Source organism: Salvelinus namaycush, chromosome 5, assembly GCF_016432855.1.
Source record: "Salvelinus namaycush isolate Seneca chromosome 5, SaNama_1.0, whole genome shotgun sequence".
NCBI classification, from domain to species: domain Eukaryota; kingdom Metazoa; phylum Chordata; class Actinopteri; order Salmoniformes; family Salmonidae; genus Salvelinus; species Salvelinus namaycush.
The window spans coordinates 17900260-18044438 of record NC_052311.1 but is presented as its reverse complement, the minus strand read 5'-3'; the positions used below and the strand labels follow the sequence as shown (position 1 = coordinate 18044438).

The window sequence follows — 144179 nt, the reverse complement described above, 5'->3', positions numbered from 1 at the left end:
AATGAAATGAATGATTACTTCACAGGCAAAGTGGGCAAACTTAGGAAGGAAATGCCAACAATGAACAGTTAGCCATCGTACTCATGCATAAAAAAAAAACTAAATGAAAGGAAACCATTGTAAGTTAGTCTGGGAGAGATGGAAAAATTATTGTTATCAATCAATAATGACAAACCTTTTGGAATTGACAACTTAGACGGAAGCTACTGAGGATGGTAGCTGACTCTATAGCCACTTCTATCTGTCATATCATTAATCTGAGCCTAGAGGAAAGTCTTTGTCCTCAGGCCTGGAGGGTTGCCAGTCATTTCGCTACCCAAGAGTGGTAAAGCGGCCTTTACTGGTTCTAACAGCAGACCTTTCAGCTTGCAAATTTTTTGGGTGGAAAAAATGTTGTTTGACCATATACGATGCTATTTCTCTGTAAGCAAATTAACAAGACTTTCAGCACACTTATAGAGAAGGACAATCAACATGTACTGCACTGACACAAATGACTGATGATTTGTTGAATGAAATTTATATTAAGAAGATTGTGGGAGCTGTACTGTTTGATATCAGTGCAGCCTTTGATATTATTGCCCATAACCTGTTGATGAAACAACGTATGTGTTATGGCTTTTCAACCTCTGCCATATCGTGGATTCATAGCTATCTATCTAATAAAACTCGGAGGGTTTTCTTTAATGGAAGCTTCTCTAATGTCAAACATGTAAAGTGTGGTGTACCGCAGGGCAGCTCTCTAGGCCGTCTACTCTTTTCTGTTTTTACCAATGACCTGCCACTGGCATTAAACAATGCATGTGTGTCCATGTATGCTGATGATTCAACCATATACTCATCAGCAACCAGAGTTAATGAAGTCACTGAAACCCTTAACAAGAGATGCAGTCTGTTTTGGAATGAGTGGCCAGTGTTTACGGACATATTCAATCTCTCCTTATCCCAGTCTGCTGTCCCCACATGCTTCAAGATGGCCACCATTATTCCTGTACCCAAGAAATCTAAGGTAACTGAACAAAATGACTATCACCCCATAGCACTCACTTCTGTCATCATGAAGTGGTTTGAGAGACTAGTCAAGGATCATATCACCTCTACCTTACCTGACACCCTAGACCCACTTCAACTTGCTTACCGCCCCAATAGATCCACAGATGATGCAATTGCCATCGCAATGCCGACTGCCCTATCCCATCTGGACAAGAGGAATACCTATGTAAGAATGCTGTTTATTGACTACAGCTCAGCATTCAACACCATAGTACCCTCCAAGCTCATCATTAAGCTCGAGGCCCTGGGTCTGAACCTCACCCTGTGCATCTGGGTTCTGGACTTCCTGATGGGCCGCCCCCAGGTGGTGAAGGTAGGAAACACCTCCACTTCGCTGATCCTCTGCACTGGGGCCCCACAAGGGTGTAGGCTGAAGAAATTTGTCTTGGAACCTAAAACCCGCACAAACGTTTACAGATGCACAATTGAGAGCATCCTGCCGGCCTGTATCACCGCCTGGTATGGCAATTGCACCGCCCGCACCTGCAGGGCTCTCCAGAGGGTAGTGGGATCTCCCCAACGCATCACCGGGGGCAAAATACCTGCCCTCCAGGACACCTACAGCACCCGATGTCACAGGAAGGCCAAAAACATAATGAAGGACAACAACCACCCGAGCCACTGCCTGTTCACCCCGCTGTCATCCAGAAGACGAGGCCAGTACAGGTGCATCAAAGCTGGGGCCGAGAGACTGAAAAACAGCTTCTATCTCAAGGCCATCAGACTGTTAAATTAAATTGCCATCACTGGCACATTAGAGGCTGCTGCTGTCACGATCGTCTTGAGGATAATGAGTGGACCAAGGCGCAGCGTGTGAAAAATACATCTCTTTTATTTGAGACGAGTGAAACACGAAAACGAACACTTTTACAAAACAAAACAACAAACGACCGTGAAGCTACAAACGTTAGTGCATACACCAGCTACAAACGTTAAACATAGACAATTACCCACAAACGCATAATGCCTATGGCTGCCTTAAATATGGCTCCCAATCAGAGACAAATGAAATACAGCTGTCTCTGATTGAGAACCACTCAGGCAACCATAGACATACCTAGACACATTCACTAAACACAACCCCATACACTAAACCCAACACCCCCTTTTCCATATAACCACCCAAGACGAGACAAAACACAAACATTCCCCATGTCACACCCTGACCTAACTAAAATAATAAAGAAAACAAAGAATACTAAGGCCAGGGTGTGACAGCTGCCCTATATATTGTACATAGACTTGAAATCACTGGCCACTTTAATAATGGAACAGTAGTCACTTTAATGTTTACATATTTTGTATTTATCATCTCATATGTATATACTGTATTCTATTCTATTCTACTGTATCTTAGTCTATGCCGCTCTGACATTGCTCATCCAAATATTTATATATTCTTAATTCCATTCCTTTACTTCAGATTTGTGTGTATTGTTTGTATTGTTGTGAAATTGTTCGTTATTTCTTGTTAGATATTACTGCACTGTTGGAGCTAGAAACACAAAAAATGTTGCTACACCCACGTGTATGTGACCAATAACATTTGATTTGATTTGTAATAAACTGGTCCTGAACATCTCTCAAACTAAAAGTATTTTATTTGGTACAAATCATTTTCTAGACCTCAGCTGAATCTGGTAATGAATGGTGTGGCTGTTGAACAAGTTGAGGCGACTAAATCACTTGGTGTTACCTTAGATTGTAGATCTGTCATGATCAAAACGTATAGATTCAATGGTTGTACAGATGGGGGGAGGTCTGTCCATAATAAAGAGATGCTCTGCTTTTTTGACACCACACTCCACAAAGTCCTGTAGGCTCTAGTTTTATCTTATCTTGATTATTGTCCAGTCATATGGTTAAATGCTACAAAGAAAGACCTAGATAATATGCAGCTGGCCCAGAACAAAGCCACATGTCTTGCTCTTCATTTTAATCAGAGGGATAATGTTAATACTATGCATGCCAGTCTCTCTTGGCTAAGAGTTGAGGAAAGACTGACTGCGTCACTTCTTGTTTTTAAAAGAACCATTCATGTGTTGGAAATTCCAAATTGTTAGCATACAGCACTGACACACACACTTACCCCACCAGACATGCCACCAGGGGTATTTTCACAGTCCCAGGTCCAGAGCAAATTCAAGAAAACGTACAGGATTATACAGAGTCATGAGTGCATGGAACTCCCTTCCACTTCATATAGCGCAAGTAAACAGCAAACCCGGTTTCAAAAACAAATAAAGCAACACCTCATGGCCCAACGCCTCTCCCCCATGTGACCTGCTTGTTGTGTGTATATACTGACGTGTGTGTAACTGATAAATGCACACACACCAAGTTAATGTTTTTAAATGTATGTAAATTGTAAAGTATTTTTTCTGTAATGTCTTTTTTGTTATGTGTCAGACCCCAGTTAAACTAGCTGTCGCCATTGGCTAATGGGGATCCTAAAAATCAAATCAAAACCATGAGAGCATTCTTAGTGTATACAAATCAAGCAGTAAAAACTCCAAAAGCATATGCTATATTTACTGTGTTCAAACAACCGCCAAGCAATATGAGATGTGGCAAGCCAAGTGGTGACACTGTCCACACAACTTGACAAAAACAAATGTACACCTACAATATAAAGATGTGACACAAGTGGACTCCCATAAAAGTACACCAATACCAAAAGAAACACAATTTCTGCATGTGTCGACTGCAGTGAACCAGTGTGAAGGTCTGACGTCAGTAGGCGTCGCTTTCATGGATGAAACCCCATGGCGGCGGCGAACTCAAGACACCGCGTCACCCAGATCACGTCACTGCTACCTTGCTGCTGGGAAACATCAGGAGGTGAGCATGAGCACTTGTTAAAATCTTTATTGCGTCACACTCACTTTGAAGAACACCAAAAGATAGTCCCTTTTGGGGAGGGGTCAACTTTCACTCCGATAAGGTTACAGTATATTCAGAAAGTTCCTCATCAATCTACACACAATACCCCATAATTAAAAAGCGAAAACAGGTTTTAGAAAATGTTGCAAATGTATGAAACATAAAAAACAGAAATAGCATATTTACGTAAGTATTCAGACCCTTTGCTATGAGACTCGAAATTGAGCTCAGGTGCATCCTGTTTCCATTCATCCTTGAGATTTTTCTACAACTTGATTGGAGTCCTGTGGTAAAAACCAACATTGAACTCTTTGGCATGATGATGCGTGAGGACACCTGGCACCATCCCTACGGTGAGGCATGGTGGTGGCAGCATCATGCTATGGGGATGTTTTCAGCGTCAGGGACTGGTAGACTAGGTAGGATCGATGGAAAGATGAACAGAGCAAAGTACAGAGAGATCCTTGATGAAAACCTGCTCTAGAGCACTCAGAACCTCAGACTGGGGCGAATGTTCATCTTTCAACAGGACAACGACTCTAAGCACACAGCCAATACAACACAGGAGTGACTTCGGGACAAGTCTCTGAACGTCCTTGAGTGGCCCAGCCAGAGCCCGGCTGAAATAGCTGTGCAGCGACGCTCCCCATCCAACCTGACAGATCCTTGAGAGGATCTGCAGAGAAGAATGAGAGAAACTCCCCAAATTCAGATGTGCCAAGCTTGTAGCATCATACCCAAGAAGGCTGAAGGCTGTATCGATACCAAAGATGCTTCAAGAAATTACTGAGAAAAGGGTCTGAATACTTATGTAAATGCGATATTTCAGTTTTTTTTCTTTCATACATTTGCAAACATTTCTTAAAACCTGTTTTTGCTTCGTCATTATGGGGTATTATGTGGGGATTGATGCTATTTTTTTTTTTTTTTAATCCTGAAAAAGTCAAGGGGTCTGAATACTTTCCGAATGCACTATATATGCCGCTTTGTACAGTTCAGAAAGCAGCCCCTGCTAAAAGGGAAACAATGAGGGGGTGAGGGGTCAGAGGGCGAGTACTCCGATCCTACACTTCCAAAAGGGTTCTGCGGGTGTTCCCATAGGAAAACCCTTTTGGGTTCCATGTAGAGGGTTCTACATGGAAGCAAAAGGGTTGAACCTAAAACCGAAAGGTGTTCTTCAAAGAGTTCTCCTATGGGGAAAGCCGAAAACCCCTTTTTGGTTCTAGATAACACCTTCATTTCTAAGAGTGTACTTAAGTGTCACACTCACAAAGTAACACTTAGAAGATACATTGTCTGTTTTACTGAATGTTTTCTTGACTCTCAGATGACGTCCTTGATATCCCCAGCCAGCAGTCAGCAGCTTTGGTGTGGGACTCCAGAACGGCAGTACCCTAATATGGCCAAATATCCATCCTGATAGGGGCCGTTCAGTTGTCTCAGGATGGTAAGTTGGTGGTTGAAGTATCCCTCTAGTGGTGTGGGGGCTGTGCTTTGGCAAAGTGGGTGGGGTTATATACTGCCTGTTTGGCCCTGTCCGGGGGTATCGTCGAACAGGGCCACAGTGTCTCCCAACCTCTCCTGTCTCAGCCTCCAGTATTTATGCTGCAATAGTTTATGTGTCGGGGGGCTAGGGTCAGTCTGTTATATCTGGAGTACTTCTCCTGTCTTATCCGGTGTCCTGTGTGAATTTAAGAATGCTCTCTCTAATTCTCTCTTTCTTTCTTTCTTTCTCTCTCTCGGAGGACCTGAGCCCTAGGACCATGCCTCAGGACTACCTGGCATGATGACTCCTTGCTGTCCCCAGTCCACCTGGCCATGCTGCTGCTCCAGTTTAAACTGTTCTGCCTGCGGCTATGGAACCCTGACCTGTTCACCGGATATGCTACCTGTCCCAGACCTGCTGTTTTCAACTCTCTAGAGACAGCAGGAGCGGTAGAGATACTCTCAATGATCGGCCATGAAAAGCCAACTGACATTTACTCCTGAGGTTCTGACTTGTTGCACCCTCGACAACTACTGTGATTATTATTATTTGACTATGCTGGTCATTTATGAACATTTGAACATCTTGGCCATGTTCTGTTATAATCTCCAGCCGGCACAGCCAGAAGAGGACTGGCCACCCCTCATAGCCGGGTTCCTCTCTAGGTTTCTTCCTAGGTTTTGGCCTTTCTAGGGAGTTTTTCCTAGCCACCGTGCTTCTACACCTGCATTGCTTGCTGTTTGGGGTTTTAGGCTGGGTTTCTGTACAGCACTTTGAGATATCAGCTGATGTAAGAAGGGCTATATAAATACATTTGATTTGAATTGATTTGATTCAACACCCATTGATTTAGTGTACATTAGACTTTAATGTCACTGATGGTGCTTAACGTTTCTAAGTAACACATTGAAGTAAGTGAGTCGTTTGGCAGAGTATCTAAATGATGTCAGTCTCAGTCATTTTACTCTAGATATTATTATGTAAAGAGTACTTACCCTCCCCGCTCGGGCCCCAAATGCTGATCTGGCATCCAACTCGATGTGTGAACTTCAACTTTTGCTGCATCTCTATTCATCATAACTCATTATGGGGCCGAACAGCTGGCGATATGGGGATGCAGCATCATCGTGACCCATCTATCCATCCACTTCCATCTGTTTCAGACCATTAACTCAGTAGATGGGCCTGTATCTGGCGTAAATGCCTTCCTAGAGCCCTCTAATCCTGCTCATCTATCTCCTCGTCTGTCCGCTCATTTCAAAAACCTTTGTGTTCTTTCCATTGCCATGCCAACAGATGCATCCAAAATGGGATGTGATCCGCAGACTGCGGGATACATTTGATTTTGATTTAATTTGAACAGCAAACCTGGTTTCAAAAAACAAATGAAGCAACATTAGTTGGCTATGCCTATACGCAACCTGTAGATGTGAAACTGAATGTCTGGACATGGAAAATAAAATCCCCAGGTTTCCAGGATTTAGGAAAGAACATAGTATCCCGGAGAAGTGCCTGACTGGAACCCAAACTGGGGTCCTTGCAACTGTCAGTCACACCTTAACCATTATGCCATGAGGTCCAAACATCTTGACGAGATCGCTAGGTGTTGTAAGGTTGCTTCACTACTCATTCCTTCAGAAATCACATCCCTGTGGTGCTGGGAACCATTGAGATATGCTTTTGACGGACGAACCAGGGTGACAGTTTTTTATTGTATTTGTTCTTTTTAGAATGATCATATCAAAAGGCTCAGATTAAAAGCTTAAATATCACAACATTTCTTGTAAAAAAAATTTTTTTTAAACACAGCTACTCATAAACGATCACGGGCAACAGGCTAACATCTGTGACAGGCACTTGTTTTGGATTTTCAAAGGGCGGTCTAATTTAATGATAACATTAACTAACCATGTCTGGGTGTTTCTTCACTAATTTATTCATTAGCACACCAGGGCTGTGTCCTGAAATATACCAGAGACCTTTTGATTAGCCCTCCTTGGTGGAATGCTCCAGGGTTTCCCCTAGGTACAGATCTCGGATCAGCTTCCCCTCCCTGAGCCTAACCTTAATCATTAGTGGGGAAAATGCTAAACTGACCCAAGATCATGTATGTATGTACAGGAAAATAGAACAAAGTGGTTGGAGGTGTACAGTCTGGGCGATTGTAGTACTCTGGGAAGAGCCTGAATCTCAGCTGTCCTAACAACATGGTGACTTGGTGACTATTGTGAATGTTAGAACATGCAAACGTATTTCTCAGTGCTAGCCTAACACTCATTTCTCACATTGGACTAAAGCATATTGAAGTGCCATTACCATGCTTCTAAGACCCATGGCTGTGGTGAGGGACTATTGTGACTAGCTACTCAATAGAAAAGCATGCCATTCAACAAGCTTTGTCAAGACAATTTGCTCAGCTCTGGTTATTAATGCATTATAAATTAATGGATTACGAATCATGAATAAATACATTTTTAGGAAATCCTAGCAGCTATGAATGTGGGAATGTGGCGTGTTGATGCCTATTTGAGTATAGAAATCTGAATTTATGAGTGATGAATAAGAGAAGAGTTGAGTTTAAACAGCATACTTCTGGGGATGTAGTGTATAATTAATGTGAAAATACAAAATAGTGTACTTGTTGCACCAACTCAAAACAATAGTTCTGGGGGTATCACGGTGGTATCAACTAGACCAGTTTGATGCTTCTTTGCCCAGATCGGTTTGAGCTTATGCATGCATTTAGTTTGTATGGTGTAAGGAGAGGAAACCATCAGGTAAATCTTGACAGATCAACTTGATACAACTGGTGTTGGTTTCTGGGCAGAAGTACTGGGCCAAATTGTTACTCATTATCATTAAATACACGGTTGGACCTTCAGTCTTAGCAGGATGAGATTTGTATAAGCCATCATGTGGTGCCAATGTTATTCCAGCCTTTCAGCACTTACTGTCCTTTGTCTTATTTCCAAAAATACAACAAAGTTGTCATGCCCTGACCTTAGAGATCCTTTTTATGTCTCTTTTTGGTTTGGTCAGGGTGTGATTTGGGGTGGGCATTCTAGGTTTTGATTTTCTATGATTTTCTATTTCTCTGTTTTGGCCGGGTATGGTTCACAATTAGGGACAGCTGTCTATCGTTGTCTCTGATTGGGAGCCATACTTAGGTAGCCCTTTTTCCACCTGTCATTATGGGAAGTTGACTTTGTTTAGGGCACATAGCCTTTGAGCTTCACGGTTTGTTTTTTGTAGTGTTTATTGTTTTGTTCGGCATCATTTTGATAAAAATAAAGAAAATGTACGCTCACAACGCTGCACCTTGGTCCTCTCCTTTCAACAGCCGTGACAAAAGTACTGTTGCTGAATCTAATTAAATGTTTTGATTCAAATCTTGCCTGGAATAGCTGTTGTGCTTGTATTGCAATGCCATTAACCCTCCAGGCCACACAATATCAGATCAACATACAATTTAGGTTGATATTGATTCATTTGTGAAGAAACATTAATGTTGAAAATGTTGTGGTCTAAATCTAAGTTCCAATGTGCCAAACTGTTTGTTGATGAATTTTAGCAAATTCAACCAACAGATGCCATGTGATTACATTGATAAAGCACATTTAAATGACAACGGAACTTTGGGGAAGATTTTACACAGGAGGAATAAATTGCAATTTCTAAAAGTTGGAGATTTACATATTGTACAATGGTTTTCACACAGGGTCTTAGCAGCGAAATACAATTTATTTAATCATCACCGCAAAATACCCTGAGGGAATATTGATTTACAGTTGAAGCCGGAAGTTTACATACACTTAGGTTGGAATCATTAAAACTCGTCTAACAACCACTCCACAAATTTCTTGTTAACAAACTATAGTTTTGGCAAGTCGGTTAGGACTAAATTTGAGTCCATTGGAGGTATACCTGTGGATGTATTTCAAGGCCTATCTTCAAACTCAGTGCCTCTTTGCTTGATATCGTGGGAAAATCAAAAGAAATCAGCCAAAACCTCAGAAAAACAATTGTAGACCTCCACAAGTCTGGTTCATCCTTGGGAGCAATTTCCAAACGCCTGAAGGTACCACGTTCCTCTGTACAAACAATAGTACGCAAGTATAAACACCATGTGACCACGCAGCCGTCATACCGCTCAGGAAGAAGACACGTTCTGTCTCCTAGAGATGAACGTGCTTTGGTGCGAAAAGTGCAAATCAATCCCAGAACAACAGAAAAGGACCTTGTGAAGATGCTGGAGGAAACAGGTACAAAAGTATCTATATCCACAGTAAAACGAGTCCTATATCGACATAACCTGAAAGGCTTCTCAGCAAGGAAGAAGCCACTGCTCCAAACCGCCATAAAAAAGCCGAACTACGGTTTGCAACTGCACATGGGGCCAAAGATTGTACTTTTTGGAGAAATGTCCTCTGGTCTGATGAAACAAAAATAGAACTGTTTGGCCATAATGACCATCGTTATGTTAGGAGGAAAAAGGGGGAGGCTTGCAAGCCAAAGAGCACATCCCAACCGTGAAGCACGGGGGTGGCAGCATCATGTTGTGGGGATGCTTTGCTGCAGGAGGGACTGGCGCACTTCACAAAATAGATGGCATCATGAGGAAGGGAAATTATGTGGATATATTGAAGCAACATCTCAAGACATCAGTCAGGAAATTAAAGCTTGGTCGCAAATGGGTCTTCCAAATGGACAATGACCCCAAGCATACTTCCAAAGTTGTGGCAAAATGGCTTAAGGACAACAAAGTCAAGGTATTGGAGTGGCCATCACAAAGCCTTGACCTCAATCCTATAGAAAATGTGTGGGCAGTACTCAAAAACCATGTGCGAGCAAGGAGGCCTACAAACCTGACTCTGTTACATCAGCTCTGTCAGGAGAAATGGGCCACAATTCACCCAACTAATTGTGGGAAGCTTGTGGAAGGCTACCTGAAACGTTTGACCCAAGATGACCCAAAAAATGTAAAAGCAATACACTCAATTAATATTTCGTAGCATGTAAACTTCTGACCCACTGGGAATGTGATAAAAGAAATACAAGCTGAAATAAATCATTCTCTCTACTATTATTCTGACATTTCACATTCTTAAAATAAAGTGGTGATCCTAACTCAGGGAATTTTTACTAGGATTAAATATCAAGAATTGTGAAAAACTGAGTTTAAATATATTTGGCTAAAGTGTATGTAAACTTCTGACTTAACTGTATGTCCTGTATGTACGACTTTTTGCTTGCTTTCTTCTGACAAACCATTTAAGCCTAGCAATCCAAATTAAAGGTGCATGGAAATCTTTTAAACAGAGGACATGCATGAGTTGCCTTAGTCAGTTTACTTACTAGGGATATGTATGGTGGTGAAATTAAAATGACTCTACTCAGTCCTGGAGTCACATTTCTGTGTGCTTCCAGTTTGATATATGCAAAGACCACTCTTGGCTGAGTAATTTCTCATTAGCATCTAATGAAGAGATTTGGCTCTGCATCCAGACAGCCATGTGAGTAAGGGGCTGCAAGCAAGGCATTGGGCTTCAGAACACACACAGGCATTTTAGAAAGACTACATATACCAATCTTAGTTATGCCAGAGCAAGACACAGATTCAATCATGCCAGTACCCATGAAAAATGCTATTAAACAAGTAAACGCAGATTTAGGAATATATGGAAAATTAGCTTCGCAATTGTCTGGCTCACTGGGGTAGTTTAGGGAAATATACAATTGGACTGATATTATTTTCTTATAAGCCCTTATCAGGAGATTCTTTTCATGGCTGTACCTTTCTTGTTCCTGTTCCTTTCTATTTTTCTATGATCACTTTAGCTGTTGGATCATACCTAAAGCTGTTCCTAAAATAGCCACTTGCGTTATGTCACTCCTACTCTAAATGTAATGTGACAGTTTGAACATTCTCTTAGCCATGGTTGTATTTGCACTGACAGAGCATGTGATGATCATTGCTTGGAAAACATGGCCTTGAGGGACAACCTATGTCTACGATCACAATTCTTATCTTGTAAATGGGGTCTGACAATCATTTTAGACAGTATGGCTGTCAATGTGTGCGACCCCTCCAACTAGACAGTAGATGGTATTCTAGGAGGAGGCATGCAATTAATACAGCAATACAATTGCTACATTCATACATGACTTATTGGCCAAAGCATGAATGTGCTAAGCATGCCATATACTGCATACATACATGCTAAAAAAACATTTCAGATTATTTCGAGACACTTTAGAAATCTGTTTTTTTCTTGCTTTGGGCTTACCCATCTCCACACCTGCTAGAATGACGGAAGGCAGACATTTTGTGTCAAAGCTGTGTAAAAACTGCCCAGAGAGGATTTTCTGTTATACACATGCTGATGAGGAGCTTATATGCTGAGTAGCACAGCTGAGACCAATAGATCTTTCTATTAATTTCCGTGCAGTGGCTGTGGACGCTTTTCCATGCCGAGCTGCCTGCCGGTGATTAACACTGGTCTGTTATCAGACGTTAGGCAAACTATGTGGCTGGTTTAAGTCACTGCTTTCCTTTGAGATAAAGCTTGAGAAAATAGGCGACATGCCCATGAATCAAAATAAATATTTCCACACGAAAATGTGAAAATGTTTGATCATAGCATTTAACCATATATTTTGGGATAATAAAATGGAAAATTAAGTGGCTTTTTTTCCCAACCAGGACTGGCCCCAGGAACAACTCACCTAGGGGACATTTAATTACCATAATGGGGGCAGATAGTCATGGTAGGTGCCTCTGTGGTATACCTTGTAAAATTCAGTTGCGCGAGGGTCTTTTTGCTACAAAGAAGCTTTTCTACTGTGCTTTTATGCCTAGTCACATATCACTGACACAACGTGTTGTGAGGAAGCGTTTGTCCCAGGGTGTTCACACTCCCCTGGGGATATAGCTCATCAACACCAGGATGGGAAGTACACCTTCATCCCCAGTACCGTGGGGAGATCAAACATCACACTGGAGGTAGACTGAGAATGTACAGTGGCTTGCAAAAGTATTCACCCCCTTGGCATTTTTCCTATTTTGTTGCCTTACAACCTAGAATTAAAATAGATTTTTGGGGGTTTGTATCATTTGATTTACACAACATGCCTACCACTTTGAAGATGCAAAATAGTTTTTCATGTGAAACAAACAAGAAATAAGACAAAAAAACAGAAAACTTGAGCATGCATAACTATTCACCCCCCCCAAAGTCAATACTTTGTAGAGCCACCTTTTGCAGCAATTACAGCAGCAAATCTCTTGGGGTATGTCTCTATAAGCTTGGCACATCTAGCCACTGGGATTTTTGCCCATTCTTCAAGGCAAAACTGCTCCAGCTCCTTCAAGTTGGATGGGTTGCGCTGGTGTACAGCAATCTTTAAGTCATACCAGATTCTAAATTGTATTGAGGTCTGGGCTTTGACAAGGCCATTCCAAGACAATTACATGTTTCCCCTTAAACCAGTCGAGTGTTGCTTTAGCAGTATGCTTAGGGTCATTGTCCTGCTGGAAGGTGAACCTCCATTCCAGTCTCAAATCTCTGGAAGACAAACAGGTTTCCCTCAAGAATTTCCCTGTATTTAGCACCATCCATCATTCCTTAAATTCTGACCAGTTTCCCAGTCCCTGCCGATGAAACACATCCCCACAGCATGATACTGCCACCACCATGATGATGTTCTCGGGGTGATGAGAGGTGTTGGGTTTGCTCCAGACACAGCATTTCCTTGATGGCCAAAAAGCTCAATTTAGTTTCATCTGACCAGAGTACCTTCTTCCATATGTTTGGGGAGTCTCCCACATGCCTTTTGGCGAACACGAAATGTGTTTGCTTATTTTTTTCTTGAAGCAATGGCTTTTTTTTTCTGGCCATTCTTCCGTAAAGCCCAGCTCTGTGGAATGTACGGCTTAAAGTGGTCCTATGGACAGATACTCCAATCTCCACTGTGGAGCTTTGCAGCTCCTTCAGGGTTATCTTTGGTCTCTTTGTTGCCTCTCTGATTAATACCCTCCTTGCCTGGTCTGTGAATTTTGGTGGGCGGCCCTCTGTTGGCAGGTTTGTTGTGATGCCATATTCTTCAATTTTTTAATAATGGATTTAATGGTGCTCCGTGGGATGTTGAAAGTTTTTTATCTTTTTTATAACCCAACCCTGATCTGTACTTCTCCACAACTTTGTCCCTGACCTGTTTGGAGAGATCCTTGGTCTTCATGGTGCCACTTGCTTGGTGGTGTTGCAGACTCTGGGGCCTTTCAGAACAGATGTATATATACTGAGATCATGTGACAGATCATGTGACACTTAGATTGCACACAGGTGGACATTATTTAACTAATTATGTGACTTCTGAAGGTAATTGGTTGCACCAGATCTTATTTAGGGGCTTCATAGCAAAGGGGGTGAATACATATGCGCACACACATTTTCATTTTTTTTTTTTTTTTTTATTCTTAAAAAAAAAAAAAAATCCACCAATTTGAACTATACTATAAAATGCCAAAGGGGATGAATACTTTTGCAAGGCACTGTAGAGCGGTTTATAGCCTTATGGGACACACATATGTAACCCTTGTCTTGCCACCATATAACCATCATCATAGACCAGCCTACAGGATCCACACACTGTGAGCATCTTTGATACAGAAGACACACAATCCTTCAACATCCACAGTCATGTGTATTGGACAGGAGAGAAGAACAATCAGAGAAAGTGGAAGCCAGCATCTCAATACGTCATCACCCAGAGAATACGACAGGTCTGATTGATTCAAGCAATCCCAAGATCAAACTCAATCTGCAACACAACAAGAGCCATATACCCAGAGGTAACCACAACTATCATTTTCCACTCTTGTCCCTGATTTTCAACTGCCCATAATTTGAGATCTTGTACCGTGGCCAAACATGGTACAGTGTAACATGAAAAGGCTGCAGTGTGGTGTCTCTTCATTGGAGTTGTACTGGCCAGCAGATGGCTACAGGGAACTCATGTGTGGCCTCATTGGCTGCTTGCTGAGCCAGTTAGCCCAGAATGAACCACACCTGAGCCAACAGCCCATGTGGACTATGCATTTGGGATTACAAGACTACTGTCGTAAGGCTCAATCTTAATATTTCTACCTAATTGCATTTTGGGTGTGAGATATACGCAGTATGTCTATGCACAGATGTGGCTGATTACACTGAGTAAAATATTTGTACTGTGGACATGTATAATAATACCACTCTAAAATCCAATGTAACACAAAGCATATTGCCTTTTAGCACATATTTGCTGTTGAATGACCAATTGAAAAGGTTGGTTGACAGTCTCTCTAGATTATCGAAGACCATGTCCCATATTGCTAATGAATAATAATAATGACAGCAACAACAACAACAACAACAACAACAACAAGGGATTGGATTCACTTTTCCTGGTGCCAAAGGGCCTTTCGATTGTAGGGAACCTGACCTTGTCTACTTCCAATATGTAGTATCAAAGTAGTTACTAATTCGGTTTGAGCCAACCTAGACAGTGAGGCAGTGGTGATATCCCATGAACACACAACTGATATGACATGCCTCCAGGTTGACATAGTTCCAGCAGGCCTTGGCTCATGGCTGTGTGTGAATAAGAAGCCATGTCACGAGAACCGAGAAACAGATCAGTTAGACTGTAGAGACTGAAGCTATCTAAACTCCTTGACAGTGAAGCACCAAACATGTATTCCTTCTGTATCCAAATATTTTCCTAAAAACACCACACTGGTGTCTATGCATTAAATGTACTTACTGTACATAATGCACTTTAAGGATTTTCAGTACTTTTAACAGGCTTTGTTCTTGATATATCCTCAGCCCCCCTTTTGGAGGCAATCATTTCCCCAGGGAAATTGTCTGCTAAATGTAAAAAATAAATATGATTTCAAATAATCATACGTCATGCCTCAATTTTGTTAGTATGTTGCAATAACACCATTTCATATTTTTTTATATATTGGTCAATAATTGGCATCCAAGCCAGGATACAGAAAGCCTCCTGTCTGATCCAAAAGGAAAACACATACCCATTGTCCTCCTCCATAGCCTATCTTTAGTTTAGTATGAGCATGTTAGGCCACATCCCTATGTTTTATCACATCTAATTTCAAACATAATTGCACAAAAATGGCCATTTGAATATAAATGTGGCTCATCATATTTCCATTTCCTCAATGTTTCACAAATGTGGATGTTAAAGGGATACTTCGGGATTTTGGCAATAAGGCCCTTTGTATTGTTAGGGTTCGTTCCTTACGTCCTTCTTTGTCAATCATTGGTTCATTGGTGAAATTAGCATTATGACAATATCTTTAATTAAATCATTCAAAACCTTTATTAATGCAATTGCAGACAGAAGTTGACAAACAGGAACATAGCACGCATGTTTCTGAGTAAGTTCTGCCCCCACCAATGGGTATCCAGTGGTTTTATTAAAACCTTAAGTCGCGCCCTGGTGATGTCACTGCCCTAAGTCGCGCCCTGGTGATGTCACTGCCAATATCATCATCCTCTACTCCTGGGACCAAAACCATGCCTACAAAGCTGTATAAACAGGCCCTTTATTGTTAGCTAAACACATAGCAGTAAATGTCCCCTTCCCCCAAAGTTGACCCATTGTGGAATGTTTACCTAGTCTTATCTCCTTCACTCCCCTGCAGAGTTCTGTCTAAAGGCCTCTTTATAATGAGGCAGAAAAAGAGAGAGAACTAAAATACAAATGTAGAACAATACTAAACTTCTACAATGACTATATCTATTGTTAATCAGTAGTCTAAAACCCTATAAATGTAAGGAGGGAGGGGTCTTTCAACCCCTCCCCTTCTATTAATAAAACATAAGCATAATACAATTTTTTCTAATACATCAAACATTTGGGTACAACCCTTTTTATGACCCCTAGGTGAACCCGACAGTATACTTCCCCAGAGTCACATTACCATTTTTATGTATCTGTGTCCAGTATGAAGGAAGTTAGAGGTAGTTTCACAAGCCAAAACTAACTAGCTTTAGCACAATGACTGGAAGTCTATGGGCATCTGCTAACATGCTAGTAGATACCCACAAACTTTCAGTCATTGCCAAAATCTCAAATTATCCCTTTAAGTAGCTTCAATGTCAATTCTGTGTTTGGGAGGCATTATCTGGCAAAGGGTGATTGAGTAGGCAGTTAAATGGCAGCCCCAGGGAGAAAAGGATCATGGACCGTGGTGGAAGGCACAGGGGCCATTGATGAGTTATTAGAAGGACGTCATGGGAAGGCAACTAGATGAGGCTGACCGACCTGCTCCATAACACTGGGGCTGTATATTCTCAGGGATTGTGCTAGGATGTGTGTACTATCAAATTGGAGTTAAAGGATACTATGTGGCTAGTAGACAAAACCCATTGAATGGCTATTAATCTTGTTGTGCTATTTCATACTGTTGACTGCTTACTTTGGAGTAGTTACAAAAATTGCAAAGGTTTGCTGTTTTGTAATTTCCCCGAGTATTTGAAAAATATCAGGTAAGAAAGGTGAACCATAGATGCATTTCCTTCAATATCATGTCTCTTATTATGGAACAGTAGATAATAGCACCAATCCTCTGGGAACCAATCAATTCCCATTGTTCCTAGTGTATAGTGTCTTCAGATGGTGTATCCAGGTAAAACAGTGTTGACTTGGGGTTTTCTCCCAGGCTGCATGATAATCATGGTCTCAATTCAACTGTACTGTATTTCTGCGTGGGCGTAACACATACACTAGGTGTTGTATAGCAACGTCAATGTATTGTGCAGTTCTGGTCACTTGTAATAACCTTTTCTAAGGTCGACATGGCATTTGAGATAGTGCCCTTTAGATTCTTACATTAGGTACTTTGAGGATCTCTTTTGTGTGAGACATTGTGCTGTCGTCTACATACAGTAGACAGACATGCAGTTTTAAAGAGGGTCCATGTTCTGTTTACACATGACCTGCTCTTGACACATTAAATCCAACCTGAAGACTTGTGTGTCTCATATGCGTGCTGAGATGCTTGGCTACTCAACGTCTATGAGAGGAAGGAAGGAGGTACTTCATTTAATCTAAGTGTCATAAGGTTCCATGACTTTGTCCACACAGGGCATCTGAACACACCAAATACATTTTGATGATTTACATTACATTTTGGCTGTTTTATTTAACTTTTGTACACCTGTGGTGTTCCCGGTCAAAAATGACCGGTCATTAGAAATGAATGGGTGAGACTACAATTAGTGTATACAATTGAGTTCAGGCACATGCCCATTCATCAGATGGACACACGTCCTCTCCCAGACTCCCACATGCATGTGTGTTTGAGCACACACACATCTCACTCCTCTACTTGGCTTCCATGGAAACCCCCACGGGAACCTTTCCCCAATAGAATCTTTCCCCCACGGGAACCACACTTGTTGGCATTCTCACAAACAATCGCAACATTATTCAATAATATATAGAACTTTTCACACAGCTCTGGTATATAAAACTTTTTTGAGGCCTTGCTCACAATTCCTTCTGTTGCAGCACAATGACCAAACGATATACTGTATGTGAGGCTCTTGGGGGGGGGGGGGGGGTGATAAGCCAGTGACTGGGGTCCAAGTGTGTATCAGAGGGATTTCAGGAGAAATCTTTCTGACTCAGAATGACAGAGCTGACTCAAAGAGCAATAGCTCCATTTACTGGATAAATTTTGCAATGGCAGTCAATGGCATCATGTTCACTTCACACTAAACACACTGCAAATGTGCATTTTCATGCACTGACAGAATGATAATTGAGATAATGCAAATCCTTAATGATTACTTAGTTAGTTGGACTAACTTTTTTTTTTTACTTCTTACTGTAGGCCTACATTATCATCATCATCATCATCCTCTGCCTGCATCCCTCATCTCTACCTGTAGCCTACTTGCTTCTGGTATAATGTATTTCCATCTTTCAATCAGTCTTGTTGTCCAGCTTCCTGAATTCAAATTAAACATTCTAACATATCAATCTTGCTGGGAAAACGTTGTTAAATATTACTAAGTTATTTAGCTGTAGTGTGGATGTTTGGCTGTTTTTATATATAATGAGCACCCAGATAGTGCAACTGCTGCGTAGGCAACACAATAGTCAGACAGAGACAAACTGGCCCAGGGCAATTTTGCGCGGGCTGCCGCCTTGTTGGCTACTATGTTGCAATATTAATATTCTCGAGCCGCTTGTTGATACAAAATGTTTCAAAATTCTCAGAGCCACTTTGTTGATGCAATGCTTCAATATCTGCAGAATGTTTCCCTTCTGTCAAACGCTGATGAAGGGGCGTAGACTTCGGCTACCGAACTTCAACAAGTTTCAATAAAAAAAAGTGTACTGGAACAGCCCAAAAAAAACAATATGCAGTGTTGCCAACTCCTCAGTAAGGAAAGTAGCTATTGGCTGTCCTAAAAGTTGCTAGAAGTTGCTAAAGGACGTCATCACCTAATTTGCATAATTGGCCATGTGCATGTAATTGTGATGGTCGCTATAGGAGGGAGGAATAACTCTTGGGAGAGACAAAAAGTGTGTAAAAACACCCTAAATATGTTTAGAACTACAAATTACCTTTCTTCTGTCGATTCTTGTTTATTTTTATGTCACAATTCCAACCCTCCTCCTTTATCCAGGCTTGGGACCAGCAAAAGTGACCCAAAAGAGACACTGGCGGAGTTGGCGGAGTTACTTAGTTTTAATATATATATATTTTTTTTTTTCGTAATTTGGTTTGGTTTTAACCTTATGGTCCACTTAGGAGCCTACAACAAGTTACAGTAAAACATTAAAATTTTTAACCATAACATAAAAAAAAAAAAAATTGTATACAATCTACATTAACAATCTAAATGGACCAAAAAGAGACAATAGAAAAAACTATCAATGGCAATGTGAGAAAATTATGGTAACTAGTCTGGCCCTAATTCAGGTTATTTTTATTTTATTTATGTAAGCCAGGGCGGGATCAGCCAGCGGCGGCTTCCTGCATATGCGATTCATTTGTAGTCTGGACGTGGAGGGGTGAACATCTCCTGCTCTGACTGCAGCTGGGAGGGGCTGCTGCGCGAGGACTGGGCCGCCTATGAGTGCTTTGGGACGGGGGTGGGGCCCACGGCGCTGCTCGTTGAGAAGAGTAAGAACAATACGTGCTTTCACGTCAGAGTCTCCAAAAGTCTCCAATAACACCAGAAAAAGTCGCTAGATTTGCCGCTAGTCGCTTTTTTGAAAATGTGTCGCTAGAGGGGTCTGAATATTCGCTAAATATAGCGACAAGGTCGCTAAGTTGACAACACTGACAATATGGTGTAATTGCAGACCGCAATTCAGTGCATTTCTTGAAGTGGGTGTAACCTGACATCAGAAACGCCCATTGATACCTGCCATTGGTCAGTTCCGGTGTTAATGGTTTCTTGACACAAATGATTTGTTTACATAGCAGGTTAGGATAACTAATGTGGCAGGTTAGTTAGTTGAATTAGCGTGGCAGGTTAGGGCAATTAGCTTGGCAGGTTAGGAGACTGCAGGTTAAGGTTATGAAAAGGTTGAGGTTAAGCTTTGCTACAATGTTACAGTTGTCAACAACGGTTGTCCCCGACTCGAAAGAAATGGCCAGGGACCAATGGCGAGCATCAACGGGTGTAACTTGACATCAGAAAACACCTCTAATTGGGGTATGCAATTACACCCTTCTCCTAAACACTGCCAAACACCAAAACATCACAGAATGTCCTCATCATACTGTATATGTGCAAGAGCTGTGGTCACACATAGCAAGTGCGGTGGTCACGCATAGGCCGAGACAGCATGCTGTTGCTTTCTGTAGTTTTTTGTACATTTTGACCTTGTCAGGTTGCTAGCATACAGTAGACCTAGCCCTACTTTGCATAATTATTTGGGGTCAACTTGAAACATTTTGACCTAAATGTTAAGCCTGTCGCATGCTTTCCTGATGAAATTGGGTTATGTTTTTGTTCATTTTGGTGTTTGGCAGGTTTTTCCCCCAGCTGTTCTCAGACACTCAATTTTTTCTTGAGGAAAGTCAAAGTTCGTTAGCCGAAGTGTATGCCCCTTCATTGGAGATTGGACAACTAGTAGAGGTGGGAACTAAGGATGGGACAATTCAATTAGGGGTTTGCCTTCATTCAACAAGAGATTGCAACAGCAGCTAGGCCCTACTTTCTGCAGTGCACTATTTATTTTATTTAACCTTTATTTAACTGGGCCAGTCAGATAAGAACAACTTCTTACTTACAATAACGGCCTACCAAACGACAAAAGGCCTCCTGCGGGGACGTCTGCTGGGATTAAAAATAAAAAAATAGGACAAAACACACATCATGACAAGAGAGACACCACAACATTACATAAAGAGAGACCTAAGACAAAAACATAGCATTGCAGCAACACATGACAACACAGCATGGTAGCAAGACCACATGAAAACAACATGGTAGCAACACAACATGGCAGCAGCACAACATTGTAGCAGCACAAAACATGGTACAGACATTATTGGGCACAAACAACAGCACAAAGGCAAGACGGTAGAGACAACAATAAATCACGTGAAGCAGCCACAACTTTTGAGTATCTGGGGACCCATGCCAAATCTTTTCAGTCTCCTGAGGGGGAAAAGGTGTTGTCGTGCCCTCTTCATGACTGTCTTGGTGTGTTTGGACCATGATAGTTCATTGGTGATGTGGACACCAAGGACCTTGAAACTCTCGACCAGCTCCACTACAGCCCCGTCGATGTTAATGGGGGCCTGTCTTTTCCTGTAGTCCACAATCAGCTCCTTTGTCTTGCTCACATTGAGGGAGAGGTTGTTGTCCTGGCACCACACTGCCAGGTCACTGACCTCCCTATAGGCTGTCTCATTGTTGTCGGTGATTAGGCCTACCACTGTTGTGTCGTCAGCAAACTTAATGATGGTGTTGGAGTCGTGTATGGCCACGCAGTCGTGGGTGAACAGGGAGTACAGGAGGGGACTAAGCACACAGCTCTGAGGGGCCCCAGTGTTGAGGATCAGCGTGGAAGACGTGTTGTTGCCTACCCTTACCACCTGGGGGTGGCCCGTCAGGAAGTCCAGAATCCAGTTGCAGAGGGATATGTTTAGTCCCAGGGTCCTTAGCTTAGTGATGAGCTTTGTTGGCACTATGCTATTGAACGCTGAGCTGTAGTCAATGAACAGCATTCTCACATAGGTGTTACATTTGTCCAAGTGGGAAAGGGCAGTGTGGAGTGCGATTGAGATTGTGTCATCTGTGGATCTGTTGGAGCGGTATGGGAATTGGAGTGGGTCTAGTTTATCCGGGATGAGGCTGTTGATGACCAACCTTTCAAAGCACTTCATGGCGACGTGGGTGCTACGGAGCGGGAATCATTTAGGCAGGTTACCCTCGCTTCCTTGGGCACAGGGATTATGGTGGTCTGCTTGAAACATGTAGGTATCACAGACTCGGTCAGGGAGACATTGAACATGTCAGTGAAGACACTTGCCAGTTGGTCTGCGCATGCTTTGAGTACATGTCCTGGTAATCCGTCTGGCCCCGCGGCTTTGTGAATGTTTTATTTGTTTTTTTTGTGGAATTTTTACCCCCTTTTCTCCCCAATTTCGTGGTATCCAATTGTTAGTAGTTACTATCTTGTCTCATCGCTACAACTCCCGTACAGGCTCGGGAGAGATGAAGGTCGAAAGCCATGCGTCCTCCGAAACACAACCCAACCAGCCGCACTGCTTCTTAACACAGCGCACATCCAACCCGGAAGCCAGCCGCACCAATGTGTCGGAGGAAACACTGTGCATCTGGCGACCTTGGTTAGCGCGCACTGCGCCCGGCCCGCCACAGGAGTCGCTGGTGCGCGATGAGACAAGGATATCCCTACCGGCCAAACCCTCCCTAACCCGGACGACGCTAGGCCAATTGTGCGTCGCCCCACGGACCTCCCGTTCGCGGCCGGCTGAGACAGAGCCTGGGCGCGAACCCAGAGTCTCTGGTGGCACAGCTAGCGCTGCGATGCAGTGCCCTAGACCACTGCGCCACCCGGGAGGTCCGGCCTTGTGAATGTTAACCTGTTTAAAGGTCTTACTCACATCGGCTACCGAGAGCGTTATCACACAGTCGTCCAGAACAGCTGGTGCTCTCATGCATGCTTCAGTGTTGCTCGCCTCGAAGCAAGCATAAAAGGCATTTAGCTCATCTGGTAGGCTCGATGCGGATGTTTCCTGTAATCCTTGGCTTCTGGTTGGGATATGTACGTACGGTCACTGTGGGGACTACGTCGTTGATGCACTTATTGATGAAGCTGATGACTGAGGAGTTATACTCCTCAATCTCATTGAATGAATCCCGGAACATATTCCAGTCTGTGCTAGCAAAACAGTCCTGTAGCATAGCATCTGCGTCATCTGACCACTTCTGTATTGAGCGAGTCACTGGTACATCCTGTTTTAGTTTTTGCTTGTAAGCAGGAATCAGGAGGACAGAATTATGGTCAGATTTTCCAAATGGAGGGCGAGGGAGAGCTTTGTATGCGTCTCTGTGTGAGGAGTAAAGGTGGTCTAGAGTTTTTCCAACACTTTTGATAAACAGGGAAAAATAGTTTCCAACTACTAGTTTCCATGCACATGTTTTCACTTGAGAAGTACTGTAAACATCTTAGCTAGATGTAAAATTGCACGTCAAAAACGTCAAAATTACAGATTTCTTGATATATCTTATATTTATTCAGACTTTTTTTAGGAAGTGTTGTGGCTGTGTCTTTTCGGGAGTTTAGTGGCAGTTGGCAGCCAATAAGTTGCATTACCGCCCCAACAGTCCTGTGGTCTGTTGAGTCCAAATTAGATTTTTGGTTCCAACCGCCTTGTCTTTGTGACACGCAGAGTAGGTGAGCGGATGATCTCCACATGTGTGGTTCCCACCGTGAAGCATGGAGGAGGAGGTGTGATGGTGCTGTGCTGGTGACACTGTCAGTGATTTATTTAGAATTCAAGGCACACTTAACCAGCATGGCTATTACAGGATTCTGCAGTGATACGCCATCCCATCTGGTTCGCGCTTTGAAGGACTATCATTTGTTTTTCAACAGGACAATGACCCAACACACCTCCAGGCTGTGTAAGGGCTATTTCACCAAGAAGAAGTGTAACAGAGTGCTGCATCAGATGACTTGGTTTCCATAATCACTCGACCTCAAACCAATTGAGGTTTGGGATGAGTTGAACCGCAGAGTGAAGGAAAAGCATATGTGGGAACTCTTTCAAGACTGTTGGAAAAGCATTCCAGGTGAAGCTGGCTGAGAGAATGCCAAGAGTGTGCAAAGCTCTCAAGGCAACGGGTAGCTACTTTGAAGAATCTTTGATTTGTTTAACACTTTTTTGGTTACTACACAATTCCATATGTGTTATTTCATTGTTTTTATGTCTTCACTATCATTCTACAATGTAGAGAATAGTAAAAATAAAGAAAAACCCCTGAATGAGTAGGTGTGTCCAAACTTTTGACTGGTACTGCAGCCGAGATAGCTAGATCCAGTCGGCCTGCCAGATGACAAAAAATAACTGGAGCGCTGGGTCAGCCACTTTTAAATAGCACCTGGGCAAGCACAGGTGAAACACCTTCCCACTAACGAGATGGCAACTGTCACAGGTGCAACACATACTGACTAATGAGGCAACACCAATCGGTGCGGCCTATGTGCTAATGTACTATACGTGTTCAATTCCAACCTCAAAACATAAATGGAAAAACCTAAACCTGCAACACTCTGTGCTGGCACAGACCTCCTACTCACAGTCATCCTCTCAGGATCCCTCACCCTTGACCCATCCTCCTCTAGTTTCTTCACTGCCTCAGCATATGACACCTTCTGCACTAAACTGACTCTAGCCACTTCAACCTGCCTCCTTCGCTCTGGATACTTCTGATCCCCAGCAACAGCAACATGGGCACACCTACAGTTGACACACACAACTTTATCCACCGAAACTACACAGTCCTCTAGGCCATGCCCTCCCTGCACACATGCCCTCCCTGCACATCTTGGAATCTCCCTCCTACAAACTGCTGCAATATGACCATAAACTTGAAACAGCGCAGTGGATTCGACACAAAAGCTCTAACAGGATAACTGATATATACTTTTTGTTTCTTTTACTTTTACCCCTTTTCTCCCCAATTGGTAGTTACAGTCTTGTCTCATCGCTGCAACTCCCCTATGGACTTGGGAGAGGCGAAGGTCGAGAGCCATGCGTCCTCCGAAACATTACCCTGCCAAGCCACGCTGCTTCTTGACACACTGCTTGCTTAACCCAGAAGCCAGCTGAACCAATGTGTCGGAGGAAACACTGTCAAACTGACAACTGAGGTCAGCTTGCAGGTGCCCGGCCCACCACAAGGAGTCACTAGAGCACAATAAGACAAGGAAATCTCAGCCGGCCAAACCCTCCCCTACCCGGATGACACTGGGCCAATTGTGCGCTGCCTCATGGGTCTCCCGGTCACGACTGGCTGTGACATAGCCTGGGATCAAACCCGAGGTTGTATTAATGCAGTGCCTTAGACTGCTGCACCACTCGGGAGGCCCATAACTGATATCTCCTAACATGACTTTGTTGGGTAAAGACTCTGACTCAAAACTCTAAAAGACAGTGACTCCTCTGTTTCACAAACGCTCACCACCGGGTCTGTTTCGCACCAAACGGCAGGCATCACAAACACCAGGAATCTTCAACTTCAATTGCTCCACCTCCAAACGTAACGCTACCTCAGAAATCACTCCTTTCAATAGTGCCCTATTCCTAAGAGCAAAGCACGAAACAGATCTTGACCCAAATTGCGTGACATGTAGTGCCTGCTCCCTCTGGTCAGAGGAAACACAAACAAATATCACAAGTCCACTACAGGTTACGTTCACTGATTCAACTGCACCCAACGCCTTTCCCACCCATCCTGAAACCACAAATGAATCTGCCAAAAGGCAAGGATCCACTTTCTCCAAAATTGTCACTCCTACTGGACCAGATTCTTCTTTATCATGTCCATTGATCCCTGGCTCGGGTTCCAAGCTCTTCACCACATCTTCCACCTCACTTAACTCGCCCTCATTCACTTCCATTTCACCTCCAGAACTTGGTCTGGCGCTCGGCTCACTCTGTTTGCACTTGACACCAATCTTCTTTGAAACCCCATCTCCATTTTTATTGCCATATTCCTCAAATTCAAACCCAACCTCTGCTTTCCTCATTCTCTTTGATCTCTTCTTCCACTTTTCCCCCTCCATTACCTCCTCAGAAATCCATCTTTCTGTGTCCCTGTCCCAATATCCCTCTTCTCCTGGTTTTGCTTGTGGCCCGGTGGCATCCCGAGTTAACTCCATCTCATAATCATCTTGCTCACCTCGAAAACATGTCCTCTCCGGGCGCTGACATTTTGAGAGCATGAGCCTTCTATCCGATTAAGGGAAAAGGTTTCATTATGGCTATGTTGTTGCTACAGTGGCTCAAGAGGGACAAACAACAGTAATATTGCTGCTTTTTTCTTGTTTTTTAAGCAAAAGGAGTTTGGGAGTATGCAAGTGCAGAAGTTTTGCTTCTGGGTACATACTCTTTAGGGAGTATGCAAGCGCAGAAGTTCGCTTCGCCTAGCTGAGTTCTGATAGGAGCAAACCGAACCTATTTATGCAGGTGCCTTTACTGTTGAAAAGTGATATCCCAAGTATAAATACAGTAAAGTACACACACTAAAGGGTCAAAAAAAATCTAAAGAGGAAAGGCCCACCCCCCCACTTGTGCTGTGCCATGAGGATACCTGGATTCCCTATTGAGATGTGACTTTTGTTAAATACATCAGGTGATAAATGAGCTGAAAAGGAGACTGGAGTATGACATTAAGGTTGGAATTGGGAGAGGAAGCTGATTTTAGATTTGTACCCAGGGGAACCTTCACCTCAGAGCTTTACAAAATAAATCATTACAGCAAACCACAAGCTGTTTTATGTTGTATCCAAAAAGGTTGGCCAAGCTACTGTATTTTACCTAACATTACAATGCCTACCCAAACATCTCTCTTTTGACCATTCAGCGTATCACAAACATGTAATACATTTAACTTGTCTTTATTTTAAAAAATCACAAATATCGACAATAGCTTGAATCTTTTCAAAACATGTTTCACTCAATGATGTGTATATAAATCATTGGTTGTGTATATAAATCATTGGACGTATTGTGATTATTCTCGAAGTTTATACACATTTCATGTACATTCTTTGACTGCTTCGACTACCCGTAGCTGGTTTAACCCAACACGGACATGATTCAAAACACCAGTTGATAGCTTCAGCTCCTGAAATAATTTTTCAACTGGTGTAAACACATGTTTTGCAGTGGTGATGAATATGCCACAAAATGTTTTGTTTGTTATTGTAAAGAAAACATTATTTTGCAAAATTGGGGCGAGTTAGCGAACTAGTCGGTGGGAGAGCCATTCATTACAGCAAGCAAGCTCTAGCTAGCTAACGTTATCAGTGTAGCTAGTGCAAGAGTCAGAGGATTAATTCAAACGCTGTTGTCAAGAAAACGTGTATCTTTTCATAGCATAGCAGTCAGCTAGCAAGCCAGCCAGTCAGCAAAATGAGGATACGGTCGTCTGTTTTTGCCTGTTTTTGTCTCATACTGGAGGTATTAGGCATTGCCTTGTTTCTTAGGGGATTTTTCCCAGTCCCTATCAAATCTTCTTTTTCATCGAAGAGCAAGTTGTCAGATGTTCCGCCTGAACCCTTTACCGGTGTGTTGTGTTGACATTATCTAGCTATACTCCCAATTAGTGTGATATTGTTATACTGTGCTCTCAGCTGGCTATGTTGATGTTGTGCATTGGATAGCTAGCTAACTAATTGCTTGAATGACAATGTAATACAGTCATTATTTTGCACACAGAATAAATGCTATCCTACCCATTTGTTCCTCGGTGTTGTCTGCAATGGCTATAATGTGTTGGTAACTGGCGTTTTCTTTGGCATTGCAGGGAGATCCCTCAACTCTTCCAAAGTCCCGGACGCCCTTTTCAAGAGAGTAGTGATAGTGTTGATCGATGCTCTCAGGGAGGACTTTGTGTTTGGTCCAAATGGGAGAAAATACATGCCTTACATCAGGCACTTGGTGGAGAGGGGCTCCACACACAGCTTTGTGGCAAAGGCAAGACCTCCTACAGTTACAATGCCCAGAATCAAGGTAAGAATGTGAAACACCACCATAACTAACTCTAATTTAGGGTTCAGGATTTCAATTCTCGGTCCGACTCTTTTCTCTATATATCAATGATGTCGCTCTTGCTGCTAGTGACTCTCTGATCCACCTCTACGCAGACGACACCATTCTGTATACAACTGGCCCTTCTTTGGACACTGCTAACAAACCTCCAAACGAGCTTCAACGCCGTACAACACTCCTTCTGTGGCCTCCAACTGCTTTTAAATGCTAGTAAAACTAAGTGCATACTCTACAACCAATTGCTGCCCGCACCCTCCTCCCCGACTAGCATCACTACTCTGGACGGTTCTGACGTAGAATATGTGGACAACTACAAATACCTAGGTGTCTGGTTAGACTTTAAACTCTCCTTCCAGACTCACATTAAGCATCTCCAATCCAAAATTAAATCTAGAATCGGCTTCCTATTTCGCAACAAAGCCTCCTTCACTCATGCCGCCCAACATACCCTCGTAAAACTGACTATCCTACCGATCCTTGACTTCGGCGATGTCCTTTACAAAATAGCCCCCAACACTCTACTCAGCAAACTGGATGTAGTCTATCACAGTGCCATCCGTTTTGTCACCAAGCCCCATACACTACCCACCACTGCGACCTGTATGCTCTCGTTGGCTGGCCCTCACTACATATCCATCGCCAAACCCACTGGCTCCAGGTCATCTATAAGTCTTTGCTAGATAAAGCCCTGCCTTATCTCAGCTCACTGGTCACCATAGCAACACCCACCTGTAGCACGTGCTCCAGCAGGTATATTGCACTGGTCATCCCCAAAGCCAACACTTCCTTTGGCTGCCTTTCCTTTCAGTTCTCTGCTGCCAATGACTGGAACGAATTGCAAAAATCTCTGAAGCTGGAGTCTTATATCTCCCTCTCTAATTTTAAGCATCAGCTGTCAGAGCAGCTTACCGATCACTGTACCTGTACACAGCCAATCTGTAAATAGCATACCCGACTACCTCATCCCCATATTATTACTTACCGTCTTGCTCTTTTGCGCCCCAGTATCTCTACTTGCACATCATCATCTGCACATCTATCACTCCAGTAGTAATGCTAAATTGTAATTATTTTTGCCTCTGTGGCCTATTTATTGCCTACCTCCCTACTCTTCTACATTTGCACACATTGTACACAGATGTTTCTATTTTTCTTTTCTTTTGTGTTATTGACTGTATGTTTGTTTATGTGTAACTCTGTTGTTTTTGTCGCATTGCTTTGCTTTATCTTGGCCAGGTTGCAGTTGTAAATGAGAACTTTTTCTCAACTGGCCTACCTGGTTAAATAAAGGTGAAATTAAAAAAAAAAAAAAAAAATTGTGGTATGGGAATATAGCCCTTTACAACTTCATTGTAGAAAAGATAACTCCCACACTCACGATATTGCAATAAATATGCAGAGGTAATATGGAGTGTGTAGGGGTTTTCTTTTCTATGGTGAATATGTTGAATATGTTGTGAATGTGACACGGTAAGGTATACCTTTCATTGTTTGTCATATGTTCAGGGTTTAACCTTGCATGATGTTTGTACACCCACCCAACTGGGCTCAGTTTCTATTGATTCATTGATTGAGTTGTAAATCGTTATGAACTCCGTCAGCAGACCAAACACAAAAGTCCTAAAATGTTTTTTTTCTAATTCAAAATGTGAGCCTGTGTGAACTAATGTCTTTTTAGAGAACTAACCCAAGTGATTTGCTATATTGATTAAAGGTAGACTCAGCGATATGATGTAGATGCAAAAAAGTAAACAGCAAAGTGGGTCAATTTCCACAACAGTGTGAGGCTCAAAGCTGGGGAACTCAGTCCGTCTTTCATCTTACTCTTGAAAGTTGCATACCTTAGAGAGCTATTTTTAAATGTCCAGCTCAACTAGCCCCTGTCAGCTAACGTTTTTTAGCTATGTTGTTTTAGCCCATAGATTTTGTTGTAATGTTTGAGTCACTCAAATATCACATGAGTACACATTAGACGTGACAAAATGTATAGAATTGCAAGAAAATTTGCTTTAAAACGGCAACATTTTCTCCTTACCCCATGCCAAATTTTTTATAATTGCAGGAAATAAGCTTTAAACCTGCAAAATGTTCTGTCTGCCAACAAGGTAGATGTGAACAGTTTGTGTATTTGTATTTATTATGGACTCTTCCTGGGGTCCAGCAAAATTAAGGCAGTTTATACAATTTAAAAAACATTACATTACATTCAGACTGTGTGCCCTCAGGCCCCTACTCCACCACTACCACCTATATATACAGTACAGTCTGTGTACGTGTGTATAGTGCGTATGCTATCGTGTGTGTATGTCTGTTTGTGTTGCTTCATAGTCCCCGCTGTTCCATAAGGTGTTAATGAATAGACACCTCACGTCGGTTTCTAAATAGCGATGGCGGTTGGCTTTAATTTAAATGATAGCTTAACCTTCAAATCCATGAATTCATGTGAGGCCAGAGATGTCTATGGGAGGAGCGCCTCATTTTTTTCCCCTAGCCACCGTAGTCTGAAAATGACAGCTGGGTTAAGTCCCAACACGAACACCGATACTAAACCAGAGATACTGATCTGTTATAAGCAATCGATATTGTGAGATCGTGATGACTATACATTTTAATACTAATATCACCAATCTGAGGTAAAAAGGATCTGTATTTCCTTTAATTGTTGTGCGGTAAAAACGTTACGTCTCTAAGATTTCCATAGGGAAATTAGCATAATTAAGCAATAATGCCCGAGGGAGTGTGGTATATGGCCAATATACCACGACTAAGGGCTGTTCTTATGCACAACGCAACGCAGATTACCTGGATACAGCCCTTAGCGATGGTATATTGGCCATATACCACAAACCCAGAGGTGCCTTATTGCTATTATAAACTGGTTACCAATGTAATTAGAGTAGTAAAAATAAACGTTTTGTTATACCTGTGGTATAGGGTCTGATATACCACGGCTGTCAGCCAATCAGAATTCAGGGCTCAAACCACCATTTAAATCATTAATAATGTCAAAATAATTCAAGATTTAGATGATAGTAAATGAAGCACTCTCACAGATTTTTACGACAATTACATATATTTCTCACTACTGTACTTTAACCATGGAGTTTAGAAATGTTCCTAAACACAATTTAACCAACCGCTCTAGACTAGAGCTTCCATAGTGACTGTGTAGCAGCCTGAACCTTTGACATCTCTCGTATTAGTCACCACTTAGGTCATTAAATCTATAGGTTATGTGGTTCAAAGAGACACAGAAAAGTTGTACTCTACCACCTTATTCTGAAGACATTTGATTACATTACTCTACTTTCAAATGTCAACATGGATCTAGCACCAAGTAGGCTAATTAGGCCTAATAGATCATTTCTAGATTTTCAATGTAAACTTTGATTCAAACAGCTGCCACAAATAGCCTACACTGAATAAGCAGTAAGGAAGAATCAGCAGAACTTTGAGACGTTCTCATTCCTACCAGAAGATGGCAGTGCAAGATTGCAGTCATGGAATACTGCGTCTTCCCAAATCACTGCAGTGCACCCAATCAACTGGTATGACACAGCCAACTAACTCAAATCAGAATCACCCAGAGAACCAGCCCATTCATTAGGAATACACCAGCCAGCCTCTGGCTGTCTGACAGGAACGATCCCAGAAAAGGCTGTTTGGGGAAGGATGTAATTGAGAGAATCGTTGAGGAAAATAAATATTTCATTGGATATACAGTTCCAGTCAACTACTCATTCCACGGTTTTTCTTTATTTTTACTATTTTCTACATTGTAGAATAATAGTGAAGACATCAAAACTATGAAATAACACATATGGAATCATGTAGTAACCAAAAAAGTGTTAAACAAATCAAAACTATATTTGAGATTCTTCAAAGTAGCCATCATTTGCCTTGAAGACAGCTTTGCACACTCTTGGCATTCTCTCAACCAGCTTCATGAGGTAGTCACCCGGAATGCTTTTCAATTAACAGGTGCGCCTTGTTAAAAGTTAATTTGTGGAATTTCTTTCCTTCTTAATACGTTTGAGCCAGTTGTGTTGTAACAAGGTAGGGGTGGTATACAGAACATAGCCCTATTTGGTAAAAGATCAAGTCCATATTATGGCAACAACAGCTCAAATAAGCAAAGAGAAACAATAGTGCATCATTACTTTAAGACATGAAGGTCAGTCAATCAGGAACATTTCAAGAACTTTGAAAGTTTATTCAAGTGCAGTCGCAAAAACCATCAAGCGCTATGATGAAACTGGCTCTCATGAGGATCGCCACAGGAAAGGAAGACCCAGAGTTACCTCTGCTGCAGTTCATTAGAGTTAACTGCACCTCAGATTGCAGCCCATATAAATGCTTCATAGAGTTCAACAGTCACATCTCAACATCAACTGTTCAGAGGAGACTGCGTGAATCAGGCCTTCATGGTCGAATTGCTGCAAAGAAACCACTTCTAAAGGACACCAATAAGAAGAATATACTTGCTTGAGCCAAGAAACACGAGCAATGGACATTAGACCGGTGGAAATCTGTCCTTTGGTCTGACGAGTGAAAATTTGCAATTTTTGGTTCCAACCGCTGTGTCTTTGTGAGACGCAGAGTAGGTGAACGGATGATCTCCACATTTGTGGTTCCCAGCATAAAAGCATGGGGTGTAATGGTGTGGGGGTGCTTTGCTGGTGACACTGTCAGTGATTTATTTAGAATTCAAGGCACACCTAACCGGCATGGCTTCCACAGCATTATGCAGCGATATGCCATCCCATCTGGTTTGCGCTTAGCGGGACTATCATTTGTTTTTCAACAGGACAATGACCCAACACACCTCCAGACTGTGTAAGGGCTATTTGACCAAGGAGAGTGATGGAGTGCTGCATCAGATAACCTGGCTTCCACAATCACCTGACCTCAACCCAATTGAGATGGTTTGGGATGAGTTGGGCAGCAGAGTGAAGGAAAAGCAGCCAACAAGTGCTCAGTATATGTGGGAACTCCTTCAAGAATGTTGGAAAAGCATTGCAGGTGAAGCTGGTTAGAGAGAATTCCAAGAGTGTGCAAAGCTGGCAACAAGGCAAAGGGTAGCTATATATTTAGATTTGTTAAATTTATTTTTGTTACTACATGATTCCATGTGTTATTTTGTTGTTTTCTTGTCTTCGACATTATTCTACAATGTAGAAAATAGTTAAAATGAAGAAAAACCCTTGAATGAGTAGGTGTGCCCAAACTTTTGACTGGTACTGTACATATTGCCAGAATTGTACTCTGGGTAGAGCTGCTCTTGTGTTGTGAGGCACACAGGAAAGGCTTTTGTGGCCCAGTTTCCTGTTGTTGATAATAGGCATACACTCACACAGGCCCATTCCAATTAGTTTCCCTGGATTATTTTCACGTCTCCTACCCACTTAAGTGATAAGAGAAAGTATTTTCAGGACAGAATAATGCCTTTGCAGGTAAAGCAACGGTGTGTTCAGAAATCACCCAATCAGAGTTGAGAAGACCTTTGCAGAAAGAGAGTTCTCTTATGAGTTAGATTGTATATGGTTTATTCCTTTGACAAAGGTGAAATTGGGGCCATTTGAAAAAAAATATGGTTGTCGAGGTAAAGACCAAGCCTGTATTTTTGGCTCTGTCTATTTTTGGATGTCTTTCTCAGGGTCACCATACTTTACTGGCTATGCTGTCTCAAATACTGCAGTTCGTAGTGTGTGATCCAGACTTAATAACAATGAAATGAGGTGAAGCCTATGTTATTAAGCGAAGACCAGTGAGTGAACACAAGCTCATCACAGGACTAGTGGTACTTGATTCCCTGATGATAAATGTTTCCCACAGCACTCACCATCGACAATGACCCGTTTGCTCGTTGCTTTGGTCCAGAAATTGGGAAATTAAGGTTAATCTCTACTTATCAGGGACGAACGCTTTCACACATGCCCTCAGGTTGCACTGTTGAAAACACTTATGTGTGAAGGAAATATTTAGTTTATTTTTCTCAGATTGAACACTTGCTTTACACATGCACAAATTGAACTCATTAGCATTCCAAAGACTTGCCCGTTCCCAGTAGGAATTTTCTGCTTCTGAAGAATTACCTCTCAGCTCTAGCTCTGCCTTTCCCATCCATATCCGTTCATTGGAATGGACACATAGGAAAATGTTTTTGTTGCCGGTGTATAATTTCCAAGCCGTCAGTTTCACTGTAACAAGAACATACTGCTAGGAGAAATATGTTTTGGTGAGGGAAGAGGGAAGAAAGAGTAAAGGAATTCGGTAGACTTCTTCCAAATTAAATGTCTTGCCTGAATAGGCCTATGTGTTACAGTAAAGGGAATTAGGCTATCACACCATGTATAGTAAATGGCTATCCACTCTCAACATTTAGACAGGAGTGGCACTTTAAATAGAGAATCTTCATTTAAGCACGTTTAATATTAAATCAAACTTTATTTGTCACATGTGCCGAATCAACATATCTAGCTAGACCTTACCGCTTACGTACAAGCCCTTAATCAACAGTGCAGTTCAAGAAAGAGTTCAACTAAATTATAGAAATAAACAAAATTATAGAAAGTAACACAATAAAATAACAATAACGAGGCTATATACAGGGGGTACCGAGTCAATGTGGGGGGGTACAGGTTAGTCGAGGTCATTTGTACATATAGGTTGGGGTGAAGTGACTATGCATAGATAACAAACAGCGAGTAGCAGCAGTGTAAATATCCAGTTGTATAGGCTTACTCTGGGTCTGGGAAACCGGCCCGAAATCATGAAGACCTGTCTGCTCATGATGACCCTAAATAGTACAGGACTTCAATGAGGGTTGCAAGGATTTGCAGCATTTGGATTCATCCACCTGTGAAATGCCAATCAGGATCATTGGGTTTATGAGAAAAATGTTTTGACAAATCAATCAATAAATCAGACATTAGCCTTTTTTATTCCATTATAATAGGAAGAATGGGGAGTTTCTTTCAGTTCTGCTTTAGATCCATTATACATTTTCATCTCAATGTACCTTTCCCTTGAATGTTATGTTCACCCATAGTGATGTGTGTGTGTGGTTAGTCATCCTCTTCAGTAAATAATGAAGATGACAGTTGCTCAGGGAGGAGGATATAAACTCAGCAAAAAAAGAAACGTCCTCTCACTGTCAACTGCGTTTATTTTCAGCAAACTTAACGTGTTAATATTTGTATGAACATAACAAGATTCAACAACTGAGACATAAACTAAACAAGTTCCACAGACATGTGACTAACAGAAATGGAATCATGTGTCCCTGAACAAAGGGGGGTCAAAAGTAACAGTCAGTTTCTGGTGTGGCCACCAGCTGCATTAAATACTGCAGTGCATCTCCTCCTCATGGACTGCACCAGATTTGCCAGTTATTGCTGTGAGATGTTACCCCACTCTTCCACCAAGGCACCTGCAAGTTCCCGGACATTTCTAGGGGGAATGGCTATAGCCCTCACCCTCCGATCCAACAGGTCACAGACGTGCTCAATGGGATTGCGATCCGGGCTCTTCGCTGGCCATGGCAGAACACTGACATTCCTGTCTTGCAGGAAATCACTCACAGAACGAGCAGTATGGCTGGTGGCATTGTCATGCTGGAGGGTCATGTTAGGATGAGCCTGCAGGAAGGGTACCACATGAGGGTGGAGGGTGTCTTTCTTGTAACGCACAGTGTTGAGATTGCCTGCAATGACAAGCTCAGTCCGATGATGCTGTGACACACCGCCCCAGACCACGACGGACCCTCCACCTCCAAATCGATCCCGCTCCAGAGTACAGGCCTCGGTGTAACGCTCATTCCTTCAACAATAAACGAAAATCCGACCATCACCCCTCGTGAGACAAAACCGCGACTCGTTAGTGAAGTGCACTTTTTGCCAGTCCTGTCTGGTCCAGTGACGGTGGGTTTGTGCCCGTAGGCGACGTTGTTGCTGGTGATGTCTGGGGAGGACCTCCTTACAACAGGCCTACAAGCCCTCAGTCTCCAGCCTCTCTCAGCCTATCACGGACAGTCTGAGCACTGATGGAGGGATTGTGCGTTCCTGGTGTAACTCGGGCAGTTGTTGTTGCCATCCTCTACCTGTCCTGCAGGTGTGATGTTCGGATGTACCGATCCTGTGCAGGGGTTGTTACACGTGGTCTGCCACTGCGAGGATGATCAGCTGTCCGTCCTGTCTCCCTGTAGCGCTGTCTTAGGTGTCTCACAGTACGTATATTGCAATTTATTGCCCTGGCCACATCTGCAGTCCTCATGCCTCCTTGCAGCACGCCTAAGGCACGTTCACGCAGATGAGCAGGGACCCTGGGCATCTTTCTTTTGGTGTTTTTCAGAGTCAGTAGAAAGGCATCTTTATTGTCCTAAGTTTTCATAACTGTGACCTTAATTGCCTACCGTCTGTAAGCTGTTAGTGTCTTAACGACCTTTCCGCAGGTGCATGTTCATTAATTGTTTATGGTTCATTGAACAAGCATGGGAACAAGCATGGGAAACAGTTTAAACCATTTACGATGATGATCTGTGAAGTCATTTAGATTTTTACGAATTATCTTTGAAAGACAGGGTCCTGAAAAAGGGACGTTTCTTTTTTTGCTGAGTTTAGAATATTGGTTTCTGGACAATATGTAGGACTAAAAGAAAATGCCCTGGGAAAAGAACAAAGCAATCAGATAATCTGCATTACTAAGACTCTGGAGAAAAGTATAATAAGCCTGCTGATATAAAGCCACCAGTGGTGTCCATTTTAGGACATGCTCATATCTCTGTCCTCGTTTGTAATGAACCTAGCTTATTTTAATGTTTGTATTTTTTTATTTAACCTTTTATTTAACTCGGCAAGTCAGTTAAGAACACATTCTTATTTACAATGACGGCCTCCCAGAGAACATTGGGTTAACTGCCTTGTTCATGGGCAGGACGACAGATCTTTACCTTGTCAGCTCGGGGATTTGATCCAGCAACCTTTCGGTTACTAGTCCAACGCTCTAACCACTAGGCTACCTGCTTCCCCCATTATAACTCTTATGCAATGCTCGTTGCATTTTTGAGGCCCTCCTTAGTGCTAAGTCTCAATAATGCAGTTTGCATTTCAGTGTGTTCCCTGAACATACTAGTGATGATTACTTTGTTTCCGACACAGACTAATAAGCTTCTGTGTCTGGTCCTTGCTTCTTCCAGAGCTCAGACAAGGCTTCCCTTGGTTTCCTCTGTTCCTCCACTAGGCCCCAACACTAGCTCTTCTCTCCATCGACTCCAATGCTCAACAAACATATTTATTTTGCCTGCCAGTCACATCCTATGCAGGAGAAGGAGTCGCTTCAACAAATATCCTGTGTTTCTCCAGCCTCCCAATGATGAAATCGGTAGAAACCCTGCTTGATACAAGCTTTTCTCCTGCATCGGAGTGTTTTCCCACCACGTCTAAGAACAAGCTGGTGCAGGCTTCAACTGAGTTCTCTCTCTCACAGATGGAGGGTTGTGTTGTTCGTGTGAGCTGAACCATAAAGGATGGATAGACTGGTGTTGTCTCTAGAGCAGTGGTTTTCAACTTACAGGTGGTCCACATTGTTTTATTTATTTTAGATTTTTGTCTTCCAAAGATAATAACAGTCGGGAGTATTAATAGTATTCTAAGCAATTTTACATACCTTTTCATAATGCTAAGGTTTTAAAATAACAATAATAGTCCTTTAATTTGTTACATTCACAAATGGTGGTCCTCAAGAACTTTTGACGGTGATATGGTGGTCCCCGGAATAGAAATAGTTGGGAACTGCTGCTCTAGGGTTTGTGTAGAGAGCCTGCTTAAGATCAAAAGTCAAGCATTGATCTAAAGTTTGACTTTGGAAATGTAGGCCTAGCTTGAAAATGAATAAGTTGGCGCCAATCAGGGTTTGACGCTGTGGCAGAGTAGTGATCTAAAGATATCCATTTGGACCACTTTGGGGTTCTGAATGGTAGATCATTCAGCTTTAGATAAATGCTAGCACTGTAGTTTTAACAATTGCTTCCATGAACAAATATTCTGGCTAGTATTCCAAGGTAAAGTAAATGGCTTTATCTGAGGTAGGCTATTTGTACTTTCAGCACACTGTAAATGTCAGCTTTAGGAGTTCCTTTTTCCTTGGATTGACAGTTTACCCCCATTTTTAGTCTAGCTTTTGATCATGTTCGTGATGCAGTTGATAGGTAGGTGATTGTCAAACGTATCACATCGATTCTTTATCACATCTTGTTCCTCTCATGATCTAACGACATGCAGCATTGAAGCGATATAATTTATTTTCAATGATGCCCTACCTCCTTTTGAAGTTTGTGTAAAAATACATATCTTAAGAGAACCCGAAGTGTCGCTGGAGAGTAAAACTGGGGGTGTAGGGTGGCTTTGTCCCCAGCCGCCGACTTCAAACGTCTTATTATTTTAATCTGAGGGAGTTTAAAAAACTGCATATCCATGAGAACTTCCCAAACTAAAGCACCAAAATAATTTATTTCCGAAGACTTTAATGACTTCGGCAACAGCGTCATCGACTTTAAAATGGTGCCAGAGCCAGATTTAGCAGACCTTTTTTCCCACGAGATAATAAAACACAATAGTACAAAAGATAATATAATGATTAACAATTAGTGTTTGGTTTTAGTATTTTATTCACCACCGTATCTTCACGTCTGTGTTTGGCTCACTGCCAACCGCCCCCCTAGGCTTGCTACTCTTCTTTGGTCAATCCTTGAGTGGAGTTGTTTTGACAATTAGGCTAGTGTGAGATATGTTAGGCTAGAGTGCTAAGGTTTTCTGGCAGTGTTGAGTAGTATGCACTGAGTATGTGAATATAGGCAAGCATGCTTGCAGTCATTCAGACATTCTGCTGCTAAAAATAGGCCTAATTCCTCCAGTTTTGGCCTAGCCTAAATGTAGATAATTCTGGTAGTTTTGCTTGAATTCCAAATGCCAGCAGGTCCTCCCAACTACTGCTAGCTCCGCTGCACTAATGGACTAAAGCACCGGCACAACCATGTGGAGGAAAACAAAGCATGGAATCCATCACGTGGTTTAGATTTGGCACCATTTTCTGCTTCCTTCTGTGAGGCTGACCGAAGGTTAATTGCCCCAGAATGCCTGATTGTGAGAAATCACAGTGATTATTGCGGTGTGAAAACATGCTGATATGCATCGCATGTGACTGAGTAGTGAGATACTGCCAACAACATCCAGGCCTATGTGAGTTGCTTCATTGGCTTTAGGAGGACACAAAAGCATGTGATACAATGATACTTGAATTGTTTATGGTACACAGTTGGTCATTCAGTGATTGTTTGGAACAATCTTACACCCATTTCCCATTGTAATTGCAGTAGCTCTTGTGTTAGCCTATTTCTACTGCAAATTACACTTGAGTAAATGTTGATGCTAGCGTAACGAAATAACATTGGTAGTCAGGGAGACAATGATTTTGACCTTTTCTATTACATTGATAGCAGTGTTGCGGTAATCGAGTACGGTCTTGAGACCACATATTGAGTGTCTCCGTCTGGTTTCGGATACATTTGTACCTTGTCTCGGACAGTAAGGACTCGTAATTTCTTCCCGAGACCAGCAGAGTAAAACACTCATAGTTATCAGCTTTCATTGAGGGTGCATAAAAGCGCTTCTTCAGCCCAAATATTTACACTTATTTATTAAAACATTAATATCTTAACAGCCTTTATTATAGACCTGTTTGTGCACTGGCGAACCTATAGGCCTTCAGTGTGTGACAGGTTCATGATTCTGAAAGGACAGCAATCGTAATACCAGCGCACACTGTAGGAAAGTGCACTTTTTGTAAAGTATAAAGGGCCAGTGGTGCAGTGGAGGGTATACACAGGTATAAGCCATTGGAGGAGTGGGCGAGTGACTGATTTTTTTCCCCCTTCATCGTTTTTCGGTGGCTATACACAGCTAGAGATGCAGGTGTCATTTGGTTAGCTAGCAAGACCTTGAACGACTGTTATCCAGTTTGTATATCTCTTGAGTTCGCAAATTCATTCTGGCTATCTCATCTGATTTCAGAGCATTCTCGTCTGAGAACTAAGAATGAATTTACGAACGCGCAACACCCACTTAATATGGCCGTTGTCAGTAAACTTAGGCAAAAAAAGTCATAGTTAGTCAAGAATGCTCTAGATAACATATAGACAGCCTAACCAGCTCTGCTACGATGAGTAAAACGGTCAGAGTGAGGGGTTCTCTCATTTGTGTCTGGAAGTAGCTAGCGTGCCAATTTTAGCCAGTTAGCTTGGGTGCTTGGTTGGGGCAAGCATGCATCGGTAGGCAAACTGAAGAAGGACAAGGAGGCTAAAATTCCCCATTTATCAGTGCAATTTTGAAGGCCAACTAGCTGAAAAAGTTTGAGAGGGTTTATCTAATGTTTCTTCGTTAGACTTTAGCTCATCTTGCTCTGGCTAGCATTAGTTGTTGATCTTGTTGTTGATGTGCATAACTGAGTTAGAGAGAGCCTACCTTTTCATGGTTGTTTGATCAATAGGACTGTAAAGTTCCCAAATGAAAGAGGACTCCCATTGTGTTTACATGCAGTATTTGCAGAAATCCATTCAGGTGTCTTTTGTGGCTTTTGTGTAGCTGTGATTGACTATAGCACACCGGTCTGTATAGACTCTGGTCCTGGACAAGACCAATGTTTTATTTACTGCATTGTCTAATTGTCCAAATGCATGGCCGCTTTCCCATTCTATATTACTATAGAAATTTCACAAATGCCTTAGTATATGTCATACCCAAACATTCGATGAATTTATGAAAACGTGAAAATGACCATATCGGAGTGGTCGCTTGTCAGAAAATGTTTCATGATGCTAAAATGCTTTTAGTTCCACTTTAAATGCAACAATCGTTCACAAAAAAGTTATTCTCAAAGAGATGGCTAACAACAGCAAGCGCGCTGCAATAAAAAACACAGTTCCACTAACCAGATTATCTTAATTTGAAACTTAACTTCTTGTTGAAAGTTATTCTTTAAACGAGAGAAGCTAACAAATTAGCAACAACATTCTCTTTGATAACACCTGCTGCGTCAGCGGAAAACTAGCCGACAACAAAAGCTAACTATTTGACCGTGAGAAAGCTACTGCTCGCTATTGCACAGTGACCTGTTGGCCTTCAAGAAGGCAGAAGTTTCCATACGTTTTTGTAAAAACAGCTCCACCCAGTAAGTCAAAATATTGAGTGATTGATTCCACTGTCACTCCAAAATGTTGCCCTAATACAGTTGGCTGATGCCTTTTATCTAGCTTCTGATGGCCTCCTTAGCCAATGGCTGACTTAGCTAGCTAGATGTATCTCCCCAGAGACTAGCAGTGTTAACCATTTCCTTTCCAACAAAAACGGATTATTATAATAATTATTTTATAAATCCTTAGCCCTTCTCTGAAGGTGTGGAAGGCCCATTGTTCCCCACTGTGTTTGGGTTAGTAATAATTTGTGGAGAGGCTCTGTTTTCCCTCAGCCTGCATTTTCTTTTCACTTCTGAATGCGTAAAGAATCCATATGTTGTTCTGAAATAGGAACACAGAAATACTGGACATTTTGAACTCCTATTATGTGGTGATTTGACAGAATTACAATCATGGTCTTGATTTGGACTCACATTTTTCTGGTCTTGACTCTGTTTCAGACCCCTTGATCCCCTCTTGGTCTCGGTTTTGACTCGGTCGTGCCCCCACTCCGGTCTTGGTTTTAACTCGGACTCGATTTGCTCTGGTCTTGGTCTTGAATCAGTCTCACTTTAGGTGGTCTCAAACAACACAACACTGATTGATAGTCTACACAGAGACAATTATTTTTACTCTTTAACATTGATAGGCTACACAGAGCCAATGATTTTTACCTTTTACATCTGGTAACATGTTGCGTAATTAGCCTATTGCTAGCTTACGTACGTAGGTTGACAAACTCCCTTGGCCCTTCCCCTTCTGCTCCCTCTTTAGGCCCTGACCACAGGTAGTATCCCGGGCTTCATCGACGTGGTGATGAACCTGAACTCCCCAGCGCTGCTGGAGGACAACCTCATCTGGCAAGCCAAGGCAGCGGGCAAGCGGATGGTGTTCTACGGGGATGACACCTGGGTGAAGCTCTTCCCCAAGCACTTCATGGAGTACGATGGCACGACCTCTTTCTTCGTGTCCGACTACACCGAGGTCAGTCAGGGTCATTACCTGTTTGAAGGTCAGGTTCATATTGACTGAAGTTGAATCTTTTTCTATTATGTAATATTTCGAACATACTCTACTAGGGATGTGACAAATGTAAAAAAAAATATTACGTTGAAATGTAAACAAAAACATAAAATGACGTGAATTCACAATTCAGATGTGGTTCTGAATATGACCCCATATGCTACCATTTGTCACTAGTTACCACTGCCAGAAAGTTATAAAGCCAGCCTATTTATACAATTTATTTTCTTAAAATGTGATTTGAATTCTAACCCTAACCACACTGCTAACCTTATGCCTAACCCTAACTTTAAATTAAAACCAAAAATATACTTCTTGTTTTTATACATTTTTACAAGTTTTGACTTTGTGCTTGTGGTAACTAGTGGAAACCGTACCAGACAGCGCTGACCTTACTGCTGTCCTCACCCACTCAGCAATGATGGTATTGATGCTGTTTTAGGTTCTCTGTTGTGTGCCTCTCCTCCAAGTTGTCAGTACGTGCTTCATGTACCACTTATCATCAATATGATAGCTAGTTGCAGTGATGTATGACAGCTTGTTCATAGACGTCCCACAATCTGTTGTTATCGCCACGTATGGTGTTTGAGAGCTCGTGATTTGTACTTGCAGAGCTATCATTGTACAATGTCAGATTTCTGGCATCTTGTAGTCTGGTTCTAGATATGCCATTAGGGTATTGATGCCGGCTTCCTCTACCATTGACAATGGCTGCATATCAACTGCAATTATTTCTGTAATCAGCGCTGTGAATTCCTCACTCCGCCCCTTATCGAACTGCTGCCAGCAATGGGTTGGGTCTCACGGTGCCTCTCTTTCAGCATTGCACCTGTACTGCCACTGTAGCTCAATTCCACCTCGCAGAGTTAGCGTTTCATCACCTTCTCGTTTAACTTCTCAAAGTATTGCCATACAGAACTTTGATGCTGTCGCTTCCCTGTCTCACTATTTTTCCAATTGTTAATGACGATGACGTGCGGAGCGCTTTATATCCATGGCAAATAATTTACTACTTCCAGCATTGTTGCGTTAGGTATTTGTACTACTAAAGTTTTTGCCTTTATGATCATGATTGGGACCAGTTAATAGTAGTTTTGCGATAACTGCACTGTGATTTTAATTTTGTAAAAAAAAGAATGCTTCCGTAACCCGTAACAGATTTTTTCTAAACGTTAACAATTCTAAATTAGTTTAAACGTCACACCCCTATACTGTACACAGTTTGTCAGATTCAGAAACAATGACACAATCAGGAGTTTTCTGTGTTGATACTGTATGTCCACCCTGACTTTCCCTAGGTTGACAACAATGTGACGCGTCACCTGGATAGCACGCTGAAGAGAGACGACTGGGACATTCTGATCTTGCACTACCTGGGCCTGGACCACATCGGCCACATCAGTGGACCCCACAGCTCCCTCATCCAGCCCAAACTAATGGAGATGGACGACATCCTCAAGAAGATTCATGGCTCCCTCATCTTAAAGGTATAGCAGCCTACTTTTCAATAGCAAAATTACACATATTTACTTTGGAGTTCAGATGCTGCCTATTCATTCTCAATGGGTTGTTTTGTGAAATTAAAAAGCACATTTGCATTATATTCAGGCAGTCCATTTCACTGCCAGAGAGGAATTGAAAGAAATAGTCTGTGTATATATTGTTCTAATCAATATTCTAAGATTTAAAAAAAAAAAAAAAAAAAAACTTAATCTTTCCATTTACAAATCACTTGCATGTCCGGAAAGATCCCGTTTATTTTCATCCTCTTGTAATGCGGCTGGAAAATTATGACAAGTATCATCATTTATTTCTGGGAGAATGTCCTGTTTTGATAAATGCGTTTGAAGCGCTCAACAGTCCTTTTCCTGTTTTTAATAGGATCCTGACTGAAAGCGGTGTTCTTGTGCATATTTAACCATGCTAGCTTTTTAACTCTTGCGCATATTCAGCAGGGAGCTCTTTGAATGAATTGTGCTTCAAAGGCTCCAAACCCTCCCAGTGGAAGCCTGCTGCTGTTGCCTCTACTGTTCTTTACACAGTACTATTGTGACCTAAATATATTCTATTGTGGTCCCATTGAGTCTCTCTTAGAGCTCTGTGAAAAACCCACAAAGTATGTTCCCTGAGATGACTGAGATAACAGGTAGACTTTCAATGAGTTTCAAGGTATAAAACATTCCAGTGACTTTCATTACCTTGCAGAACTACCGATATCCTGTTTCTTCACGCTGTGCCGGTGCTGTGATAAAATAAATGAGGCATCGTGCATAGTGGTCGTCTGGGAGACAATCAAACGCAGGCTTCCTTGGCTCCGCCGGTAAAAAGGTAGTTTGAGCTTCTGGCCTACTTTGTCCTGCCCTGATTTATAAAGGAGAAGCCAGTACCTGCAGTGCGGGACAACATGCATTCTGAGCTACAGTTTCTGGAGGGGGAGGGATTCAATTGCTATTTTTAGTGTTCACACAATACAATAGGACTGACATTTGTTAATGGACAAGCTACTGGGCAGTGGCTACTTTTAAAAACAGAGGTGGGTGGCCTCTGGACATCATTGAAGATGGTCATTCTTACTAGGGCAGGCTTTTCTAAACCATTAGTCTTGCTACTTAAATGGTTTAAGTTCATGTTTGACAATATGCTTACTTGAATTGGTGTTGTCTTGACCATCAAAGGTATATTTTTGTTGTATAGTTTAACTAAACAGGATTTGGGTTGAAGTGTTCCAAGTTGCAGTCTCTTCATCTTTGGAGAATAAACCCCAATCTGTAACAAAATGGATTGCTCTGAAGGCCAACTCCACTCTGGCACATCTTCTGTTGTCTTTTCTCATGTGCACAATTTGATTTCTAAGCATGTTTTTCCACGGTGCTGAAAGCAGCCCTGTCAAATATACTCCTGCTTCTGGGTTCTCACAGCCTTCGATGAAAGGGAATATGGAGGCAAAGAAAATCCGGGCTTGATCAGCGTATGTCAACTCCCTTAAACCAGCCACGTTGTGAGTCTGTTCCCTGCCACTGCTGAATCCACCGATCCCCGAAACAACAAAAGAGGAAACGTTGCGGGCACAATCTGCCATATCTGCTAGTGTCAACATCCTGTCCCCACTTATTTAAACTGTCTGGTCCACTGAGGTTTAGATGATTCTCTTTCCCCCTCTGTGTAATGGCTGCTGAAGGCAACACCCTCTCCAGAAAAGAAGGAAATAATATAATGAAGGTACCAAAGATATTTACTGTCAGTTTATGAAGGCTAATCTATTGAAGTTAGTCTAACTAAAAATCCTTTCATCTCTAGGAACCTTGGTGCGAAAGCAGTGGTGCGTAGCTCCAGACCAGCCATGGTCTAGGCCTTTTTAATCCTTGCCTTTACACAAAGGACTGATGTTCTACCATTAAATCATATCAAGCTTTATTTATACAGCACATTTCAGACATGGAATGCAACGTGCTTCACAGGAAAAAACTATGAAAATATTTAATACACAACAAACATAAGAGGATAGAAAACAAAAGAATAACAATAAAAACTGAATGACTAAAAAGCTCCCTAAGGAAGGATATCATGTTGTCTACAGACAACGGGAGTGACTATATCCCAGTTAAAGGGAGAGGAAGAGAGAGGAACGAGTGTAAAATAGACATGTCCTTACAGGTTTTCCTCATCCCAAGGTCAATCTGAATCATCCAGAGCGAGAGGACTTTACTTTTTAGAAGAGGGGCAGGGGGCCAATTCTCACACAAAGCAGTAGAGCATTAGCCATGAAACAACATCATGAAGAGGTCCCTCTTGTACTTTAGACTTCTTTGATAATGCATTCAATTCAGCTCATATCCTCGGATGTCTTTGAAAGTAGAACTGCTCTGTGGAGTACACATTTTAAATGGAAAAGCCAGGACACACACACAGGAACTAGATCACACAGAACTTGTAATCAATTGAATTTAGAAGTATGTTTACCAGTGAAAACCAATTTCTTGTTTACACTGAATGTTCGTCCTTAAGTGTATGCAACCATTCAATGTATCGAAATAATTGGTTCTCGATTTCGGAGGTTGATATACAGTACCAGTCAAAAGTTTCGACACACCTACTCATGCCAGCGGTTTTCGTTCTTTGTACTATTTTCTACATTGTAGAATTATAGTGAAGACATCAAAATGATAAAATAACACATGTAGTAACCCAGAAAATGTTAAACAAATCAAAACATATTTTAGATTTGAGATTTTTCAAAGTAGCCACCATTTGCCATGACAGCTATACACACTCTTGGCATTCTCTCAGCCAGCTTCATGAGGTAGCCATCTGGAATGCATTTCAATTAACAGGTGTGCCTTGTTAAAAGTTACATTTGTGGAATTTCTTTCCTTGATACGTTTGAGCTAAATCAGTTGTTATGACAAGGTAGGGGTGGTATACAGAAGATGGCCCTATTTGGTCCATATTATGGCAAGAACAGCTCAAATAGGCAAAGAGAAATGACAGTCCATCATTACTTTAAGACATGAAGGTCAGTCAATACGAACGTTTCAAGAAGTTTGAAAATGTCTTCAACTGCTGTCGCAAAAGGCGCTATGATGAAGCTGGCTCTCATGAGGACCACCACAGGAAAGGAAGTCCCAGAGTTACCTCTCCTGCAGAGGATAAGTTCATTAGAGTTAAATGCACCTCAGATTGCAGGCCAAAAAAATGTTTCACAGAGTAACAGACACATCTCAACATCAACTGTTCAGAGGAGACTGCGTGAATCAGGCCTTCATGGTTGAATTGCTGCAAAGAAACCACTACTAAAGGACACCAATAAGAAAAAGAGACTTGCTTGGGCCAAGAAACACGAGCAATGGACATTAGACCGGTGGAAATCTGTCCTTTGGTCTGATGAGTCAAAATGTGAGTTTATTAGTTCCAACCGCCGTGTCTTTGTGAGACGCAGAGTAGGTGAACGGATGATCTCCGCATGTGTGGTTCCCACCTTGAAGCATGGAGGAGGAGGTGTGGGGGTGCTTTGCTGGTGACACTGTCTGTGATTTTATTTAGAATTCAAGGCACACTTGAAGAGCATGGCTTCCACAGCATTCTGCAGCGATACACCATCCCATCTGGTTTGCGCTTAGTCCCACTATCATTTGTTTTTCAACAGGACAATGATTCAACACACGTCCAGGCTGTGTAAGGGCTATTTGACCAAGAAAGAGAGTGATGGAGTGCTGCATCAGATGACCTGGCCTCCACAATCACCCGACCTCAACCCAATTGAGATGGTTTGGGATGAGTTGGATCGCAGAGTGAAGGAAAAGCAGCCAAAAAGTACTCTGCATATGTGGGAACTCCTTCAAGACTGTTGGAAAAGCATTCCAGGTGATGCTGGTTGAGAGAATACCAGGAGTGTGCAAAGATGTCAAGGCAAAGGGTGGCTGAAGAATCTAAAATATATTTTGATTTGTTTAACACTTTTTTTTGTTTACTACATGATTCCGTGTGTTATTTCATAGTTTTGATGTCTTCACTATTATTCTACAATGTAGAAAATAGTAAAAATAAAGAAAAACCCTTGAATGAGTTGGTGTGTCCAAATATTTTTTTTGTGGATTATGTTAATGTTAAACAATTGTATTATTCAAATACCTTGAGGAAATCAAAATGATTGTTTAAATTGTTGCATTTACTGCTTTTTAATACACTGATTGAGAAATGTACATGTTAAATTAAATGTGGAGCGCTGTGTGCATTACCCATTCACATTCTCTGATGAAATGCTTCCCCTTAGCATAAATTAAAGAATTGTAAAAGCAGCAGGACTTATGTTTACATTTGTCATTTAGCAGATGTTCTTATCTGGAGCGACTTATACTTAGTGCAATCATCTTAAGGTAACTAGGTGGGACAACCACATATCACAGGCATAGAAAGTACAGTTTTCCTCAATCGTAGCTGTCAGTAGAGTCAGAGCTGGGAGGGGGGATCACGTGCAAGTGCTGGTTAAGGTTTTAATTTTGTATTTACATTTTTCTTTTTTGCAGGGGGGTTGAGGTGAGGAGGATTATTTAAGATACTCTTTGAAGGGGTAGGGTTTCAGATGTTTTCGGAAGATGGGCAGGGACTCTGCTGTCCTAGCTTCAGGGGGAAGCTGGTTCCACCATTGGCATGCCAGTACAGAGAAGAGCTTGGATTGGGCTGTGTGGGAGCTGCCCTCCCGTAAGGGTGGGAGGGCCAAGAGACCTGGGGTGGGATGTGGGTGGCATTTTGTAATACAGACTTAATTTAATACCAGATTGAGTTTCACTTCTGTTGAATGTAACCATGTAGGGATCTATTCTATGCGATCAGTGGGCCTCTAAATCAGTGGTTCCCAAACTGTGGGGTGCGCCCACGAGGGGTCGACCGAACTCAGCTCGGCTTTCAACTTACTCTTGAAATTTGTAATAGAAGAATGTACAAGATGCAATTTCGAAATTGGGTAATGCAATTTTCCTCATGTTAGTAATTGAGAGCTTTTTTTTATCGCTATTTATCGCTTGTCAGAAATATCCAGATCAACTAGCCCATGCCAGCTAATGTTTTTTACACCATTGATTTTGTTGAAACGTTTGAGTCACTCATATCGCATGAATACACATTAGACATGGCAACATGTATAGAATTGCAAGAAAATTAGCTTTAGAACTCCGACTTGTTCTCTGCAACCCATGACAAAATGTGTAGAATTTCAGGAAATAAGCTTTAAACATGCTGAATGTTCTCTCCGTCAGCAAGAGGGGTTTGAACAGTTTGCCATGAACAGTGCTTGGGCCCATAGAAATAGACATGGCGTGTGCGCGGCGGTTCCCAAACCAAAAAGGTTTGTCACCTAAATATTGCATAAAAAATGATTAAAACATGAATACGAATTTGTTACAATGATCTGTGGAATGTCGTTAGAAACAGAATAAATCGTTATTTGTTTTCTAGGGCAGGATGGAGTATCAGTCTTGCAGATTACATCACCTTGTGGTTTAGGTATCCATCAATTTAGAAACCCCCCAAACTCAGCCATGTCCATGTCAGCCGGCATCCCAGGAGTTAATCTTAGTTCAGAGCAGAAGATTCCTCTTTCTGTAAGATGTGGTTGTGTTATTCTATTTTGTCCTGAGGTCTGCAATAACAAGAGAACCAACAAACCAACACCTCCCTCTTCACCTGATCTTCCTGTTCTCTGAGAGGCCTGATTGAGTGGCCGACGTGCTCGCTTCCATCCCGACACACCCGGCAGATGAGCTTGCAGAACAGGCTCAGTTCCTGGTGTTGGTCTGGGCACCAATACACTTTGGCCCTTTCCTGTCTCGCCTCTTCTATCAGCTGCTCTGCCAAGTTCTTCAGATTCCTGTTGATCTGAAAGCTTCTGCCCCTGATCTGAGCGTTGCACTCCGGGCAGGATTCGTTGGAGGCATGTCATGCAGAAGGTGTTGTGGTTGCTGAGAGAGACAGGCTTGGTGTAGATTTCTGTACAGACAGAGCAGCGGAGGTGGTATTTCATAGCAGAGGAAGACATGGCCATATCAGAGCTGACTGTGCTGTGGTCAAAATGAGAAAGTTAAGACAAGTATGTCTCTAAAGCACAGCTGCAAGTTAACCTTTGCTCTCAGCCTCAAGTGATTGGTGTTTCTGTCTTAAAGGGCAGGATGTTCCCTTATACACACACAGGACAATACTTTTCCCACAGTCACTCTGGTCTTATCCTTAATCCAACACATTTATGATGTGTTTATTACCGTTAGGCCAAGCCAGACATTGCACCATGTTATTGTATTAAATGGTTCCTCTATCATATTGAAGCGCATGTATCAATATGTGTATTGAATAACTAAAGAAAGATGCACACCCATATAATCATGTATGGATAAATTCTTGAACAGCTGATGCATGGCATTATCCATATTATAATTAACAAATAGAATACAATTATACCTTGACTACTTGAAATGTCATGTTTTGAGCATGTGAATGTAGAAAGTCAAAGCTGAACCTCTTAAAAGTAGATGGTCTTCACAGAAAGCTTTGCCTGATAAAGCGGTCTCTCGTCACTCGTGGAAATGAAAGGCATCTAAGGGAACCTCAAAGAATGCGATTGTTTTGGGAAGGTAAAACATTTTCCTTACAAAGCCCCCAAAGGATGTTTACAGATACTGTGAATTTTAAAAAGGTGAAACCAGAATATTTCAGACATCAATTGTGAGTCAAACCAATTTGAATAGTCTGTTTCAAGCCACAGAATAATCCATAAAAACATCCTCTTTGTGCGACTACCCAGAGAACTCCCATGCATTTATCCATTTTGGTATGACATTTCATGTCACTATGACATTCAAAGGCATAAGAGTTACAGCTCTTTATTTTTCTCTCTTTCAGTGTGGGCATCTGTGCAATCAACTTTTCAGCACGGATGCTCAGAACGTTTGTCATTTGGTTTGAAAGTATAGATTTTCTTCCCATTTTTAAAGCTCTGATGAGTGCTGACCTCGGTAATAGGAGGGTGACATGCAGGACACTGCCGTCTCTCATCCTTTTACCTTTTTCATTCTTTCAACAATTTGCCTCAGGGTCAGCCCCTATTCTCCTAGCAAATCACTCTCCCACGTTACAATCTGGGAATGACGTGAGGTAGGTAGCCTAGTGGTTAGTGTTGAGACAGTAACTGAAAGGTTGCTGGTTCGAATCCCTGAGCTGACAAGGCTCTGCCGATTTGCCCCTGAGCAAGGCACTTAACCCTAATTTCTCCTGTAAGTTGCTCTGGTTAAGAGCGTCTGCTAAATGACTCAAATGTAAAGGACCTAAACTCTGTTATGATGCTGCATATTGCACTCCCCGTCACCCACAGAACTTGCCGTGTGAAAAGTTGAACACTCATATCAAATTGTCTTTTGTTGAAGCTGGGATAAGAGGAGTTTTTTTGTTGTTGTAGATAATAAACTTTAAGTTGGTGTTTTTCTTGTTCATTCTGAGATGTGCAACATTTACAATTTGTGGATTACTCCCAGCAGCTTGGCATTAAATCAATCGGAATAGGGCACGGCAACGTATGTATTTGGTAAGCTACAAATGAGCACACTGGGAGTACCGCATCGTAAATCACAATGGCTGCCTCATTGCAGGAGAGGGGAAGGATAATTTGTATATCTCCCCTGTTCTGTTTGGACCCCAGGAAGAGTAGCTGCTGCCTTGGCAACAGCTAATGGGGATCCTCATAAAATACTTTTGCTCTGCCTCCTTATAGACTCAACTGAACAAATAACCCAATCTGGGGTGATAAGGACATTATTTTTCCGCCCGCAGTTCATCGATCTTCATCCCTGATAGACTTTTCAATATTTGTCTCCTTGCTTTCCGCCAGACTGCACCTGCAACTTGCGATGTCTGGCAGATTGACACTTTCCTGCTGGTGCTAAACACCCCGCTTGAAGAGGCCCTACGGTTGTTTAATCAGAAATACAAATTGCCCGGCAGTCAGAACACCTCACAGAGCTGTGGCAGCAAGCAGGTCCCAGACTCGCTGATTAAACACCAATCAAAGTCGAGCAAGCGCTTTGGGGGGTTGAGGCCTCAGCGCTAGCATTCATTAGTCTTCATCTAGTGGAGTTTTGCACTTTTTCCACGCAGTGCCAATGACTATTACTTAAAGCCCTACTGTCTTCACATTTGCAGTTTATACTGTTTCAGTGGTTCATTATTGTTTCTTGAATTAATAAATATGCCTAGACATTTTGGTGAAATGTGGCTTGTTTAAATACTAGGGTGTAATGATGCAGTGCTACTAGCTTCCTGGTGAGTTCAGAAGAGCCCGACAATGGGTTTACCAAATCCTAAATGACTTTCTATTGAAGACACAAAGACAGATTTTCCCACCCCATCCCCCATAGTTTGAAGCTGGCTTTGGAAAAAAGAAACCATGTCCATTAATTATAATCCACAAAATAATTCACATTTCCTGTTGCTGCAGGATTATTATCCTGCTCTAGCAAACTGGCTCAAATTAATATATAGCTTTGAGATTTTTTAGGATCCCCATTAGACAACACCAATGGCGACAGCTAGTCTTAGTAGAGAGTGATTTATTTCAGCTTTTATTTCTTTCATCACATTGCCAGTGGGTCAGAAGTTTACATACACTCAATTAGTATTTGGTAGCATTGCCTTTAAATTGTTTAATTTGGGTCAAACGTTTCGTGTAGCCTTCTACAAGCTTCCCACAATAAGTTGGGTGAATTTTGGCCCATTCCTCCTGACAGAGCTGGTGTAACTGAGTCAGGTTTGTAGGCCTTGCTCGCTCACGATTTTTCAGTTATGCCCACAAGTTTTCTGTAGGATTGGGGTCAGGGCTTTGTGATGGCCACTCCAATACCTTGACTTTCTTGTCCTTAAGCCATTTTGCCACACATTTGGAAGTATGCTTGGGGTCATTGTCCATTTAGAAGACCCATTTGTGACCATGCTTTAACTTCCTGACTGATGTCTTGAGATGTTGCTTCAATATATCCACATAATTTTCCTCCGTCATGATGCCATCTATTTTGTGAAGTGCACCAGTCCCTCTTGCAGCAAAGCACCCCCACAACATGATGCTGCCACCCCCGTGCTTCACGGTTGGGATGGTGTTCTTCGGCTTGCAAGCCTCCGCCTTTTTCTTCCAAACATAATGATGGTCATTATGGCCAAAAAGTGCGATCTTTGTCTCCATGTGCAGTTGTAAACCGTAGTCTGGCTTTTTTATGGTCGTTTTGGAGCAGTGGCTTCTTCCTTGCTGAGCGGCCTTTCAGGTTATGCCGATATAGGACTCGTTTTACTGTGGATATAGATACTTTTGTACCTGTTTCCTCCAGCATCTTCACAAGGTCTTTTGCTGTTGTTCTGGGATTGATTTGCACTTTTCGCACCACAGAACGCGTCTCCTTCCTGAGCGGTATGACGGCTGCGTGGTCCCATGGTGTTTATACTTGCGTACTATTGTTTGTACAGATGAACGTGGTAGCTTCAGGCGTTTGGAAATTGCTACCAAGGATGAACCATACTTGTGGAGGTCCACAATTTTTTTTCTGAGGCATTGGCTGATTTCTTTTGATTTTCCCATGATGTCAAGCAAAGAGGCACTGAGTTTGAAGGTAGGCCTTGAAATACATCCACAGGTACACCTCCAATTAACTCAAATGATGTCATTTAGCATATCAGAAGATTCTAAAGCCATGACATAATTTTCTGGAATTTTCCAAGCTGGTTAAAGGCACAGTCAAGTTAGTGTATGTAAACTTCTGAACCACTGGACTTGTGATACAGTGAATTATAAGTGAAATAACCTGTAAACAATTGTTGGAAAAATGACTTGTGTCATGCACACAGTAGATGTCCTAATCGACTTGCCAAAACTATAGTTTGTTAACAAGACATTTTCTGGAGTGGTTGAAAACTGACTTTTTGTGACTCCAACATAACTGTATGTAAACTTCGACTTCAACGAATATATATATATATGAGAGTAGAAAATAACATGGCTATATACAGGGAGTACCAGTACTGAGTTGATGTGCAGGGGTACGAGGTAATTGTGTTAGCTATGCACTGTACATATAAGTAGGGGTAAAGTGACTAGGCCACAGGATAGATAATAGACAGTAGCTGCAGTGTGTGTGTGTGTGTGTGTGTGTGTCGTCAGTGTGCATGTTATGCGTGTGTGTGGGCATATGAAGTGTGTGTGTTGGAGTGTAAGTATGTGTGTGTGCATAGTCTGCAAAAAGGATCAATGCAGGTAGTCAGTGTAGCCATTAGATTAGCTATTTGGCAGTCTTGTTTAGAAGTCTTATGGCTTGGGGATAGAAGCTTTTCAGGGTCCTGTTGGTTCCAGACTTGGTGCATTGGTACCGCTCGCATGTCGTGCGGTAGCAAATTCCTTGAATTTGTTCGAAACCTGGAGACTTTGAAAAGAACCCTGTGGGATTTCTGGTGGTGTAAGTGTGTCTGTCAGTGCTGTGTGTAAGTTGACTATGCAAACAATTTGGAATTTCCAACACATTCATGTTACTTATAAAAACAAGAAGCGATGCAGTCAGTCTTTCCTTAACTCGTAGTGAAGAGAGACTGACATGCATAGTATTGATATTAGCCCTCTGATTACAATTAAGAACAATAATTTCTGCTCTGTTCTGGGCCAACTGCAGCATACCTAGGTCCTTCTTTGCAGCACTTAACCAAATGACTGGACAATAATCAAGATAAAACTAGAGCCTGCAGGACTTGCTTTGTGGAGTATGGTATCAGAAAAGCAGATCATCTATCACAGACAGACCACTCACTTTCTTTATAACCGTTGAACCTATATATTTTTACCATGACTGTTTACAATCTAAGGTAGGGGTGTCAAACTCATTCCATGAATGGCCTAGTCTACAGGTTTTAGTTTTTTCCTGTAAATTAAGCCCTAGACAACCAGGTGTGGGGAGTTCCTTACTTATTAGTGACCTTAAGTCATCAATCAAGTACAAGGGAAGAGCAAAAACCAGACACTCAGCCCTCCGTGGAATGAGTTTGACACCAGTGATCTAAGGTAAAACCAAGTAATTGAGTCTCCTAAAATTGCTCAACAACCATACCGTTCATTACCAGATTCAGCTGAAGTCTACAACTTAGAATGATTTGTACCAAATACAATGCTCTTAGTTTTAAGAGATGTTCAGGACCAGTTTATTACTGGCCACTCATTCAAACATTGACTGCAACTCTTTGTTTAGGTTTTCAGTGACTTCACTAGCTGTGGTTTCTGACGCATACATGGACACACAGGCTTTGTTTAACTTCTCTAGGATAGGGGGCAGCATTTTCACGTTTGGATGAAAAGCATGCCCAGAGTAAACTGCCTCCTACTCAGTCCCAGATGCTAATATATGCATATTATTATTAGTATTGGATAGAAAACACTGAAGTTTCTCAAACTGTTTGAATCATGTCTGTGACTATAACAGAACTTATTTGGCAGGCAAAACCCCGAGGACAAACCATTCAGATTTTTTTGTTTGTTTTGAGCTCACTCTCTTTTCAATTTGTTTTCATTGGGAATCCAGCTTTCTAAGGGACCTTCCTGCAGTTCCTATTGCTTCCACTGAATGTCAACAGTCTTTAGAAATTGGTTGAGGTTTTTCTTTTGAGAAATGAAGAAGTAGCCATGTTCAGAATGAGGCTCCAGTGAAGTGTACTGTTTGTTATAGGCGCGTGACCAGAAAGCATGCTACACATTGTTTTCCTCCGGTATTGAACACAGATCATCCCGTCTTCAATTTTATTGATTATTTACGTTAAAAAAATACCTAAAGTTGTATTACAAAAGTAGTTTGAAATGTTTGGACTAAGCTTACAGGTAACTTTTGAGATATTTTGTAGTCACGTTGTGCAAGTTGGAACCGGTGTTTTTCTGGATCAAACGCGCCAAATAAATGGACATTTTGGATATATATCGACAGAATTAATCGAACAAAAGGACCATTTGTGATGTTTATGGGACATATTGGACTGCCAACAGAAGAAGCTCGTCAAAGGTAAGGCATGAATTATATCTTTATTTCTGCGTTTTGTGTCACGCCGGGAGGGTTGAAATAGGATGGTCTGTGATTGTTAGCTGGGGTGCTATCCTCAGGGTTAAAACGCTTTCTCAACAACAGGTTATGATCAATAATATCAAAGGCTGCACTGAAATCTAAGAGTACAGCTCACACAATCTTATAATCAACGTCTTTCAACCAATCATCAGTCATTTGTGTCAGTGCAGTAAATGTTGAGTGCCCTTATAAGCATGCTGAAAGTAAGTTAATTTGTTTACAGAGAAATAGCATTGTATTTGGTCATTGTATTTGGTCTGAGGTGACCCTATTACCACCACACCGGAAGTCATGAGTCAGCTATTCGAGTGCATACTGCTGACATGTATTTTTTCCTGCCCTTTTTCATAATAGGACAATGGGTGAAGTCTGATGGGTCTGATGGGTGAAGATAAGATCACTTGATGAGAGAACAGCATGTGCAGCCTGAGGCAAGGAACGGAGCACAGCTTTTATTGCGACTTTCTCAAATTATCAGTAGCCTATAGTCGCAGCCCCTAAGACATTCTAAGGTTTGTATCATTCACAACTAAAGTTGCCAAATAACTCTAAATCTAGCATATAGGACCTGTTTCAAATGATCACTTTTACGCTCAGCATAGCCACTTCATATGTGCACCCGCTCCGCAATGGGAAAAATATCCTTTATTTTTTTTCAGCTAAGTTCAATTATATTCTTCTTACTATACAATCATATAATATAAAGTAATGGCATATCATTAAGCATACAGTCTCTTGTCTGCTAAATGAACTAGCCTACAGCCCATGGCATGGCACACAGCCAGGTAACATACAGTAGGCCAACTCATATTCTGTTCTTCTGAATTACATTTTCTTCATAGCATAATGTTTCTTAAGACATAACTAAAATAAATAATGGATTTATTGTGATGGTGTATATTAAATTAACTTTTTAAAATGTAGATGTTCCAAAGGTGCACATCAGTGACTTGTATGCATGGAGGCCTGGAGATGCTAAATGTGTTTGTTAATTAACGGTCAATTACCTTGAGAAATAAGCAAGATGGCATCGACAGAGATGGTCGTCTCGCTTCGAGTCCTTAGGAAACTATGCAGTATTATTTTTTTAATGTAATATTTCTTACATTGTTAGCCCAGAAAATCTTAAGTGCTATTACATACAGCCGGGAATAATTATTGAATATAAGCACAACATCAACTTACCAACATTACGACCAGGAATACGACTTTCCCGAAGCGGATCCTTTGTCCAGACCACCACCCAGGACATTGGATCTAATCCCAGAGGCCAACCCAAAACAAAGTCGCCTCCTGGTCAGACTATCGAAGGCGTGCACACCACCCACCGCTTCCGAGTACAATACTCGCCAATGTCCAGTCTCTAGACAACAAGGTAGATTAAATTAGGGCAAGGGTTGCCTTCCAGAGAGACATCAGAGATTGTAGCTGTAACGGGTGTCCTCCTCCTCTTCAGACGAAGAGGAGGAGTAGGGATTTGACCAAAACGCAGCGTTGTGATACGACATGAATATTTATTAAACAAGACGAAAACTAAACATACTTGAGAATATACAAAATAATAAACGAAGTCAAACAGACCCGAACAAACGAACTTACATAACACGAAGAACGCATGAACTGGTACAGACGACACAAACGAACGAACAAACGAAACAGTCCCGTGTGGTGCACAGACACAGACACGGAAGACAATCACCCACAAACAAACAGTGTGAACAGCCAACCTTTATATGGTTCTCAATCAGAGGAAACGTCAAACACCTGTCCCTGATTGAGAACCATATAAGGCTAATTACAAGTGACCTAAACATAGAAACACAAAACATAGAATGCCCACCCCAACTCACGCCCTGACCAACTAAACACATACAAAAATAACAGAAAACAGGTCAGGAACGTGACATAACCCCCCCCTCAAGGTGCGAACTCCGGACGCACCACCAAAAGTCTAGGGGAGGGTCTGGGTGGGCATCTGTCCACGGTGGCGGCTCAGGCTCTGGGCGTGGTCCCCATCCCACCTTAGTCAAACCCCGCTTTTGTAGCCTCCTCCAAATGGCCACCCTCCAAATTAACCCCACTGGATTAAGGGGCAGCACCGGACTAAGGGGCAATACCAGAATGAGGGGCAACACCGGAATGAGGGGCAACACCGGAATGAGGGGCAACACCGGATTGAGGGACGGCAGCTCCGGACTGAGGGACGGCAGCTCCGGACTGAGGGACGGCAGCTCCGGACTGAGGGACGGCAGCTCCGGACTGAATGGCGGATCCTGGCTGGCTGGCTCTGGCGGATCCTGGCTGGCTGGCTCTGACGGATCCTGGCTGGCTGGCTCTAACGGATCCTGGCTGGCTGGCTCTGACGGATCCTGGCTGGCTGGCTCTGGCGGATCATGGCTCGCTGACGGCTCTGGCTGGTCATGGCTCGCTGACGGCTCTGGCTGGTCATGGCTCGCTGACGGCTCTGGCTGGTCATGGCTCGCTGACGGCTCTGGCTGGTCATGGCTCGCTGACGGCTCTGGCTGGTCATGGCTCGCTGACGGCTCTGGCTGGTCATGGCTCGCTGACGGCTCTGGCTGGTCATGGCTCGCTGACGGCTCTGGCTGGTCATGGCTCGCTGACGGCTCTGGCTGGTCATGGCTCGCTGACGGCTCTGGCTGATCCTGTCTGACGGAAGGCTCTGGCTGATCCTGTCTGGCGGAAGGCTCTGGCTGATCCTGTCTGGCGGAAGGCTTTGGCTGCTCCTGTCTGGCGGAAGGCTCTAGCGGCTCCTGTCTGGCGGAAGGCTCTAGCGGCTCCTGTCTGGCGGAAGGCTCTAGCGGCTCCTGTCTGGCGGACGGCTCTGTAGGCTCATGGCAGACGGGCGGCTTTGCAGGCTCATGGCAGACGGGCGGCTTTGAAGGCTCAGTACCGACGGGCGGCTTTGAAGGCTCAATACAGACGGGCAGTTCATGCGGCGCTTGGCAGACGGACAGTTCAGACGGCGTTGGGCAGACGGACAGTTCAGGCGCCGTTGGGCAGACGGGCAGTTCAGGCGCCGCTGGGCAGACGGCAGACTCTGGCCGGCTGAGACGCACTGTAGGCCTGGTGCGTGGTACCGGAACTGGAGGTACCGGGCTAAAGACACGCACCTTCAGGCTAGTGCGGGGAACAACAACAGGGCACACTGGACTCTCAAGGCGTACTATAGGCCTGGTGCGTGGTACCGGCACTGGTGGTACCGGGCTGAGGGCACGCACATCAGGGCGAGTACGGGGAGAAGGAACAGTGCATACAGGGCTCTGGAGACGCACAGGAGGCTTTATGCGTGGTGCCGGGACTGGAGGCACTGGGCTGGAGACACGCACCACAGGGAGAGTGCGTGGAGGAGGAACAGGACTCTGGAGACGCACTGGAAACCTGGTGCGTGGTGTAGGCACTGGTGGTACTGGCCTGGAGCGGGGAGGTGGCGCCGGAAATACCGGACCGTGCAGGCGTACTGGCTCCCTTGAGCACTGAGCCTGCCCAACCTTACCTGGTTGTATGCTCCCCGTCGCCCGACCAGTGCGGGGAGGTGGAATAACCCGCACCGGGCTATGTAGGCGAACCGGGGACACCATGCGTAAGGCTGGTGCCATGTAAGCCGGCCCGAGGAGACGCACTGGTGGCCAGATGTGTAGAGCCGGCTTCATGGCACTTGGCTCAATGCTCAATCTGGCCCGGCCGATACGAGGAGCTGGTATGTACCGCACCGGGCTGTGCACACGTACAGGAGACACCATGCGCTCTACTGCGTAACACGGTGTCTGCCCGTACTCTCGCTCTCCACGGTAAGTACAGGGAGTGGGCGCAGGTCTCCTACCTGACTTCGCCACTCTCCCTTTTAGCCCTCCCCCAACACATTTTTGGGGTTTACTCACAGGCTTCCAGCCACGTCTCCTTGCTGCCTCCTCAAACCACCGCTCCTGGGCTTTAGCTGCCTCCCTCTCTTCAACAGAGCGGCGATATTCCCCTGTCTGAGCCCAGGGTCCTTTTCCGTCCAATATTTCCTCCCATGTCCACGAGTCCTGGTTTCGCTGTTGCGCTCTCCCACGCCGCTTGGTCTTTGGTTGGTGGGTGATTCTGTAACGGGTGTCCTCCTCCTCTTCAGACGAAGAGGAGGAGTAGGGATTTGACCAAAACGCAGCGTTGTGATACGACATGAATATTTGTTAAACAAGACGAAAACTAAACATACTTGAGAATATACAAAATAATAAACGAAGTCAAACAGAACCGAACAAACGAACTTACATAACACGAAGAACGCATGAACTGGTACAGACGACACAAACGAACGAACAAACGAAACAGTCCCGTGTGGTGCACAGACACAGACACGGAAGACAATCACCCACAAACAAACAGTGTGAACAGCCAACCTTTATATGGTTCTCAATCAGAGGAAACGTCAAACACCTGTCCCTGATTGAGAACCATATAAGGCTAATTACAAGTGACCTAAACATAGAAACACAAAACATAGAATGCCCACCCCAACTCACACCCTGACCAACTAAACACATACAAAAATAACAGAAAACAGGTCAGGAACGTGACAGTAGCATTCTTTGTTTCACGGAAACATGGCTCTCTTGGGATATGCTGTCGGTACAGCCACCGGATCTCTAGATGCATTGCGCCGATAGAAATAAACATCTCTCTGGGAAGAAGGGCGGGGGTGTATGCTTCATGATTAACGACTCATAGTGTAACAATAACAACATACAGAAATTCAAGTCCTTTTGTTCACCTGACCTAGCATTCCTTACACTCAAATGCCGACCGCATTATCGCTCAAGAGAATTCTCTTCGATAATAGTCACAGCCGTGTATATCCCCCGCCCAAGCAGGTACCACGAAGGCCCTCAAGGAACTTCACTGGACTTTATGCAAACTGAAAACCATATATCCTGAGGCTGCATTTATTGTAGCTGGGGATTTTAACAGGGTAATCTGAGAACGAAGCAACCGAAATTCTATCAGCATATTGATTGTAGCACCCGTACGGGCAATACACTGGACCACTGCTACTCTAACTTCCGCGATGCATTTAAGGCCTGCCCTCCCTTCGGGAAAATCCGACCACAACTCCATCTTGCTCCTACCGTCCTATAGGCAGAAACTCAAACAGAAGTACCCGTGACAAGAACCATTCAATGCTGGTCTGACCAATCAGAATCCACGCTTCAAGATTGTTTTGATCACGCGCACTGGGAAATGTTCCGGGCAGCCTCAGAGAATAACATTGATTTATTCGGTGAGTTGAGTTTATAAGGAAGTGCATTGGAGATGTTGTACCCACTGTGACTATTAAAATCTACCCTAACCAGAAACCGTGGATAGATGGCGGCATTCACACAAAACTGAAAGCGCGAACCACCGCATTTAACCATGGAAAGATGACTGGGAATATGGCAGAATATAAACAGTGTAGTTATTCCCTCCAAGGCAATCAAACAAGCGAAATGTCTGTATAGGGACAAAGCCAATTCAACGACTCAGACACGAGACTTATGTGGCAGATTCTACAGGCAATTACAGACTACAAAAAGAAAACCAGCTATGTCACGGACACCGACGTCTTGCTTCCAGACAAACTAAACACCTTCTTTGCCCACTTTGCTGTCCCCACATGCTTCAAGATGGCCACCATTGTTCCTGTACCCAAGAAGGTAAACATAACTGAACTAAGTGACTATCGCCCCGTAGCACGCACTTCTGTCATCATGAAGTGCTTTGAGAGACTAGTCAAGGAGCATATCACCTTCAGTTTGCATACCACCTCAACAGGTCCACAGACGATGCAATCGCCATCACACTGCACACTGCCCTATCCCATCTGGACGAGAGGAATACCTACAGTGAGGGAAAAAAGTATTTGATCCCCTGCTGATTTTGTACGTTTGCCCACTGACAAAGAAATGATCAGTCTATAATTTTAATGGTAGGTTTATTTGAACAGTGAGAGACAGAATAACAACAAAAAAATCCAGAAAAACGCATGTCAAATGTTATAAATTGATTTGCATTTTAATGAGGGAAATAAGTATTTGAGTGTGGTGTCAGGAAAACAACCTCTCACTCAACGTCAACAAAAAAAAGGAGATGATCGTGGACTTCAGGAAACAACAGAGGGAGCACCCCCCTATCCACATCGACAGGACAGCAGTGGAGAAGGTGGAAAGTTAAGTTACTTGGCGTACACATCACTGACAAACTGAAATGGTCCACCCACACAGACAGAGGCGCAACAGCGCCACTTCAACCTCAGGAGGCTGAAGAAATTTGTCTTGTCACCTAAAATCCTCACAAACTTTTACAGATGCAAAATTGAGAGCATCCTGTCAGGCTATATCACTGCCTGGTACGGCAACTTCACCTCCCTCAACCGCAAGGTTCTCCAGATGGTGGTGCGTGCTGCACAACGCATCACCTGGGGCAAACTACCTGCCCTCCAGGACACCTACAGCACCCGAGGTCACAGGAAGGCCAAAAAGATCATCAAGAACAACAACCACCCGAGCCACTGCCTGTTCACCCCGCTAACATCCAGAAGGCGAGGTCAGTACAAGTATAGCTTCTATCTCAAAGCTATCACACTGTTAAACTGCCATCTCTAACACAGAGAGGCTGCTGCCTACATACAGACTCAAATCATTTGCTAATTTAATACATGGATCACTAGTCACTTTTTAAATAATGCCACTTTTAATAATGTTTACATACCTTACATTACTCATCTCATATGTCTATACTGTATTTTATACCATCTATTGCGTCTTGCCTATGCCGCTCTGTCATCGCTCATCCATATATTTATATGTACATATTCTTATTCCATCCCTTTAGATTTGTGTGTATTTGGTAGTTGTTGTGGAATTGTTAGATTACTTGTTAGATATTACTGCACTGTCGGAACTAGAAGCACAAGCGTTTTGCTACCCTCGCACTAACATCTGCTAACAATGTGTATGTGACTAATGAGATTTGATTTGAGACCGGCAGTCTTTTGCATGACAATAACCGCCTGACAAAATGTCATGACCGCCAACGGCCCTAATTTGGTCCAACACATTTTTTCCAATAGTTTGCTCAGAGCTGGCAGCAAGTTGATAGGTCTGCTGTTAGAACAAGTGAAGGCCACTTTACCGTTCTTGGGTAGCAGAATTACTTTGGCTTCCCTCCAGGCATGAGGACAGACACTGTCCTCTAGGTTCAGATTAAAGATATGACAGAGAGTAGTGGCTATAGAGTCAGCTACAATCCTCAGTAGAATCCCAAGTTGTCAATGCAGGAGGTTTGTCATTATTGATCGAAAACAATTTCCCCACCTCTCCTAAACTAACATTGCAAAATTCAAACTTACAATGCTTTTCTTTTATTATATACATTTTTTAATGCATTTATACGATGACTCGCTTTTCATTGTTGTCATAAGTTTGCCCACTTTGCCATTGAAGTAATCATTAAAATAATCCGCAACATCAAATGGTTTTGTGATGAATAAGGCATCTGATTTGATGAAAGATGGATTTTAATTTGTCTTTCTGCCCATAATTTCATTGAAAGTACTCCAACGTTCTTCCCATCATTCTTTATATAATTGATCTTGGCTTCATAATATAGTTTATTCTTTTTTTGAGATTAGTCACATAATTTCTCAATTTGCACTAAGTCAGCCAGTCAGATGTAGAGCCAGACTTATTTGCTACTCCTTTTGCCCCAACCATATAGCTTTTCAATTCCTTATCAATCCATGGAGCCTTAACAGTTCTAACAGTCAGTTTCTTAAGAGGTGCATGTTTATCAATAATTGGAAGAAGCAATTTCAAAAATGTATTAAGTACAGCGTCTAGATGCTCCTTATTAATCACATCAGACCAACAAATTAACGTCATCCACATAAGTCACAGCAGAATATTGTGTATGCTCTCTTATACACTATTTTAGGCCCAGCTTTTAGAGCTTTGGCTTTCCTGGATATATCCACTATATTGCGATCACTGCATCCAATGGGTCCAAATACAGCTTTAGAACAAAGTTCTATAGTGTTAGTAAAAATGTGATCAATTCATATGGATGATCCAGTTCCTGTAGTAATTGTAAACACCCTGGTAGGTTGATTAATGACCTGAACCAGATTACAGGCACTGGTTACAGTGAGCAGATTCCTCTTGAGCTGACAGCTAGATGAAAACCAATCAGATCCCCAAGAACGTAGACCTCTCTGTTTACATCACATACACTATCAAGCATTTCACACACATTATTTAGATACTGACTGTTAGCACTTGGTAGTCTATAGCAACACCCTATAATAATATACTTTAGATGAGGCAGGTGAACCTGCAACCACAACACTTCAGTAACACTTGACATGAGATGTTCTGTAAGCATTACAAGGATTTAGCTCTGAATATATATATATATATATATATATATATATATATATACACACAGTGGGGATAACAAGTATTTGATACACTGCCGATTTGGCAGGTTTTCCTACTTACAAAGCATGTAGAGGTCTGTAATTTTTATCATAGGTACACTTCAACTGTGAGAGACGGAATCTAAAACAAAAATCCAGAAAATCACATTGTATGATTTTTAAGTAATTAATTTGCATTTTATTGCATGACATAAGTATTTGATACATCAGAAAAGCAGAACTTAATATTTGGTACAGAAACCTTTGTTTGCAATTACAGAGATCATACGTTTCCTGTAGTTCTTGACCAGGTTTGCATACACTGCAGCAGGGATTTTGGCCCACTCCTCCATACAGACCTTCTCCAGATCCTTCAGGTTTCGGGGCTGTCGCTGGGCAATATGGACTTTCAGCTCCCTCCAAAGATTTTCTATTGGGTTCAGGTCTGGAGACTGGCTAGGCCACTCCAGGACCTTGAGATGCTTCTTACGGAGCCACTCCTTAGTTGCCCTGGCTGTGTGTTTCGGGTCGTTGTCATGCTGGAAGACCCAGCCACGACCCATCTTCAATGCTCTTACTGAGGGAAGGAGGTTGTTGGCCAAGATCTCGCAATACATGGCCCCATCCATCCTCCCCTCAATACGGTGCAGTCGTCCTGTCCCATTTGCAGAAAAGCATCCCCAAAGAATGATGTTTCCACCTCCATGCTTCACGGTTGGGATGGTGTTCTTGGGGTTGTACTCATCCTTCTTCTTCCTCCAAACACGGCGAGTGGAGTTTAGACCAAAAAGCTCTATTTTTGTCTCATCAGACCACATGACCTTCTCCCATTCCTCCTCTGGATCATCCAGATGGTCATTGGCAAACTTCAGACGGGCCTGGACATGCGCTGGCTTGAGCAGGGGGACCTTGCTGCAGGATTTTAATCCATGGTTTAATCCATGGTTTACTAATGGTTTTCTTTGAGACTGTGGTCCCAGCTCTCTTCATGTCATTGACCAGGTCCTGCCGTGTAGTTCTGGGCTGATCCCTCACCTTCCTCATGATCATTGATGCCCAACGAGGTGAGATCTTGCATGGAGCCCCAGACCGAGGGTGATTGACCGTCACCTTGAACTTCTTCCATTTTCTAATAATTGCGCCAACAGTTGTTGCCTTCTCACCAAGCTGCTTGCCTATTGTCCTGTAGCCCATCCCAGCCTTGTGCAGGTCTACAATTTTATCCCTGATGTCCTTACACAGCTCTCTGGTCTTGGCCATTGTGGAGAGGTTGGAGTCAGTTTGATTGAGTGTGTGGACAGGTGTCTTTTATACAGGTAACGAGTTCAAACAGGTGCAGTTAATACAGGTAATGAGTGGAGAACAGGAGGGCTTCTTAAAGAAAAACTAACAGGTCTGTGAGAGCCGGAATTCTTACTGGTTGGTAGGTGATCAAATACTTATGTCATGTAATAAAATGCAAATTAATTACTTAAAAATCATACAATGTGATTTTCTGGATTTTTGTATGAAGTGTACCTACAGTTGAAGTGTACCTATGATAAAAATTACAGACCTCTACATGCTTTGTAAGTAGGAAAACCTGCAAAATCGGCAGGGTATCAAATACTTGTTCTCCCCACTGTGTGTATATATATATATATATACTGCTCAAAAAAATAAAGGGAACACTTAAACAACACAATGTAACTCCAAGTCAATCACACTTCTGTGAAATCAAACTGTCCATTTAGGAAGCAACACTGATTGACAATAAATTTCACATGCTGTTGTGCAAATGGAATAGACAACAGGTGGAAATTATAGGCAATTAGCAAGACACCCCCAATAAAGGAGTGGTTCTGCAGGTGGTGACCACAGACCACTTCTCAGTTCCTATGCTTCCTGGCTGATGTTTTGGTCACTTTTGAATGCTGGCGGTGCTTTCACTCTAGTGGTAGCATGAGACGGAGTCTACAACCCACACAAGTGGCTCAGGTAGTGCAGCTCATCCAGGATGGCACATCAATGCGAGCTGTGGCAAGAAGGTTTGCTGTGTCTGTCAGCGTAGTGTCCAGAGCATGGAGGCGCTACCAGGAGACAGGCCAGTACACCAGGAGACGTGGAGGAGGCCGTAGGAGGGCAACAACCCAGCAGCAGGACCGCTACCTCCGCCTTTGTGCAAGGAGGAGCAGGAGGAGCACTGCCAGAGCCCTGCAAAATGACCTCCAGCAGGCCACAAATGTGCATATGTCTGCTCAAACGGTCAGAAACAGACTCCATGAGGGTGGTATGAGGGCCCGACGTCCACAGGTGGGGGTTGTGCTTACAGCCCAACACTGTGCAGGACGTTTGGCATTTGCCAGAGAACACCAAGATTGGCAAATTCGCCACTGGCGCCCTGTGCTCTTCACAGATGAAAGCAGGTTCACACTGAGCACATGAGCACATGTGACAGACGTGACAGAGTCTGGAGACGCCGTGGAGAACGTTCTGCTGCCTGCAACATCCTCCAGCATGACCGGTTTGGCGGTGGGTCAGTCATGGTGTGGGGTGGCATTTCTTTGTGGGGCCGCACAGTCCTCCATGTGCTCGCCAGAGGTAGCCTGACTGCCATTCGGTACCGACATGAGATCCTCAGAGCCCTTGTGAGACCATATGCTGACACATGCACATTTGTGGCCTGCTGGAGGTCATTTTGCAGGGCTCTGGCAGTGCACCTCCTTGCACAAAGGCGGAGGTAGCGGTCCTGCTGCTGGGTTGTTGCCCTCCTACGGCCTCCTCCACGTCTCCTGATGTACTGACCTGTCTCCTGGTAGCGCCTCCATGCTCTGGACACTACGCTGACAGACACAGCAAACCTTTTTGCCACAGCTCGCATTGATGTGCCATCCTGGATGAACTGCACTACCTGAGCCACTTGTGTGGGTTGTAGACTCCGTCTCATGCTACTACTAGAGTGAGAGCACCACCAGCATTCAAAAGTGACCAAAACATCAGCCAGGAAGCATAGGAACTGAGAAGTGGTCTGTGGTCACCACCTGCAGAACCATTCCTTTTTTGGGGGTGTCTTACTAATTGCCTATAATTTCCACCTTTTGTCTATTCCATTTGCACAACAGCATGTGAAATTTATTGTCAATCAGTGTTGCTTCCTAAGTGGACAGTTTGATTTCACAGAAGTGTGATTGACTTGGAGTTATATTGTGTTGTTTAAGTGTTCCCTTTATTTTTTTGAGCAGTGTATATATAAATAAATAAATAAATAAATATAAGGCCAGTTTTATTGCTTCTTTAATCAGAACAACAGTTTTCAGCTGTGCTAACATAATTGTGAAAGGGTTTTCTAATGATCAATTAGCCTTTTAAAATGATAAACTTGGATTAGCTAACACAACTTGCCATTGGAACACAGGAGTGATGGTTGCTGATAATGGGCCTCTGTACGCCTATGTAGATATTACATAAAATCAGCCGTTTCCAGCTACAGTAGTCATTTACAACATTAATAATGTCTACACTGTATTTCTGATCAATTTGATGTTATTTTAATGGACAAAAAATGTGCTTTTCTTTCAAAAACAAGGACATTTCTAAGTGACCCCAAACTTTTGAACAGTAGTGTGTGTGTGTGTGTGTGTGTGTGTGTGTGTGTGTGTGTGTGTGTGTGTGTGTGTGTGTGTGTGTGTGTGTGTGTGTGTGTGTGTGTGTGTGTGTGTGTGTGTGTGTGTGTGTGTGTATTAGAGATCGACCGATTAATCGGAATGGCAGATTAATTAGGGCCGATTTCAAGTTTTCAAAACAATCGGTAATCTGCATTTTTGGATGCCAATTATGGACGATTATATTGCAATCCACGAGGAGACTGCGTGGCAGGCTTGACCACCTGTTACCCGAGTGCAGGCAGCAAGGAGCCATGGTAAGTTGCTAGCTAGCATTAAACTTATCTTATAAAAAACAATACATCTTAACATAATCACTAGTTAACTACATATGGTTGATGATATTACTAGTTTAAATAACTTGTCCTGCGTTGCATATAATCAATGCGGTGCCTGAAATTGTGGCACTTCTCTTGCGTTCAGTGTAAGCAGAGTCTGGGTATATGTAGCAGTTTGGGTCGCCTGGCTCATTGCAAACTGTGTGAAAACCATTTCTTATTAACAAAGACCGTAATTAATTTGCCAGAATTTTACATAACATTGAAGGCTGTGCAATGAAACAGCAATATTTAGACTTAGGGTTGCCACCTGTTAGATAAAATACGGAACCGTTCCGTATTTCACTGAATTTCATTCGAAATGATAGTTTCTGGATTTGACAATATTAATGACCAAAGGCTCGTATTTCTGTGTTTATTATATTATAATTAAGTCTATGATTTGATATTTAATAGAGCAGTCTGACTGAGCGGTGGTAGGCAGCAGCAGGAGGCTCGTAAGCATTCATTATAACAGCACGTTCCTCCGTTTGCCAGCAGCTTTTCGCAATGCTCGAAGCACAGCACTGTTTATGACTTCAAGCCTATCAACTCCCGAGATTAGGCTGGCAATACTATAGTGCCTATAAGAACATACAATAGTCAAAGGTATTTAAATACAAATGATATAGAGAGAAATAGTCCTATAATAACTACAACCTAAAACTTCTTACCTAGGAATATTGAAGACTCATGTTAAAAGGAACCACCAGCTTTCATATGTTCTCACGTTCTGAGCAAGGAACTTTAACGTTAGCTTTTTTACATGGCACATATTGCACTTTTACTCTCTTCTCCAATGCTGTGTTTTTGCATTATTTAAACCAAATTGAACATGTTTCATTATTTATTTGAGACTAAATAGATTTTATGTATGTACAGTTGAAGTCGGAAGTTTACATACACTTAGGTTGGAGTTATTAAAACTCGTTTTTCAACCACTCCACAAATTTCTTGTTAACTTCTTGTCAATATGGGGGCGCTGTTTCCACTTTGGAAAAAATCGTGCCTAAATTAAACTGCCTCGTACTCTATTCTAGATCGTACAATATGCATATTATTATTACTATTGGATAGAAAACACTCAAGTTTCTAAAACCGTTTGAATTATATCTGTGAGTAAAACAGAACTCATTTTGCAGCAAACTTCCTGATAGGAAGTGAAAAATCTGAAATCGAGGCTCTGTTCCAGGGCCTTCCTATTCAATTGCCTGAAATCTATGGATATACATGCACTTCATACGCCTTCCACTAGATGTCAACAGGCAGTGGGAGGTGGAATGGGGTGTTTAGCTTGATCTGAGGTCGAACAAGAGCTCTTGGAATGACGTGACCACAATTTCCTTTGTCTACCAAGGCGCGGGAAGGACATCAGCATTGGCTTCTGAAAAGCGTTCGGTATAGACGTCTAATATCTCCGGCTTTGATTTTATTTGATACATGTGATATCATCGTAAAGTATGTTTTTTCAATATAGTTTTATCAGATTATTCAACTTTTATCGGGAGTTTTGGAGTTTTCCGTTCTCTGCGTTAGGTGAAGATGGACATCTTCGCGCCACTTGGCTAGCTAAGGTTGCTAATTCGACAGGAGAGAAGGACATTCTAAAACCAAACAACGATTTATTCTGGACAAAGGACTCCTTGTACAAGATTCTGATGGAAGCTCAGCAAAAAGTAAGAACAATTTATGATGTTATTTCGTATTTTTGTGTGAAATGTTTAGTCCTATTCTCCGCCCTTATAGCGGGCGCTGTCTCGCAATAACGCAAGCTGTATGTCGTACTAAAGTTATTTTTTAAAAATCTAACACAGCGGTTGCATTAAGAACCAGTGTATCTTTCATTTGCTGTACAACATGTATTTTTTAGTAAAGTTTATGATGAGTTATTAGATTAGGTGACTGTCCAAAATATCTCCGGACAATTTTGTGCATTTTGGCTACGTATTCACAATGTAAAACCAAGATTTGTACCTCTAAATATGCACATTTTCGAACAAAACATATATGTATTGTGTAACATGATGTTATAAGACTGTCATCTGATGAAGTTGGTCAAGGTTAGTGATTAATTTTATATATTTTGCTGTTTTTTTGCGATCGCTACCTTTTGCTGCTGATAAATGCGGTTGTGTGTTTGGCTATTGTGGTAAGCTAATATAATGCTATATTGTCTTTTCGCTGTAAAACACTTTAAAAAATTTGAAATATTGGCTGGATTCACAAGATGTTTATCTTTCATTTGCTGTACACCATGTATTTTTCATAAATATTTTATGATGAGTATTTAGGTATTTCACGTTGCTCTCTGTAATTATTCTGGCTGCTTTGGTGATATTTTTGATGGTAGCTGCAATGTAAAACTATGATTTATACCTCAAATATGCAAATTTTCGAACAAAACATAGATTTATTGTATAACATGTTATAAGACTGTCATCTGATGAAGTTGTTTCTTGGTTAGTGACTAATTATATCTCTATTTGGTCGGTTTTGTGATAGCTACCTATGCGGTAGAAAAATTGTGAAAATATGCGGTTGAGTCTTTTGCTATTGTGGTTAGCTAATAGAAATACATAGTGTTTTCGCTGTAAAACATTTTAAAAATCGGAAATGATGGCTGGATTCACAAGATGTTTGTCTTTCATTTGCTGTATTGGACTTGTGATTTCATGAAAATTATGTTATATGATATCCCTGTGGCGTTAGGCTAGGCTATGCTAGTCAGCTTTTTTGATGGGGGGGATCCCGGATCCGGGAGAGAGAAGCGGTAGAGGTTTTAACAAACTATAGTTTTGGCAAGTCGGTTAGGACATCTACTTTGTGCATGACACATGTAATTTTTCCAACAATTGTTTATAGACAGATTATTTCACATATAATTCACCGTATCACAATTCCAGTGGGTCAGAAGTTTACATACACTAAGTTAACTGTGCCTTTAAGCAGCTTCCTGAACAAGCATATGAAACAGTGTTTAGACCCTTTAAAATGTGAAGCCTGTGAAGTTATTTGGATTTTTACGAATTATCTTTGAAAGACAGCGTCCTGAAAATGGGACGTTTCTTTTTTGCTGAGTTTATGTATGTGTGTAGATATGAATGTGTGTGTGTATATTTACACATGTTAAGTTTGCTGAAAATAAACGCAGTTGACAGTGAGAGGACGTTTCTTTTTTTGCTGAGTTTATATCTCAACACCTCCATAAGGATTCCTGTCTCTTCTGTAGGTGTTATCCTTGTATTGCTACTGCTGTATCATCAAATTAATGATCTAAGTGAGTCTCAGAAATGGCTAATATGTTAATGTTATGGATATCAGGCTACATATATTAATATGTACTATTTGTAGCCCTTTCCTGGGTAGCTTATCAGAGATCGACATAATATGGAAAAGAATAAACAAAGCAAGAGGGGGGGGAAAAAACATTCAGCAGTCCATGAATCAGTTGGGTGGGTGGGTGTGTGTGTGTGTGTGTGTGTGTGTGTGTGTGTGTGTGTGTGTGTGTGTGTGTGTGTGTGTGTGTGTGTGTGTGTGTGTGTGTGTGTGTGTGTGTGTGTGTGCTGTGGGGTTGAAGCTAGGAACACATAGGCTTGGCTCTCTCATCTCTTCTATGCTTTTGGGAGGGAGGGTGGACAAAGAGCCTGTCATAGCGGATGTAAGCAATGTCCCTATGCGCTCTGACAGCTTTCATGGCTGGGATAAGTTCTTTCCCCTTCATGAAATGCCAATGAGATCCTACATCTGTAACATGAAATGCCAATGAGTTGAAGAAGTTAGCTGGCTCTGTTAGGGCAACCAGCTAAACTGGCAGAGATTCAGGCTTTTGTTAGCTTGCGCTGGCTGCTAAAGGAAGCAGGCTAGCGTGGAAAAGAGTGGCTGAGGGGGTCTTTGAAGTGAAACGGAGCTAACCACCTTTCATTCCCAGAGGAGAGAGCTAGAGAGTGAGCCTAGCCCCTCAGGCGCTGTTTGGAAACTCCACTGTTTCGCTCCAGTGAAGGGAGGACATGAGGCAAGGCTGCTTCTTCCAGCAGCAGGACTCTATTTCAAACACATATTTCCACAACCCCTATTCCTGCCCTGTCTGTGCAATTCTATTGCCTGTTGAATACCACACTTTCTTCCTCGTACACCTCTTGTGGACGTCTCAGCCTAAAACATGACGTCATCCTGAAACGGTCTGTTTGAGGTGGGGGTCTGAGGTGGGTTTTTTTTTTTTCTTTATCTGGAATGTATGCTTTGGCAACAAATACAAGTATAGGACAAGTCAATCACATTATTTGAGTAAGAGTTAACAGATTGTTTCCCCCAAAACTATTTTACCCCCTTTTTCTCCCTAATTTCAATCTTATCTCATCGCTGCAACTCCCCAATGGGCTTGGGAGAGGCGAAGGTGGTGTCATGCGTCCTCCGAAACATTACCCGCCAAACCGCGCTTCTTAACACCAGCCCGCTTAACCCAGAAGCCAGCTGCACCAATGTGTCGGTGGAAACAACGTTCAACTGATGACCGAAGTCAGCCTGCAGGTGCCCGGCACGCCACATGGAGGTGCTGTAGCGCGATGAGCCAAGTTCAACCCCCCCCAGCTAAACCCTCCCCAAACCCAGACGACGGGGGCAAATTGTGCTCTGTCCTATGGGACTCCCGGTCACGGCCGGTTATGACACAGCCTGGGATTGATCCCAGGTCTGTAGTGATGCCGGAAGCACCGTAATACATTAGACCGCTGAGCCACTCCGTAGTCCCTGGATTATGAGCTGTTCAAATGAGATGGTACTTTAACTGTAAGTTGCAGTGAATAAAAGTGTCTGATAAACGACCATTATGTTAACATTTGATCCGCTTATGTGACCTATCTATATCTGCCATGTCCCGTGTCCCCTTAGGAGGCAGAGGGGGCGCTGCCCTACCTGCTGGTGCTGTGTGGGGACCACGGGATGTCCGAGACGGGCAGCCACGGGGGCTCGTCTGAGCATGAGGTCAACACCCCCCTGGTGCTCATCAGCCCCGCCTTCAAGAAGAAAGGTAAGCATTGGCTCTCCTGTTATCCCTCTGTCTGTTTGTCAGTCTGTCTTGGTGTCATTGCTGAAGTAGGCACATGCACACCGGTGTTCAAATGCGTATCACAACACTTATCCATAATAGTATAGTGAAAATATTGTAGTTACGGCCCACCACTAATATGTCCATTTACATTTGTTTTCACCTAGGAAAAATGTGGTTAAGTGAGGATTAACATGACTTTTGATAGGTAAGGGCCTACTCCAGAGCGCCTGTGCCACACACGTACATGCCTGGTTAAATAAAGGCTACAAAAAATGCACACACAAACATACACACACGGCTGTCTCAGCTGAGCTCTCACTGTGAGAAGCGGTGACGTCTTGGCACTGTGTGAAGAGGAGCTCATTAACGTCTCGCCGCTCTGTGACGAACGCGTTCGAGGCCGTTGGTGTGAATGTGATAATTGTTTCTTTATTTGCCACGTCTATTTCTAGATCACTCCTCATCTACATGGGTTTATTTCAGGTGGATCAGATTTTACTGAGAGACTGGCTGAGAAATTAAGCGTTGGCAGAAACAGGCTGGTACAGTAACTTGTACTGTAGGACCTCAGACACATGATGGACAGGCTGGTACAGTAACTTGTACTGTGGGACCTCAGACACATGATGGACAGGCTGGTACAGTAACTTGTACTGTAGGACCTCAGACACATGATGGACAGGCTGGTACAGTAACTTGTACTGTAGGACCTCAGACACATGATGGACAGGCTGGTACAGTAACTTGTACTGTAGGACCTCAGACACATGATGGACAGGCTGGTACAGTAACTTGTACTGTAGGACCTCAGACACATGATGGACAGGCTGGTACAGTAACTTGTACTGTAGGACCTCAGACACATGATGGACAGGCTGGTACAGTAACTTGTACTGTAGGACCTCAGACACATGATGGACAGGCTGGTACAGTAACTTGTACTGTAGGACCTCAGACACATGATGGACAGGCTGGTACAGTAACTTGTACTGTAGGACCTCAGACACATGATGGACAGGCTGGTACAGTAACTTGTACTGTAGGACCTCAGACACATGATGGACAGGCTGGTACAGTAACTTGTACTGTAGGACCTCAGACACATGATGGACAGGCTGGTACAGTAACTTGTACTGTAGGACCTCAGACACATGATGGACAGGCTGGTACAGTAACTTGTACTGTAGGACCTCAGACACATGATGGACAGGCTGGTACAGTAACTTGTACTGTAGGACCTCAGACACATGATGGACAGGCTGGTACAGTAACTTGTACTGTAGGACCTCAGACACATGATGGACAGGCTGGTACAGTAACTTGTACTGTAGGACCTCAGACACATGATGGACAGGCTGGTACAGTAACTTGTACTGTAGGACCTCAGACACATGATGGACACAGAGCTCATGTTCTGGATTGTCCTGTCAACTCAACTGGCAGGATTTAAGCTTGAGCTTTTATCAAACCTAAAAACAGGACACAGCATTATATATATATATATATATATATATATATATATATATATATATATATATTTTATTTATTTATTTATTTAATAATGGGTTTTATTTTAAGGTGTGCTACACAAAGTGAATGAATCATTGTTATTGAAGTATGACGTAGAGGAGTAGGGGTTGATTAGAGATACGGTACATATGTTCTGCTCCTGTGACTTTTCACTTAATTTCTCAACTGTATACGTGTGTGAATGTACGTACGCGCACGCTTGTGTGTTTGTGTACGCATGCGTTTGTGTGTGTACATGTGCGTTTCTGTCTGTCTTGTGCATGTGTGCCTCCTTGCGCCCTCTTGTTTCTATATCCTGAGATACTGTCTCTACTCCTTATAAACAGTAGGGATGGAGAAACCGTCAACAGTAGAGCAGGTGGACCTGACCCCGACACTGGCTCTTGGTCTGGGCCTGCCCATCTCCCAGAACAGCGTGGGCCGACTCATCCAGCCCGTGGTTGAGGAGGCCTCGCTCAGGGACCAGCTGCGCTTCCTGCACCTCAACGGTCACCAGCTGAGCTACCTGCTGAAGGACAGCATGCCAGCCTATGAGAAAGGTAAGAGGGAATAGTGTGGGTCAGTGCAGGGGTAGTGCCAGATCAGAGCAAGGCTAAATCAGCTTCCAGCCTCCCAAAGTCAATGTGTACTTTGGACCCGTTCCGAAATGAATCCGTGGCTTTTCCACCCAACCCAACATGCATAAAACATTTTTTTTTTTTAAAGGAGACCGGTTCCAAATGGACCCCAGGACAGTCAGAACCATTCCGAAATGGCCAGTGGAAAAACAGGCGCAAACGGACCCATGCTGTTTTGATCTGAAAGACCCATTCGGCTCCGAGAGAGGGAAAGAAACCTCTGCCATCAATAAACGAGTGATATTGGCCAAATTATCAATCCTTAAAAACTGCTAAATGACATAAAACAAGCCGGAAGAAAATTATATTTCGATGTGTCGCATAATCCAAACATTATAGCTTATTGTTTTATTGTTTTTTACTTTCCTAAAACAATAAGTTGTTCACCTCACGATTCAGATGTTGGAGATTTGAGCGCTCAATTTATCAGGGCATTGCATGCATTTAAGTCTATAGGCCTAGGCTCCACTGTATGATATTGATATTTAAAAAAATATATATATATAAAGGAAGAGAAGCTTAGGCCTAGCCCAGAGAGAAAGATGGAGATTTCTGCCACCAACATGCGTTCTCTATCCTTGTCTGATAGGCTTCTACTGCTATACAGATGTAGGCGTACTATACAGGAGGAAGAATTTGGCGTGCATAATATTTTTTTAAATAAAGATAATCATTATATTGTTACTCCTTTAATCTGACTTTGGTAGGCCTAAAACATTCTTCCTCACCTCAAGTTCAACTGAGTCAGTTGGACTGCTGGTGCGTACTGCCTTCATAGGCCTGTAGTAGCTAAGCCTAGTGACAATACCACACCAGACCTTCACAAAAGTTTCTAAACTTGATTAGGGTAATATCAAAGTAAGTCAAGTCATTGTTTATAGGTAAAATATGTGGAACGGCTTTCTTCCTGGGATGAAGGAGAGGACCAAAACGCAGCGCGGCTAGTGTTCAACATGTTTAATAAAGAATAATAACGTGAACACTACAAGCTACAAAACAATAAAATGTGAAAACCGAAAACAGTCCTATCTGGTGCAGAACACAAAGACAGGAAACAATCACCCACAAACCAACAGTGCAAACAGGCTACCTTAATATGGTTCCCAATCAGAGACAATGACAAACACCTGCCTCTGATTGAGAACCATATTAGGCCAAACAACAAACCCAACATAGAAACACAAAACATAGACTACACCCACCCAGCTCACGACCTGACCAACTAAACAAAGACTAAACCAAGGAAATAAGGTCAGGAACGTGACAATATGATCCGTAGGCCTCCCCAACAAATGACAGCAATAGGCTGATATTTATTTTACATCCGGCCTACTTTAAACTTGTATCTTAAATTAAATACAGAGCACAAAATTGAAAAGACAACTTAATTTAGCTATGAAAATGTCTCAACAAAATGAAACAAAACACTTTTAGCATATTTAAAGAAATGTTTTAGATTCTAAAAAAGCTTATAATAATAATAATAATGATAAAACAAATTATAATAAATACGAAAACAAATAAATAAAAGTTTGAAAATTGCATCAAACCTGAATAGCGAGTTGCACACATTCCATTTGGCCGCGCCAATGTTCTTTTCATCTTTATCCCATAAACTTGTCCTCACAGAAGACTATACTCTTTCACCTCTTTTGTTTTACTTAAATAAAAAAGGCCTCCATCTTTGCAATCAACAGTTGCCTAGGCCAAAGCTCCTTTCACTCGTGCTCTCTCTCTCTTCAGCAACAGGTGCACGTGAGGTGAGTGGCCGGAACCAGTTTCAGCTGGACATTAACTACAGTATATGTTTTATTGAGTTGCAATTGGCGAAGTTCTGATCACCTCGCACATTAAATTAACAGAGGACAGATCCAGTCGGTAAATCAATTATAATTGCACATACCTGAGACCCGTGGCAATTATATAAGACCCCACCCAGATCTGAGACAAAAGTCCGAATTTATGGTCTCGGAATTTCAGGTTTGTTGGACCCGTGAAGACCTCTAGTGTGTACAAAGCTATTCGGATAAAGCTATTCGGATCAATTCAAGTATTTTATTAATAACACAAGGATACACAAGCAATGTGTATGTGTGGCATACACACACACCCCCAAAGCACATATGTTCCTGCAACCATTTATGTCTGTAAATAGATGTATTGACAACCGCAAAGGATTCAACCGGTTTAAGTTACAAAGATTGCATTTGGTTGCCTCTCTACAGAAGACAATCATCCTTCTCTTTCCACACACACACACACACACACACACACACACACACACACACACACACACACACACACACACACACACACACACACACACACACACACACACACACACACACACACACACACACACACACACACCCCCCCCCCCCCCCCCCCCTGTGTTTAGGCTGAAATAGCCAAATCCACTAATTTGAAGGGGTGCCCACATGCTTTTGTATATACAGTACCAGTCAAAAGTTCAAACACACCTACTCATTCAAGGGTTTTTCTTTATTTTTACTATTTTCTACATTGTAGAATAATAGTGAAGACATCAAAAATATGAAATAACACATATTGAATCATGTAGTAACCAATAAAGTGTTGAACAAATCAAAATATATTTTATAATTGAGATTCTTCAAAGTAGCCACCCTTTGTCTTGATGACAGCTTTGCACACTCTTGGCATTCTCTCAACCAGCTTCATGAGGTAGTAACCTGGAATACATTTCAATTAACAGGTGTGCCTTGTTAATTTGTGGAATTGCATTCCTTCTTAATGCGTTTGAATCAATCCGTTGTGTTGTGACAAGGTAGGGTTGGTATTAGAGGTCGATCGATTAATCGGAATGGCCGATTTTAATTAGGGACGATTTTCAAGTTTTCATAACAATCGGTAATCAGCATTTTTGGACACCGATTATGGGCGATTACATTGCACTCCACGAGGAGACTGCGTGGCAGGCTGACTACCTGTTATGCGAGTGCAGCAAGGAGCCAAGGTAAGGTGCTAGCTAGCATTAAACTTATCTTATAAAAAACAATCAATCTTAACATAATCACTAGTTAACTACACATAGTTGATGATATTACTAGTTTATCTAGCTTGTCCTGCGTTGCATATAATTGATGCGGTGCCTGTTAATTTATCATTGAATCACAGCCTACTTCGCCAAGCGGGTGATTTAACAAGCGCGTTCGCGAAAAAGCACTGTCGTTGCACCAATGTGTACCTAACCATAAACATCAACGCCTTTCTTAAATTCAATACACAAGTATATCTTTTTAAACCTGCATATTTAGTTAATATCGCCTGTTAACATGAACTAGGGAAATTGTGTCAATTCTCTTGCGTTCTGTGCAACAGAGTCATGGTATATGCAGCAGTTTGGGCCGCCTGGCTCGTTGCGAACTGTGTGAAGACCATTTCTTCCTAACAAAGACAGCCAACTTTGCCAAACGTGGGATGATTTAACAAAAGCGCATTTGTAAAAAAAGCACAATCGTTGCACAAAAAAAAAATATATTTTTAAACCTGCATATTTAGTTAAAAGAAATTCATGTTAGCAGGCAATATTAACTAGGGAAATTGTGTCACTTCTTGTGCGTTCATTGCACGCAGAGTCAGGGTATATGCAACAGTTTGGGCCGCCTGGCTCGTTGCAAACTAATTTGCCAGAATTTTACATTACATTACAGTTATGGATGCCACCCGTTAGATAAAATACGGAACGGTTCCGTATTTCACTGAAAGAATAAACGTTTTGTTTTCGAAATGATAGTTTCCGGATTTTACCATATTAATGACCTAAGGCTCGTATTTGTGTGTTATTATATTATAATTAAGTCTATGATTTGATAGAGCAGTCTGACTGAGCGGTGGTAGGCAGCAGCATGCTCGTAAGCATTCATTCAAACAGCACGTTCCTGCGTTTGCCAGCAGCTCTTCGCAATGCTTCAAGCATTGCGCTGTTTATGACTTCAAGCCTATCAACTCCTGAGATTAGGCTGGCAATACTAAAGTACCTATTAGAACATCCAATAGTCAAAGGTATATGAAATACAAATGGTATAGAGAGAAATAGTCCTATAATAACTACAACCTAAAACTTCTTACCTGGGAATGTTGAAGACTCATGTTAAAAGGAACCACCAGCTTTCATATGTTCTCACGTTCTGAGCAAGGAACTTAAACATTAGCTTTTTAACATGGCACATATTGCACTTTTACTTTCTTCTCCAACACTTTGTTTTTGCAATATTTAAACCAAATTGAACATGTTTCATTATTAATTTGAGACTAAATAGATTTTATTGATGTATTATATTAAGTTAAAATAAAAGTTTTCATTGTTCGTTCAGTATTGTTATAATTGTCATTATTACACATATATACACTGCTCAAAAAAATAAAGGGAACACTAAAATAACACATCCTAGATCTGAATGAATGAAATATTCTTATTAAATACTTTTTTCTTTACATAGTTGAATGTGCTGACAACAAAATCACACAAAAATGATCAATGGAAATCAAATTTATCAACCCATGGAGGTCTGGATTTGGAGTCACACTCAAAATTAAAGTGGAAAACCACACTACAGGCTGATCCAACTTTGATGTAATGTCCTTAAAACAAGTCAAAATGAGGCTCAGTAGTGTGTGTGGCCTCCACGTGCCTGTATGACCTCCCTACAACGCCTGGGCATGCTCCTGATGAGGTGGCAGATGGTCTCCTGAGGGATCTCCTCCCAGACCTGGACTAAAGCATCCGCCAACTCCTGGACAGTCTGTGGTGCAACGTGGCGTTGGTGGATGGAGCGAGAAATGATGTCCCAGATGTGCTCAATTGGATTCAGGTCTGGGGAACGGGCGGGCCAGTCCATAGCATCAATGCCTTCCTCTTGCAGGAACTGCTGACACACTCCAGCCACGTGAGGTCTAGCATTGTCTTGCATTAGGAGGAACCCAGGGCCAACCGCACCAGCATATGGTCTCACAAGGGGTCTGAGGATCTCATCTCGGTACCTAATGGCAGTCAGGCTACCTCTGGCGAGCACATGGAGGGCAGAACGTTCTCCACGGCGTCTCCAGACTCTGTCACGTCTGTCACATGTGCTCAGTGTGAACCTGCTTTCATCTGTGAAGAGCACAGGGCGCCAGTGGCGAATTTGCCAATCTTGGTGTTCTCTGGCAAATGCCAAACGTCCTGCACGGTGTTGGGCTGTAAGCACAAGCCCCACCTGTGGACGTCGGGCCCTCATACCACCCTCATGGAGTCTGTTTCTGACCGTTTGAGCAGACACATGCACATTTGTGGCCTGCTGGAGGTCATTTTGCAGGGCTCTGGCAGTGCTCCTCCTGCTCCTCCTTGCACAAAGGCGGAGGTAGCGGTCCTGCTGCTGGGTTGTTGCCCTCCTACGGCCTCCTCCACGTCTCCTGATGTACTGGCCTGTCTCCTGGTAGCTCCTCCATGCTCTGGACACTACGCTGACAGACACAGCAAACCTTCTTGCCACAGCTCGCATTGATGTGCCATCCTGGATGAGCTGCACTACCTGAGCCACTTGTGTGGGTTGTAGACTCCGTCTCATGCTACCACTAGAGTGAAAGCACCGCCAGCATTCAAAAGTGACCAAAACATCAGCCAGGAAGCATAGGAACTGAGAAGTGGTCTGTGGTCACCACCTGCAGAACCACTCCTTTATTGGGGGTGTCTTGCTAATTGCCTATAATTTCCACCTTTTGTCTATTCCATTTGCACAACAGCATGTGAAATGTATTGTCAATCAGTGTTGCTTCCTAAGTGGACAGTTTGATTTCACAGAAGTGTGATTGACTTGGAGTTACATTGTGTTGTTTAAGTGTTCCCTTTATTTTTTTGAGCAGTATATATAAAAATCAGCCGGTATCAGCTTTTTTGGGTCCTCCAATAATCGGTATCGGCGTTGAAAAATCATATTTGGTCGACCTCTAGTTGGTATACAGATACAGATAGCACTATTTGGTAAAATACAAAATATTATGGCAAGAACAGCTAAAATAAGCAAAGGGAAACGACAGTCCGTCATTACTATAGGACATGAATGTCAGTCAATGCAGAAAATGTTAACTTTCTTTAAGTGCAGTCGGAAAAACCACAAATTGCTATGATGAAGCTGGCTCTCATGGGGACTGCCACAGGAAAGGAAGACCCAGAGTAACCTTTGCTGCCGAGGATAAGTTCATTAGAGTTACCAGCCTCAGAAATTGCAGCCCAATAAATGCTTCATGGAGTTCAAGTAACAGACACATCTCAACATTAACTGTTCAGAGGAGACTGCGTGAATCAGGCCTTCGTGGTTGAATTGCTGCAAAGAAACCACTACTAAAGGACACCAATAATAATAAGAGACTTTCTTGTGCCAAGAAACACGAGCAATGGACATTAGACCGGTGGAAATCTGTCCTTTGGTCTGATGAATCCAAATTTGAGATTTTTGGTTCCAACCGCCGTGTCTTTGTGAGAAGCAGAGTAGGTGAACGGATGATCTCCGCATGTGTGGTTCCCACCGTGAAGCATGGAGGAGGTGTGATGGTTTGGGGGGCTTTGCTGGTGACACTGTGATTTATTTAGAATTCAAGGCACACTTAACCAGCATGGCTACCCCTGCATTCTGCAGCGATACACCATCCCATCGTTGTTTTTCAACAGGACAATGACCCAACACACCTCCAGGCTGTGTAAGGGCTATTTGACCAAGAAGGAGAGTGATGGAGTGATGCATCAGATGACCTGCCCTCCACAATCACCCAACCTCAACCCAATTAAGATTGATTGGGATGAGTTGGACCGCAGTGTGAAGGAAAAGCAGCCAACAAGTACTCAGCATATGTGGGAACTCTTTCAAGACTGTTGGAAAAGCATTCCAGGTGAAGCTGGTTGAGAGAATACCAGTAGTGTGCAAAGCTCCCATCAAGGCAAAGGGTGGCTACTTAGAAGAATCTAAAATAAGTTTTGTTTTAACACTTTTTTTGTTTGTTTACTACATGATTCCATATGTGTTATTTCATAATTTTGATGTCCTCACTATCATTCTACAATGTAGATAATAGTAAAAAATAAAGAAAAACCCTTGAATGAGTAGGTGTGTCCAATCTTTTGACTGGTACCTTATAGTGTATGATACCTTATTGATGTCACTTGTTAAATCCACTTCAATCAATGTAGATGAAACGGAGGAGACAGGTTAAAATATTTTTTAGCCTTGAGGCAATTGAGACATTTATGTGTGCCATTCAGAGGGTGAATGGGCAAGATAAAAGATATAAGTGCCTTTTAAACGGGGTATGGTAGTAGGAGCTAGGCGCACCGGTTTGAGTGTGTCATGAACTGCAATGCTGCTCGGTTTTTGACGCTCCAGTGTATATCAGTTTCGAGTGTATATCAAGAACGGTCTACCAACGGTCTACCACCCAAAGGACATCCAGGCAACGGCAGGCCAGTACTCGAAAACGGGTCATTGATGAAAGAGGACAAAGGAGGCTGACGCATTGTGCAGAGCAACAGATGGACAACAGTTAGTCAACTGACAGTCAAATCAAATCAAATTTTATTTGTCACATACACATGGTTAGCAGATGTTAATGCGAGTGTAGCGAAATGCTTGTGCTTCTAGTTCAGACAATGCAGTAATAACCAACGAGTAATCTAACCTAACAATTCCACAACTACTACTTTATACACACACAAGTGTAAAGGGATAAAGAATATGTACATAAAAATATATGAATGAGTGATGGTACAGAACGGCATAGGCAAGATGCAGTAGATGGTATAGAGTACAGTATATACATATGAGATGAGTAATGTAGGGTATATAAACATAAAGTGGCATAGTTTAACGTGGCTAGTGATACATGTATTACATAAAGATGGCAAGATGCAGTAGATGATATAGAGTACAGTATATACATATACATATGTAGGGTATGTAAACATTATATTAAGTTGCATTGTTTAAAGTGGCTAGTGATACATTTTTACATACATTTCCATCAATTCCCATTATTAAAGTGGCTGGAGTTGAGTCAGTATGTTGGCAGCAGCCACTAAATGTCAGTGGTGGCTGTTTAACATTCTGATGGCCTTGAGATAGAAGCTGTTTTTCAGTCTCTCGGTCCCTGCTTTGATGCACCTGTCCAGTACAACATTAGTGCCCAAAATAATGCACAACTCGTCGTACCTTGACACGAATGGGGTATGCCAGCCAACGACCTTACAGAGTTCCACTTATTTCAGCAAAAAAATAAACTGCAGCTGCATTGGGCTAAGGAATGAAAACACTGGAGAAGTGGAAAAACATTGCCTGGACTGATGAATCCCGGTTCCTGCTGGTTCACGCTGGTGGGTGACTAGGATATGGAGAAAAACACATGAGTACATGCATCCATCGTGGTGGTGGTGTGGGGTGTGTTTTCATGGCACACGTTGGGCCCCGTGATAAAATTGGAGCAACATTTAAATGCCACAGCATATTTGAACATCATTGCCAATCGGGTGCATCCGTTCATGTGCGAATAGATTTTTCAGCAGGATGCTGCCCCATGCTACAAGGCTAGGATTGTCCAGGAGTGGTTCCACAAACATGACAGTGAATTCAGCTTACCGCAGTGGCCTGCCCATTCACCAGATCTCAATTCAATTTGAGTATCTGTGGGATGAGATGGAACAAGCTTTTCATAGTAGAAATCCACTACTAGCCAACTTGACACAACTGTGGGAAGCATTGGAGATAACATGGGCCAGCATCTCTGTGGAACGCTTTCGACACATTGTAGAGTCCATAGTCTGGCTAAATGAGTATATTCTGAGGGAAAAAGGTGGTGCAACTCAATATTAGGAATGTGTTCCTAATATTTTGTACGCTCTGTACAACGTTTACTTCTGTACATTTACACTGAGGTAATAGTGGTTCTGAGGTCTCACTAGGTTGGAACATGGAGCCTACAATTCCAGGTTTGTGGGTTTGATTTCCCCAGGTTTCCCATGTTGAATATGTAAAGTTTGGCACTGTGGTATGTCAGAATCCCTTGAAGATTCTCTGCTGGTGTTCCAACTATATAGAACAGTACAGGAACATATTCCATATTCTTTTTGAGGTAGGGTTCGTTCCTGCTGTAGAATGTGTTCTAGCTGGCTTCAGAATGATGTGTTGTTCTAGCTGGCTTCAGAATGATGTGTTGTTCTAGCTGGCTTCAGAATGATGTGTTGATCTAGCTGGCTTCAGAAGGATGTGTGGGCGGGCGTTAGTGAGTGTTTGTGTTTGGGTGAGTGTGTGGCCGTGAGTTAGTGAGTGTTTGTGTGTGGGCGCGTGAGTGTGCGTGAGTGTGTCTCTCTCCTCAGAGTACTTGAACCTGATCAACGTCAAGTCTCGCTGGACACAGAGACGTCGAATTCAGACATTTGAGAACGTTTGGAGGACGTCGATATATGCCATCGACGGCGCTCACCCACCAAAAATGTAAAATTATGGCATAGCACTGGGCTGGAACTCACAAGGCTCAGAGCCAGAGAGCTGCCTTGACCACTGTAGTACTCGGAGCCAGAGACCTGCCTAAACCACTGCACCAGTCAGAGCCAGAGAGCTGCCTAGACCGCCGCACTGCTCGGCGCCAGAGAGCTGCCTAGACCGCCGCACCGCTCGGAGCCAGAGAGCTGCCTAGACCGCCGCACCGCTCGGAGCCAGAGAGCTGCCTAGACCGCCGCACCGCTCGGAGCCAGAGAGCTGCCTAGACCGCCGCACCGCTCGGAGCCAGAGAGCTGCCTAGACCGCCGCACCGCTCGGAGCCAGAGAGCTGCTTAGATCGCTTTGCCACTCAGAATCAGAGCGCAGCCTAGACCACTCTGCCACGGCAGTTCACCATTCTCTAGCAAGCAGGGAGGGTACTTGATGATACTTAATGTAAACAGTGCATTGTTTTTCATTATTTAGTTTCAAGCCTTCCCCAAGCCATAGCCCTAACCTTAAGCACTCAAAACAAATTGCTAAACTTAACCCTTTCAGTTTATGTTTAACCTTGTAACCCCGCGAAATTAACCCTGGAACCACGCGATATGAATGGGTAAAATATTGACTTTCATCCAATTACGTCAAATTCAAAGTGAAACTATGAGGTTAGGTCAGAACATGCCCTCTATGTGCTCGCCGTGCGCCATGCCACCTAAATACCACACGCATAGATGCACACAGGCAAACATACAGACATACACTCACACACATGCACACACATACGCATGCACGCAGACACAGTTCTACATGCCACAGTTCAAGACGTTTGCATTACCTGAGTATTTCGATAAATGACACACATTGAACCGTGAGTAAAGTTATTGATTTTGACTACAACACTACATACACCACAACCTCATGAGAGTCTAATCACTCTGTCTGTGTTACCTGGCAGACTTAATTGTAAAGCAGTGTTTCTCAATATATTGCAGGTACGTTGAACACTGCCCTAAACAGATGTGATGTTATTCAGCTTATATTCCCTATTCAGTGATATTCTGACTGCATTGTGAAAGATTTCCTCTGATTTAGCTTGTAAGAAGAGTATAATCATCCTAGATGAACTGGAGAATTTTGAGCACTGATGTACCATAAATGAATCATATGAGTTTTAACTTATTAATTACCAAGTGTGTATCTTCAACTCCCTAAGTCAGGGTTGATTATCATCTATCTGATTATCGATTCACCGCCACCCTCTCCCCTTCATCTCCTTCTTCTTATTTCAGGACTCAGCTGTTCTTAGGTCACCCCATGGGCCTCTGAGTGATGAATGCTCATTACGGTAGAAAAATGCATGCTAATCAATCAGAGTGGCTGCTTAGTGCAACTGTAATTTAGATTGCAGTAGAGTAGCTCAAGAGTATTTAGTATTTATTAGGATCCCCATTAGCTGCTGCCAAGAGAGATGATAACTCACACAGGTCTTAAATTACTGTTCTGATTTCAACCTAAAATGGCTGCCAGGAAGGCCCTTGTCCACACTGCAGCCTATTCAGCAAATTATTCATTCGCCAGTTTCCATAGTGATTCTGGGACATCTCCTTTACAAGCAGCGGACCTAAGTCTAGTTCCTGAGGCTATTACAACTCTTAGATAGTAACCTCAAAGCATCCTTGTTCTTCCTGTGTACACAATGGACATGCCTAGACATCAACGCAAACAGCCATCTCACGCCGGACGTGCCTAGACATCAACGCAAACAGCAATCCCACGCCGGACGTGCCTAGACCTCTACGCAAACAGCAATCCCACGCCGGACGTGCCTAGACCTCTACGCAAACAGCCATCTCACGCCGGACGTGCCTAGACCTCTACGCAAACAGCAATCCCACGCCAGACGTGCCTAGACCTCTACGCAAACAGCAATCCCACGCCGGACGTGCCTAGACCTCTACGCAAACAGCAATCTCACGCCGGACGTGCCTAGACCTCTACGCAAACAGCCATCTCACGCCGGAAGTGCCTAGACCTCTACGCAAACAGCAATCTCACGCCGGACGTGCCTAGACCTCTACGCAAACAGCCATCTCACGCCGGAAGTGCCTAGACCTCTACGCAAACAGCCATCTCACGCCGGACGTGCCTAGACCTCTACGCAAACAGCCATCTCACGCCGGACGTGCCTAGACCTCTACGCAAACAGCCATCTCACGCCGGACGTGCCTAGACCTCTACGCAAACAGCAATCCCACGCCGGACGTGCCTAGACCTCTACGCAAACAGCAATCCCACGCCGGACGTGCCTAGACCTCTACGCAAACAGCCATCTCACGCCGGACGTGCCTAGACCTCTACGCAAACAGCCATCTCACGCCGGAAGTGCATAGACCTCTACGCAAACAGCAATCCCACGCCGGACGTGCCTAGACCTCTACGCAAACAGCAATCTCACGCCGGACGTGCCTAGACCTCTACCCAAACAGCCATCTCACGCCGGACGTGCCTAGACCTCTACGCAAACAGCCATCTCACGCCGGACGTGCCTAGACCTCTACGCAAACAGCCATCTCACGCCGGACGTGCCTAGACCTCTACGCAAACAGCCATCTCACGCCGGACGTGCCTAGACCTCTACGCAAACAGCCATCTCACGCCGGACGTGCCTAGACCTCTACGCAAACAGCCATCTCACGCCGGACGTGCCTAAACCTCTACGCAAACAGCCATCCCACGCCGGACGTGCCTAGACCTCTACGCAAACAGCCATCTCACGCCGGACGTGCCTAGACCTCTACGCAAACAGCCATCTCACGCCGCATATGCCTAGACACCTACGCAAGCATCCACCTTCAGTAAATGAGCCTTCTTTCTTGACAAACACAGACAAGACATGATGAAATGCTAAAGTCAATCAGTGGCGTACCTCCTATCTTTCTGTTTCTTTTTTTCATTACCTTGTATTTCCTACATTCAGTAGTTCAATTACTGGGACCTCCTTTGAGTGGCTTTTCAATTTTTCTGCAGTAAAAGCAACAGGGAACCAGATAGACTATTCAATCTGACATAAACCTCAGATAGAGGAAGTTGGAGAAAGTGGCTGCTCTTAAAGTGAACTCTGCAAGGTTCAGGTTATTGCTGTCCTAGTCAGTGTCACTTTGATTGAGGCAGCCCTAATACATGTCAAGGTCACATCCAGCCAAGGACCAAGCAAGCAATGTGGTTCCAAGTTCAACCAAAGTGGCAATTGATTGTGGCAATACCAAACAAATCACTATTTGACTGACACGGTGGTGCCTATGTCAATGCAGCTCGCACCTTTCCCTTTTTGACCTAACACGTCCATCTCAAGGTGAGCATACAGTGCCTTCAGAAAGTATTCAGACCGCTTGACTTTTTCCAAATTCTTACGTTACAGCCTTATTCTAAAATGGATTAAAAAATCTATAAAAAATCCTCAGCAATCTACACACAATACCCCATAATGACAAAGCGAAAACCGGTTTTTATTTAAAAATTAAAAACAAATACCTTATTTACATAAGTATTCAGACCGTTTGATATGAGACTTGAAATTGAGCTCAGGTGCATCCTGTTTCCATTGATTATCCTTGAGATGTTTCTACAGGTTTGATTGGAGACCACCTGTGGTAAATTCAATTGATTGGACATGATTTGGAAACGCACACACCTGACTATATAAGGTCCCACTGTTGACAGTGCATGTCGGAGCAAAAACTAAGCCATGAGGTTGAAGGAATTGTCCGTAGAGCTCCATGACAGGATTGTGTCGAGGCACAGATCTGGGGAAGGGTACCAAAGAACACAGTGGCCTCAATCCTTCTTAAATGGAAGAGGTTTGTAACCACCAACACTCTTCCTAGAGCTGGCCATACGTCCAAACTGAGCAATCGGTGGAGAAGGGCCTTGGTTAGGGAGGTGACCAAGAACCCGATGGTCACTCTCACAGGGCTCCAGAGTTCTTCTGTGGAGATGGAAGAACCTTCCAGAAGGACAACCATCTCTACAGCACTCCACCAATCAGGCCTTTATCGTAGAGTGACCAGACGGAAGCTACGCCTCAGTAAAAGGCACATGACAGCCTGCTTGGAGTTTGCCAAAAGGCACCTAAAGACTTTCAGACCATGAGAATCAAGATTCTCTGGTCTGATGAAACCAAGATTGAACTCTTTGGCCTGAATGCCAAGCATCATGTCTGGAGGAAACCTGGCACCATCCCTACGGTGAAGCATGGTGGTGGCAGCATCATGCTGTGGGGATTTTTTTCAGTGGCAGGGACTGAGAGACTAGTCAGGATCGAAGGCAAAGATGAATGGAGCAAAGTACAGAGAGATCCTTGATGAAAACCTGCTCCTGAGCGCTCAAGACCTCAGACTGGGGTGAAGGTTCACCTTCCAACAGGACAAAGACCCTAAACACACAGCCAAGACAATGCAGGAGTGGCTTCGGAACAAATCTCTGAATGTCCTTGAGTGGCGCAACCAGAGCCCGGACTTGAACCCGATCGAACATCTCTGGAGAGACCTGAAAATAGCTGTGCCGCAACGCTCCCCATCCAACCTGACAGAGCTTGAGAGGATCTGCAAAGATGAATGGCAGAATCTCCATAAGTACAGGTGTGCCAAGCTTGTAGTGTCATACCCAAGAAGACTTGAGGCTGTAATCTCTATCAAAGGTGCTTCAACAAAGTACTGAGTAAACAGGACTGAATACTTATGTAATTGTGATATTTCAGTTTTTCTAAAAACCTGTTTTTGCGTTCTCATTATGGGGTATTGTGTGTAGATTGATGAGGGGGGGGAAACTATTTTAATACATTTTACAATAAGGCTGTAACCTAACAAAATGTGGGAAAAGTCAATGGGTCTGAATGCTTTCCGAAGGCGCTGTACATGAACAATTACATAGTGCTGGAATAAAGAAAGGTGCTGGTACACATTTTTGGTGTTCATATTTGATGGGCGAACATTGTGATTTCCCCAAGGCTATGACCTCTGACTTGTGTGTGTCACAAATTTGTATTTTATTGGCAGAGTATGATGAACAAAGGGCGTCTTGCTTCAGGGTCACCGTGTTGGAGCCCTTATAGCCGCAATCAGCAGTAGAGACGATAGCAAAGCGATCCCCGCCCCTGTTTTGGTAAAAATCTCTGGGATTCGGCTGGAGGAATGTAATCATGCTCAATTTCATAGACAGAGCTATGGATGCAAAGCCTGACCATGATATCAAAATTATGGTTTTAACCATGTTTTTATGCTATATACGGTTTGTTTTGTTTACAAAAATTGGAGTAAAACAAGCATATGGGTTCTGATGGGGGTACGACAGTTGAACTTAGATCATGAGGCATTTATAAGTTATTTTCTTCAAGAATCAATGGGTCCATATCATTCATTTATAAGTCCAAAAATGGATGTAGCAGCTGTAGATGACCTCTTTTACTTAAAATAGTATATCCCCAGTCACCACATAGTATATGTGAGGGATAGTAGTGTTCAGTCCATGGCACTTCCAAATGTGTAAAAGCTGCCCCCATATTGAAAGTATCAGATGCACGTTACTACCAGTACTTAATTTTGTGTTCACCAAGACAGTAGTTTTACTTTTGATACTCATGCTGGATAGAACAGAGGTGTTGGAATCTACATTTTGATTAGGAGATGAAACAACTACCACAATCCAGGGTCCTATTTAATGAACTGAAATGTATTCTTACTTTGGGGGAGATGAACGTTTGAATTCTTCACATGCTCAACAAAACCAACGCTTACAGTGCGATTCAAAGAGAATCTCTCCTACACATTAGGCCGAGTTCAAACATGCTTTCTCCCTGTGCGGAAATAATGACATTTTAAAGTTAGTTGATGTTGTTTTTTACCCAGCCCAGCCATCAGTTCATTTAACCTGTCCTTCTTACTGCAATACAGCACTTCCCCCTCTTTCCTTTGTCTGCAGCAATCTGTCTCGCTGGTGGTTGATTGATTGAGCTTATTTATTTGTTTCTCTGGAGTGGAGGTACGGAGCTATGGATGAGGGGAACAGGAGGGCACCAGAGGTTTGGTTTCTTGCTGACGGGGCTCATTTCTGTCCTAAGTGCTGTGGCATCCCCCTCTCTAAAAACGTTGCCAACCCCCTCAGTGGGAGGGCAAAAATAACACTCATGGTTTCATGACTCAGCAATATGACTGGATTGATTATTGAAGAAACCCGCCACGGGTTGGAATGATGTAACCTACTACAGGTGAAGGGCCGCCCTCGGCCTCATTGACATCTGTTTTTCAAAGAATGTTTGACTTGTCTCATCTTTTGTGGATTCAGCTAAAGCAAAACCATTGTTTCATTAAAATATGCTGTAATGAACTGTACATTTCCCAAAATTGGGATAGTACCTATACTGACTTCTCAAGGTCTAATTGTTCCCTCTCTCCCTGATTGCCTCTGCCGTTCTGTCCTATTCCCTGTTCCTTGCTTTCCTTCTCCCTTGCTCTCTGTCTCTTTTTCTTTCTCAAATCAAATCAAATTGTATTTCTTACATGCGCCGAATACAACAGGTGTAGACCTTACTGTGAAATGCTTACTTACAAGAGAAGGGAGGGAGGACGACATTGAGAGAATTAATATCTACAGCCGTTTCCAGTCATCTCTCTATTTCTCACTCTCTCTCTAGGCTGTAGATATTCATTCTCTCTCTGTCCTTCTCCTTCCTGCCTTCTCTCTGCCCTCTCCGTTCTGAGTGGAGCCTGGCTGCAGCAATTAGCTGGCTGCCCGATGAGGAAAGTAAGGGCCATAATAGTCCCATTAGGAGACAGTGGAGAGGGAATAAAAAACCTGGGCCATGCCAGGCTAGGGCATTCATCTCTCCTAGCCCATGATCAATGAATTAAATGAACGTTGAAGGGCGCCAAATGGATGGTGTGTCATCTTCGCTTCTCTGTTGGGGAAATCCAGAGCAGGACGGAAAGTGGATCCTGTGTAGTATACAGTAACTGAATGAGTACATTTAATGATTTTGTTATTGTTTGTGTAATTGGTGTTTAGCAGTACAACTGGTTACATTACTTAAATAAAATATTTCAGTTGATGTGTATATCACATTTGTTTTATTTGATGACTATTTCATTCCAAGTCATCATCTCATCTCTATAGAGCTGCTGCCTGTGCTGTCTGACTAATCACTATTTTAGTAGTTCTTCAAAGTAAATAAGGAATACTTTTATGACTGCTGAATACCAACTATCAAACACTTAGATTGTATTTTCAGGTAGAGATACCTTGCAAAGCAACAGCTGCTCTCTATATCCCCTCACGATCTTGCATTCTTCTGTCTCTTCCGTAGCAGGCGTAAAATAAACCACAGACCGGACAAGTAGAATCACAATGGATTATGCTCATTGTAGTGAATAACCACGTTTTATGCGCTAAACTATGTAGAATATTGGCCTGTTGGAAACTACATCATTGAACAGTTCAGGTTGGATCTGATTTATCTCTAGTTAAACTGCTCATTGAGCTCACAGAAAAAAAAACAGAACAAAATGGAATTCAAATAATTAAACCGACATCGTCATTAGTTGTTTAAAAACTAAAAAACAACCGAAATGTTAGTTAATCGCTCAGCACTACTATAGGGTAATGAAAGTTCACATTAGAGTATACAGCCCATGTCTCTCACTCTGTCTTTTTAATTTATCTTTGGTTTGCTAATAACCTCCGGCATCTTGTGGCCTTCAGCCATCTTCTGACCCATCCCTCTTCCTTTTCTTTCTGACAGAGGATCATCTGTATTGTTTTATTCATGCCCATTGCTGAAGGCTCTAATATTTCCACCTCCATTGCTGTGTCTGACATAATCACAATCACCATTTATCATAGTTATGCTCATATTATTCAGATCAGGAAGAAGTCAAGTAGTGTGAATTCTAGAACATTAGAATAAAGCCAAAACGAAGAAAGGCTGTTCTATATTATACTCTACTTTTGTCATTGTTCCCAAAGTTAGGGCTGTGATGGTCATGTAATTTTGGATAACTGTTATTTGTCAGCCAAATGACCATGGTCACTGTCAATGTTCCCTGTCATTTTTTCATCACCGAGCAAATTTTAGGTCTGCTAAGAGCAAGCTTGAATGTTGTGAAAATGTTGTGCAAACTCAGCGTGCGTTTGCTGTGAACACCGAGGCTGTATCCAGTTTAAGTTAGTTTTAACAGTGGCGATGTAGGCTTCTGTGGCTATTTGATCATAATTTAGACCTACCAGAGTGGCCTAACATAAAAAACAATGGATAAAATGCATCCCATAACATTTTAACCTGGAAATAGCTGTACTATCATTCAGCCTACAGTAGACGCCAATGGGTGGTGTTCAATCTAGGCCTACATTCCATGAGACTTCAGAAAAAAACATGCAGGGCTTGACATTAACCTGTTCATCCACTTGTCCTTCAGACCAAGGAGGTGACTGAAAATGTCATTGTGTTGTTTTATGCAAGAAACCACTTTACAAAATTAAAATGCATTATTATTCCCATACCATTATTACAGAGAACCAGACAAAATATGATACCGTCTACCTATTGGCTACTTAGCTTATTCAAGCCTGTCTCAAAATACAACACTGCCCCTTTAAGATGAAAAAAAAAGTTATTTACCTGACTCGCTTTTCAAAGATGCCTAGAAATGTACACGTTTTGTGCTCTTGTAGGAAGCAATCACTCCCCTATTGCTGACTACAAATGATCTATAACTGGGCTAATAACTCACTAACTAGCAAAGGATATGAACAAAATGTGCACACGTGGCTACATGCAGCTTTCACTTTGATCTTAAAACAAGTGCATCTACTCACGACAGCTAATGCTATGAACACAGTCCAGTTCAATGTAAATGGCACAGATCCATATATGGCAATGGTCTATTTGCATATAGGCCTACTGCAGCTCGGATTTGTTTATGCCGCACTGGTCTGTGTAGAGTACGGGCTGAGTAGTGCTTGTCTATGTAATAGAATCCTACTCCGATGCGTTCTGCCTACAACAAAATCTCTTCAATAGTTCATTTTGTTTTGGTATGTTGCATTCAAGGTGGCTAATATTACAATGATTCGATCACAATTGCCACAGTAAATTGAAACGTTGATAGTGTTAACAGGGAAAACTCTAGAACAGTGGCCACCAACCTTTTCTGTGTCAAGATCACTTTCTGAGTCAAAATGCATGACTTAAACGTAAGCCTATGCAACATGAACCAATTAAAAACAGTACTGTAGCAATGAGGTTTGTGCAGTAAGTTATAGGCCCAATAGATTATGACCGCATATTGGCTTTGCTTGAATTGCCCTTCCAATCCATTGTTGTTCGGCCATTGTTTTATATGATATTTCCAAATTTGAGGTAGGTTACATGGTCACACCGGTAATAGATCCTGGGCTGATCCTGATGGTCAGTCTCACAGGAGGGAGACTGACCATGGCACTGAAAACAATGGATACACTCGACAAGAGAGCCAAGAAAATGGTTAGGTATGTGATGGGTCATCAAGTTATAGCAGCAATCTACCTCACCAAGCAAAGTGAGAAGAATAAGAGCACCACATTGAATCTACCAAGCAACACCCGTTGGGGTGGAGTTGTCATCATGTTTGACAGTCTCCTGGAGGGGAAGGAGTCGCTCCAAGAAGTGGCCATATCACAGTCTGCCGATATGGACAGCCCCATCAAGGGGATCCTCCTGGATGATGTATTTTGGGAGAGATTGGTAAGCAGCTTGAAACTCCTGAAACATATACCAGCAGCCATTGCACGGATTGAGGGAGACAATGCCATCCTGTCTGATGTTCAGACTCTGCTTGCAGATGTAAGAGAAGAAAACCTTACTGCCTTGCCCACTTCGCTGTTGCTCCAAGCAGAGGAAACTGCAGTTCTGAAATGCATCAAAAAGCGTGAAGACTTCTGCCTGAAGCCCATACACGCCGAAGCGTACATGTTGGACCCCAAGTATGCTGGCAAGAGCATCCTGTCTGGTGCAGAGATCAATACGGCCTATGGTGTCATCACTACCGTGTCTCGCCACCTTGGCCTGGATGAGGACAAGGTTCTTGGCAGTCTGGCGAAGTACACTTCCAAGCAAGGGCTTTGGGATGGAGATGCAATATCGCAGTTGTGCCAACATATCTCATCAGACACCTGATGGAAGGGACTTTGTGGATCTGAGGCTCTTTCCCCTGTTGCCTCCATCATCCTCCAAATCCCACCAACATCAGCTGCCTCAGAGCGCAACTGGTCCTTGTTTGGGAACACGCACACCAAGGCACGCAACAGGCTGACCAATACAAGGGTTGAGAAATTGGTGGCATTGTGGGAAAATTTGAGGCTTTTTGAGCCTGACAACAAGCCATCCTCAACAAGGTTGGAAAGTGACAGTGAAGATGAGGCCTCAGAGTCTGCTGTTCAAGAGGTGGACATTGAGGAGGTCCAGGGAGAAGACATGGAAGCCTGAAAGGAAGACAACCAAAGCTTTAGTTTTTAGACTCTCATTTTACAGATGTATGTTGGAAATGTTTTTGGGAGATGCGATGGATCATTGGGGATCATTCAATATTCCCTTTCTTTTGTTGTTCAGTGAAATCATCCCATGTGAAGAGTCAACTCATTTAATGTTCAATTCGTAACTAAATTGTTTTTTTTATTTCTATTGGAAGCATTTCATAATTTGCAATTACGATAAGGTAAAAGGTTTATGTTTCTGTCTCCATATGATATGGTAAATATATCCAATGCAAAAAACATGAATATTAATTTGCATTTATTCACATATATTCCCGTTAATTTCCACGGAAAGTTTCCACCTCCTGAATATTCCCCAAAATGTGCAACCCTAATCCTGACCATTATGAGTTGGGTCCGAGTTGGCAACCTCAATGCTAATGGAGTTATACACCTGCATACAAATGATATGGAGTGAATGTACTGTTGGCCCACTTCATTTAAGTGCAGTTGATTGATTATGCGTTACTCCAAGTCTCCAACGCAAATTATTTGACCATGTTTCATTTGTGTAAATGATTGCTTGTGGGGTTTTTTTTCTACCACAGGAGTAACTATTAGCATGTCATTGTGTTATTGTAAAATATATACAACACAGTCTTCAAAGGTTATACTTTTAGTTATGTTTTGTCTACGTGTGCAACTTCCAGTAGTAGTAGTAGCAGCAGTAGTAGTTTGTTTATTGTTCATGATGGGAAATTGATTGATTTATTAATATGCATATTATATCACAAACCCACATTTTGTCATTACACCTTCCATTACTTGCCCTCCTCTCATATCTCTCTCCCTCTTCTCATATCTCTCCCACAGAGGAGGGCTATGAGCAGTTCCGTGTGGCAGAGAAGTCCCATGGTAACTGGGTGAAGCTGGTGGTGGAGGGCAACACGTCAGAGGTGCTGACCAACATGGGGAAGAAGGTGTTCAAGCAGTACCTGGAGGCCCTCAGGGCCATGAGCGAAGCCCTCAGCAAGCAGCTGGGCAAATATGACATGTATTCCATGGTGGTGGGCATGGTCCTCGTCTTCCAGGTGGGTAGTGGGGTGTTGCCCCTAGATGCTTGTCAGTTTGTAATTTTCCTCACGAATTGCTAAGGTTAGGCTTGAAGGGAACCTGATCCTAGATCTGTACCCAGGGGAAACAGCACCCCGGAGCTGGTAGTGGGCCAAGGATCAGGAGGCAGGAACTTACCTGATGAGGGTGGGGGTGGTGATGATGTAGTGGATAATATCTTGTGTATATATACCTCACATGTGACCCGTAATAACACGATGCAATTTCTATATTAACAAAGTCTATTAAAATATTATCTGACTCCATATACACAATTTAGCAATGTGCAAGCAGGACTGTTGAGTTACAGGAAAAGACTATCAAGAAATGTCTGGGAGCTTCCAATCAGATATCAGACCTAAAGGATGTCATCACAACAGCTACCCAGAGGTGTGACAGAATGGGGGTTGTTGAGAGCAACACAGACAGTTCAGCATTCCTGAGAAACGCATCATGATTAGGAACACTTTTCTACATACCTAAACTGTTAAGTACAGTATATATGCATGCCAGTGCATGGTATGGTGTGTGACCATGGTGGGATATTGCTGATGGTTTCTATGTTGTATAGCATTGGCCTAAATAAGCACTTAGCATTCTAAACTGTTGTGATGAGGTACCTACATCCATAAAGATCCCACATCCAAATATATTAGCATTTTAATTCTGCTCCTGAAGAGACCCAAAATCTAGACTAGGCATATTCATAGAACACAATCAATATTAATGAAAAAAATGTAATGTTGATACTACGCTTCACTTTATTAAAGCCCATGGTTTACATAGTGTTGATATAGCCTTCAATTATTAAAATGACCTTGAGCTAGTGTGAGAAGAATTCGACAGTTGGAACAGATCTCTACTGCTCTTTGTTGAGCAAGCATTTCTCCAAGTAAACTTTTTCTGGGCCCGAAGGGGCTCGCGGTAACTGTACAACTTTACAACATTCCTAGGCTTGTACAACGATTCTGCCACGTGACCGATATTGGATGGGGCAATTCCCACACATTCCCTTCAAAACAAATGAACAAAGTTAAATCTGCCGCACTGACTGTTGCAGTCACAACTAATGTGCATTTCAATATGTTTTGATCATTTAATCTTGGAGAAGAGGCTTTAATATGCAAAAAGGTAATTTTGAGGTAAAAGCTGACAAAATAATTGTAACAATCACAGAATGTGTTGGCAAATGCTCACTTGCATTCCTTGTGTAAGGGTTTGACTTAACATAGGACTCTTTTGGATCATTGGTAGAGCTGTTTTTATAAAATATACTGTATGTTATAACCTCATGGGTTTAGAATAGGGCTGGGAACTGCCAGGGACCTTACAATATTATCACCATACTTAGGTGTCAATATGATAATGTATTGCAATTCTCACGATTCTAAATGTATTGCGATTCGATATTGCGATTTGATGTTCCAAACATATTGCTCACCATATATCTGCTGCAGAGAGACGAGAGCCATGAGAAAGCGAGTTTTGATCAGTCAGGGAGATAAAATTCCTGAAAACATGTTGGCCCACTATTTAAAAAGAAGATGGAGAACAAGCTATAGGTTGAAAAATAGTTTTGGCTTAGGTACAGTCGCGTAGCACTAGCTTTTACAAATCAATACGTTGCGTCAAAGTATCGATATAATATCGTCCAAAATAATATTGGGATATTTAACTGTCGATTTAAAAAAAAAAACTTTTTTAAAGTTTGCATCCACTTTTAGAATTTGCTTAGAAATGGTAAATACTCTACTCACAAGTCATTATTCCAGTTTGTACTGTTTTCCATTTGAATTCACTGGCTTTGCTGTCATGTTCACACTTTTAGACTGTTTTCCTACAAGTTACCTATTTCTTATCAGAGATAAAAATGCTAATTCTAGCATGACATAGAACGCTCTGTATAGACTCCCCAGTGAGCATTATTGGGAGCAGTGGGGAAAGTTGATAAAAATATCCCTAACTCTGAATAGAAACTAAGAAGTGTCCCTCAGAGGTGACTGCCTCCCATCAGGAAGAAAGAAGTGAAAGATGCAAAGAGAGAGAAAAGAGGCTGTTTTCAAAAGAAAAAGTTTGACTTGTCAGCATTTTGTTACAGTCAGTACTCAAGGACAAAGCAACTAGTCATCTTTCTAGTGCACCGTCCCTGATAGATTTAGTCCGTAGAGATGGGACGAGAAAGGGAACTGCATAGCAAAGAACATGGAACACGCGTCTTTGGTGTTTAATTTGAAAAGAAAGAACTTGCATATTTGCTTCCAAGATGGCACATTCAAAGGTTCCAGTTGAAAGACTTCAGTCAAGCCAAAATCCAAATGCAAATATCGAGAAGCACACATGATGCTTTAGCTTTGACTCAATCCAAGCCACATCAACCACGGATTGACAAATGTTTGTTCTCTGTACCCACACACTCTACTTGCGGACCCTTGACTCAAGTGTTACCTCATAGCTTGCCCATTTATCCATCCATCTCTTTCCATCTGCTGTTTCCTTTACTGTTTGACTCATACAACAGTTGCAACGATAGAGATGAGCTTGGTCTGTCCGGTGTTAGTGCTGTATCTGCATGCATATGTAAATACACCATTGAATCTGTTTTTACTTAATTCCAGGATTTTCTCAGTGTGTGCATTCCCCTTTCTTTCTCCAGCTCCTTCTCCTCCTGCTGCTGGCCATGCCCGAGGCACTGAGCAGTGCCTCAGAGGTGGATCTCCCTGTGTCCTCTGCTCTGCTCTCGCTGCCCTTCTACCTGCTGTGCCTGCTCCTCTCCTCCGTGCACGTGCTGGTGTGCACGTCGGCCGAGAGCTCCTGTTACTTCTGCAGCCTCTCCTGGGGACTGGTGTTCGGGGCAGTGGCCCTCTCCTCAGCCCTGCTCTGCATCCTGGTATCCATGGCAGCCAGGAGGGGAGCAAAGCCCCCTGGGAAGGTGAGTACATCGACACTGAGACATTAGTAGCTCTTTCTCTTCTAAAGACTGGTCATACTTTACACTCTGCTGTTTTCCTTGTGTGTATTAAAAACAACCTAGCAATTAATGGTAGTAGTTACGTTTTTACGTTTTGGGTTCTTTTGAAGTAATTGAAACAAGCACCTCTTAACCATTTCATAACAGCATATCGTAACAGTGTCTTTCACTGGCATTTCTCTTACATTTAAATTAGACCACTTTTGAGGTCCGAAAAGGTGCATTGTCTTCTCTAACCGTCCCCAGCCACAGTAGCCTATTCCCTGCCATCGGCATCATTGCGCAGACAGGTGAAATAATTGCATTTAATCAACAAGAGCATGTTGATTAAAAAAAAAACACGCACCCATTGAGACTAAAAGTATTTGAAATTACACTGGCCTTTCTTTATAATTACTTATTTCTGTCCCTGCAAGTCTTACTTGCGAAATCAGTGGACCGAACAGTTTATTTCAAAATTGCACCTCAAGCATGCAACAAAAAGAGAAGTGAATAATGAACGTTAATTTACCCTTGCTAGATAAAGGCAGACAAGTTTCTAAAGACAAACCAGTATTTTTCTCCATCTAATGAGATTAGAAACACCAGTGTCACCAAGCTTTCTTAATTACAGTATGTCTGAAGAAGTGACCACTTCTCCCCCTTCTGGGAACTAACAGAAAGTGCTGACAGGTGAAAAGAACGTCAAGAGAGAGAAAAGGCTAATAAGTGAATCTGTTCCAGAGCAAAAATGATTGCCCTTCCCATGCACCTAAATAAAGAGCTGGAAGGAAGATATCGTCTTGTTTGTTGAGGTCGTGTTGTGCAGTGAAACATAGCGAGTCTGACAAGCTATTGATCACTTCAGTTATGTTTTCCGTACAGTCTGACAAGCATTGATCACTGCATGTGATCAATCACTGTGAGTCTTGTTTATGTTATTTGGGGTTAGGGTTGCCTAACCAGATGTCAGAGGCACTTTTTTAACGTTTGAAATCTTTTGCTAAGTGGACATCTTGTGTGTTCGGCTCTCATTCAGCTGAATGATTTGTCCAATGATGCTCTCTCTGTCCAAGAGACAATCACATTCTGGAGCTATGTATTAACATGACAATAGAAGTGTTCGAATACTCATACTAACCGCACTAATGCCAGCAGCATACCATCCTGCATACCACTGCTGGCTTGCTTCTGAAGCTAAGCAAGGTTGGTCCTGGTCAGTCCCTGGATGGGAGACCAGATGCTGCTGGAAGTGGTGTTGGAGGGCCAGTAGGAGGCACTCTTTCCTCTGGTCTAAAAATTTTTATAAATATTATCTCAATGCCCCAGGACACTGCCCTGTGTAGGGTGCCGTCTTTCGGATGGGACGTTAAACGGTTGTCCTGACTCTCTGAGGTCATTAAAGATCACATGGCACTTATCGTAAGAGTAGGGGTGTTAACCCCGGTGTTCTGGCTAAATTCCCAATCTGGCCCTCAAACCATCACGGTCACCATCACGGTCACCTTCAGCTTCTTCCTTGCTGAGCGGCCTTTCAGGTTATGTCGATATAGGACTCTTTTTACTGTGGATATAGATACTTTTGTACCTGTTTCCTCCAGCATCTTCACAAGGTCCTTTGCTGTTGTTCTGGGATTGATTTGCACTTTTCGCACCAAAGTGCGTTCATCTCTAGGAGACAGAATGCGTCTCCTTCCTGAGCGGTATGGCGGCTGCGTGGTCCCGTGGTGTTTATACTTGCGTACTATTGTTTGTACAGATGAACGTGGTACCTTCAGGCGTTTGGAAATTGCTCCCAAGGATGAACCAGACTTGTGGAGGTCTACAATTTCTTTTCTGAGGTCTTGGCTGATTTCTTTTGATTTTCCCATGATGTCATGCAGAGGCACTGAGTTTGAAGGTAGGCCTTGAAATACATCCACAGGTACACCTCCAATGGACTCAAAATGATGTCAATTGGCCTATCAGAAGCTTCTAAAGCCATGACATAATTTTCTGGAATTTTCCAAGCTGTTTAAAGGCACAGTCAACTTAGTGTATGTAAACTTCTGACCCACTGGAATTGTGATACAGTGAATTATAAGTGAAATAATCTGTCTGTAAACAATTGTTGGAAAAATGACTTGTCATGCACAAAGTAGATGTCCTAACTGACTTGCCAAAACTATAGTTTGTTAACAAGAAATTTGTGGAGTGGTTGAAAACCGACTTTTAGTGACTCCAACCTAAGTGTATGTAAACTTCTGACTTCAACTGTATAAATAACAACTGCACGAGGACAGACAGTGACTGACAGGCTGACACACGCGTCACAGTTACAAATGGTAGCTAGCTAGAAATTGTGCAAAACATTTTATTGAAAAGGAAAGTAGACAATGAATGCAGGGTGTTCCAGCAAGAGTGGACATCGAAATATTTATTTGAGGTATCGGGGAAAGCTGTGTGCTTAGTGTGCAAAGAGAGCATCGCTGTCTTGAAAGACTACAACTTGTTCTGACACTTCCAGACGAAGCATGCAGAGAAATATAGGAATATGTCTTCTGAGCAGAAGCAAGTGCATCGAAAGAGTTGCTTTCTCAGTTGCAAAAGCAGAAAGGACTTTTCACAAAACTGCGTTCAGCGAACAATAGAATTGTGAGAGCTAGCTATGTACTGTCCCACAAAATTGCTGAACATAGCAAGCCATTCGCTAAGAGCGAATTCATTAAATAATGTTTAATTGACACTGCAGCAATGCTTTGCCCCGACACGAAAGAGTTGTTTGAAATGTTTCCCTGTCCAGACACAGTGACACGGCGCGTTGAGGACATCGCAGAGAATATGGAACAACAGTGAAAGACGAGGTAAAGTATTTCTCCTTGTCCCTGGATGAGAGCAGTGATGCACGTGACACGGCACAATTGTTGATATTCTCTCGAGGCATAACCCCAGACTTTGTAATTACAGAGGAGCTTGCTTCAGTGCAGTCAATGGAGAGCACAACTACAGGGAAATATTTATTGAGGAGGATAATTAGTGTGTGGCAAAACTGGGACTGAGTTTTGAAAAGTTATCCAGTGTGACCACTGATGGGTGCTCAAACTTGACAGGAAAAAACGTTGGCCTTTTGAAAAGGATAGAAGATCAAGTAGCTGTGCTGAACCCAGATCAGAATAGTTTTTCCTGCATTGCATTATTCGTCAGGAGGTGCTCTGTAAATGTGTTCAGAAAATGATTGTGGATGTTGTGGATACAGTTACTAAAGTGGTAAACTTCATAAGAGCAACATCTTTAAACCACAGGCAGTTTGTCTCACTGTTGGAAGAGAGAGAGTTGAGTCATGCAGACCTCCCCTACCACACAAACGTGAGATGGCTGCGTTTGGGGAAGATGCTTAAAAGGGTGTGGGACCTGAAGTCAGAGATTGCTGAGTTTTTGCAAATGAAAGAAAAATATGTGGATTTCCATCAACTGCAAGATAAAGAATGGTTGGCTGATTTTGCCTTCACCGTGGACATCATGGCCCTCATGAATGAACTGAATTCCAAACTACAATGGAAGGGCCTTTTTGCACATCAAATGTACAGCCTTGTAAAAGCCTTCAAGGGAAAATTACTCCTCCTGACCCACCAAGTAGAAGCCAACAATCTCACCCACCTTGCGACACTACTAGTCTGTTCCCTCTCAGATGACCAGCGGGAGTATACATTGCTGCTGCGTGCTTTGAACGGTGAGTTTTCTTGTCGTTTTGAGGATTTCAAAGTGTTGGAAAATGACATGTTGGTTTCCTCTACTTTCACCATCAATGTGGATAAGGCTCCCACTGACCTGCAACTTGAGCTCATCGATCTCCAGTCTGATGCAGTGATTGGAGAGCTATTCAAAACAATGTCACTGACAAGGTTCTATGCATCTCTCGATGAACAAAACTTTCCAAAGATTAGGAGTCATTCTCAGAAGATGTTTGTGCTGTTTGGGTCAACCTATGTATGTGAACAGACATTTTCAGTGATTACATTTTTTCATTTTTTTCATTATAACCTTTATTTAATTAGGCAAGTCAGTTAAGAACAAATTCTTATTTACAATGACGGCCTCACGGGGAACAGTGGGTTAACTTCCTTGTTCAGAGGCAGAACGACAGATTTTTACCTTGTCAGCTCGGGGATTTGATTCAGCAAACTTTCGGTTACTGGCCCAACGCTAGGCTACCTGCTGTTATATTTTTCAAATATTTCTATTTATTTATAACGTGTGGTTTTGGATTATTTGCATGCCCCTGCACGTGTTCTTTACAACACATTTTGGGTTTGAGTTTTCACTTTGAAGTGTAAATGTCTGTCTGTGACCAAACTAACTGCTTCTTTACATGTTGGTGTGAGATTTTGTAAAACCTCCCAACCGCTAGTACTGTGTAGTCTAATAAACCGCCCTTATCAACAAACTCTCACTGCGGAATAAGACGTTTATCCACGTTTCTCTCTGCTATTTTCAAGGCACAGATCATCTCTTATTGACTCTCACCTCTCAGCAATCCTGCGCATAGCAATGTCAGAAACTGTACCGGACTTCACTGCTCTAGTCAATGCCCATCAGAGACGTCACTCCTCACACTGATTGAGTAGTTTAAATGTAATGTTAAGCTCTCTCTGTCTTTTTGTTCATACCCATTAACAAGTTCTGTCCGTAGTGCTGAATGCACAGTGTACTTTCCCCTCCGTGTAGTTCATTGCATGTTTAATAATTAAAATACCTACCAAAAGGAGAACATGGGGATGTGGTTTATTTTTGTGCATGTTAAAAAAGTAAAATAAGTAGCATATCTGGAGGTGATTTACAGTAGATATATCTGTCAACATAGTCATACACATGATGTATAATCCTGTAATATTATTCTGGCATGCGATGGCAAAAATATATTCTAATGTCGCCCTCCTTGGAAAATAATTTCCCAGGCCTGATATAGGGGATAGGGTGTCATTAAGGACTCAGGCAAAGACTTAAGTGACGGTGCGTGAACACAAACAGCACTCTGGATGATAAACACGCATTATGAGCAAACGGGATCTCCGGCACTGTGCCAGTTTGGTATTGGATTATAGATATATACATACAGTGCATTCGGAAAGTATTAAGACCCCTTGACTTTTTCCACATTTTATTCCACATTTTAGCCTTATTCTAAAATGAATTATAAATTAAAACATTTTCCTCATCAATCTACACACATTACCCCATTATGACAAAGTGAAAACACATTTTTAGAAATGTTTGCAAATTTATTACAAATAAAAAACAGAAATACCTTATTTAAGTATTCAGACCCTTTGCTATGAGACTCGAAACCTGCTCCAGAGCGCTCAGGACCTCAGACTGGGGCAAAGGTTCACCTTCCAACAGGACAACAAGCCTAAGCACATATCCAAGACAACGCAGAAGTGGCGTCGCGACAAGTCTCAATGTCCTTGAGCGGCCCAGCCAGAGCCTGGACTTGAACCCGATCGAACATCTTGGGAGAGACCTAAAAATAGCTTTGTAGCGACCCTCCCCATTCCTCCTTGAGAGGATTTGCAGAGACGAATGGGAGAAACTCCCCAAATACAGGAGTGCCAAGCTTGTAGTGTCATACCCAAGAAGACTCGAGGCTGTAATAGCTGCCAAATGTGCTTCAACAAAGTACTGACTAAAGGGTATGAATACTTATGTAAATCTGATATTTCAGTTTTTCTATTCTTATAAATTAGCAAATATTTCAAAATACAGTATTTGCTTTGTCATTATGCGGTATTGTGTGTAAATTTTATCAATTTTAGAATAAGGCTGTAACATAAGAAAAAAAGTCAAGGGGTCTGAATACTTTCCAAATGCACTGTATGTATATACACTGAGTGTACAAGACTTTAGGAACACCTGCTTTTTCCTTGACTGACCAGGTGAATCCAGGTGAAAGCTAGGACCCTTATTGATGTCACTTGTTAAGTCCATGAAGGGGAGGAGACAGGTTAAATATGTTTTTTTAAAGTCTTGATACAATTGAGACATGGATTATGTATAAAATCAAGTTGTGTTTGTCACATGAGCTGAATAAAACCGGTCTAGTAGACCTTGCTGTGAAATGCTGACATAAGCCCTTAACCAACAATGCAGAGTAAGAAAATATTTGCTAAACAAACTAAAGCAAAAAAAGTAACACAATAAAAGAACAATAATGAGGCTATATACAGGTGGTACCGAGTCAATGTACTGGGGTACGGGTTAGTCAAAGTAATTGAGGTCATATGTACATGTTGGTAGGGGTAAAGTGACTGTGCATAGATAATAAACAGTGAGTAGCAGCAGCGTAAAAAAAGGGGGTCAATGAAAATAGTCCGGCTAGCCATTTGATTAACCGTTTGGGGGTAGAAGCTGTTAAGGAGCCTTTTGGACCTAGACCTGGCGATCCGGTATCGCTTGCTGTGCGGTAGCAGAGAGAACGGTCTATGACTTGGGTGGCTGAAGCCTTTGACAATTTTTAGGGCCTTCCTCTGGCACCGCCTGGTATAGAGGTCCTGGATGGCAGTGATGTACTAGGCCGTACGCAATACCCTCTGTAGCGCCTTGCAGTATGTTTGCCATTCAGAGAGGAATGGGCAAGACAAAAGATTTATGTGCCTTTGAATGGGGTATGGTAGTAGGTGCCAGGTGCATGGGTTTGTGTCAAGAACTGCAACGCTGCTGGGTTTTTCATGCTCAACAGCTTCCTGTGTGTATCAAGAATGGTTCACCACCCAAAGAGCATCCAGCCAACTTGATACAACTGTGGGAAGCATTGAAGTCATTATGGACCAGCATCCCTGTGGAACACTTTCGACACCTTATAGAGTCCATTCCCCGACTAATTGAGCCTGTTCTGAGGGCAAAACGGGGGTACAACTCAATATTAGGAAAGTGTTCTTCATGTTTTGTGCACTCAGTGTATATCAGTGGGGTCCGAAATGATAGACACTCTTGATGAAGTTGAACAATAATGACTGTAAAAGTAAATCATTCAAATACTGAGCTATATTATATGCTAATACATTTGCTTTGATTAATATATTTTGTTCAACAAGTAATAATATTTGTTCTCAAGAAGGGGTAGCGGTCAAGATTATTGACACCCCTAAATATTCTTATAAATAAAGTAGTCAAAAGTTTAGTATTTGGTCCCATATTCCTAGCAGACAATGACTACTTCAAGCTTGTGACTACAAATTTGTTGGATGCATTTGCAGTTTGTTTTGGTTGTATTTCTGATTATTTTGTGCCCAATGGAAATTAATGGTAAATAATGTATTGTCATTTTGGAGTCACTTTTATTGTAAATAAGAATATTATCTGTTTCTGAACACTTCCACAGTTGTGGCCAAAAGTTTTGAGAATGACACAAATATTAATTTTCACAAAGTCTGCTGCCTCAGTTTGTATGATGGCAATTTGCATATACTCCAGAATGTTATGAAGAGTGATCAGATGCATTGCAATTAATTGCAAAGTCCCTCTTTGCCATGCAAATGAACTGAATCCCCAAAAAACATTTCCACGGCATATCAGCCCTACCACAAAAGGACCAGCTGACATTATGTCAGTGATTCTCTCGTTAACACAGGTGTGAGTGTTGACGAGGACAAGGCTGGAGATCACTCTGTCATGCTGTTTGAGTTCGAATAACAGACAGGAAGCTTCAAAAGGAGGGTGGTGCTTGGAATCATTGTTCTTCCTCTGTCATCCATGGTTACCTGCAAGGAAAAACACGTGCCATCATCATTGCTTTGCACAAAAAGGGCTTCACAGGCAAGGATATTGCTGCCAGTAAGATTGCACCTAAATCAACCATTTATTGGATCATCAAGAACTTCAAGGAGAGCGGTTCAATTGTTGTGATATAGTTGAATCATCAGCATACATGGATACATATGGTTTGTTTAATGCCAATGGCAGGTTATTGGTAAAAATATAAATTAGTACAGGGCCTAGAGAGCTGCCCTGCGGTACACCACACTACATGTTTGACATTAGAGAAGCTTCCATTAAAGAAAACCCTCTGAGTTCTATTAGATAGCTATGAATCCACAATCTTCTTATTATCAATTTATTTCAACCAATCATCAGTAATTTGTGTCAGTGCAGTACATGTCGAGTGCCCTTCTCTATAAGCCTGCTGAAAGTCTGTTGTTACTTTGTTTACAGAGAAATCACATTTTATTTGGTCAAACACATTTTTCCCCAACAGTTTGCTAAGAGCTGGCAGCAAGCTTATAGGTCTGCTGTTAGAACCAATAAATGCTGCTTTACCAATCTTTGGGTAGCGGAATTACTTTGGCTTCCCTCCAAGCTCAGATAAAAGATATGACAGATAGGAGTGGCTATAGAGTCAGCTACCATCCTCAGTATCTTTCCATCTAAGTTGTCAATGCCAGGAGGTTTGTCATTATTGATAAATAACAATACTTTTTCCACATCTCCCAAACTAACTTTACAAAATTCAAACTTGCAATGCTTTTCTTTGATTATTTGTTATTTTATGCATGAATACGATGGGTCACTGTTCGTTGTTGGCATTCCCTGCCTAAGTTTGCCCACTTTGCCAATGAAGTAATCATTTAAATAATTGGCAACATCAAATGGTTTGGTGCTGAAGAAGCCATCTGATTCGATGAAAGTTGGAGTTCAATTTGTCTTTCTGACCATAATTTAATTTAAAGTACTCAAGATTTTTTCTATCATTCTTTATATCATTGATCTTGGCTTCATAATACCGTTTTGGCTTCTTTTTGTTGAGTTTAGTCACACCATTTCTCAATTTTGCAGTAAGTCAGCCAGTCAGATGTGCAGCCAGACTTAGCCACTCCTTTTGCTCCATCTCTTTCAACCATACAGTTTTTAATTTCCTCATCAATCCATGGAGCCTTAAGTTCTAACAGGTGCATGTTTAGTCATTCAAAATCATGTCAACCCCTATTATTTCCATGTAATTTATGTGATTTGTTAATACAAATTTTACTCCTGAACTAATTTAGGCTTGCTAAAACAAAGGAGCTGAATACTTATGCAAAGACTATGTTTTAGTTATCAAAATTGTTATTTATCTTAAAAATAACAACTATTCTTCCACTTTGACAGATTGTTGAAAACAAAGACAATTAAATCAATTTTAATCCCACATTGTAACACATTTTTTGAAGAAATCCAAAGGGGGTGTAGACTTTTGCCACTTCTTTCCCTGACATTTATGATACCATAATTGGACTGTACATTAAATCCCAGCCAATTCAGACAAAATTTGTTGGGATTCAAGTGCCCTCAGTCCCTCAGCTCAGGGACCTTAAACCAAGGTGGGATAGAGGGATGACTAAGAAAGGAGAGATAGACAGAGTGAGTTTTTTTTCCCCCAAAACTTTGTTTACACAAACAGCACTCTGTTTACATATTATGTTTTCCCCTCCGCTGAGCTCGCCGCGAGGTGCGTTCCTCCCGTTGATGGATGAGCTGCGCTTGGCGAGGACGAGCCGCTCCCTGTGGAGCAGCGTGTTACCGTGACACGCCACGGAGAGCCGTCACTCACCCCTCTGTCCTGCACACAACTGTGTACATGGAAAGGGATCACTGCAACTTACATTTACACATACCTGTTGGAAGGAGATTGAGAGACGAAAAATGAATATTATAATGCAAACAGTAAACAGATTTCAACAATCAGTCATTAGATTTAGTGTTATGAGCTTTCCTTTTGACGTTATTAAGATGTTTGCCCTGAAGCACAGTAAACACTCTGTCCCTGTGTGTTTTAGCTGCTGCTTCCAGTGACAGTGTTAACTTAGCGGGATCAGAGTAGTGCACTTACTTACTCTGTTAGGCCCCCTCTGAATACTGAGTCAACAACAAGATGCAGTTCACAGGACCAGGGGGAGTACTTTACAACTCAGTGTGGGGTGAAAACACACACACACATACACACACACACTCAGGGTCTCACACTCGTAGTCCTAGATTAGGAAAATACTCTCTTTTTGTTGCATGTAGTTTTGCTGTCTAACAGCTTAGGGCAGGGTTTTGGGGATGGCATCCAAATGTCTTGTCTTTCTAGGTTGTGGCATCTGTGTTCTTGATATGTTATCGTGTTAGAGGGACCCTGTCTATACCATCTTTCTCCATTCACTTGTGTTCCTCTATATGGACCTGATTTTAAATACATCCTTTAACTTGATCATTTTGGCAAATTCGGGTGACTCTGTATTAATTGTATCACTTTGTGAAGTCATCTCTATTCTGTTTCCTTTCTTAATTTGGCCAATGTGTTTGTTTAATTAGTTGTTTTATATTCCAGTATTGGCCTGAGAGAGAGAATCACATTATGCTCAATCTCCCTTCCTCTCTCCTTTTCTCTTCTTCCCTAGTCTCCATCCCATGGTGGTGTCAGTGGTGGGTGGTCTCTGTCGGAGCTGGACATTCTGCTCCTGGCGGGCACGGCTGGCCACACCCTCAGCCTGTCGGCCAGCAGCTTCGTGGAGGAGGAGCACCAGGTCTGGTACTTCCTGCTTAACACCCTCTGCCTGGTCGTCTTCCAAGACGTCTGTCGCAAGTACTTCCGGGAGCGCCGTGCCAACATTGAGAGCTTGGAGGACGAAGACTACCTCCTCCCCTCCAATGAGGGGGACGCGGTTGCCTCACCGTTAGCTGATCTGGGGGTGACGGATGCAGGTTCGGAGAAGTGGCTGGCCCTGGCGACCCCACCGCTCACCCTGGCGTGTTGTCGTCTGCTGCGCTCGCTCAACCAGACCGGGGTGCAGTGGGCTTACCTGCCTGACCTGGGACACTGGCTCAACAGGTGGGTGTGCTGAAGTTTGATACATACTGTGTATTGTTGTGTTGTGTGTTACTTCACTCAGGATGAATGTTGCCATAAGCAGAGCGCCATACACTACTATATACTGTAGTGCAATTTGAATATATTTAATTTTCTTCATTTGCAGCAGCCTTTTTTAGTTAGCTTTTTGCCAGTTCAGGTATTTTGCCCAATGAATAAAAATTCTGGGTACACACTCCAAACATTTTGCACCCCACTGCTTTGTAAGGCCATCGGCAGTGATTCTTTTCCCCCCCACCCCGGGCCTCTTTTCCAGCATTCATTGGTTTTCACGCTGCATTGTTACTGAATGTCAACTTTACTACTGAGTGTTGCACACAGCACTAGAGAGCCTCATTAGCTTGTGAAGGACCCAAGTCGGAGTACCTGTTCTAGAGGGCTGACTCACAGGCAGTACTAAGGTTGTCACCCCAGAGTTGGTTGACTGTTGTATACTGAATCAAAATATAAACGCAACATGAAAAGTTTTGGTCCCATGTTTCATGAGCTGAAACATTTTGCCCAGTCATGTGATATCCATAGATTAGGGCCTAATTTATTTATTTAAATGGGCTGATTTCCATATATGAACTGTGACTTAGTAAAATCGTTTAAATTGTTGCATGCGTTTATATTTATGATCAGTACACAAAAGGAACTGCTCATGGTATTGTTCCATAAAACTCGACCTTGTCTTAGCCCCCCTGAGACAGCTCCTCATCTCCTTGTTTCCAACATGATTTCTCTCCATTCTGTTGACCTATGGTAATTTTCATCTGGTTGTCTTAGCTGCATCTTACTCACTCCCTCAGGAATCAGGTTAACGTGCTTCATTGTCTAGCCATGTATTGTATCCACTCGGTCATTCTTCCTCCTTGGAGCTCCCTCAAGGCTGCAGAACCACCACACAGGCAGATGCCTTTTTATTTGTGTTTTTATTGAACCTTTATTTAACTAGGCAAGTCAGTTAAGAAAAAGTTCTTATTTACAATGACGGCCTAGGAACAGTGCCTTGTTCAGGGGCAGAAAGTCAGATTTTTACCTTGTCAGCTCGGGGATTCGATCTGGCAACCTTTTTGGTTACTGGCCCAATGCTCTAACCACTAGGCTACCTGCCGCCCCTGTCCGGGCTGGTCTCCCAGTCGGAACCAGGGCCTATTCCACCCAATTAGATCTATGCTTTGGCCAAGATTTTGTCCACTGGCTTATGTAACTTAGTGGTAAACACCCAGGAAGTGTTAATTTGATGTATATGGTCAGCCCTGGAATGACTTCAGGTTATGTCTTAAATGGTCCAATGCAGCTGTTTTTATCGCAATATTAAATCAGAAGTACCTTACTGTGATTGTTTTCAATTAAAATGGTCAAAAATAAACAAAAATAGCTTCTTAACAACAGTGTTCATTTTTGCTGCTATTTTAGCATTCGTCACTTTTTAGTCATTTCCTCCTTCGTTAGTTTTAGTTATTATCAGTCGACTAAAACACTGGACAATTTTTGTCTAGTTTATTGTCCTTGGTGTGGACAGCCCTTTTAGTCACATAATAGTCATATTGAATTCCTTGGTGTGGAGGGCCCTTTAGTCACATAATAGTCATATTGAATTCCTTGGTGTGGAGGGCCCTTTAGTCACATAATAGTCAGTGCATTGTTTTGTCAGGCAGGCCAAAACTCAATCCCACCAAAACAGGCTGAAACGGCATGCGGTCTTTTCAAACAGCTCTTGCACTAAAAGGCATTATCGTAATTTTCACAATTAAATTTTATCCCAACCTCATAGTGTGGAAATGTATAGAAAAATCACAATCTTGACTGCACTGTGCCTTTTAAACAGCTACGACCTAGTGAAGTTTTAGCTTGCCAAAAAACTTAGGAGATCATTACCAAGTTTCTTTGTAGTGTTGCCCTGGTAAAGCAGTCCTTAGGCATAAGACATAAGACATAAGGTGATCATACTGTACATGGTTATGACAAGTCATATAATGCAGTATGACATCATCATAATGCCTTATACTCATGGTCTCTGAGTAAGGTGTTAGGAATGTTTCAATAAAATTGTGAAATTCAAGTGTGTGGCTCTAAAAAGTGGGTGAGCTTCTGAACATACAGAGAACTCGGTGAACCCCCCAGTACCTTGGCAAAGGATCTAGGCTAGTGAATGAAAGAACATTCCTTGTTTAGACCAAGAGAAAATGCATAGAGTGTTATCCATTAGAGCCTGCTATCTTACCTTATTATCTCTGCAGCACCATAATGGTTGCTAGTTTCCTCACATCAAGGTTATAAATATAAGTGGAGTAACTCCCATAGGAGCTAAAAGAAATGAGTCATATCCTTGGTTGTCTCTGCAGGTAGCATTAGTCTGTTCCTTTCTATTGTATGTTGAAAGCCTCTCTTTGGCTGCCCTGTAATTCTAAAGTGAAGAAAGCTCAAGGCAGATTTTAGGGCCAAGATAACAAGCCTAGATAGCCTCCGAATCCGAGCCCAAATCAGATTATCAATGAACCGCCGTACATTCGGATTCACTAAAAGATGTACAAAAAAACCTTCTGTGTGGCAGAAAGTTTGAGGAACCTTCAGCGAACCCGTTGTTCTCATTGTTGAACCCAAGGTTTTTCTGCCCATTAGCATTCTCACGGCTCCACAAGTAACAAGATGAATGCCTTGCGCTGGGGGCACTGGGTTCAGAGTATTGTGGATTCAGAATTAGCTGACCTTATTCCTGTCTGCCGTTGCCCCCTTTTCCTATATTCCCCCTACTCTATGCTGTGTGGGTAATGAGCTCCGGCATCGTTCCTCCTTCAAGGTGCCTGTCTGTTCCTCTTACCCAACCCAACCCCTGCCCTGATACCAGGGCTATACTGTCCTTCTGGCATATCTAGGCTGCATGTGGCTTCCTCTTCCTTGTCTCCTCTATTTCAAATGCATTGATATGAATGCAAAGAAGGGTAGATGAAAGCACAAAAGTAGATGCTTACTGGGAAGTTGCTATCACCAGTCCAGTTCTTTCTCATCAGGGTAGATAATGTGGAGGAAAGGAGACAAAGAAAGTTCCTTCAAGCTATTGTACTCTCTTAGTCTATTGCTTCCCTGACATGTTCTCTTCCTCCCTGAGATGTTCTCTTCCTCCCTAAGATGTTCTCTTCCTCCCTGAGATGTTCTCTTCCTCCCTGAGATGTTCTCTTCCTCCCTGCGATGTTCTCTTCCTCCCTGCGATGTTCTCTTCCTCCCTGAGATGTTCTCTTCCTCCCTGCGATGTTCTCTTCCTCCCTGCGATGTTCTCTTCCTCCCTGCGATGTTCTCTTCCTCCCTGAGATGTTCTCTTCCTCCCTGATATGTTCTCTTCCTCCCTGAGATGTTCTCTTTGGTCCCTGAGATGTTCTCTTTGGTCCCTGAGATGTTCTCTTCCTCCATGAGATGTTCTCTTCCTCCCTGCGATGTTCTCTTCCTCCCTGAGATGTTCTCTTCCTCCCTGCGATGTTCTCTTCCTCCCTGAGATGTTCTCTTCCTCCCTGCGATGTTCTCTTCCTCCCTGCGATGTTCTCTTCCTCCCTGCGATGTTCTCTTTGGTCCCTGAGATGTTCTCTTCCTCCCTGAGATGTTCTCTTCCTCCCTGAGATGTTCTCTTCCTCCCTCAGATGTTCTCTTCCTCCCTGAGATGTTCTCTTCCTCCCTGAGATGTTCTCTTTGGTCCCTAAGATGTTCTCTTTGGTCCCTGAGATGTTCTCTTCCTCCCTGAGATGTTCTCTTTGGTCCCTGATATGTTCTCTTTGGTCCCTGAGATGTTCTCTTTGGTCCCTGAGATGTTCTCTTTGGTCCCTGAGATGTTCTCTCTGGTCCCTGAGATGTTCTCTTATTCCCTGTGAATAAGGACAAAAATCAAACACCCCAAAGCCTAACCTAATCCTAGCTCCTAACCCTAAAACTAACCCTACCTCCTCACCATAAACCTAATACTAACCTTAATACTAATTCTAACCCTAAACCCTCTAGATATAGCATTTGGCCTTGTGGGGACGAACACAGTTGGTCCATTTTTTGTATGTTTACTATTCTTGTGGGGACTTCTGGTCCCCACAAGTATAGTTAAACATGTTCACACACACACACCTCCACCCAGACAAATCCAGCTCATGCGCTCCATCAGCAGCAGATTTTAATTTAGAATGGAAAATGAATGTGTTTATGCAACAAATGTTAGTGCATCGAACCGAATCACATCGATTCATTCCTCTAATCAAACCGAATCGCACCGAATCGTTTCAAAGTAAAATGTATCGTTCCTGTATTGTATTAGAGCCCATATATCTAGATACGTATAGAATCATCTTGAAAGGGAAAGTTGCACGTCCCTAATAAATGTGCCATTCTTATTTCCCCTTTCCAATTTTACAATGTATGACTGTGGTATGAGTCCAAGGAAATAACCTGGAACGGCACTAAACTCCACAATAAATATCTTAATGCATACAATATAGCTTCTACCCCCAAGCCATAAGACTGCTGAACAATCAAATGGCCACCGGACTATTACATTGACCCCCCCCCCCCCATTTGTTTGGTACACTGCTGCTACTCGCTGTTTTATTATCTATGCATTGTCACTTCATCCCTATCTACATGTACAAATTACCTCTAACCTGTACCCCCGCACTCTGACTCGGTACCGGTACCCTCTGTATATCGCCTCGTTATGTTATTGTGTTACGTTTTATTATTTTTTACTTTAGTTTATTTGGTCAATATTTTCTTAACTCTTTTTGAACTGCACTGTTGGTTAAGGGCTTGTAAGTAAGCATTTCACGGTTAGGTCTACACTTGTTGTATTCGGTGCATGTGACAAATAAAGTTTGATTTGATTGTTTTAATTTTTGAATGTTCATCGGAATAAAGTCAAATACATTATTCTAAAACAGATGTGTAACAAATTAATTGTTAACTCTATTGTGTAATTAGTACAGTTTGAAGTGGTTTAAATGTATATCTGTTCTGTCTCTACAGCTTGGAACACAAGATGGTGCTGTCCTTGTTCGCCGCCTTGTCATTGGCTCTGATCTACTTCCTGGTCCAGCGGAGATGTTCCTGGGTGTCCAAGATTGCCCTGGCCCTTGGCCTTCTGGGTGTCTACAGCTACCGGGCGGCGGTGGGCAACGTTGTGTTTCCGTGGCAACATGGCGGTGGTAACATGTCCAAGTAAGTTTTCGCCGACTGGGTGTACAAAACATTGTGAACACCTGTTCTTTCCATGACAGACTGACCAGGTGTATCCAGGTGAAAGCTATGATCCCTTATTGATGTCACTTGTTAAATCCACTTCAATCAGTGTAGATGAAGGGGAGGAGATGGGTTAAAGAAGGATTTTTAATCCTTGAGACATGGATTGTGTATGTGTGACATTGAGGGTGAATGGGCAAAACTAAATATATAAGTGCCTTTAAACGGAGAATGGAAGTAGGTGCCAGACATCTAAAAAAAAAACTGCTGAGTTGTATTTGCCTGTTTTTCGAGCCATTTGATATGTGATCACATCATGGATCGTTAATGAAGGATACACCTTAAGGCCTACATCAGCATAAAGTACACACAAGGCCACAGAGGAAGAAAGACTAGGGGAAAAAACAACCTTTCAATCATTTGTAGCCAAGTAACCCAAGGGGAAAACTGCTTTGAAAACCCTTATTGCTGTCTGATTAGAGATCATTGTGCTCATGTCCTTAGCCTGGCCCTTTCTGTATCAAGGTGATTAATGGTCCAATCAGAGAGGCTGATCGCTTTGTTTACCCCCGTGCTTTTGATTTCTAATGACCAAATGTGGAGCTCCTTTGCTCTGCCACTTGGCTCAATCCCTCCCACCCTCCCTATCACCAGCCAGCTAATCAACCCTTAGTACCCAGCCAGCTGCATCTTGTCCACAGCCCCGTTGACTGTGAGAGCATAATGAGTGTTCAGGTGCTGCTGCCCAGTTATCCTACCCCCCTTCCTTGTCTCTTACTAGACATGTTCCTGTTCCCTCCCCCCTCCATGCTCTCCTTGACATTGTCTCTACTCCCACCTACTCCCACCTCACCTCTCACCCCTACCCACCCTTACCCCTCGTTGCACAGTACCAGGCGCACACCAACACTCCGTATAATTGGCAACGCCGCCGTGCCAAGTCGCCGAGTCATTAATCACTGCGGGAAGGTGTTTATGCTGGCGCCGCGGCAACCTCCTGGCATTTCCATTAAGTTGGGTCTACAACAGCGTTGGCCCCGTCTCAGTCACTCGCAGCCAGGCTAATCTGGTAGCATGAGACCCCTTCATCCCTTTGTGGCTTATCACACTGACCTAAATAGCAGAAAGAGGGTCTCCCACACTGTCTCGTTATGATAGTTCAGGCTGAATTTTTTTGTGTGTTTCGTAGGTTAAAGTCTAAAGGACAATTGAGCTTATCTGACAGCAAAAAAAAAAAAAAAAAAATATTTTTGGGGCGTATGGTTCTTGGTATTGCTCTCTAGGCAGAATTTTTTTCTCTACCAATGACAACATAATCATCCTTGCCATTTCCTTAACTTTAAAATCATGAAGAATCACCTGTGACATTTTATGGTCTTCACTGTAAGTAGTTGGTAGGTACAGATGTCGGATCTTAACTTGATCACTCTTGTCACAGAGAATTTTCCTGCTGCATCAGCAAATTCGAATGAGCCTTGTCAGTCCCTGAAAAAAACAGCAGTTTTCTTTCTCTCATTGCAGGGGCAGTCGAGTCATTGGGATCAGGGCAAATGTTCTCTCGCTCTCGCTCCAATTCTAGTCTGAGGCCCTATTACTGCAACATTCAGATGTACAAAAATGTATCTGAAATGAAGCCATCCACATCAACAACTGTTGTTCATATAGCTTAATAACACAAGATAGATATCAGTCTCCACTAGGCTACGACGTGCAAGTGTCAAGTGTATGCTAAGGTCAAAATTGAGTTGAATTGTGATCTAGTGGTTAGGGATGCTGCCTTCAGTGTGCACATATAGGCCTGCCTTGTTGGCATTGGTTTGATTCTGGCCTACACCCTTCTGGCACAAAGAACTCAATCCCCTCGATTGACTTGATATATTTACACTTTTCAAATATGGACAATCCAGGGATATTTTACCTCTGATTTTGATAAGAAATTACCATACCAGACACTTTGGATAACATAAATAGTAAACTAATAAAATAATAAGTCAGTAGGGTAGGCTACACCAACATTAGTTTCCATTCATACAAATTATCGGGTAAATTGCCACATTAGATTTACCGTGGTAAACAATGAAAAATAATTGTATTTCTATTGTACGGAATGCTTGTCAAATAGATAAATCGCCTGTTCAAAAAAGTCTGTTAAAAAAGGACTAAGTTGTTCCGATTTCAATATCAACCAGAGGGTGAACTTACAGTTGAAGTCGGAAGTTTACACACACCTTAGCCAAATACATTTAAACTTAGTTTTTCACAATTCCTGACATTTAATCCTAGTAAAAATACCCTGCCTTAGGTAAATTAGAATCACCACTTTATTTTAAGAATGTGAAATGTCAGAATAATAGTAGAGAGAATGATTTATTTCAGCTTTTATTTCTTTCATCACATTCCCTCGGGTCAGAAGTTTACATAAACTCAATTAGTATTTGGTAGCATTGCCTTTAAATTGTTTAACTTGGGTCAAATGTTTCGGGTAGCCTTCCACATGCTTCCCACAATAAGTTGGGTGAATTTTGGCCCATTCCTCCTGACAGAGCTGGTGTAACTGGGTCAGGTTTGTCGGCCTCCTTGCTCGCACACGCTTTTTCAGTTCTGCCCACAAATGTTCTATAGGATTGAGGTCAGGGCTTTGTGATGGCCATTCCAATACCTTGACTTTGTTGTCCTTAAGCCATTTTGCCACAACTTTGGAAGTATGCTTGGGGTCATTGTCCATTTGGAAGACCCATTTGCGACTAAGCTTTAACTTCCTGACTGATGTCTTGAGATGTTGCTTCAATATATCCACATAATTTTCCTCCGTCATGATGCCATCTATTTTGTGAAGTGCACCAGTCCCTCCTGCAGAAAAGCACCCCCACAACATGATGCTGCCACCCCCGTGCTTCACGGTTGGGATGGTGTTCTTCGGCTTGCAAGCCTCCCCCTTTTTCCTCCAAACATAACGATGGTCATTATGGCCAAACAGTTCTATTTTTGTTTCATCAGACCAGAGGACATTTCTCCAAAAAGTACGATCTTTGTCCCCATGTGCAGTTGCAAACCGTAGTCTGGGTTTTTTATGGTGGTTTTGGAGCAGTGGCTTCTTCCTTGCTGAGTGGCCTTTCAGATTATGTCGATATAGGACTTGTTTTACTGTGGATATAGATCATTTTGTACCTGTTTCCTGTTTCCTCCAGCATCTTCACAAGGTTCTTTGCTGTTGTTCTGGGATTGATTTGCACTTTTCGCATCAAAGTACGTTCATCTCTAGGAGACAGAACGTGTCTCCTTCCTGAGTGGTATGACGGCTGCATGGTCCCATGGTGTTTATACTTGCGTACTATTGTTTGTACATATGAACGTGGTACCTTCAGGCATTTGGAAATTGCTCCCAAGAATGAACCAGACTTATGGTTAAAAAAAAAATCTGAGGTCTTGGCTTCTTTAGATTTTCCCATGATGTCAAGCAAAGAGGCACTGAGTTTGAAGGTAGGCCTTGAAATACATCTACAGGTACACCTCCAATTGACTCAAATTATGTCAATTAAGCTATCAGAAGCTTCTAAAGCCATGACATAATTTTCTGGAATTTTCCAAGCTGTTTAAAGGCACAGTCAACTTAGTGTATGTAAACTTCTGACCCACTGGAATTGTGATACATTGAATTATAAGTGAAGTAATCTGTCTGTAAACAATTGTTGGGGAATTGATTTGTCATGCACAAAGTAGATGTCCTAACTGACTTGCCAAAACTATAGTTTGTTAACAAGAAATTTGTGGAGTGGTTGAAAAATGAGTTTTAATCACTCCAACATAAGTGTATGTTAACTTCCGACTTAAACTGTATCTTGAAAGACTTTGGTTGCAAGCAGGACACAAGTAATACCAACATATTTTAGAGAGCCATAATGGGTTGACCAATAATGGTTGCAATTGAGATCAGCTATGTGGGGGAATTTAGCCCGTGTCAATGGTTCAACGAGACATCCGCTGGTGATAATCTAGTGCCATCGATGGATGCAATATTAGCCTATCTGTGTGTGTGTGTTTCCCTGTTTGTGTTTCCCTGGCTAAGTTGATGAGCTGGTTTGTGCCATCAGTTGATTGACAGATGTAGGCCTACTGTAGAACGATAAACTTTCCTCCAGTATAGATGCTTGTCCACGTTTTCTAGTTAGGCTATGTATAATTTGACAATATAGTTCTGGTCTTTGGTGTGGATTGAAAGCCTGTATTGTGTGGCTTTAATATTTAATTTAATAAACCTGTCAAGATGTTTATGCAGCCTATCCAAAGACCATTTAGTTGAACTGAGACACTTTTCTTTCATGTTTAAATTATCATACTATTTCTTTTACTTCTTGAAAACATTGAAATAAATGCTGTTAACTTGTGGGCATAATGTAGGCTCGGGCTGGTGACTAGATTGCCCAGAACTGGCCGCAACCTCATGAGGCTTGGAGCCGGAGCACGCTGCTTAGACCTACTGCGCTACGACAGTTCACTAGGCTCTAGCAAGAACTAAGAATACTAGGAATACTGATGATACACCACAAGTATGTGACACCCCTTCAAATTAGTGGATTCGTCTATTTCAAGCACACGCTTTGCTGACAGCTGTATAAAATCAAGCACACAGCCATGCAATCTCCAAAGACAAACATTGGTAGTAAAATGGCCCCTACTGAACAGCTCAGTGACTTTCAAAGTGGCACTGTCATATACTCAGCAAACAAGAAACGTCCTCTCACTGTCAACTGCGTTTATTTTCAGCAAACTTAACATGTGTATATATTTGTATGAGCATAACAAGATTCACAACTGAGACATAAACTGAACAAGTTCCACAGACATGTGACTAACAGAAATGGAATAATGTGTGAAAATCCCTGAACAAAGTGGGGGTCAAAATCAAAAGTAACATTCAGTTTCTGGTGTGGCCACCAGCTGCATTAAGTACTGCAGTGCATCTCCTCCTCATGGACTGCACCAGATTTGCCAGTTCTTGCTGTGAGATGTTACCCCACTCTTCCACTAAGGCACCTGCAAGTTCCCGGACATTTCTGGGGGGAATGGCCCTAGCCTTCACCCTCCGATCCAACAGGTCCCAGACGTGCTCAATGGGATTGTGATCCGGGCTCTTCGCTGGCCATGGCAGAACACTGACATTCCTGTCTTGCAGGGAATCACGCACAGAACGAGCAGTATGGCTGGTGGCATTGTCTTGCTGGAGGGTCATGTCAGGATGAGCTTGCAGGAAGGGTACCACATGAGGGAGGTGGATGTCTTCCCTATAACGCACAGCGTTGAGATTGCCTGCAATGACAACAAGCTTAGTCCGATGATGCTGTGATACACCGCCCCAGACCATGACACACCCTCCACCTCCAAATCGATCCCGCTCCAGAGTACAGGCCTCGGTGTAACGCTCATTCCTTCGACGATAAACGTGAATCCGACCATCACCCCTGGTGAAACAAAACCGCGACTCGTCAGTGAAGAGCACTTTTTGCCAGTCCTGTCTGGTCCAGCGATGGTGGGTTTGTGCCCATAGCCAACGTTGTTGCCGGTGATGTCTGGTGAGGACCTGCTTTACAACAGGCCTACAAGCCCTCAGTCCAGCCTCTCTCAGCCTATTGCGGACAGTCTGAGCACTGATGAAGGGATTGTGCGTTCTTGGTGTAACTCGGGCAGTTGTTGTTGCCATCCTGTACCTGTCCCGCAGGTGTGATATTTGGATGTACCGATCATGTGCAGGTGTTGTTACACGTGGTCTGCCACTGCGAGGATGACCAGCTGCCCGTCCTGTCTCCCTGAAGCGCTGTCTTAGGTGTCTCACAATACGTACATTGCAATTTATTGCCCTGGCCACATCTGCAGTCCTCATGCCTCCTTTGCAGCACACCTAAGGCACGTTCACACAGATGAGCAGGGACCCCGGGCATCTTTCTTTAGGTATTTTTCAGAGTCAGTAGAAAGGCCTCTTTAGTGTCCTAAGTTTTCATAACTGTGACCTTAATTGCCTACCGTCTGTAAGCTGTTTGTGTCTTAACGACCGTTCCACAGGTGCATGTTCATTAATTGTTTATGGTTCATTGAACAAGCATGGGAAACAGTGTTTAAACCCTTTACAATGAAGATCTGTGACGTTATTTGGATTTTTATGAATTATCTTTGAAAGACAGGTTCCTGAAAAGGAACATTTCTTTTTTTGCTGAGTTTAGGATGCCAGTTTGTCAAGAAGTCAGTTTGTCAAATTTCAGCCCTGCCACGGTCAACTGTAAGTGTTGTTATTGTGAAGTGGAAACGTCTAGGAGCAACAATGGCTCAGCCGCGAAGTGGTTAGCCACACAAGCCCGCAGACCTGGGCTGCCGAGTGCTGAAGCGCGTAGCATGTAAAAATCGTCTGTCCTCAGTTGCAACACTCACTACCGAGTTCCAAACTGCCTCTGGAAGCAACGTCAGCAGTAGAACTGTTCACCGGGAGCTCCATAAAATGGGTTTCCATGGCCAAGCAGCAGTGGAAACGCGTTTTCTGCAGTGATTAATCACGTTTCACCGTTTGGCAGTTCGATGGACGAATCTAGGGTTGGCGAATGCCAGGAGAACGCTACCTGCCCGAAAGGATAGTGCCAACTGTAAAGTTTGGTAGAGGAGGAATTATGGTCTGGGGCTGTTTTTCATGGTTCGAGCTAGGCTCCTTAGTTACAGTGAAGGGAAATCTTAACCCTACAGCATACAATGACATTCTAGATGATTCTGTGCGTCCAACTTTGTAGCAACAGTTTGGGGAAGGCCCTTTCCTGTTTCAGCATGACAATGTCCCTGAGGTCCATACAGAAACGGTTTGTCGAGATCAGTGTGGAAGAACTTGATTGGCCTGCACAGAGCCCTGACCTCAACCCCATCGAAAAACTTTCAGATGAATTGGAAAGCCGACTGCAAGCCAGACCTAATCGCCCAACATCAGTGCCCTACCTCACTAATGCTCTTGTGGCTGAATGGAAGCAAGTCCCTGCAGAAACGTTCCAACATCTAGTGGAATGCCTTCCCAGAAGAGTGGAGGCCGTTATGGAAGCAAATGGGGGACCAACTCCATATTAATGCCCATGATTTTGGAATGAGATGTTCGACGAGCAGGTGTCCACATACTTTTGCTCATATAGTGTATGCTGATTGAAAAACTATGTATTGTACATAGGCACATAATTTTTTATAATTTTATTTGAAGCCTTCCCTAAACCAAAACCTTAAACACTCTGAATTAATGCCTACACTTTTACCCATTGAGTGGTTTCTGTTTTAACCGTGTAACCACGTGGAATTAACCCTTTAACCAGGGGGAATTAATGTGTCAAAAGTAGACGTTCATCCATGAGTCAAAGGGCATTGGGCTGGTTTCGAACACATGTCGGCTCTGGCATATCTGCTGTGGTCAGTGGCTGTGACCGCTTGACCACACAGACACTGAGGAAACCAATCATTTATTCTGCCTATTGCTTGCCTTGAACATATGATTGAACAAAAAACATTGAACAAACTGATCAAAAAAAAAAAAAAGATTTTCCCTAACAAAAATATATCTACCCCCTACAAATATGTCCATTTATTATAATCCACATAAGAATTCACAGAAGACACGCTGTAGCCTGCACCTAGCCTACATAAGGTACGGTGTGCATTGTATAGAAATACCGCTACCACCTGCCCCGAGGCGGCGATCCTAAATATTTCTTCAGATATTCAAATCCTCCTGCTGCAGGATTATTTTCCTCCTGTGGCGAAATGGGTCAAATTAAGATATGACATCTGTAGGGATTAAGTTAATGGCCCTATTTATTTCTTCCTCTATTCCTACTTCTCTCTCCTTTCTTCACTCTTTCTTCGCCTGTTGCACATCAGGAAATGTTCCACCAAATTATCCAAAAGAGCATTGTAGAGTCGACTGTAAAAATGTTGGGGAAAAACGCCTTGGAATTGATGGGTCTCCTGCTGTTTCACGTTTCGATGTCGTGCCGCCCGTCCTCAGCCTGATGAACGGCCAGGATTTATGTGGCCCGGCAGAGGCTGCCGAGTCCTCCCCCCCTCCCCACAAGATGGGGTCATCAATCATACCATTTTATTGTCATTCAAAAAAGGAAAATTGTCACCATGTAGCTCCGGTGCAAGGAAAGCCATTCTGGGAAATAATATGTACAAACTGTTAGATGGTTTAAGAGGCACTTTGAATCGTCCAGCTTTTTTGTAATAGTTTCACGTTTTATTAGCTGTTTTTCATTCTGCTTGTTATTTATTTTTGGTTTTCCCATGTTGTTTTATGTTACAATTCACCTCACATCATTATAGCATTGGTAGGCCAGTATTAAAACCGTTGTGTGTTTGTTGTACCTCATTTAACATTTTTGTAATTTAGCGGTCGCTCTTGTCTAGAGCGACATGCAGTTAGTGCTTTCATCTTAAGATCGCTAAGTGAGACAACCACATATCACAGTCGTAGCATGCAAATCTTTCCTCAATAAAGAAGTTATCAGCAAAGACAGTGCTAGTAAGAAAAGACAAGTGCAGGTTACCACATTGACTAATACTAGCTCAGCTAATCCTAAATGTAATCAAAATGTTTTGCTGGCTTCATCAGGTGTCACACAATACATTGCCCGGCCCCAGAATGCCCACATCTGAATGTGAAATGTGATTGGCTTTCAATGTAAATGTCATTTGTGACATCTTTGGATTGTAGAATACTCCAGTTGCAGGCAAGATCGTCCAGTCTTTGTGACAAGCAGTTATCTGCCCCACTGTTAAGTCATCCCCTTGTTAAATGGCAACGTGAAATCATATCTCAGCCCAGTGCAGTTAATATGAATTACAGGAGTGGCTTAAGGGCCGCCGATGTCTCTGTGATGAAATACATCTCCCAGAGACCCTGGGAGGCTACTGTGTTATCTGAACACACTTGACTTGTGTTACAGCACCATACTGAATAGAATTGTGTGTTTTCTGTTCTATTTCCAACACCCCCAGAAAACACACACAATTGCAGTGAAGCACCAGAGTTGAAACAATGTAAACAATGTAGAGGATGCTTTCATTGTTCCAAATAGCATTATTGCATAGTGACATTAGTAGTCTCTGAGATGTCATAGCGTTTGCTCCAGAACATCATCACTCCCGGCGCTAATTCAGTTCCATTCTTCTGGAGTTTTTCTTTCATATCTCATCTTTTATGTTGCCATTCCTGTGAAGAAATGTAAAGATTGAGAGATACTTGAACAAAGGTGACCCTCCTTCAAACCCAGGCTAATGTCATGTTTCTCATTATGCTAGAGAACCACCTTGTTCAGAGAGGGGGTGAGTACTGTAGCGATGAACGTTTCAATCAGAGATCAAGGTTGTAGCTTGATAGTTTGGGCAATTTATTACAAGAACACTTGCTTCTAAGCGTAAGAGTTGCCACTAAACCTGAGTTAGTTTCCATAAATGACTCAAAATACATGTACTGCAGAGCACATGGAACCTACACACCACTTCAATCGAGGTGTCAAAAATGACTGAAATATCTTAAAAGTTCTGTTGAGTGTGTTCTGTCAAAGCGCTGTTAGTGTTTGTGGCTGTTTTCTAGTACCATCTCAATTGGTTCCTGCAGTGCTCAACACCTCCCCAAAGCAGACCCTTTATTTGATCCTGATTAGATGTTTGTTGTGCTGACACTTCATTTGGGAACATTTATTCATGCAGATCCCTCATGAAGTTGCAAATTAATTCCAGGCTCTCATCAGAACCTCTTGAGTACACACATGCACACACACGTGCGTGAACACGCACACACAAAGCATTCAAAACACACCTGAGGTGATTGCAGGTGTCATGGTATGATAAGCAACGGCTCAATCTCTCTCTCTCTAAAGACATTCCTGGATAAGAATGAAGCTATCATTGGCTCATACGCACATTCAGCCTATAGCCTTTCCACAATCCCCTGTTCTAAGCCTCCCTCTGTCACAACCATATAATTACTTCAGAATCAACTAGGACCATGTTCAAACGATGTATTTCTACATTCTTTCCAGTATTTGTTAAATTGTTCACTAAATTAGTTTAGATCATATTTTCATTTTTGCGTGGCTATGACCTCTGTTGAAAACAAAATCTAGAAGCCTTTGAGCACCCAGGATACTACTGTTTGTCAATGTCAGTTTCTCATGTTTTCTTCATACCGAGCAAATAATGAAGCAAATAATGAACGCAGGTGTCTAGTTAAACTGTTCTCCCAAAAAGTGACACAAAATTATCATTACCCAATATGCTTTGCAATCTGTCAGTGACATTAATGCTAGATCTCTTGGCAGGTGTCTCTGGCTTTTGAGACATGTCCTCCTCTCTTTTTTTAAATTATTAAAAAATATATATATATTTCTCCTTTATTTAACCAGGTAGGCTAGTTGAGAACAAGTTCTCATTTACAACTGTGACCTGGCCAAGATAAAGCAAAGCAGTTCGACACATACAACAACACAGAGTTGACTGATCCATTGTGCTCTACTCCAAGATGGCAGTTATGGCATTTTGATGACTGATATTGTCATCACGTGGGATATTGTCATCAGTCAAGCTAGTGAGGATACACACCTTGTTTAATAACCAGTTATACAGGCAGGCAGACAGACAGACTGCAGTCCATGGTTTCCAGAAACCTTCAGAGACTTCCTCTTGTTTTTTGGTATGGACTTGGTCAGTTTATTCAAGTGTATTATTAGCATGGTTGTTCTGCCAGCATCAAAATACCAGGATTTCATTTCTGTGTGGTTTCCCCTGAGAGCATGTGCCTCCTCACTGCAGAGAGAGAGCGAGGGGGCTGGCATCATGTCGGCATTTTCTCGTTCTCTACCCATCTGTGCCACTCATACCAAATAACACACACTGGCCTCAGCATGGCATTTGTTTGTCATATTTCCAGCTCATTTCATTTGCTGATTGTGTTGCTCTGAGCAATATCATCTAACTCAAGCCCTCACACAAACGCCTGTGGAAAATCCCAACACACATTTACATTTGAGTCATTTAGCAGACTCTTATCCATAGTGGTTTACAGGAGCAAGTAGGGTTAAGTGCCTTGCTCAAGTGCACATTGACAGATTTTTTTAAACTAGTAGGCGTGTGGATTCGAACCAGCAACCTGTCGAACCACGCACTCTTTGATTCCTCCGTATCCTCACAGTTAACAAGTCAGTCCCACAGCCATGCTTAGCATAAATCCGACACGACTGGGATTTCCAGTCATGCTTAGCATAAATCCGACACGACTGGGATTTCTAGTCATGCTTAGCATAAATCCGACACGACTGGGATTTCCAGTCATGCTTAGCATAAATCCAACACGACTGGGATTTCTAGTCATGCTTAGCATAAATCCGACAAGAAGAGGATTTCCAGCCATGCTTAGCATAAATCCGACAAGACTGGGATTTCCAGCCATGCAAAGTATAAATCCTACAAGACTGGGATTTCCAGCCATGCTTAGCATAAATCTGACAAGACTGGGATTTCCAGCCATGCTTAGCATAAATCCGACAAGAAGAGGATTTCCAGTCATGCTTAGTATAAATCCTACAAGACTGGGATTTCCAGCCATGCTTAGCATAAATCCTACAAGACTGGGATTTCCAGCCATGCTTAGCATAAATCCGACAAGAAGAGGATTTCCAGTCATGCTTAGCATAAATCCGACAAGAAGAGGATTTCCAGTCATGCTTAGCATAAATCCAACAAGAAGAGGATTTCCAGTCATGCTTAGCATAAATCCAACAAGAAGAGGATGTCCAGTCATGCTTAGCATAAATCCAACAAGAAGAGGATTTCCAGTCATGCTTAGCATAAAAACCAAGAAGGATTCTCTCCACATCTAATTGTGTGTGGATAAAAAAATGTGAATAATATAAATGCGAGAGCTGTAGCTAGCACAACTCCAGGGTTAGAAGGAACTGCTTGCCATTCATCTGAGGGACGAGGGTTGCAATAAAAAAAACTGTGAATTAATAATACATTGGCAACACCTGCTTGACTCCCTCTCCTAGTGAACCAGACCCTTATTCCACTCCTATCACTCCAGGCTCCTTAAAACTCAAGGATGTTTGGTCCCTTTGGGGGACACGCTGTCAGTCTAGTCATATTTGACGAGAAGGCTGTTTGTAAGGCTGATTAGTGTCTGGAAGATTCACGGTTTCTTCTTTTTATTTCCTTGTTGAATTTGTCTAAATTAATGGGGGTTGAGTGTTTTACTTTTATCGACACTTTGTTTATTTAGGAAGTGAGGTTTACCTGGTGACGGCTTTCCCAGCGGGCAAAGCAGGTTTAAATCACATCATAAAAGCAGTTTTGCTCTTGTCATTTCAACATGTTTTGCCCGCTAGTTAAGCGTGGTTTTATTGATAATGAGCTGTAACCTCGTTCTCCTCTGCCTCTCCTTCCCTAGGTACATTAGCTAGCAGTAACAACTGCTGCAGCACCAAAATCCATGGTATTTTTAGTTTGTTTAGGTTCATGTTTATTCACTAGCTGGTAGTTTGTCAGTGCTCATTTTCATATTCGTAACCATGCTTCTCTCTATCTCTCTCTCTTACACACACACACACACACACACACACACACACACACACAAAGAGAGGCTGATATTGTACTAAGGTGTGAGGGGGTGTGGGGGTGGGCGGTCTGTTTGCTGTTTGGCAGACTGACTGTCTGCACTCTGTCTCTCCTAAGGCTTCTCACACTAAAAACTCCTGACTTCTGTTCACACAACCCTGTCTCCATGGTTACGTGCCAGGAGGCTATGTGTCGTCTCCTGTTGTCGTACCTTTTCCCAATGAGCGAAGACATAGAAAATGTTGTGCGTTCCATAAGAACAGGCACAGGAATCAGGATCATTCACCCGTATGGGTTTTAGTCAAAGCACATGTCCTTGTGTCTTCTGCTATGTCTAACACACTTATGTATGTGTATCCACGTTAATTTGACTCAAAAGGCTGGGGAGCTGACTTTGTATTGACCTTTCTTTACTTAGTCTTTTTTTTATACCAGGTTAGTGGTGTTTGTCTGATTTTCTGAAGTGTGAAATGATAACAGTGTAGTTCTCTCTGTCATAATAAGAGGGGCTCTGTGTGATGACTGTCTGTGTACTTACCACCATCATATCAGTTTCTAGTTTGGCTTGCCCTGCCATCTCCCAAACCTATCTAGAATCCAGATGTCTTATATCTTGTGTACAGGGTGCTTGCTCAGGTCTTAGTGTGGAAAATCTACGGGCAAATAGCCATTTTCAAGACTTTAAAAAGTATGGAATTGTACACTACAGTCTGAAGGTCTGGACTTCTTGAACTTCATGGATACAAGGTAGATACGTACTATATGAAAATAGGCTATGCCTAGCAAGATAGACCAAAAACATCTCAACTATAACAATACAAATATTGACCATCAGCACTCACATGAACTATGAATCAGTCATCTCACAATATTTGCTGAAAACAAGAAAGGTTGAGGTGTTGAAAATGAATCCGTTAGCTTGGGGAAAAGTCTGGATTTTTATTATCTGAAGTGTGCAAGCTCACTTTGTAAGATCTCAACACATTGTTTTGGGTTAGTAAGTCAACATATCTTTTCCCACTACTGGGCCTCATTCTCCAGGTTTGTCTCCAGGTTTGAGCAGAGTATACTTAGCTCTACTCACCTCCCCTTTATGCTGTCAAATGGAGACTTGACCTTATCTATCTGTGTTCTTTTCCTCTGGGCCCATGAGAGAGTAAAACACTCATAAATAAATAAACAGATGAACTTCTCACGTCTCTCCATGGAGATACCTGGTGTCTAGTGAGGCACGAAATGGCTGCCTTCTTTAACGAGATGGGGCAGTTTTGTAATGAAAAGTGTTGTTTGTAAGGGCAACTGCAGATGCAGGTTGAAGGTGTTTCTGTATTTTTTTAAAAGTTTTGTGGAAACTGCAGCACAGCAGAAAAATAACTGACAAAACATGTTACATCAACAAAGAAAGACAATAAAGTCAAACTAATTCAAATCTGAACTGGACCTGGGGCTAGTAACAGGTTATTGGGCATTCAGATGGAGTGGCCAGCCCTTGGACACTTGATTATCTTGAACAATGTTTTAAACAGGCTAACCACTTCATCTCTTTTCTCCTCAGGGGGACCGTGGAGGCACGCTTTGTGTATGTCTTCGTCCTGGGCATCCTCTTCACGGGCTCCAAGGACCTGTTGCGGTCCCAGGTCATCACAGCCGATGCCCGGCTGAAGAGCAGGGGCTTATGGGAAATCTACAGGTAGGTAGCCTACATGGCAAATAGCTTAGAGAGGCTGGCTAGCAATCGGTAGGTGGCAAGTTTGAATCCTGTGTACATTGTTTTATTCAACCTTTATTTAACCATGCAAGTCAGCTTAGAACCACTTATTTGTCTTATTCACTGATTAAGCATAGTTATTGGACAATAAAGTAACCTTCTTATAGTGGTGTGGTTCTGTTGGTGGCCCTGTTGTTCCGAGCCCACAACCTGCCGGTGCTGTGCTGCTGCTTGCTGGTCCAGACTTTGATGGCCCAGTTCATCTGGAAGAAGCTCCACTACGACGCTGCCCAGACTACCATCATGCACTACTGGTTTGGACAGGCCTTCTTCTACTTCCAGGTAAGGGACCGTTAGATGAGGGGGATCTGCAATCCCCCCAAAATATTTAAAAGCATGAGGGAAAAAACGATTAAATCTCTTATTTTGAGTGCAAAGCAGACACAGCAGATGAAGTCCTTTTCTAAATGAAGATGTGAACGAGGTACAGTTGAAGTCGGAAGTTTACATACACCTTAGCCAAATACATTTAAACTCTGTTTTTCACAATTCCTGACATTTAATCCTAGTAAAAATTCCCTGTCAGTTAAGATCACCACTTTATTTTAAAGTGAAATGTCAGAATAATAGTAGAGAGAATGATTTATTTCAGCACATTCCCAGTGGGTCAGACGTTTACATCCACTCAATTAGTATTTGGTAGCATTGCCTTTAAATTGTTTCACTTGGGTCAAACGTTTCGTGTAACCTTCCACAAGCTTCTCACAATAAGTTGGGTGAATTTTGGCCCGTTCCTCCTGACAGAGCTGGTGTAACTGAGTCAGGTTTGTAGGCCTCCTTGCTCGCACACGCTTTTTCAGTTCTGCCCACAAATTTTCTTTAGGATTGAGGTCAGGGCTTTGTGATGGCCATTCCAATACCTTAACTTTGTTGTCCTTAAGGCATTTTGCCACAACTTTGGAGTATGCTTGGGGTCATTGTCCATTTGGAAGACCCATTTGCGACCAAGACTGATGTCTTGAGATGTTGCTTTAATATATCCACATAATTTCCCTTCCTCATGATGCCATCTATTTTGTGAAGTGCACCAGTCCCTCCTGCAGCAAAGCACCCCCACAACATGATGCTGCCACCCCCGTGCTTCACGGTTGGGATGGTGTTCTTCGGCTTGCAAGCCTCCCCCTTTTTCCTCCAAATATAACGATGGTCGTTATGGCTAAACAGTTCTATTTTTGTTTTATCACACCAGAGGATATTTCTCCAGAAAGTACGATCTTTGTCCCCATGTGCAGTTGCAAACCGTAGTCTGGCTTTTTTATGGCGGTTTTATAGCAGTGGCTTCTTCCTTGCTGAGAGACCTTTCAGGTTATGTCGATATAGGACTTGATTTACTGTGGATATAGATACTTTTGTACCTGTTTCCTCAAGCATCTTCACAAGGTCCTTTGCTGTTGTTCTGGGATTGTTTGCACTATTCGCATCAAAGTACGTTAATCTCTAGGAGACAGAATGCGTCTCCTTCCTGAGCGGTATGACGGCTACGTGGTCCCATGGTGTTAATACTTGCGTACTATTGTTTGTACAGATGAACGTGGTACCTTCAGGCGTTTGGAAATTGCTCCCAAGGATGAACCAGACTTGTGGAGGTCTACAATTTTCTTTCTGAGGACTTGGCTGATTTCTTGTCTTGTTGTGGTCTACGTCTGACCCACTGGAATTATGATACAGGGAATTATAAGTGAAATAATCTGTCTGTAAACAATTGTTGGAAAGGTTACTTGTCATGCACAAAGTAGATGTCCTAACCGACTTGCCAAAACTATAGTTTGTTAACAAGAAATGTGTGGAGTGGTTGAAAAACGAGTTTTAATGACTCCAACCTTTGTGTATGTAAACTTCCAACTTCAACTATATGTGTGTGTAAGTAGGTCACTTTTTCATGCAGGATAGAAGAGATCACTGTCTTCTAGATTTCCTCATGTCTTTCTGTTTCAGTGAACATAATCAAGTGTACAATTATATTTTGCCGTCACAATACCTAACATCCCGAGACAACACACACACACACACACACACACACACACACACACACACACACACACACACACACACACACACACAGCCCCAGTGTTCAGCAAATAAAACATTTTCTGGCGTCCCCGAATTCCTCCAACCCCTTGATTTTGTCACTTAATTACCACTCTCAGATCATTTTGAAGGGGTCAGGAATTACCAATTACCACTTTAGGTGCCCATACATGAAATTATTGACCCTGGGTAATGGTTAGTCTCAACAAAGCTGTAAACCAGCCCTACTGTAGGCCAAGCTGAGCAGTCCAATGTCCTAAAACTCCTATTGTAGCCACTCCATGGTCGGCCCTGTGGAACTGTGGAACATACATGAATCAATGGTTTAATTGATCCACTAAAATATGGTGTTGAGTTTGTCCGTTGGAGGGTGGCTTAGTCAGGCTCTTTGACAGAATGGGTCCTTTCACTCGCACGAGCACGCATGCACTCACTCCATCCATCCACCCCTCCAGGCAAGAGAGAGGGGAGCTAGTGGCCCTCATCAGCCGGTGAATTAATTCAGCTCCCGCGGCAATCGCGAAAGCTCTTCCATCACACCTGAACCCTCGTCAGGAAATGGAAAGGGGAATGAGAGACTGGGCCAAAAACAGTGGGGAGGAGAGACGAGGTGGATGGGAGTTTTTATACCATCACTGCAGCCCTTACAAGGCCAGTGAGGTGACAGACAGCAAGCTCTGAATAGCTACCTGCGAAGTGGAGGAGCATGCAGGAGACCGACACATTTTAATAGTATCAGCTTCTGACTCCTTTCGAAAGTTAACATTGAGTGTATTCCGTAATCTTCATATATTAATTTTACCCAAGGTTAAGTCAGATGTAGTTGAAGTTAGCTTACTTAGTTAGCTACGTTACCCAACTTAGCTACATTCTGTTAACTTAAATAGTCACATTAGCTAATGTATTTAGCTACACTAGCTACTGTATGTTAGCTACTTTAGCTAACTAAGCTACGTTATTTAGCTACTATGTTAGCTAAGTAAACTAAGGTTAGGTGTGAAAATGAAGCTTAATAAAACTGACATCTTCTGTTTGGCTGGCTGTTTGACTGTAGGGGAACTCCAACAGCATTGCCACGGTTGACATCTCGGTGGGCTTCGTGGGACTAGAGAGCTACGTAGAGGCCCCGGCTTTCTTCCTCACCGCCCTCAGCACGTATGCCGGGCCCCTGCTCTGGGCTGCCCACCTGGTTTGCTACCTCAGCTCAGAGAAGAGGTCAGTTACTGTACACTCAGCCCCCTCACACCAGTAAGTGTCATTAGTGATGATACATTCATAAGTTAATTATTTCGAACATACACAGCCCAGGTACCAGCTAACCATGGGTTTATCTTGTGAGCTTGTTTGTCTTACTGTAGCAGACCAATGATGAAGTAGAAGATTTGGTAGATTGAAAGCCTTGAAACAGATGATTTAGTGCCGGGAGAACGTCCATGTACTCACAACATGATGATTTAGTGCCGGGAGAACGTCCATGTACTCACAACATGATAATTTAGTGCAGGGAGGACGTCCATGTACTCACAACATGATGATTTAGTGCAGGGAGGACATCCATGTACTCACAACATGATGATTTAGTGCAGGGAGGACGTCCACGTACTCACAACATGATGATTTAGTGCAGGGAGGACGTCCACGTTCTCACAACATGATGATTTAGTGCAGGGAGGACATCCATGTACTCACAACATGATGATTTAGTGCAGGGAGGACGTCCATTTTCTCACACCATGATGATTTAGTGCAGGGAGGACATCCATGTACTCACAACATGATGATTTAGTGCAGGGAGGACGTCCACGTACTCACAACATGATGTTTTAGTGCAGGGAGGACGTCCATGTTCTCACAACATGATGATTTAGTGCAGGGAGGACGTCCACGTACTCACAACATGATGATTTAGTGCAGGGAGGACATCCATGTACTCACAACATGATGATTTAGTGCAGGGAGGACGTCCACGTACTCACAACATGATGTTTTAGTGCAGGGAGGACGTCCATGTTCTCACAACATGATGATTTAGTGCAGGGAGGACATCCATGTACTCACAACATGATGATTTAGTGCAGTGAGGACATCCATGTACTCACAACATGATGATTTAGTGCAGTGAGGACGTCCACGTACTCAGAACATGATGATTTAGTGCAGGGAGGATGTCCATGTACTCACAGGTAGCCCTAGTGGTTAGAGCGTTGGGCCAGTAACCGAAAGGTTGCTAAATCGAATCCCCGAGCTGACAAGGTAAAAATCTGTCGTTCTGCCCCTGAACAAGGCAGTTAAACCACTGTTCCTAGGACCTCATTGTAAATATGCATTTGATCTTAACTGACTTGCCTAGTTAAATAAAGGTTGAATTACATTTTATTTTTTTTATTGTGCAGGGAGGGCGTCGTACTCACAACATTGATTCGGCCTAAAACAAGAGGCTGGTGAAACGTTCCAGTTATTAAATTGTTCATGAATGGAATTTCAACTGATTTACGGAACTGGAATGGAAACTGAATTGAGCACTACCGTACCATAATACATAAAGACAAAAGAGGACAGTAACCCAACAGAGGACAGTATATTCTTCCCGTCTAGCATGAGACTAGCAGTGTGTAATTATTGGGACAGGATCATAATGTGATGACAACGCCTTGGCCACATGCCAATATATTTTGGATTCAAAACAGCAGCGCAGCAAGCTACCCCTGGATGTTATTTGGAAATGCAAAAGTGATCATCAAAGATGCAAGAGATCGCCTTGATCCGGGAACACTTTGTACATCGTTTTAACGCTTGCACCCCTAATTGATTGTCTCATTAATTAATTTGATTCCGGCAACAAGTTAGCCACCTAGAGCACAATTCAAAGAGCATAAGATAAAAGAACGTGATTATTAATACATGAGATAAGTGTTGCTACCCCGTGTCTTGAATGTACATTACAGTATGAATCACAGCGCTATAAGCTAACAGTTATGGAATGGAAAAAAGAAGGGATGGAGGATGTGGTTAATATCAAAAAGCTGTTTGTGGGTGGGTGTTTTTTTTCTTTAAAGGGGCTTCTAAGCTTCTTTGTTACTGGCATCTAATTCCAATTAGGTTGAGTGATAACTAGCTCCGAAATGCAGCCGATGCAGATCGTAAAGCCTAGTCCAACATGGGGGACCCCTTCTCCTAATGCATGCCAGCGTTTCAATAATTGATGAAAACGACCACTTTGAAGTCCTGCTCTTGGAGAGGGAAAAAGGGAATTGTGAACACACATATACTTACACTCATACAGTACCAGTCAGAAGGTTGGACACACCTACTTATTCAAGGGTTTTTCTTTATTTTTCTACATTGTAGAATAATAGTGAAGACATCAAAACTATAAAATAAAACATATGGAATCATGTAGTAACCAAAAAAGTGTTAAACAAATAAATAAAATAGCCACCCTTTGCCTTGATGACAGCTTTGCACACTCTTGGCATTCTCTCAACCAGCTTCATGAGGAATGCTTTTCCAACAGCCTTGAGGGACTTCCCACATATGCTGAACACTTGTTGGTAGCTTTTCCTTCACTCTGCAGTCCAACTCATCACAAACCATCTCAATTGGGTTGAGGTCGGGTGATTGTGGAGGCCAGGTCATCTGATCCATCACTCTCATTGGTCAAATAGCCTTTACACAGCCGGGAGGTGTGTTTTGGGTCATTATCCTGTTGAAAAACAAATGATAGTCCCACTAATCACAAACCAGATGGGATGGAGTATTACTTCAGAATGCTGTGGTAGCCATGCTGGTTAAGTGTGCCTTGAATTCTAAATAAATCACTGACAGTGTCACCAGCAAAGCACCCCAACAACATCACACCGCCTGCTCCATGCTTCACGGTGGGAACCACACACGCTGAGATCATCTGTTCGCCTACTCTGCGTGTCACAAAGACACGGCGGTTAGAACCAAAAATTTTGACTCATCAGACCAAAGGACAGATTTCCACCAGTCAAATGTCCATTGCTCATGACTAACCATCATGTCTTAAAGTAATGGTGCACTGTCATTTCTCTTTGCTTATTTGAGCTGTTCTTGCGATAATATGGACTTGGTATTTTACCAAATAGTACTATCTTCTGTATACCACCCCTACCTCGTCAGAACACAACTGATCAGCTCAAACGCATTAAGAAGGAAAGAAATTCCACAAATAACAAGGAACACCTGTTATTTGAAATGCGTTCCAGGTGATTACCTCATGAAGCTGGTTGAGAGAATGCCAAGAGTGTGCAAAGCTGTCATCAAGGCAAATGATGGCTACTTTGAAGAATCTCAAATATATTTTGATTTGTTTGACACTTTTTTGGTTACTACATGATTCCATATGTGTTATTTCATAGTTTTGATGACTTCACTATTATTCTACAATGTAAAAATAAAAATAAAGAAAAACCCTTGAATGAGTAGGTGTATCCAAACTTTTGACTTGTACTGTACATACATTCACATACACACACATGCATTCACACACATTAATTAAAGCAGAGAAATGGGTAGAATTGTCTGTCACATCATCCCCTCTTTGACGTAGCATCATAGTGTGGATGCAGGAGAACATTCCAAATCCCATTACTCCCTGTCTCGCCCCTTGGGAGTCTGCTTCTATGTCACCGAGTCGCGTTCCGCTATGTCACGAAATGTCACCATTTGCATATCTGGGTGGCTTTTAGGACCACCCGTGGTGCTGGTGTCAAGTCAAGGACAGTCAGTTGTGCCCCCCTAACAAGAGCCACTGATATGTCGACAATTTTTGTTCTACGATGATGTTGTCTGTGTCAGACTGTAACTGTGGCCAAGTTGAGACTGGTCACCTTCTCAGTTGACGGCCCTCTTCTTTATTTTAATCAATAATATTAACGACAGGTAGTTTGTTGGTTTGTTAACTGTGAAGTTCAGCCTCGGGGACCTCATCAAACCCCCTACGTCAGCCTGTCATTGTTTATCCCGTACATATGCTCTTGCAGGAAGCCAGTTCAAGTAAAGTCCCATATTTGTAACACTGTCATAAACCAATTGATTCATCTGGGGAAACGTGCGTCACACAATCCATCCCCTCTGAGTATCTCATACATAATACGAGCAGACCGAGATTTGTAAATTCTCATTATTCCTGTCCACATCCTCCATCCCCACCATCCAGCTCTGCCGTTTTCCACCAGAATGGCCCCACTCACAAAGTGCAGTTTGAGAGGTCTGCGTGATAAATGAACCTCTTAAGTAGTCTGACACAATGCAGCTCATTTATAATGCACTATGCCCCATCAGCATCCACACTACAGAACCAAATACTGGAAATGGGCTTTGATCAATACCTCCCTTGTCGGGAAACCCTAAAACCACAGGGGAAGATAAAACTAAAGTTTTCATTACTGTTGAATAGGATCTGTCTAGGGCCATGTTTTCACCAGGATAAAAGTGCTCCAAAGTAGTCAAAGCAAACAAAGAGAATTCAATAACCCCCTTTCCCAACATTTGCTACTGTTGTTCAAACATATATCCTGGTCAAATCTGTGCAGACAGCACCCAGAAATGGGAAAATACATGTGGTGTACAAACACATTGCCAGGGCTGTGTTTTTGAGTGTCAAAAGGGGACAATTCTCAAAAGCTCCAGAGTTCTATAGGTGGTATCCCTTGACGCACATCCTGTATCCCACACTCCTTTACAGGCAGTCATCCCTTTTTAGTCCTGCTCCCTGGGTCATGATAGAGGGAGTGCACTGGATCAATACTAAAGCCAGCCCAAGAAGAGGACAGGAAGTAAAGGGAGAGTGGGCGGGTGTGGGACAGGCGTGAAGGTGCTTGACTAATGCCTGAACTCATTTCCAAAGAGGGGAATGCCCTTCAATTACTACCTCATCAGGGAGCTACAGACCTTTGCCTAGGACAGGACATGAACAGACACATAATTCGCCAGATGCCGGGCAGGTCTGTCCTGCTGCAAAGGAACGGGGATGTATAGAGCTGAGAGATGTGATCACCACAACAAAGACAAGGCAAATGTCTTTCTACTGGTTATGTAGACCTTTTATGTAATCATCTGTAGTTTTCTTCATGACACCTGTGCATTCCGTTAAAACGTAGATATTAGGCATAAAATGAGTTGGATTAATCTGGATCCCTTGATTAATTACATATCTGTTGAATCAGGCGTGTGAGTAATATGGCCTGTTCTGCATCACAACATCATTGTAATAATTACATTGTTGTGGTTTGCTACACCAGCTTGGCAGACCGGAGCCACAGCTGAGCACACACACTCCCAATGCAGTCAATGCTACCTGCTACGTAGGCAGCTTGAGCAGAACAGCAACACATGCCTTGAGGGTATAGTCTCTGAAGAGTACACTACACCTAATACAGTAACTTGCGTCATACGCCTCTGGTGTAGGAGTAACAGAAAAAGTGCCTTCAGAAAATATTCACACCCCATGACTTTTTCCACTTTTTGTTGTGTTACAGCCTGAATTTGTCTGAGTTTAAAATGTATTAAATGTAGATTTTGTCAATGGCCTACACATAATACCCAATAATGTCAAAGTGGACTGTTTTTAGAAATTGTTACAAATTAATAAAAAATGAAAAGCTGAAATGTCATGAGTCAATAAGTATTCAACCCATAAGTTCAGGATTAAAAATGTGCTTAACTAGTCACATAATAAGTTGCATGGACTGACTCTGTGTGCAATAATATTGTTTAACATGATTTTTGAATGACTACCTCATCTCTGTAACCCACACATACAGGGCTGTGAGAAAGTATTTGCCTTTCACATTTTCTCTACTTTTGTAAATGTTTTTATACTGAATGTTAATAGATCTTCAACCAAAACCTAATATTAGATAAAGGGAACATGACTGAACAAAATACAACAATTACATATTTATTATGCAACAGTTATGCAACACCCAATGCCCCTGTGTGAAAAAGTAATTGCCCCCTTACACTTATTAACTGGTTGTACCACCTTAAGATGCAATGACTCCAACCAAACGCTTCCTGTAGTTGTTGATCAGTCTCACGTCGCTGTGGAGGGATTTTGGCCCACTCTTCCATGCGGAACTACTTTAACTGAGCAACATTTGTGGGTTTTCAAGCATCAATTACTAGTTTCAAGTCCTACCACAACATCTCAATTGGGATTAGATTTGGACTTGGCCAGTCTAAAACTTCAAATTTGTTGCTTTTTAGACGTTTTCTTGTAGTCGTGATTGTGTGTTTGGTATCATTGTCTTGCTGCATGACCCAGCTGAGCTTCAGCTCATAGACGGATGGCCTGACATTCTCCTGTAGAATTCTCTGATAGAGCAGAATTCATGGTTCCTTATTAAGGCAAGTCGTCCAGGTCCTGAGGCAGCAAAGCATCCCAAAACCATCACACTACCACCACCATGCTTGACCATTGGTATACGGTTCTTACTATGGAATGCAGTGTTTGGTTTTCGCTAGGCATAATGTGACCCATGTCATCTTATCTTTGGGAGAGATGTTGATGTAAAATATTGAACTTAAAAGATGCCCAACGATTGAACAGAGCAGTAGCCGAGTCTGGATCAAGTGCCATTCTGTGACTTTGGCCTTATTTGTTTGCCGTGGTATTGAGTATTGTGATACTAAAAAGGGTATCGGTATCAAAGTCAAAATGCTGGTATCTAGTCTACAGGTATTACCAGTGTCCAACAGGGATCTATTATTGGTCCACTTCTCTCCTTATACATGGCTCCCACTAAGCAAAATCATCTTTGAATATTGTGCCAACTTCCACACCTATGCAGATGACATAGTTTAAAATGTATTTAGTGCTTGATCATGTTTAGATTCTAAACCCCATTGATTAGCTGTTCATATAGCATTGTCGTTGTCAGAGTAAATGCTACAAATGTAAATGTTAGTTGATATAAAAAACTTCATGGTTTGTGAGCTAAAGAGATTTGTGATAAAACATCATACAGTTCAGGTCCAGACCTTTGTTTCAATACTATTCTTCTGGCCTAAAATGTGTGTGCTATGTGCATTGATAGCTGTTTGTGAGAGCGATATAGAAGGACACATTCAGTGTGTGTCGCTGAGTACAGTCATTTATGTTGGCACCGACATGGGGGCTTGTGAGGGGACGCTCACTGATTATGCGAACACGCAGACAAACAAACCCACAGGTGTTTGATTCAACACCTACCCTAAATTACACTACCACCCACTGCCTCAGTGCAGCTCTCAGAGAGCCTTTATTTGTTTGGGAGGGATAATTTCCCAGGCTTGAAATTCCTCCCACAGAGTTTTGAGATTACCTGGCTGCAGTTCCTTCCCCAGAGTATTGAGATTCCCTGGCTGCAGTTCCTCCCCCAGAGTTTTGAGATTACCTGGCTGCAGTTCCTCCTCCAGAGCTTTGAGACTACCTGGCTGCAGTTCCTCCTCCAGAGCTTTGAGATTACCTGGCTGCAGTTCCTCCTCCAGAGTTTTGAGATTACCTGGCTGCAGTTCCTCCTCCAGAGCTTTGAGATTACCTGGCTGCAGTTCCTCCTCCAGAGCTTTGAGATTACCTGGCTGCAGTTCCTCCTCCAGAGTTTTGAGATTACCTGGCTGCAGTTCCATCCCCAGAGTTTTGAGATTACCTGGCTGCAGTTCCTCCTCCAGAGCTTTGAGATTACCTGGCTGCAGTTCCTCCTCCAGAGCTTTGAGATTACCTGGCTGCAGTTCCTCCTCCAGAGCTTTGAGATTCCCTGGCTGCAGTTCCTCCTCCAGTGCTTTGAGATTACCTGGCTGCAGTTCCTCCTCCTGAGCTTTATTACCTGGATGCAGTTCCTCCTCCTGAGCTTGGAGATTACCTGGCTGCAATATCCCAGTCTGAATATGGGATGAACTGTGGCTCTGTTCAGACCGACAAAGGCATTGAAATGACTCAGACAGAGGAGCTTTCAGATGCTGTGATTGAATGCGTGTTTGTGCACGTGTACTTGTGTGTGAAAGAGATCAAATGTGAAAGAGAGCCAGTATAAAAGGACAACATGTGCAAACAGCTTGTACAATTCTCTGTATTTCCGATTGTTTCGAATGAGAGAATGTGGGAAACCCTTTGAAGAGTGTTCAACTTGTTCTCCATCTCTGCCTTTCATTTGAATTGAAAGGCTGCCGTCGAAGGTCATATCCTGTACTTTCTACATGTGCTGGCATCTATTAGCCCTATCTAAATAGACAATGAGGTCAGGCTCTTTTCAGAGGTGCTAAGGAGTCGATGTCAGGCTAATGCAACCGTAAGCATTGAGACAGACGAGATACAAGTTCTCAGGTTAAAAGGCTGATTGAAAGCATGTGCCTCAAGGCTAAGAGAGATGCAATAGGATTTGTCTGAGTCCAGGCCTCGGTTCAATAGCATTTATTTTATATCAAATATTTTAGATGTGGAGGTTGAATGTACACGTGGTGTACTCAAATCTGTGCTTTAAAACGTGACCTATGAGATGCAAACCTTCAATCCTGTGATGTCTCATGCCGAATGACATTTGTTTTGTCAGGTACAGTAGGCATTTGTTGTTTTGACTGCTGGTGACATCTGTTTTTCCATTCTTCTGATTGAAAGATAATCAATCTCTCTCTCTCTTCTCTCCCATTGTATCTCTTCACCCTCTCTCATCTCCATCTTTCCCCTTTCTCCTCCTCTCTCCAGGAGCTCAGTGGCGGTCGGCCATGGATGCTACTGCTTGGCCCTTTTGCGGTCCGTGCCGGCGGCGGCCTACGTGGTGTTGGTCACAGCCCTGCGCTACCACCTCTTCATCTGGAGCGTCTTCTCACCCAAGCTGCTGTATGAGTCCATGCACACACTGCTCACCGCTGCAATTTGCCTCTTCTTCACCACCATGGAGCAGAGCCGCAGGCCCTAGGGAGCCCACCGCTCAGAGGGCTCTCAACTTTCAGGAAGGGGTTAAGGAGAAGGGCCAAAGGGAAAAGACTCATGGGTAATGGTGGTCCTGATACTGTCCTAGTTGACTTCTGGATACCCCACTCCTACACTCTGAAGGAGAAGGTGTGAATGTACCTGCACTGGACTTCTAGGACTGCAGCATTCATTTGGGTGGCAGGTAGCCTAGTGGTTAAGAGCGTTGGACAAGTAACCGAAAGGTTGCTGGTTTGAATCCCTGAGCAGACTAGGTGAAAAATATGTCGATGTACCCTTGAGCAAGGCACTTAACCCTAATTGCTCCTGTAAGTGGCTCTGGATAAGAGTGTCTGCTAAATGAAAACAAAAATGTTAAAATTCACCTTTTGGTACGCAATATCTTTTCTCAGATGGAACTTTGTCTCTTGTATGCACAACTTTTTTAGTAAGATTTAGATGTTTTACTACTGAAGTCTGTTCATGTATTTATTGAGCAGGGCTGTAAATGAGTAATGGAGTAAATGTTATGAATTATTTAATTTGAATGTGTCAAAGCACAATCACTTGACATTGGATTTGTATTCCTTCCTTTTGTTGTGTTATTGTTTGTTTTGTTTCTGTAGAGTAGTAAGTTCTTCTATTGACCACCGGCTCTGTAGTGCTCTATCCCAGTAGAGTAGTAAGTTCTTCTATTGACCACTGGCTCTGTGGTGCTCTATCCCAGTAGAGTAGTAAGTTCTTCTATTGACCACCGGCTCTGTAGTGCTCTATCCCAGTAGAGTAGTAAGTTCTTCTATTGACCACTGGCTCTGTAGTGCTCTATCCCAGTAGAGTAGTAAGTTCTTCTATTGACCACCGGCTCTGTAGTGCTCTATCCCAGTAGAGTAGTAAGTTCTTCTATTGACCACAGGCTCTGTAGTGCTCTATCCCAGTAGAGTAGTAAGTTCTTCTATTGACCACCGGCTCTGTAGTGCTCTATCCCAGTAGAGTAGTAAGTTCTTCTATTGACCACTGGCTCTGTAGTGCTCTATCCCAGTAGAGTAGTAAGTTCTTCTATTGACCACAGGCTCTGTAGTGCTCTATCCCAGTAGAGTAGTAAGTTATTCTATTGACCACCGGCTCTGTAGTGCTCTATCCCAGTAGAGTAGTAAGTTCTTCTATTGACCACAGGCTCTGTAGTGCTCTATCCCAGTAGAGTAGTAAGTTCTTCTATTGACCACTGGCTCTGTAGTGCTCTATCCCAGTAGAGTAGTAAGTTCTTCTATTGACCACCGGCTCTGTAGTGCTCTATCCCAGTAGAGTAGTAAGTTATTCTATTGACCACCGGCTCTGTAGTGCTCAATCCCAGTAAAGTAGTAAGTTCTTCTATTGACCACAGGCTCTGTAGTGCTCTATCCCAGTAGAGTAGTAAGTTATTCTATTGACCACAGGCTCTGTAGTGCTCTATCCCAGTAGAGTAGTAAGTTATTCTATTGACCACAGGCTCTGTAGTGCTCTATCCCAGTAGAGTAGTAAGTTCTTCTATAGACCACCGGCTCTGTAGTGCTCTATCCCAGTAAAGTAGTATGTTCTTCTATTGACCACAGGCTCTGTAGTGCTCTATCCCAGTAGAGTAGTAAGTTCTTCTATTGACCACAGGCTCTGTAGTGCTCTATCCCAGTAGAGTAGTAAGTTCTTCTATTGACCACCGGCTCTGTAGTGCTCTATCCCAGTAGAGTAGTAAGTTCTTCTATTGACCACTGGCTCTGTAGTGCTCTATCCCAGTAGAGTAGTAAGTTCTTCTATTGACCACCGGCTCTGTAGTGCTCTATCCCAGTAGAGTAGTAAGTTCTTCTATAGACCACAGGCTCTGTAGTGCTCTATCCCAGTAGAGTAGTAAGTTCTTCTATTGACCACAGGCTCTGTAGTGCTCTATCCCAGTAGAGTAGTAAGTTCTTCTATTGACCACAGGCTCTGTAGTGCTCTATCCCAGTAGAGTAGTAAGTTCTTCTATAGACCACCGGCTCTGTAGTGCTCTATCCCAGTTGCATTATATTTCTAATAGTCCTCCATACACTTTTATAAATTATATAGGTTATATAAATGATATACTGTAGATGTGTTCCAAGCTGATAGCAAGCCATACTTCCCTCCCACTTTCTGCCATAGGATACACAGGTCGTAAGCTGTTTATTTTAATTAAACATTTTTATTTCAACTTTATTCAACTATTTCATACCCTAAAGTAATATGCATACTTTTAGTTATATATATATATATATTTATATATATGTGTGTGTATGTATAGATGTGTGTGTGTGTGTGTGTGTGTGTGTGTGTGTGTGTGTGTGTGTGTGTGTGTGTGTGTGTGTGTGTGTGTGTGTGTGTGTGTGTGTGTGTGTGTACAGTTGAAGTCGGAAGTTTACATACACCTTAGCCAAATACATTTAAACTGTTTTTCACAATTCTTGATATTTAATCCTTGTAAAATATTCCCTATTTTAGGTCAGTTAGGATCACC

General features: G+C 42.6%; 1 protein-coding gene across 1 annotated transcript; it reads left to right on the top strand.

Annotated features, from left to right (window-relative positions):
- Nucleotides 1-26796: 26796 nt before the first annotated feature.
- On the top strand, nt 26797-141967 carry LOC120048019 (GPI ethanolamine phosphate transferase 2-like). The gene is made up of 14 exons (XM_038993689.1): nt 26797-27282; nt 27523-27728; nt 41770-41979; nt 43317-43505; nt 72932-73070; nt 74948-75160; nt 96097-96314; nt 98990-99265; nt 109678-110108; nt 115128-115319; nt 129523-129657; nt 129843-130017; nt 132818-132978; nt 141470-141967. The coding sequence occupies exons 1-14, from the start codon at nt 27129-27131 to the stop codon at nt 141681-141683; spliced, it is 2913 nt and encodes a 970-aa protein (XP_038849617.1). The 5' UTR covers nt 26797-27128; the 3' UTR covers nt 141684-141967.
- Nucleotides 141968-144179: the final 2212 nt, after the last annotated feature.

Coding starts and splice junctions, on each gene's coding strand:
- LOC120048019 (XM_038993689.1), top strand. CDS start 27,129: ATGAGGATACGGTCGTCTGTTTTTGCCTGTTTTTGTCTCATACTGGAG. Junction 99,266..109,677: donor GAGCAAAGCCCCCTGGGAAG/GTGAGTACATCG, acceptor CTTCTTCCCTAG/TCTCCATCCCATGGTGGTGT. Junction 130,018..132,817: donor AGGCCTTCTTCTACTTCCAG/GTAAGGGACCGT, acceptor GTTTGACTGTAG/GGGAACTCCAACAGCATTGC.